The sequence below is a fragment of the Nerophis lumbriciformis genome, linkage group LG16 (assembly GCF_033978685.3).
Source record: "Nerophis lumbriciformis linkage group LG16, RoL_Nlum_v2.1, whole genome shotgun sequence".
NCBI classification, from domain to species: Eukaryota; Metazoa; Chordata; class Actinopteri; order Syngnathiformes; family Syngnathidae; genus Nerophis; species Nerophis lumbriciformis.
The window spans coordinates 45853354-45989598 of NC_084563.2; the positions used below are offsets into that span (position 1 = coordinate 45853354).

A 136245-nucleotide genomic window follows, 5' to 3' on the forward strand; every position below is an offset into this window, starting at 1 on the left:
TGAAATATGACGTAATGTATCTTGAGTGCACTTGGTCATTGTTCCAGAATCGTAAGTGCATATCAATCTGGGACTTCTGTTGTGTTTTATCATTTGCCCTCCCTTCTCTTTTATTGTGATGTCTGTTTCCTTCAGCTCATTAGTCCCCAGCGAGGGGCGGACACTAAGGCACACCTGCAACCAATTTCTACCTAGGAGTATTTAAGCTTGTCACTGACAGCTGGGTCTTGCCGGTTACTGTCTCCTGAATCTTCCACGTGCACCTTGTTGTGTTTGTTTCCTCGTCTCCCTGAGGTAAAGAGGATTCTGTGTTGGACTTTATGCTGTGCTCAGTGCGCCCTATTTTTATTTTATTTTATTTTATTTATTTATTTATTTTTTTTTTTTTTGTGTCCTGTCCAGCTTCTCAGGCAAATCATATAGTTGATGTAGATGCCCATGTCGGCTGTTCAGATTTACTTTATAAAAGAGAAGTGTAGGATACTTCTCTTGTTGCCTTATTTGTATTTGACTTTATTAAATGTATTTATATTATCATTTAGTGCACTCGGGCCGGAGCAGGAGGGGATAGAAAGAGAAAAAAAAGAAGACAGAGGGGGAAATTGTGGGGACAAGAGGGGGATTAGACAGAGAGACAAAAACAACAACAGCAAACAACAACAACAACAACAATAGAGCAACATCAGCAAATACGACATGTACAAACATGATGGTAAAAGTAATAGCAAATAAGCAGTTAGCGAAAAATAAAAAATAATACAGAAATGACAATGAGCATTATTACACTACAAATGGATCAATACAAATACCAATAGAAATAGCGCTATTGATAATGAACAATACCAATAATTTACCTTTATTATCAACAATACAGTTGTTTAAATGCAACAATACATATACGTAATGATAACTTGAGATACGAAAGAATGCAGAAAAAATGGAGAAGACACTCCAAACTCTGCCTCTGCTCATCATTCAGTACTGAAGGTACACACACTCTGTCAATTCTCTTATATACTCTTTCATTCTAGACTTCTAAAGTTAAAGTACCAATGATTGTCACACACACACTAGGTGTGGCGAAATTATTTTCTGCATTTGACCCATCACCCTTGATCACCCCCTGGGAGGTGAGGGGAGCTGTGGGCAGCAGCGGTGGCCGCGCCCGGCAATCATTTTTGGTGATTCAACCCCCAATTCCAACCCTTGATGCTGAGTGCCAAGCAGGGAGGTAATGGGTCCCATAGAGTGTTTGATTATCACATCACTCTAAATGTATAGACTATAAAGTTCACAAACATAAAGAGGGATCCTAGTGAGCCAGGCCAATCTTTCCGTATCTCTAAACTAAAACAGGGGAAATGCGTAGAGTGTTCTGGGCTTCAGTACAGTGTTGATCTCCTGAAGACATGATTTTATTTCACTATTCCTTGAGCGAAAAAAAGGCCTGGTTAGGCGTGTGTATAGCAGTATGTGTGCTGTATATAGTGACATGATATAACCATGTCATGTGTATGACATAACAATGTCATGTGTGCCTTCCTTGGGTGAAGCCAGGTTTACAGCTATGTTGTGACATGTTATTATTATGCAGTTTGTTACTTATGTATGTTATGCTGCAGCTATTTAAAATAGTTTTGTCAATTTGTTCTGGCCTGAAACAAATTGGCCCTTTGAAATATATCTTTGTCTTTGTGTGTTGTATGTAGAGCACATTGCTTAGCAGAGTTCAGTGATGCAAATGCATGTCAAGTTGATCAACAGATTGTATTATTCTCCAGTGCAATAACAGTACTGAAATTAAGGCTAAAAGGGCATTAATGGGGGCCTTAAATAAAAAATTAAAAAAGAAGTAACTAAATAGTTACTTTTCACAGTAACGCATGACTTTTTGGTGTAAGTAACTGAGTTAGTAACTGAGTTACTTTTGAAATAAAGTAAATAGTAACTGTAACTAGTTACTGGTTTTCAGTAATTAACCCAACACTGGTCGTCAGTAGGCATGGAATACATTTCCACTGCTATGCTGACGACACACAGATCTACCTTCAACGTCTCCCCCTCTGGTTCCCCTACTGCCACGGTTGCTCATCTCAGCTCTTGCTTAAAGGAGATAAATGCATGAACGAGCCAAAACTTCCTGCAGCTGAATGGCTCAAAAAAAGAAGCCATCCAAATGGGTCCCCCTCAACCTCAACAACTCTGCTTTTCTCCCATTATTTCAGTTTCCCTCTCAGGCCACTGTCACAGTCCCTGCAGTGTCTTGTGTGTCAGTGTCGTCTGTCTGGGTGTGGTCATGTGTGGGCGGAGTTTGGGTTCCTGGCTTCCCAGTCTGGCACACCTGGTGCTGATCAGCCTACTCACCTGCCTGCCATCAGCTAATCACCTCCACTCCACAAAAGCCCTGGACTCCTCACACGATGCTACCAGATCGTTTCACAGCTCTCCAAGTGGTAACGCTTCTCGCCAGTTCTCGCAGCATTTTGACGATCTTGTTGATCTTTTGTTTGTGCCTTTGCTTCTGGTAGCTTGTTCCTCGACTCACCATTGTTTTCCTCTGCCTCCAGCGCCGACCTCCTCTAATCCTGCCTGCCTGCCAGACACCTCCGCTCCAGCCAACAACGCCTTTCCCTTCTCCCTCAGCTGCCTGAATTAAACCCTTTGGACTTTTTATCTGCCTCTCTTGTCTGCTTTTGGGTCCGCCAGCTTGTTAAATCGTGACAGCCACAACATTCCCCTCTCGCCATTTCTTACTAGCTGGGGGGTCATGTTTGAACCCCACCTCTCTTTTGACAATCATGTCTTCTGCATATGCAAAACCTTCTTCTTTCACCTCCGAAACATCTCTAAACTGCGTCCTTTCCTCCCCCTCCCAGCTACAGAGAACCTCGTCCATACCTTTGTCTCCTCCAGGTTGGATTACTGTAACGCACTTCTCGTCGGGATCCCTGGCAGGAGCCTCCAAAAGCTCCAGTATGTTCAGAACAGCGCTGCCAGGGTACTGATGAGGTTGCGGAAGTTTCTTTCTTCAAAGATGTTTGGACACGTGTTTTCAGAATACAACCTCTTCTTGATGATTTAGTCTTTGGACTATGTCTTCTGTATGCAGTGTGTGTCGATATTTGTGACTTCAATATTGTACCTGCATTTGTATTCTTCTTGTAGTTGTAGGTTTATGTTTTGGTGATCTCTTCTTTTATTTTGGTTGATATTTTTAAGTTTGACTTGCATTTTGATCACTACTGGATTATGGTCTACATCAGGGGTGCTCATTACGTCGATCGCGAGCTACCAGTCGATCTCGGAGGGTGTGTCAGTCGATCACCAGCCAGGCATTAAAAAAATAGTCCTAAAAATGAGCGATCACAAATCTTCACTATGACGTCACTTTTGTCACTTGATTGACATTCACGGCACCCGAGGGTCTTCTGAGATGACGCTGGCTGCTGCCAGCTCATTAAAATTACCGACTGGAAGGCGAGAAACACTTTATTTCAACAGACTCTGGCGCCGTACCTGGCGTCAAAACTCCAAAGACCGACTGCACAGTTGCACAGTTGCGCTAACAAAATAAGAGTCTCAGAAAGCTGGCGTGCACAAGCTAGCAAGCTACGGAGTTTGCCGACAATGTATTTCTTGTAAAGTGTATAAAAAGGAGTACGGAAGCTGGACAAATAAGATGCCAAAAACCAACCACTTTCATGTGGTATTGGACAGAAAGGAGGACTTTTTTTCTCCTCCATTCGAAAATGCGGACATCAGCACCACTGTCTGATTCCAATCAATGCAAGTCATCAGAATCAGGTAATACACCAACTTATATTCTTGTCTTCATGAAAGAAAGGAATCTATATGTGTTAAACATGCTTGTATTATCTTTAAACACCTTTAATGTTTTAACAATATTAACTATATGTGTTAAACATGCTTGCATTATCTTTAAACACCTTTAACTTGTTAACAATATTAACTATATGTATTAAACATGCTTGTATTATCATTAAACACCTTTAATGTTTTAACAATATTAACTATATGTGTTAAACATGCTTGCATTATCTTTAAACACCTTTTACTTGTTAACAATATTAACTATATGTGTTAAACATGCTTGTATTATCATTAAACACCTTTAACTTGTTAACAATATTAACTATATGTGTTAAACATGCTTGCATTATCTTTAAACACCTTTTACTTGTTAACAATATTAACAAAATGTATTAAACATGCTTGTATTATCATTAAACACCTTTAACTTGTTAACAATATTAACTATATGTGTTAAACAGGCTTGCATTATCATTAAACACCTTTAACTTGTTAACAAAAACATATATTTCATAAATAAGTAAATGTAAATTATATATATGAATGAGGTAGATCCCCACGACTTGATCAATTGAAAAGTAGCTGGCCTGCAGAAAAAGTGTGAGCACCCCTGGTCTACATCGATGTATGCACTAGGGTATGTCAATGTGTCATCAAACTGACAGGGCAAAATATATTTTTGACAAATAAAACCTATGTGGATATTGGTAGTGTCCATGCGTATTTCGTTGTCAACATGCCGATACGCTGAGGAAATGGGTCCCAACATTAGCACGGATGTCATCATGGCAATGTGAAACGTATGGAGACAGCCAAATCACATGATAAAATAATTCATCATTTGTGTAGCCTATATATCAATACCCATATGATTGCCATTTTTTGTGATATTGTATGCAGGCATGATGTACTTCTTCCTGAAAATAGCCTAATGTCTGTGTAAAATGACTTGGTTAAAGATTTGTAATTGACAAAACGCTTGTCTATTCAGCTATTATGGTCCTGGCACCTTCACCCCTAGTAAGAGGCAGTGGAAGTTTGAAGTTCTTTGGAGTAGCCCAGTCGATCGAGCTGGATTCGGCTGTGTATCTGGCAACCTCAGTCTATGACTACCCTAAGCCGGATAACCCCTTAAACAAATAGTTATTTAGCCTAAGCCCAGTTTCGGCCACACTAATTCATCGTTTAAGGCAGTGGTCCCCAACCACCGGACCGATTGGTACCGGGCCGCACAAGAAAAAAAAAAAAAATATATATATATATATATATATATATATATATATATATATATATATATTTTTTTTTTTTTTTTTTTATTAAATCAACATAAAAAACACAATATATACCAATATAGATCAATACAGTCTGCAGAGATACAGTCCGTAAGCACACATGATTGTATTTCTTTATGAAAAAAAAAAAAAATACCAGTGCAGAGGGGCCTTAGTCAGGGAAAGGGGGAGGGGACTACCGAATTTTGACCGTAATTGCAGTACCATTTCTCGCCACATTATTACATATGGCTCCTTTTAACGTCTGGAATCTGGTTTTGGATGGGGGCTACTGTAATGAATGTCATGACAGGTTTGGACTTTCTTTTTTATTTTACTGTGTTTGGTAGTGTTTCCTTTCCAGTGCTCTTACTTTCAGTTCTACTTCCTGTTTGCCTCCACAACTAATCTGGCCTGAGCTATGTCTCCCTCACCTTTCCCTGATTGGCAATATGGGCACACCTCTTTCAGGTTGCCAATTAGGTTTCTTTTTGTACCAGCCTGCCCTGAACACGCTGCTCGATCAGTTTGTGACTACGTAGTCTTGCCTCCATGCATTCTGTTGTTTTGCTTGTGCTAGCATTTCCTGTGCACTATCTTTTGTGTTTTGACTATTAAATACAATTTCTACCTGCCTGCCATCCCCAGTCTCTGCATCTTAGGGGTCATGACTGACAGAACATAACTGAACATGACTGTACTTTTTCTGGTATACAGTAAAAGAAGATGGATGGATGTTGTCATTATCATTAAAAATAGTGTATTGCTGCCTCTTGGTAGCTCAATTGTTGTCCCAAATAAAGATCAGGTGTCCCTGAGGGTCAAATGAAGTTAAGATGGATCATGTATTGACAGTTTAGTTCAAAACCAGCTTTTCCATTGGAAACCACAGAATCAACGAAACAGGACTTGCAATCAAAAAATCTTTATTATCGACACAATTAACAATGTTATTTTAACATTATTCGTACAATAATGTTAAGAAGGCTTGCCGCTGCAAAAAGAAAAATAATCTTAATTTTCATGATTAATATCACTTGTGTAATGCAGGCATCTAACTTTTTAACATTTAAATTGTCACTCTGGTCAAACAAAATTAACTGTTAAAGGTTATTAGTCAAAGGTAAACTCTAAAATGACTTAACTAAAAATAGAGAGACAACGCTGTGGTCACACTGGAATGGTATTGCTTTTAACGAGTGTCCACCAACAGAACAAGAACATTCCACTTGAATTTTGACAAATCCATATTTGGCATATCATGGAGCTTATTGTTAGTAATGTAAGGTGATACCAAATTATAATACTTTATGCTTTCATCTCAGGTATTTAATCTTATTTGGTTTTCAGTTTGTGCTGTAAAAAACATAATTGTTTCTCTTGGTCTCTTCATGTGTTCTCTTGAATTGACTTTCTGATTGGTCCTCCTTTAAGAACCAAAATGAACAAATTGATTCATTGAAATAAATGTGACACATGATATTCATCTATAAACAGTGGTGATACCACGACTCTTAGCTTGCATTTCAACACACACTTAAAGATTAAAATCAGTAAGAAACACCAAAAACATGATATGATCATAACATGTTTTCTAAGCATCCAAAGGAGCCATTGCATGGTAAAACATGAGTATAATACTAATGTATCATGAAGAACAAAGTACATCTCATCTCCAAGTGAAATGATGATGGAGACATCTCGTTGTTCCAGTGCACAAGCAGTCCTGGAGGAAGAAGATGACAGCATATTACCCACAAAAGTGAATCCAAGTTGTAGATCATCTTCACCCAAAGTCCAAAGAACATTTGGAAGGGCAAACAATCCTTGTAAGTTAACTCACCATCTGCCGTGTCTCACTCAGCCAGCGTACTCATTGAGATAAGGACGACCGGATCGGGAGCTGTCGGACAAACACCGCACCGTTACCGAGTTACTCACGCTAACCAAACACCTCACACATGGTGAAGTACAACCAGAAGGTTCCTCATCGCTCGCATCAGATTTTTCAGGTGAGACTCAGAAACATGAAGAAGCAGAGTGCTGCTATTCTTTCCTGACTACGATTCATTCTTAATGAGTCAGCAAAATAAATGTGCACACACATACTTGCCAAACTTGAGACCTCCGATTTCGGAAGGTGGGGGTGGTGCGTGGTCGGGGGGGGGGGGGGGGGGGGGGCATGGTTGGGGCGGGGGTGTGGTTAAGAGGGGAGGAGTATATTTACAGCTAGAATTCACCAAGTCAAGTATTTCATATATATATACTGTATATATAAGAAATACTTGACTTTCAGTGAATTCTAGCTATATATATATATATATATATATATGTATATATATATATATATATATATATATATATATATATATATATATATATATATATATATATATATAAATAAGAGAAATACTTGAATTTCAGTGTTCATTTATCTACACATAAACACACACATAACACTCATCTACTCATTGTTGAGTTAAGGGTTGAATTGTCCATCCTTGTTCTATTCTCTGTCACTATTTTTCTAACCATGCTGAACACCCTCTCTGATGATGCATTCTGCTTCATCTCCTTGCTATGTGCGCAATTGTGCACTGCACTCCCTAAAAGCAGTAAATGTTATTGTCACATATGCATGTACAGTAGATGGCAGTATTGTCCTGTTTAAGAGTGTCAGAACATTGCTGTTTAAGGCAGACAAACTGCTTTACGGTAGACAAAAACGTGACTGCTGTTGTTGTGTGTTGTTACCGCGCTGGGAGGACGTTAATGAAACTGCCTAACAATAAACCCACATAAGAAACCAAGAACTCGCCCTCCATCATTCTACAGTTATAACGTGTTTGGGCAGGCATGCTGTTTATATTGTGGGAAAGCGGACGTGAAAGCAGGCTGTCGACACGTCACTCAGGTCCACATGGAGCTGGAGGGGGCGTGGCCTACAGCTCCGCCTGAATTTCGGGAGATTTTCGGGAGAAAATTTGTCCCGGGAGGTTTTCGGGAGAGGCGCTGAATTTCGGGAGTCTCCCGGAAAATCCGGGAGGGTTGGCAAGTATGTGCACACATGATGCCACCTGAAAATGAGGATATATTCTGTTGTGCTGTCGGTGAAGATTATAAAAAAAATTAAGTTCCATTATTGGAAAACTATTAAACTATTACTACAAACCCCGTTTCCATATGAGTTGGGAAATTGTGTTAGATGTAAATATAAACGGAATACAATGATTTGTAAATCATTTTCAACCCATATTCAGTTGAATATGCTACAAAGACAACATATTTGATGTTCAAACTGATCTTTTTTTTTTTTGCAAATAATCATTAACTTTAGAATTTGATGCCAGCGACACGTGACAAAGAAGTTGGGAAAGGTGGCAATAAATACTGATAAAGTTGAGGAATGCTCATCAAACACTTATTTGGAACATCCCACAGGTGAACAGGCAAATTGGGAACAGGTGGGTGCCGTGATCGGGTATAAAAGTAGATTCCATGAAATGCTCAGTCATTCACAAACAAGGATGGGGTTAGGGTCACCACTTTGTCAACAAATGCGTGAGCAAATTGTTGAACAGTTTAAGAAAAACCTTTCTCAACCAGCTATTGCAAGGAATTTAGGGATTTCACCATCTACGGTCCGTAATATCATCAAAAGGTTCAGAGAATCTGGAGAAATCACTGCACGTAAGCAGCTAAGCCCATGACCTTCGATCCCTCAGGCTGTACTGCATCAACAAGCGACATCAGTGTGTAAAGGATATCACCACATGGGCTCAGGAACACTTCAGAAACCCACTGTCAGTAACTACAGTTGGTCGCTACATCTGTAAGTGCAAGTTAAAACTCTCCTATGCAAGGCGAATCCCGTTTATCAATAACACCCAGAAACGCCATCAGTTTCGCTGGGCCTGAGCTCATCTAAGATGGACTGATACAAAGTGGAAAAGTGTTCTGTGGTCTGACGAGTCCACATTTCAAATTGTTTTTGGAAACTGTGGACGTCGTGTCCTCCGGACCAAAGAGGAAAAGAACCATCCGGATTGTTATAGGCGCAAAGTTGAAACGCCAGCATCTGTGATGGTATGGGGGTGTATTAGTGCCCAAGACATGGGTAACTTACACATCTGTGAAGGCGCCATTAATGCTGAAAGGTACATACAGGTTTTGGAGCAACATATGTTGCCATCCAAGCAACGTTACCATGGACGCCCCTGCTTATTTCAGCAAGACAATGCCAAGCCACGTGTTAAATCACCGTGGCTTCATAGTTGAGTGCGGGTACTAGACTAGCCTGCCTGTAGTCCAGACCTGTTTCCCATTGAAAATGTGTGGCACATTATGAAGCCTAAAATAGCACAACGGAGACCCCCGGACTGTTGAACAACTTAAGCTGTACATCAAGCAAGAATGGAAAGAATTCCACCTGAGAAGCTTAAAAAATGTGTCTCCTCAGTTCCCAAACGTTTACTGAGTGTTGTTAAAAGGAAAGGCCATATAACACAGTGGTGAACATGCCCTTTCCCAACTACTTTGGCACGTGTTGCAGCCATGAAATTCTAAGTTAATTATTATTTGCAAAAATAAATAAAGTTTATGAGTTTGAACATCAAATATCTTGTCTTTGTAGTGCATTCAATTGAATATAGGTTGAAAAGGATTTGCAAATCATTGTATTCCGTTTAATTTTACATCTAACACAATTTCCCAACTCATATGGAAACGGGGTTTGTATTAAACACTATTAAAGGGGGAAGGTGTCGGAAAAGTAGGACAAAACAACGGGTGTTTTCCAGTTGCTAACCATAAGGTGAACATATATGGATCATGTCTCATTCTTCCGATCTTTAGCACAAGAACACATGTTAAAGTTAGATGTGCGAAACTGTGTCTTGTGTGCTCTTGCAGAAGGTTCACATTACTCCTAGGAAGTGCAGAGAGTGATGCTGCACTGAGAAGAAGACAGAGAAGATATGTCCCTCACCATGTCTCTTCCTGTAACGCTTGACCATCACGATGATGATGATGATGACCAACAGACAGAACACCGCCGTAAGGATCACCGACGTGGCAACAACACAGATGACGCACACCTTGTCTGTTGAGAGAAAAAAGCACAACTCGGTTGCTTGTAAACATCAAACATTGTCATCATGACAAAGAATATAATATAATTAAAAATATTTATCACAGTTTAATCAATGGCTACAATGAATGTCACTGTGGTGCTGCACAGAGAAACACATACTGCTTTTTGCAAGTTCAGTAAATGATTATTGATTTCTTGCACTAATCCAATCACTTCTCTCAATGTTTAAATGACCACCCAGAATATATTTAGGTTTTCTGTTAAAATCCCATATTTATAGTCTGAAACCTTCTAATGGTGTCTGTTTCCCTTCCAGAAGATCTTTGGCCTTGCTGAGCTCAAGAGTTGGTTGGGTGGTGGGTTTGTTGCTCTCAGTGGTGACATCCAAGGTGCCACTGGTGGTACTAGGTCGGGTGGTGGCTTTGTTGCTCTCAGTGGTGACATCCAAGGTGCCACTGGTGGTACTAGGTCGGGTGGTGGCTTTGTTGCTCTCAGTGGTGACATCCAAGGTGCCACTGGTGGTACTAGGTCGGGTGGTGGCTTTGTTGCTCTCAGTGGTGACATCCAAGGTGCCACTGGTGGTACTAGGTCGGGTGGTGGCTTTGTTGCTCTCAGTGGTGACATCCAAGGTGCCACTGGTGGTACTAGGTCGGGTGGTGGTTTTGTTGCTCTCAGTGGTGACATCCAAGGTGCCACTGGTGGTACTAGGTCGGGTGGTGGCTTTGTTGCTCTCAGTGGTGACATCCAAGGTGCCACTGGTGGTACTAGGTCGGGTGGTGGCTTTGTTGCTCTCAGTGGTGACATCCAAGGTGCCACTGGTGGTACTAGGTCGGGTGGTGGTTTTGTTGCTCTCAGTGGTGACATCGAAGCTGCCACTGGTGGTACTAGGTCGGATCGTGGCTTGGCTCTCAGTGGTTGTGTCACCAGATGTGGTTGTATTGAGGTCTGGATATGAAAAATGATCAAGTGCAAAGTTAAGTGATTCACACAATAAATTGATAAATGGGTTTGTTGGTCCGTGTTGGGGTTGATAACTGGACCAATAATTAGTCGTACATAGTAGCAGCTGAAACAGCTACTTACATAGCATGGATGAAAAATAGTGATTTAGACTTCTAATGGGAAACATCTACATCATTGTGCAAGTTAACCAAATGTGTCTATCTCACCTTCACCGCTCAAGTTGCTCAGGACGCCTCTGCTCTCCAGCTTGGTGACGATGTCCTCCTTGACACCAGTCATCTGAAACACACATTCGTACTTGCCCTCCATGTCGCCCGTCGCATTCAGGTTCACCGACATCTGGAAGGTTCCGTCCTGGTTTTCGAGCATTTCTGTTTGCTCCACACCCTCAAGGAGCTTCTCGCCGTCTTTCCTCCAAAACATGACGGCTTTATCGGGGTAGAAACCTGTTGCGTTGCAGCTGAATGGAGAAGACTGTGTCGTCTGGTTTAGAGACACCATTGGAAGGTCTGCACAGGAAGTGAGGCCACATATGAACAGAGGACAATATGGAGAGAAAAAAGATGTAAAAAAAAGAGAGAAAAGGAAAAGAGTATAGTTTGTAATGCTAGTAATGTTTTTAAAGGGAGCAAGCTAACATGGTTACAAATGTGAAAGTGAAAGTATAATTGTACCTGTTCTCAATAGGACACTCAAGTACTTCTTCAAGTAAGAAGTACAATTCTCAACATAGTCCTTTAAGTACACTGGTGGAGCTATGCCGTCCTCCCAGATCAGCCGGGGGGGATCCGTTTGTTCTTTTGCTGCGGTCCATGTCAATGGCTGGTCTTCCACAAAGTCATCTTCTCCATCAAACATATCCCAATACCAACCTGTGACCTCATCAGTGTCGTCATTCCATTGGCATCCAGAATCCCACTGAGCTAGGTAAGTATCTAAGAGAGTAACACAAAGTATTTATTTGAAACTAGCTTCATTTTACTGACTCAAGGAAGCGAACGAGTTGACTGAGACGAGTACCCAAGAGTCCAGATTCAGTAAAAATCATCCCCACTTAGGGCCTGATCTACTGACGATTTGTGTGTATAAAAACATGTGCAAACTATCTACCAAGCTTCTGTGCAGAAAATTCCATCCATCCATCCACCTTCTTCCGCTTATCCGAGGTCGGGTCGCGGGGGCAGCAGCCTAAGCAGGGAAGCCCAGACTTCCCTCTCCCCAGCCACTTCGTCCAGCTCCTCCCGGGGATCCCGAGGCGTTCCCAGGCCAGCCGGGAGACATAGTCTTCCCAACGTGTCCTGGGTCTTCCCCGTGGCCTCCTACCGGTCGGACGTGCCCTAAACACCTCCCGAGGGAGGCGATCGGGTGGCATCCTGACCAGATCCCCGAACCACCTCATCTGGCTCCTCTCGATGTGGAGGAGCAGCGGCTTTACTTTGAGCTCCCCCCGGATGACAGAGCTTCTCACCCTATCTCTAAGGGAGAGCCCTGCCACCCGGCGGAGGAAACTCATTTCGGCCACTTGTACCCGTGATCTTGTCCTTTCGGTCATAACCCAAAGCTCATGACTATAGGTGAGGATGGGAACGTAGATCGACCGGTAAATTGAGAGCTTTGCCTTCCGGCTCAGCTCCTTCTTCACCACAACGAATCGATACAGCGTCCGCATTACTGAAGATGCCGCACCGATCCGCCTGTCGATCTCACGATCCACTCTTCCCTCACTCGTGAACAAGACTCCGAGGTACTTGAACACCTCCACTTGGGGAAGAGTCTCCTCCCCAACCCGAAGATGGCATTCCACCCTTTTCCGGGCGAGAACCATGGACTCGGACTTGGAGGTGCTGATTCTCATCCCAGTCGCTTCACACTCGGCTGCGAACCGATCCAGCGAGAGCTGAAGATCCTGGCCAGATGAAGCCATCAGGACCACATCATCTGCAAAAAGCAGAGACCTAATCCTGCAGCTACCAAACCGGATCCCCTCAACGCCTTGACTGCGCCTAGAAATTCTATCCATAAAAGTTATGAACAGAATCGGTGACAAAGGGCAGCCTAGGCGGAGTCCAACCCTCACTGGAAACGTGTCCGACTTACTGCCGGCAATGCGGACCAAGCTCTGACACTGATCATACAGGGAGCGGACCGCCAAAATCAGACAGTCCGATACCCCATACTCTCTGAGCACTCCCCACAGGACTTCCCGAGGGACACGGTCGAATGCCTTCTCCAAGTCCACAAAACACATGTAGACTGGTTGGGCAAACTCCCATGCACCCTCAAGGACCCTGCCGAGAGTATAGAGCTGGTCCACAGTTCCACGACCAGGACGAAAAACACACTGTTCCTCCTGAATCCGAGGTTCGACTATCCGGCGTAGCCTCCTCTCCAGTACACCTGAATAGACCTTACCGGGAAGGCTGAGGAGTGTGATCCCACGATAGTTAGAACACACCCTCCGGTTCCCCTTCTTAAAGAGAGGAACCACCACCCCGGTCTGCCAATCCAGAGGTACCGCCCCCGATGTCCACGCGATGCTGCAGAGTCTTGTCAACCAAGACAGCCCCACAGCATCCAGAGCCTTAAGGAACTCCGGGCGGATCTCATCCACCCCCGGGGCCTTGCCACCGAGGAGCTTTTTAACTACCTCAGCAGCCTCAGCCCCAGAAATAGAAGAGCCCACCACAGATTCCCCAGGCACTGCTTCCTCATAGGAGGACGTGTTGGTGGGATTGAGGAGGTCTTCGAAGTATTCCCTCCACCGATCCACAACATCCGCAGTCGAGGTCAGCAGAACACCATCCTCACCATACACGGTGTTGATAGTGCACTGCTTCCCCTTCCTGAGGCGGCGGATGGTGGTCCAGAATTGCTTCAAAGCCGTCCGGAAGTCGTTTTCCATGGCTTCCCCGAACTCCTCCCATGTCCGCGTTTTTGCCTCCGCAACCGCTGAAGCCGCACACCGTTTGGCCTGTCGGTACCTGTCCGCTGCCTCAGGAGTCCTATGAGCCAAAAGAACCCGATAGGACTCCTTCAGCTTGACGGCATCCCTCACCGCCGGTGTCCACCAACGGGTTCTAGAATTACCGCCACGACAGGCACCAACTACCTTGTGGCCACAGCTCCAATCAGCTGCCTCGACAATAGAGGCGCGGAACATGGTCCACAAGGACTCAATGTCCAGCACCTCCCTCGTGACATGTTCAAAGTTCTTCCGGAGGTGGGAATTGAAACTCTCTCTGACAGGAGACTCTGCCAGACGTTCCCAGCAAACCCTCACAATGCGTTTGGGCCTGCCAGGTCTGTCCGGCATCCTCCCCCACCATCGCAGCCAACTCACCACCAGGTGGTGATCGGTTGAAAGCTCCGCCCCTCTCTTCACCCGAGTGTCCAAAACATGAGGCCGCAAATCCGATGACACAACCACAAAGTCGATCATGGAACTGCGGCCTAGGGTGTCCTGGTGCCAAGTGCACATATGGACACCCTTATGTTCGAACATGGTGTTCATTATGGACAATCTGTGACGGGCACAAAAGTCCAATAACAGAACACCACTCGGGTTCAGATCCGGGCGGCCATTCTTCCCAATCACGCCTCTCCAGGTTTCACTGTCGCTGCCAACATGAGCATTGAAGTCCCCCAGTAGAACGAAGGAATCACCCGGGGGAGCACTCTCAAGTACTCCCTCGAGCGAATCCAAAAAGGGTGGGTACTCTGAGCTGCGGTTTGGCGCGTAAGCGCAAACCACAGTCAGGACCCGTCCCCCCACCCGAAGGCGGAGGGAAGCTACCCTCTCGTCCACCGGGTTGAACTCCAACGTGCAGGCTTTGAGCCGGGGGGCAACAAGAATTGCCACCCCAGCCCGTCGCCTCTCATTGCCGGCAACGCCAGAGTGGAAGAGAGTCCAGCCCCTCTCGAGAGAACTGGTTCCAGAGCACTTCCTGTGCGTCGAAGTGAGTCCGACTATATCGGACTCACTTCGATGTGCAGAAAATTGTGTCTCCTAATGAGCAAAATAGAATCTCTCTCTCACACACACACACACACACACACACACACACATACATACACATGCTAATACACTAATCTTGTATTTTTTAAAAGGTCATTCTGGGAAGGAAAGAGACAAGATATCTGTGATATCTTAAAGGTAAATATAACTTAAAGTACGTATTAAAGAGCACATTAAACACATTTGACTGTCAAAAGTTCAACATAAACAAACCTTCAGGTCTGGTGTAATACTTCATGTGAGGTTCATACATGCTTGTACAGAAATGCTCAGCAGCAACACTGGTCTCTGTCGCTCTCTGCCAGTACTGTGGATCCTCTGCTGTGATCTTCTTCATCCAGTTCTGTTGGGGGAGGACGTTCCTGTTGGTGTCGTCATATTGCGTAATCTTAACTCCATCCAGGTGGCACACTTCTTTGTACTTTATGATGTTTGAATCTTCAGATTCTATATATATGAAATACTCCAGTCCGTGAATCACTGAAAGTAAACCAAAAAAAACCAAGAAGACTTTAAGAGTTTTAGTTTTAGAAAGCGCAAATCATATTGTGTTCTTGATCAAAAATACAACATTTTATGTTGTCATCCTCATTTTATTAATTTCGTGTTAACAGTTGCCCAGAAAACACTGTTCAACACATTAGAAATTATAATTACAAATTTGCAAATGTCAATAACTTGCTATAAACCAACAAAACTGCTGAAAACATTTGTATTGTTATCTTAATTGTATGCAGTTCTCCCCACCAACAAAACTGCTGAAAACATTTGTATTATTATTTTAATTGTATGCAGTTCTCCCCAGTCCTTTGCTGTTCTGCTGGGTCATCTCCATCATGTCTCAGCTACCGCCTGCAGCTTAGAGACACAACACTTTTCACAATATGTGAGCTGTTCCAAGGATGGCCGCCATCTGTGCACTTCCAATGATCTCAGAAATAAAAATAGTATTATTGACAATAATGATAATGATATCAATAATAATATTAACAAAAATAAATATGTTTAATTATTGTAATCATTATAGTAATAGTAATTATTTTAAAAAAATATTATATTTTATAATGCGCCATCTTTAGAAATTGAAAATAAATATCTTTTTTTTTTTTTTTTTACAGTGGGGGGTTGAATAATTTCAAGTTCAACTGCGTATACGCCCAAACAACTTCAACACATTTAATATGTAAGAATTTCATGTCAAGTCATCATTAAATGGCCCTTATATGTCAAAAGGCATTAATAAATCATGTTCTTTTCCAATACCTCTATAACTGATAACAGTAATTCAGCCGGGATATTCTCATAACAAAATTAGATTTACAGCCCCGAAATCTTGTTATTGTCTTCATTTCGATGTCCCGCCCTCTACTGTTTGACTAATTAGAAAGTCTGAGTGTGTCACATCCAGGGTGCCAGTTACGCACCGCCCTCTTCGTCTGGCAACTGCCACTGGTAAAGTTACTAAACATGTCAGACCTTAGTAAATCTAAAAGGCCTTGTTACCATTCTCAACTTATTCATGACAAAGCCAGGAACAAAACAAGGATTTGTATCAGGGATGCCTTTGAAAGATGGAGACGATTGAAGGGGGAGAAGATTTTTTTCATCTGACGCCAACTTGTTAATTTCCTCCTTGATAGGTAAGTAAGGAATTTATTTTTTCTTATTACTTGTAATAATTGGAAATGGACATTGGGTATGTAAACTATATTGTCCAATACAGTCTATGATCTTGTCTAACAAAGCTAGTATGTTCCTGCAACCAATGCTTAGTGTGATGGTGCTCAGCTCCTAGTGTAATGCTTAGCATGCTAGCCCAGTCAATGACACATCGACATATAAGATAACGGGGGAAATATATGCCCATTAGCCTGTCTGTCAATGTGTCATCCAACTGACAGGCCCAAATATATTTTTGATTAATAAAAGCAATGTGAATATATCGGTAGTGTCAGTGCCTATTTCCTTCTCAACATACTGATACGCTGAGGAAATGGGTTCCAACATTAGCCCGGCTGTCATCATGGCAATGTGAAAGGTATGGAGACAGACAAATCACATGATAAAATAATTCCTCGTTCGTGTAGCCTATAGACACCGCTTAGTAAAATGTCTCCTCTTTAGTTTTGAGCGTACATAGGGATGATGTCCGAAACCGATTCTCCCGGTTGTCCGATAAGAAAAGAACCGATTCCATGGACTCGAATGCCTTTTTGAGAACCGGTTACCGTTATCGAGGCCACTATAGTAAAGAAAAATAGTTGGTTCTTTATTCGAATCCCTGGGAACGAATCCCAAATGGGCAATGTTATGCCCATTTGATTGTACACTCTTACTGACACCTTGTGGCGATATGAAAATACTAAGCGTCAATAGTTTGGGCACAACCGGGTTGGCGACGTCAGTTAAGTTCATGAGACAATTGAGAAGTAGACAAGTTGTGTTAGCTCTTACAAGCCTTGGAAAAGATAAGTCTGTAAATAAACTGTTTAACTTGTTTATATAACTCAATATTAAGGTGGAAAGTGGTTCAATTTGGTAGTAAGAAGTTTACTGAAAAACGATTTTTGTGCACTGTTTCAATGGATGTTTTGAGGACTTAAAATGGCTGCCAGTCGTGTATTTCCACCATCGAAATAGTTTCAACACTCAGAAGTATTTGTTTGATGATAGTACTGTATATTTGTGTGAAGCTAATATTTACATATTGTGTATTACATTTCAGTATTTTAATTGAATCACATAGCTTATACATTTGTCATTGTGTGTATTTCAGTTAAAAAAATAAATAATAATAACAGTCGAGTGCAAGACAAAAGTAAAGATAGGAAAAGACAAAGTAAGATCAACAACAATAAAGAGCCTAAATGGATTAATCTGCTTTGGAACTTTATTAGACGTCTTGGATTGTTTGTTAGCTGTCTGCCTGTGTGTGTAGTTAGTATGTTCCAATAGCAGCAGAAGTGCACTTTTTGGAGAGCTGTATTATTTTCAGTTTTGTGCCCAAGGGACTGATTTTATTTAACACTATATTATTATTTATACACCTATAGTGATCACAGAAAGAGGTTGTTTTTGTGTTACTGTATATATTTGTTTTTCTGAAAAATCCCACTTAATATACTTTGGGTAACAACAGTCAATATTTATTTATTTTATTTTTTTAGGGGGGTAACAGTCAATATTTATTTATTTATTTTATTTTAGTTTTTTCTTATAAAATAAAAGTGAGCTTTTGTTAAACCAAATATTGTGTTTTTTTCCATATACAACAACCTATCTGGATTCGATAAGAGAATCGATAAGGAATCGGTTCGATAAGAGGATTCGATAATGGGCTCGAACCCGATAATTTCTTATCAAACATCATCCCTAGGCGTACATTAGGCTGCTAAGCATGCTCTACTTATTTTCACCAGTATAAACATTGCTAGTGTTGGTTGTAGTTTGTTTTAGTCTTTGTTTTCTGATAGTACTGAAAACAACCATATGGTTGCTATTTGTTGTGATATTGTACGCAGGCATGACGTGCTTCTTCCTGAAAATGTCTGTGTAAAATATGTTGGCTAGAGATTTGTTATTGACAAAACGCTTGTCTATTCAGCATTTACGGTCCCAGCACCTCAACCCTTAGTAAGAGGTGGAAGTTCCTTGGACAAGCCCAGTCCATGGAGCTGGATTCGGCTGCGTATCTGGCAACCTCTGTCAGGGAGAGAGGGAGGGGACTACAGAATTTTGATCAGGATTGCAGTACCTTTTCTGGCCACATTATTACATATGGCTCCTTTAACAGTGAATAATAACCATTTTGTGTTTACTCTCACATTTGACTGCTTTCATTTGTTTACAAATATGTCACTTTTATGTCACATTTCTGGTATTGTGGGTTAAATAAAGTTAAGTACTTGGGGATAGGTCGATTGGCAACACTAAATAGTCCCTAGTGTGTGAATGTGAGTGTAAATGTTTTGGCCCTGCAGTAAGGTGGCGACTTCCGCCCCAGTGATGCTGGGGTAGGCTCCAGCCCGCCCCCCTTGCTGACAGGGCAGCACGGTGTGACAGTGGTTAGCACTTATGCCTCACAGGGAGAAGGTCTTGGCTTTGATATGTTTTCAGTTTGCATGTTCTGTGTGGGTTCTCTCCGGCCTCCTCCCAACCTCCAAAGACATGCACCTGGGGATAGGCTGATTGGCAACATTAAAATTGGCCCTCATTTATTTTACAGTGAATCCCTGGCAAACACACCGGCCACTATTGTACCGTAAATTGTAATAAATCGGATTCTACGTCAACATATCGTCATGTCCTATACATCGTGACTGTATTTTTCAAGGTGACCTCCTGGCAATCACCGCTGCCGGTATTTTACCATGGATTGTGCAGAGTCATTTAGGTTATCTACTCTTTCTTGGTTTGCAGGAATCCACTGCTGTGATAAACTATTTTAGATTTTAAGGTGTTTCACTGTTGCTATTTAACAATTGCTTGCCGAAGGTCATTTTTTACAGTGTGGGTGTCGTCGCTCCTGACTTGTTTCAGTTTCCGTACTCCCACTTTGTCTCATCAACACCCCCCCCCCCCCCCCCCACCCCACTCCCCATCCTCCAGCACCCTGACTTGCCTTGATACAAATGCATTTTTTAACAGACTTGATAACAACTTATTAGTTAGTTTAAAAGGCTCCAGACCTTAACTCCCTCTTTCTTATCTCCTGTTCCTGCCACCCTGTCGCTGTTTCATTATTACGTGACTTCAACAGTAGTCATGCAATAATGTTTCATTTGGTTTAGAATTTTTGTTTTATCCGGGCGGTGTTCAGTCAGCCCCCAGTACTGGCCTGCAGCTCATTTATCCTGGGGCACGTACCCCGGTTAAAGGGGTCTGGTGAGGGCCATGGCTAATACAATAACCAGCATCTTAATACAGCCCAGCTGGAGCACCTCCCTCACCATCGTTAACCACCCTTCTGTGACTCCATCTATCCATACTTTTTAATTCACGACATGTCAAAAGACAGCGAAGAGCAGATTTATGACAAGATACCAGACAAGCGCTTTGGTGGATGAAACACCGACAGCAACAAAGAGTGTTTTTGAGCTCTGTTTCATATCATCAACATATATTAAAAAGCAATTAAAAACAGTGCAATACATTTTCATAACATGGTCACTAATGCCTAGTTTCTCCTGTTATATATATTTTTTTAATATTATATATTTATTCTTATTTTTGCTTTTTATTTTTACTGTTATTATTATATTTTCTATTTTATTTCCATTTATACCCGCATTATTTACTTTTTACTTTTTAAATTCGATCTCAATTCTGCTGGAATTTTTATTTCTCTGAGGGAACTCTCCTGAAGGAATCAATAAAGTACTATCTATCTATTTAATATACTTTATTTATGTGGTTAATATGAATACACACTCATTTATATTATGTTGCATTAAAAAGTGAGTTGAAATAACATTTTATAACATTGATTGGAAGTCACAGACATTGTGTAGCTAAATAACTTATTCAATGACGAAGTAAAGACAAGAAAAAAGTGTTGACAAAAATAATAATGAGATAAAGTAAGACTACAATTACCATGAATTGATTAACGTGGACCCTGACTTAAACAAGTTGAAAAACGTATTGGGGTGTTACCATTTAGTGGTCAATTGTACAGAATATGTACATTTCTGTGCAATCTACTAATACAAGTCTCAATCAATAAAACTACAACAACAGAAGAATAAAGAAGAAAAATAATACAAGAATATGGAACAACTTCAGTCCACTTAAGATGTTACAAAGAAGTTGTAAATAAAAACAACTCACCGGGAGACACGCTCTGCATTTGCACGGCCAGAAGGACGAAAAACAACAAATTCATGATGTCGGTGCAACTTTTAAAAGATATTAGACTCTTTTACAAAAGCAAAATGAAGCTGTCGTCTTCTTCCAGGTCCTCTGAATGACTCGGAGGCCACTCGGGCGATGGAGGTCACACCTTTGCAGTCTCCTCCTCCTCCTGCGGCCCGCCACCAGCGTGATGATGTCGCTCGGCGCCACGACGGTGTCACGTGTTCGCACCTTCACCCTGACGTCATCACGCCAAGGTACCTGCCGTCCATTATTTGTTTAACATGAATACATGTTAAGAAGAAAAAAGACTTGTGAAAAAACAGAAAATATTCATATTTTTGTAAATACTGCATATTAAATGTATGAAAAAGTAATTAGTGAATTAAACAGTAATAATACAGTACTAACATTGGTCATTATTACACCATAATTCATTTATATTTTATATTATATACAATATATATGGTATTATTAGAACAATAATACTACTAATAACAAAGAAGAAGAATATGTATTTCTATTATCTCCATTACTATCATCTCAAATGTATTAATAACAATACCATCCATCCATCTTCCTCCGCTTATCCGAAGTCAGGTCGCGGGGGCAGCAGCCCAAGCAGAGAAGCCCTGACTTCCCTTTCCCCAGCTACTTCTTCCAGCTCTTCCCGAGGTGTTCCCAGGCCAGCTGGGTGACATAGTCTGTCCACCGTGTCCTGGGTCTTCCCCGTGGTCTCCTACCATTATGATAAAGAATAATAATATTTTACCTTTATTATCATCATTACTACCTACTTATATGGAGAAATAGACTTATTAGATTAAAAAGTTGATTATAGTGAAAGAAGGAGCAAAAAATGAAGAAAAATGTATAAAAGTATAAAGTGTTATGATAGCCTATGTGTGTAATATGTACACTATATTGCCAAAAGTATTTGGCCACCCATCCAAATGATGAGAATCAGGTGTCCTAATCACTTGGCCCAACCACAGGTGTATACAATCAAGCACTTAGTAACGGAGACTGTTTCTACAAACATTTGTGAAAGAATGGGCCGCTTTCAGTGATTTCCAGCGTGGAACTGTCATAGGATGCCACCTGTGCAACAAATCCAGTCGTGAAATTTCCTTTCCAAAGTCAACTGTCGGCTTTATTATAAGAAAATGGAAGAGTTTGGGAACAACAGCAACTCAGCCACAAAGTGGTAGAGCCACGGTACATTTCGGACTGCATTGTGCAGGAGGAGGAATTATGGTGTGGGGTTGTTTTTCAGGAGCTGGGCTTGGCCCCTTAGTGCCAGTGAAATGAACTTTGAATGCTCCAGGATACCAAAACATTTTGGACAATTCCATGCTTCCAACCTTGTGGGAACAGTTAAGAGCAGGCCCCTTCCTCTTCCAACATGACTGTGCACCAGTGCACAATGCAAGTTCCATAAAGACATGGATGACAGAGTCTGGTGTGGATGAACTTGACTGGTCTGCACAGAGTCCTGACCTGAACCGGATAGAACACCTTAGAACGCAGACTGAGAGCCAGGCCTTCTCCACCAACATCAGTGTGTGACCTCACCAATGCGCTTTTGAAAGAATGGTGGAAAATTCCTATAAACACACTCCGCAACCTTGTGGACAGCCTTTCCAGAAGAGCTGTGTCATGACTTGGTCCTGGGTGTTTGCTTTTCCGGGATGCAACGGAAAGTTGGCTCGGGCGAGACGGGAATGTGAGTACATTTTTATTTAAACTACAAAAAAAGGAAGTAAACAAAAGGTGCGCACAATGGCGGAGAACAAACTATGAAACCAAATACTTGCACAAAGGCAAAAACTATGAACAACAAAAAACACTAACTGTGGCAATAATAAACAAAACTTACTTGGCATGGACAAAAAGGAGCAGCGTGAACGATGGACATGAAAAAAGAGTCAGAACTGTGCAGAGCATAAATGTGGGGATGTCGTCAGAACGACAAACTGAAAACAATGAACTTAAATACTATAGACATGATTAACGGAAACAGGTGCGTGACGTGACAGGTGAAAACTAATGGTTGCTATGGTGACAAAACAAAAGGGCACAAAAAGTCCAAAAACAAAACCGAACATGACCAAAACAAAAACATGATCACACAGACATGACAAGTTGAAGCTGTAATAGCTGCAAAAGGTGGACCGACATCATATTGAAGCCTATGGGTTAGGAATGGGATGGCACTTCAAGTTCATATGTGAGTCAAGGCAGGTGGCCCAATACTTTTGGCAATATAGTGTATTTTATTAATTTTTAATATATATTTTTGACCCCACACAAAGACAAAACATCTTTGTGTGTGCTGTGCTATGATACTATCAACGCAGCACACTTCTTAGCAGAACTTGTGATGCGGTCCAGACTGAAGACAGGGTTGTAGTTTGGACACCCCTGGCATAGAGTGAAGAACAAGGTTGCTTGCAGATGTATAAGACTCTCTGATTAGTGATCAGAAGCAGGTGAACCTCCTGGTCACTAATCAATGGCAGGTGAGATTAATCAGTGTTCAAAGTAAACAAAGAAAGGAGCACTGAAACAGAAATAGACCTTAGAGATAGGAGAACTACAACAAAACACAAAACAAGACAAAAGAGGTGATGACAGCACCAGTGATGTGCAGTCACTAGAGGCAGGTGAGGCGGGGCCTCACCTGCCATCATGGAAAGAAAAAAAATGTAAAAAGAAAAAAAATTAATTAAATTGTTATATGTATCCAGTGATTATACTATAAAGTTATTTTCCATTTAACTTCACCAGTTTTAGATTATTTTTATTCAAAATCGCTGAATTTTCACATTTGCCGTTCAAATACTGAGAAGAGACGGTGCGGTGAACAGCAGCCAGTTGAGGCACGTCACTCAGTGCCTCAACATGGATTCCGGACTCGGCTAACTGCTGGCCTGCTGTGCAGTGAGACTGTATTGCTATATGAATTATATTATACATTTCCATAGTTTAGTTAGCTGAGGTATATAATGTACAGTGTATTTTGTCAAAAACTGTATGTGTGTAAAGTATTTCTTGTGCTGAGCGATCATAAAACGGCTGCAAAAGACGCACTGGCTGAGGCTCCAGTAGCACCGCCTCCTGCACCCCCGCCCTAGAATTGTTATATCAACTAAAGCCCACACTTATAATTTCCACGTGCAAGATTGAATCTATTTAAAAAAGTTATTTCATAAGAAGCCAAAAAGTGCAAAAACAATAATGTTCGTGTTGGAGGAGTTGTGAATGACTGCAGGGCCACAACATTAGGTACACCTGCAGACTGCAGGTGTACCTATTTCACAACTCCTCCAACACCAACATTATTGTTTTTGCACTTTTTGGCTTCTTATTAAATAACTTTTGTAACCTATTTTCATGGGCTTTCCTCTTTGTGATGTTAAGTTCCTGTTATGCGCTGTTATACAGTATATGCCTTGAGCTCTTATTTTGAAGGCGCTAAGAGCGGAAGTCATGACATGGAGTGGAGCGGAGGTTTTTGAAAGAAGGTAAATAAAGTGGTCTTCGTGTAAACTGGAGCCTCCGTGTTTGTTATTTTGTAGTTTCATACAGTATAGGCCACATTTATAAACCCTCGGTTACACTTTTTTAAATAGATTCAATCTTGCACGTGGAAAGTTTAAGTGAGGGCTTTAGTTGTGGACTTCATTTCTAAGTAAAGGTAAGACCATAATAACGTTTTTTTTTTATTAAATGTGCTTTTTTGTGTGCTACAGTTTGTATGTGTAAAGTTAAAGTTAAGTTAAAGTAGCAATGATTGTCACACACACACTAGGTGTAATGAAATTTGTCGTCTGCATTTGACCCATGCCTTGATCACCCCCTGGGAGGTGAGGGGAGCAGTGGGCAGCAGCGGCGCCGCGCCCGGGAATCATTTTTGGTGATTTAACCCCCAATTCCAAGCCTTGATGCTGAGTGCCAAGCAGGGAAGAATGCTGGTATGAGCTTTTAAACATAACCCGTTAACTGCTGCCAATCAAATGGTGAATAAGATACTCTTTAGGGTTCATATGTTTGTAAATGTGACTGTGATGAAGTCAGTGCCTCACCAGCCATCAACCTCACCGCACGTCACTGGACAGCACATTGACAATAAATCCACATACTGGTCTTATTTAAATGTACATGGGTTACATGCAGAGAGAAATGTCACTGGATGTTGTAAATGTCATAAAGTTACATTCCTTCTGTCCTGGTCTAGACTTCAAAAGCTTGCTTTGGCACAGGGCATGTACTTTTGTAGCAATTCATGTTTTAGGGAGTAAAAACCAACCAACAGATCTGTCAGTGAAATACATTTGAACCTGTGACAATGTTTCAGCACACCGTCCTTTTTTCCAGTAAACACACCTGGCTGTGATAGTTGGCCACATTGCTCCTGCATTCTTTGCATTTGAATATAGAGCAAGGGTCTCCAACAGGTCCTTTGTTGCTGCTAATCACCTGATTTTGAGTAGCCAATCAAAGGAGCGACGGCTGTTTGCTTCAACTCTTACACTGCAAAAACGGAAATCTAAGTAAGATTAAATATCTCAAATAAGGGTGATATTTGCTTATTTTCTGTCTGATAAGATATTTTTTCTCACTAAGCAGTGTTTTACTTGTTTTAAGGGTTTTGGTCCTAAATGATCTCAGTAAGATATTACAGCTTGTTGCTGAGATTTTATGATCTACCTGTATATTGAGTCAAACATGCTTGAAACTACAAACCCCGTTTCCATATGAGTTGGGAAATGGTGTTAGATGTAAATATAAACGAAATACAATGATTTGCAAATCCTTTTCAACCCATATTCAGTTGAATATGCTACAAAGACAACATATTTGATGTTCAAACTCATAAACTTTGTTTTTTTTTTGCAAATAATAATTAACTTAGAATTTCATGGCTGCAACACGTGCCAAAGTAGTTGGTAAAGGGCATGTTCACCACTGTGTTACATCACCTTTCCTTTTAACAACACTCAGTAAACGTTTGGGAACTGAGGAGACACATTTTTGAAGCTTCTCAGGTGGAATTCTTTCCCATTCTTGCTTGATGTACAGCTTAAGTTGTTCAACAGTCCGGGGGTCTCCCTTCTGCTATTTTAGGCTTCATAATGCGCCACACATTTTCAATGGGAGACAGGTCTGGACTACAGGCAGGCCAGTCTAGTACCCGCACTCTTTTACTATGAAGCCACGTTGATGCAACACATGGCTTGGCATTGTCTTGCTGAAATAAGCAGGGGCGTCCAACATGTTTGGATGGCAACATATGTTGCTCCAAAACCTGTATGTACCTTTCAGCATTAATGGCGCCTTCACAGATGTGTAAGTTACCCATGTCTTGGGCACTAATACACCCCCATACCATCACAGATGCTGGCGTTTCAACTTTGCGCCTATAACAATCCGGATGGTTCTTTTCCTCTTTGGTCCGGAGGACACGACGTCCACAGTTTCCAAAAACAATTTGAAATGTGGACTCGTCAGACCACAGAACACTTTTCCACTTTGTATCAGTCCATCTTAGATGAGCTCAGGGCCAGCGAAGCCGACGGCGTTTCTGGGTGTTGTTGATAAACGGTTTTCGCCTTGCATAGGAGAGTTTTAACTTGCACTTACAGATGTAACGACCAACTGTAGTTACTGACTGTGGGTTTCTGAAGTGTTCCTGAGCCCAGGTGGTGATATCCTTTACACACTGATGTCGCTTGTTGATGCAGTACAGCCTGAGGGATCGAAGGTCACGGGCTTAGCTGCTTACGTGCAGTGATTTCTCCAGATTCTCTGAACCTTTTGATGATATTACGGAGCGTAGATGGTGAAATCCCTAAATTCCTTGCAATAGCTGGTTGAGAAAGGTTTTTCTTAAACTGTTCAACAATTTGCTCACGCATTTGTTGACAAAGTGGTGACCCTCGCCCCATCCTTGTTTGTGAATGACTGAGCATTTCATGGAATCTACTTTTATACCCAATCATGGCACCCACCTGTTCCCAATTTGCCTGTTCACCTGTGGGATGTTCCAAATAAGTGTTTGATGAGCATTCCTCAACTTTATCAGTATTTATTGCCACCTTTCCCCACTTCTTTGTCACGTGTTGCTGGCATCAAATTCTAAAGTTAGTGATTGTTTGCAAAAAAACAAAAAAGTTTATCAGTTTGAACATCAAATATGTTGTCTTTGTAGCATATTCAACTGAATAAGGGTTGAAAATGATTTACAAATCATTGTATTCCGTTTATATTTACATCTAACACAATTTCCCATCTCATATGGAAACGGGGTTTGTAGAATCAAGTGTTGCAAAGCTGTGTCGTCAACACTCACAAGTATAAAACTACTATTTTAAAGTAATAATTTCTAACTTCAAGCATGAAAAAAAATCATAATTTTGACACAATTTACTGTTTTATTTTCAATGAAACAATAAAAAATAGGTACTCATATAGTAGTACAGTTGGCACAGTACAGCAAACTGAAAGTTAATATTTAAACATTTAACATGTGACATTTCAAACAGTTTTGAGCAGAAATAGTTCATGCACATTCAGATAAATTCTTCCAAATTACAATAAAAAAAAATTTGGCCGGGGGCCGGGCTGTATATACGCGCACTAATGGACTGAAAGAGCACGCACTTGGCGCGATGATGTCATGTTATCCATGGAAAAATGCATTTTTAGACCATTTGATTTGAGACTAAAAAGCGGTTGCCTTGTTGCCTTTCCATTAAGAACAATAAATTAGTTTTTAGTATAAGTTTGCTGGTTTCAAGAAATGTATTGCCGAGCGCATATCACTATGTCAAGATAATGGCACTAGCCTTTACTTCATTTAAGAATATTTTTTCTACCAAGAAAAGTGCACTTGTTATATAGTGATAATATACTTATTTTAAGGCATTTTTGGGTTCATTGAGGTTAGCTAATTGTATTTGTTTTGGAAAGTCTTGACAAGCCAAATTTTCTTGTTCTATTGGGAGATAATTTTGCTTAGTTCAAATAAAATACCCCTAATTTTTGTATTATTTTTTTCTTGTTTTTGAACACTGACTTTTTGCAGTGTGGTCCTCTGTGTTTTTGAAATGTTGATTTCTATTTATTGTTTTATTTTTCAGACTGTAAGTCGCAGTTTTTTTCATAGTTTATGAAAGTTGCATAATGTTTTTTTCCTTCTTTATTATGCATTTTCGGCAGGTGCGACTTATAGTCCGAAAAATACGGTAATTGGTTTTACCCTTTCAAATCGTTTTTAATCATATTTATATGTATATTGTTTTTATATTGGGTGCCCAAGACCAGACTTAAAACCAAGGGAGACATGGCCTTTTCTGTGGTCGGCCCTATGCTCTGGAACACTCTGCCCCTCCATGTTCCAACTGCTCCCGCAGTGGAGTGTTTTAAGTCTCGTCTTAAGACCCACTTTTATTCTTTGGCTTTTAACACTACGTGAGTTGTGCGGTCCTCTGTGCACTGCAAAAACTGTATTTTTGGGTTCATTGAGTTTAGCTAATTTTACTTGTTTTGGAAAGCCTTAACAAGCCAAATTTTCTTGTTCTATTGGCAGATAATTTTGCCTAGTTCAAGTAAAATACCCCTCATTTTTGTATTTTTTGTTTTTGACCACTGACTTTTTGCCGTGTAGTATTTCATTGACTTTGACTTCCGCTTTATTCGGACAAACAACAACATCCAAACAAGCAAGCAATTCACAGATCATCACGTTTTGAGTCGAGTCGGAAAAGGAGTCGAAAGAAGCAGAAGCGAAGTACACAGACTTCTGGGTGAAAACCAACCTGATGGAGTTTGAGAGGTACTGCAAAGGAAGGAGAGAAAGTGCCCAAAGATAGGCGTGCCAAGCTTGTGGCATCGTGTTGAAAAAGACTTGAGGCTGTAATTGCTGCCAAAGGTGCATCAACAAAGTACCGTATTGAGCAAAGGCTCTGAAAGTTAAAGTTAAAGTACCAATGATAGAAATTATTCTCTGCATTTCGACCTATCACCCTTTCGTAGGTGAGGGGAGCAGTGAGCACCAGCAGTGGCCACGCCCGGGAATATTTTTGGGCGATGTAACCCCCAATTCCAACCCTTGACGCTGAGTGCCAAGCAGGGAGATAATGGCTTCCGTTTTTATAGTCTTTGGTATGACTTTGGGTTTGAACTCACAACCTACCGATAAAATGTTTGTCAGCACTGGGACCTGAAAAATACTCCTTAAAATACTCATACAAAAAAAAAGAGCAAACGGGTGAAATGTAACGAGAAAAGTTGCAATTTTGACTCTTATAACACAAAGCTGCCATGCATGCAGTTTTTTTCCTTTAAAGCTGTCCTTGCTCAAAAAATAATAATGAATCAAAATAATGTTATGAATTATTGACCTATTGAAGGCTCCAATTAGTGCACATCAAATATTCCACTTTGAAATATTTTTTGGGGAAAATTTTGCATATTTTCTTTGTTTGCCATATAAAACAAAAACAAAAATATAAAAAACTTATAATTGACAGAGAAATCTAGAAATGTATGGGTTAAAGTAAAAATAAATAAAAAAAACCAACACTTTTATAAATGGGGCCCTGAGGATTTTAGTATGATTTCCAAAAGACTGTCATTGCTCAAAAAATAATAATGAATCAAAATAATGTTATGAATTATTGACCTATTGAAGGCTACAATTACTGCACATCAAATATTCCACTTTGAAATATTTTTGGGGGAAAATTTTGCATGTTTTCAGTGTTTGCCATATACAACGTTTTATATGGCAAAAATAGCATAATTTTATATGACAAAAATAGCATAAAACAAAAACAAAAATATAAAAAAAACTTATAATTGACAGAGAAATCTAGAAATGTATGGGTTAAAGTAAAAATAAATAAAAAACAACACTTTTATAAATGGGGCCCTGAGGATTATTTGTCCTTGCTCAAAATATAATAATGAATCAAAATCAATGTTATGAATTATTGACCTATTTAAGGCTCCAATTACTACACAAAATATTTCCCTTTGAAATACTTTTCGGGGGAAATTGTCATGACCTGTAACGTCAGGTCATATTCTGGTATTTATTATTTCTCCTAAGTTGAGTCTTCTTTTCCCCTCATCTAAGGGCCAACCCTAACATCATGTGGTTTATTCTGTACATATATAGCATCATTTTCAACAAAACTTGGTGAATTTGGACCCATTTCATTCATCACACATGAAGTTAGAAGGGCATACATATATTTAATCGTATTTATGTGCGCCCATAAAATGTGTCCCCATGCAATCATTAGTACAACACGAAATGTACAGATTCATCAAAAGCATTTATTTGAGTATAAACACCACAGGTGACATTATCAACATCATCTTTTACAATCAAGGCATGAACGTAACAATCCACGTTTCGTATACTATCACTAAAAAGCAGCATAAGTACGTAGTATCCAAACACGAACTGTTGACACACGGCACATAGCTCCGCCCATTTTGAAGTCACACGCACTCACGACAGGGCATGCAAAGGTACTAGCGACATCTAGTGGACACAATAAGAACAGCAGTTTCTTTCATTTAAACCATACTTGCCAACCCTCCCGGAATTCAGCGCCTCTCCCGAAAATGTCCCAAAATTCAGGCGGAGCTGGAAGCCACGCCCCCTCCAGCTCCATGCGGATCTGAGTGACGTGTCGACAGCCTGTATTCACGTCCGCTTTCCCACAATATAAACAGCATGCCTGCCCAAACACGTTATAACTGTAGAATGATCGAGGGCGAGTTCTTGGTTTCTTATTTGGGTTTATTGTTAGGCAGTTTCATTAACGTCCTCCCAGCGCGGTAACAACACACAACAACAGCAGTCATATTTTATTCTACCGTAAAGCAGTTCGTCTGCCGTAAACTGCAATTTTGTTGTAATATATTGAGTTGGAGGCAATAACCAGGCGAGGTGATGAAGTACGTCTCTTCACTGTAGACTTCAGAACAGACTCACAGACTTGACGTCAGGTGCACAACACCACGTAAATCGTTGGCCAACCAAAAAGTAACCCCAGTACGCTATAGCCAACATTCACCAGGAGATGGTAACAGACAAACATAGATCACTCTATTACATTACTCCCCTTTTAGAAATGTAGAAGTTACTGAAAATAAATAAACAACCCAACCAAAAAATGCAGCAGCTCAATTAAAAAACTACTTAAGCCACATTCTTTTTTTTTTTTTTAGTACTGGACTCTTAACCCTCATTTGTAAACAATAACATGCTTATTATACAAACAGTATTTGTACACCTTTAACAGATTTTTATACTGTCTTCAGAGATTCAGTTTTTTTGGTGGTACTCGAAACCTTTCTGGGTACCTGCGAAAAGGTGTTCAGCATGGTTACAAAAATAGTGACAGAGAATAGAACAAGGATGGACAATTCAACCCTTAACTCAACAATGAGTAGATGAGTGTTATGTGTGTGTATATGTGTAAATAAATGAACACTTGAATTCAAGTATTTCTTTTATTTATATATATATATATAATGTATGTATATATATATATATATAAATAAATATATATATATATATATAGCTAGAATTCACTGAAAGTCAAGTATTTCTTGTTATATATTATATATATATTAGAGATGCGCGGATAGGCAATTATTTCATCCGCAACCGCATCAGAAAGTCGTCAACCATCCGCAATCCACCCGATCTAACATTTGATCAGAACCGCATCCGCCCGCCATCCGCCCGCACCCGCCCGTTGTTATATATCTAATATAGACGATGCAAGGCATTAGTGAGGTTATAAAGCTTTTGCCTGTTAAAGAAAAGAGACTGATCCAATGCAGCATTCGCGTGCCACGCTGTCACGACCCAGACGCGACCAGTGCGCAATCATATGGGAGCCGCGCTGAGCGCACCTCCAAGCGCGTCTCGCTGCCGGCGACGGCCGGGTATATGGGCCCGACGCTCCAGCGCCATCCATTTTCAGGGCTAGTTGATTCGGCAGGTGGGTTGTTACACACTCCTTAGCGGGTTCCAACTTCCATGGCCACCGTCCTAGCTGCTGTCTATATCAACCAGGGTGAGCCCCACCCCTTTCGTGAGCGCACTGCGCGCGGAGTGACCCCTGTTACGCGCCCCCGGCAACAGGGGTGGCGGGCAGGTAAGCTGCGCGGGCGGAGCGCGCGGAGTGACCCCTGTTACGAGCCCCCGGCCACGGGGGTGGCGGGCAGGTAAGCTGCTTACCTGCTGCGCGTCACGCCGGCCGCGGCGAAGGCGGACGAGGCGGGGTGTCGGTGCGGTGGGCGCGGTGGTGACCCTGGACGTGCGTCGGGCCCTTCTCGCGGATCGCCTCAGCTACGGCTCCCGGTGGGGCCCTCTCGGGGGAAGGGGCCTCGGTCCCAGACCCCGGCGAGGCGTCGGGGGCCTTCTCCGCTCCGTAAAAGTGTCCATCTCTTTTTTTTTTTTCTTCTGTTGTGGCATATGCTGCAGGTGCCTGCTCGTTTTTCGTATGTGGGTAACAACATTTAACTATGTATATATATTTCCGAATTGGTTTAACTGCCACCCGCCTGAATCTATTTAAAATCTAATTTTTTAAAATTTCAATCGCCCGACCCGACCCGACCCGCTGATAAAATCTTAATTTTTTAAAATTTCATCCGCCCGATTCGCGGATAATCCGCGGACTCCGCGGTTGTGCCCGCAAACCGCGCATCTCTAATATATATATATATATAGCTAGAATTCACTGAAAGTCAAGTATTTATATATATATATATATATATATGAAATACTTGACTTATATATATATATATATATATATACATATAAAATACTTGACATACAATATATATATATATATAAAATACTTGACATACATACTATATATATATATATATATAATATATGTATATATATATATATATATATATATATATATATATATATATATATATATATATATATAATATATATATATATATGAAATACTTGACTTGGTGAATTCTAGCTGTAAATATACTCCTCCCCTCTTAGCCACGCCCCTAACCACACCCCCGCCCCACCCCGACCACGCCCCCCGAAATCGGAGGTCTCAAGGTTGGCAAGTATGATTTAAACATTACATTTTTTTTACTTTGCAAACTCATCTCGTACGTTTTACACTCCTGGTCTACCTTAAAGCTGGTAAATACACAAATATTTTATTAATTAAAAAATATTTTTGACCCCACACAAAGACAAAACATCAGGTATTGAGCAGTTACGATCTTTGTGTGTGCTGTGCTATGATACTATCAACGCAGCACACACAACATTTTGAAGTTGTATTGTACTAATTAGTACACAATAATGTAATCTCCATTACATACAGCTTGTCCCTCACCGAAATACCACTTGGAAGAGGGGACGCCACTAAACAGCGGTTTTTATAGCAAGCTTACCACCATTTCTTTTGCGCAAGACCCAAATGACAGAGCGAAGACAATGGCCAGAGATAGGAGAACAACGATCGTCACTGCCGCTGCTATGACAACTTGATTTCCATTGCTCGTCTCTAATGGTGACCATAAACTCATTGGTAGGACCTCATTGTGTTTGGTTGCATCGCTTGTGGTCGGAGGTGAGGATGGACACTCAAGTAGGATCTCACAGTGTTTGATATCATCCAGACTTTCCACCGTGCAGAGATAACTTCCACAGTTGTCCTCTGAGAGCCTGTTGACCAACAAGGTCCCTCCTGAGGTGTCCTCGATGGAGTTAGGAGGTAACATCTGGTTTCCGCTCGTCTTTGTCCAGCTGTACTTCAGCGGGGGTGTGCCTTGTGAGGATGTGCATTGGAGCGTCACAACATTACCTGCCACTGGCTCTCCTTGCACGGCACATACCGGTGTGCTCAGCTCCTCCATGACTGTCAGGGTCATGTTTTTCCACAAATATCGAGCATTCTCTCTCAAGTTGCACGCATACTTCCCCGTGTCTGACATACGCATGTCAGTGATCCTTATGGAAGCATCTCCATCACAAGGGCTGGGGGAAGTGAACTCAACCCTGTCCTTCAAAGGTTTGTGCTCAACATACATTTGGCCGTCATCCATCCATAAAAATATCTTGACGCCTTCTTTGGGAACTAGAAATTCCCAATCAGCTCCCAAGCAGTTGAAGAAGCCAGAGGGACGTGTGTACTTGCAGTCAAGAATGACGCTCGATCCTTTGAATGCGTAATAGGAGGTCTTCTCGGCGCTGATTCCAAAAGCACAAACTAGGCTTGTGGTGCAAAATGCCAGCTCTGATACCAAATACCACAGCACAGACGTCATCATTGGACTGTTGTACAGGAGCTTGCTGTAAAATAAAACAGAAATAACGTTGTCTTTTGCGTTCTTTACCAACTAAAGTTGTTGTTGTCCGAGACATCAAAAATACTGAAGATGACATCACAACTTCAAGGACTAAAAGAATAAAACTCATAAAAATCTGATGCCCGGATCATGTTTTGTTTCGTTTTCTTCTTTTAGTTCCACTACCGCAGTTCTGTTTTTGCCCCCCTGGGTTTGTTTTTGTTGCCATGGGTGTAAATGAGTATCACCTGTCTCTGATTAGTGTCCGGGATGCTCACCTGCTGCCGGGCACTAACCAGAGAGCTCCTTATTCCTGTTTTTCGCCATACTCGGGCTGGCTTCCTTCTGTCACCGTTGGGTCGTTCTCCGAGATGCAGACAGAACTCCGGACGAAGCGTGCAGGTAAGAATATGATTGTATGTCCATAAATCATACAGGAAACAAACAAAGAGATGTGTGCCAATCGCACGGGAAGCTAAGGCCAATCGCACAGAAATCAAAAGCATAGAAACCACATTTCATCCAACGTAACGTGTTGTTTACAGCAAATAAGCCGTGGCGAGAAACGAGAATAAGTAGCTCTCTGATTAGTGCCCGGCAGCAGGTGAGCATCCCGGACATCACACTCCTCAGCCTTCCCGGTAAGGTCTATTCAGGTGTACTGGAGAGGAGGCTACGCCGGATAGTTGAACCTCGGATTCAGGAGGAACAGTGTGGTTTTCGTCCTGGTCATGGAACTGTGGACCAGCTCTATACTCTCGGCAGGGTCCTTGAGGGTGCACGGGAGTTTGCCCAACCAGTCTACATGTGCTTTGTGGACTTGGAGAAGGCATTCGACCGTGTCCCTCGGGAAGTCCTGTGGGGAGTGCTCAGAGAGTATGGGGTATCGGACTGTCTGATTGTGGCTGTCCGCTCCCTGTATGATATGATCAGTGTCAGAGCTTGGTCCGCATTGCCGGCAGTAAGTCGGACACGTTTCCAGTGAGGGTTGGACTCCGCCTAGGCTGCCCTTTGTCACCGATTCTGTTCATAACTTTTATGGACAGAATTTCTAGGCGCAGTCAAGGCGTTGAGGGGATCCGGTTTGGTGGCTGCAGGATTAGGTCTCTGCTTTTTGCAGATGATGTGGTCCTGATGGCTTCATCTGGCCAGGATCTTCAGCTCTCACTGGATCGATTCGCAGCTGAGTGTGAAGCGACTGGGATGAGAATCAGCACCTCCAAGTCCGAGTCCATGGTTCTCGCCCGGAAAAGGGTGGAGTGCCATCTCCGGGTTGGGGAGGAGACCCTGCCCCAAGTGGAGGAGTTCAAGTACCTAGGAGTCTTGTTCACGAGTGAGGGAAAAGTGGATCGTGAGATCGACAGGTGGATCGGTGCGGCGTCTTCAGTAATGCGGACGCTGTATCGATCCGTTGTGGTGAAGAAGGAGCTGAGCCGGAAGGCAAAACTTTCAATTTACCGGTCGATCTACGTTCCCATCCTTACCTATGGTCATGAGCTTTGGGTTATGACCGAAAGGACAAGATCACGGGTACAGGTGGCCGAAATGAGTTTCCTCCGCCGGGTGGCGGGGCTCTCCCTTAGAGACAGGGTGAGAAGCTCTGCCATCCGGGGGGAGCTCAAAGTAAAGCCACTGCTCCTCCACATCGAGAGGAGCCAGATGAGGTGGTTCGGGCATCTGGTCAGGATGCCACCCGAACGCCTCCCTCGGGAGGTGTTTAGGGCACGTCCAACCGGTAGGAGGCCACGGGGAAGACCCAGGACACGTTGGGAAGACTATGTCTCACGGCTGGCCTGGGAACGCTTCGAGATCCCCCGGGAAGAGCTGGACGAAGTGGCTGGGGAGAGGAAAGTCTGGGCTTCCCTGCTTAGGCGGCTGCCCCCGCGACCCGACCTCGGATAAGCGGAAGAAGATGGATGGATGGATGGACCTTCCTTTGCCTTGCAAAGGAAGTAAACTTAAACTTCAAAGTTATGGTGTTAATGAATGATCAGTAAAAGTCATGGAGAATGAGTAAGATTAATTAAGCTTCGTAACCTGTTAAACATGTTGATTCAAACCATGATTCTTAATCACATCCCCCCAAAAAACCCTTTGAAATCCTGGAGTAAGTGGGGGGGAAAAGTCTACTTACCGGCACAGAAGACTCAGTAGGATTCTCTGACTCTGACAGCAGCAAAGCACATTCAGTGTAAATAACACATCTCACAAAGGCTGAAAAAGATTAATGTCATCATGTTTGACTCATAAAGAACAAATACTATCTTTCATCTGATGTATTAGCATCCTATCACAACTTAAAAGTTTACCGTATTTTTCGGACTATAAGTCGCAATTTTTTTCATAGTTTGGCTCCAGTGCGACTTATATATGTTTTTTTCCTTCTTTATTATGCATTTTCGGCAGGTGCGACTTATACTCCGGTGCGACTTATACTCCGAAAAATATGGTACTTTTGGATCTTAAAGACAACAAAGATGATCTTATGAGGTCAGTAGTTGTCATCTACCTCATCTGTTTAGGGGGGACAGGGGGAATTGAGAAGGAGTTATGACAAGGAAGTGAGTGTGGCCTAAACGCCCACTCATTAAGGCGAATGAATGGGTGAAATTAAACCGGAAGTGAGTCTACTTTATATCGGGCCGTCATTTTATTTTGTGTTAGCGGAAGTAAACCAGGCGTTCTGTCATTTGCCAAATATTAAATGTGTTGAAGAAATTTGGACTGAGGCGGATCTGATTGGCTTAGAAAGTTGGAGGTATTGGAATAAGACACGCTGATTGGTTCATATCACCCCGGTGTTGAACATATTGACGGACTATCAGCGCTCAAAAGTCCGTGAGTGGTGAATTTATAATATGACATGTGTTTTTGTAGCCGGGTAAGATGGCAAAAACAGCCCAAAGATAGATAAATATTAGTCAGGTTAGAAGGGCAGCACGGTGGAAGAGGGTAGTGCATCTGCCTCACAATACGAAGGTCCTGAGTAGTCTTGGGTTCAATCCCAGGCTCGGGATCTTTCTGTGTGGAGTTTGCATGTCCTCCCCGTGACTGCGTGGGTTCCCTCCGGGTACTCCGGCTTCCTCCCACTTCCAAAGACATGCACCTGGGGATAGGTTGATTGGAAACACTAAAATTGGCCTTAGTGTGTGGATGTGAGTGTGAATGTTGTCCGTCTATCTGTGTTGGCCCTGCGATGAGGTGGCGACTTGTCCAGGGTGTACCCCGCCTTCCGCCCGATTGTAGCTGAGATAGGCTCCAGCGCCCCCCGCGACCCCAAAAGGGGATAAGCGGTAGAAAATGGATGGATGGATGGATAGCAGAGGTGTGGACTCGAGTCACATGACTTGGACTCGAGTCAGACTCGAGTCATGAATTTGATGACTTTAGACTCGACTTGACAAAATGTAAAGAGACTTGCAACTCGACTTAGACTTTAACATCAATGACTTGTGACTTCACTTGGACTTGAGCCTTTTGACTTGACATGACTTGACATGACTTGCTACTTTCCCCAAAATCCAACGCTTAAAAAGTTATTTGGGAGCGCTCCGTATTTTTCATTTTCTTCGTCTGTGTCTCTCAGCGTGTTGTTCCTGTCAGCTGGTGTGCTGTCAGTACAACAGCCAATCAAATTAGATCTACGTTGTTTTCATCACGCAGCATTCATCCAATCAAATTGCAGTACAACCACCGAACAAGTTGTCAAACAACGCAACAATTATGCCAAAGTTGGTTTCGTTCGGGTATAAAAACTACGACTTAGTCAACAAAAAACGAATTGCCGTATGGAAATCACGCAGTTCGAATATTACAGACGGAGACGCAACAACGTTCAACATTTGAAGTTGCACAAAGAAGGGTAAGTTTTGAATATAAGATAACGTTTATTGGCTAAGTTACGTGACTTGTATTTGCTGTGTAGTTAAATCAGTGAGGCTGCAAACTCACTGCTAACGTTATAACCATAGACATCTTATAAATAGACGCAGCATGGAGCGCTACTGCCTACTGGCGCAGACGAGGCGCGGGGCCGCCATCTTGGAGTGGTGATCCGCTCCACTCAGTGCAATTCATTTGGCAGGAACAATGAACTGTCAGCGCATTTAATTCATTTTACCTCACTGAATACCACTGATTTTCACCCCCCTTTTTTGTCATACGTGTAGCTATGATAACAGACACATGTTCTGGCGTGTTTTAGTATTCATAGTTTGCTTAACAGTAATATAATATTCTTATATGCTGTAAGTGACCAGACGTCCGAGATCAAAACTGGGATTATAATCCTAGAGAAGGGGAAAAAACGGTAAACTATTTTTAAGTTGAAGAAACAATATGATTAGGTTATATATACATGCGTATATCCTACATAAACAATGTATGAATACATTAGATATCTATATATCTTAGGGACCTATAGATTGTATCTCTGTTGCTGCAGCAGCAGAGAGTTTATTCTGTCTTGACACTTTGTATTCATATTTTCTATTACATTCTTCCCTTAAATGATAATATTTGCAGTGATTGTTTTATATGTATTATTTTATGTAAGTCGCTTTAGATAAAAGCGTCTGCCAAATACTTAAACATAAACACATATAAACACCTGAAAGTCTTTATATCAGCTAAAACCACCAATCTGTTTCACTGGATTCAGAATAAAACCAAATTCTGTTTTACCCAACAATGTTAGTATTTGAATATTGTTACTTGAAGACTTATTCCTGGTTACAATTATACTGTTAAGAAAGTATTGTCTTATACTTTGCCTAAAATGAGAATGCATCATAATCAGTGGCGGCTGGTGAATTTTGTTATAGGTGGGGCTGAAAGTTTGTAAACCAAACCCCTGTAGGGGCGTCATCCTCCCCCAGAAGATTTCTTTGTGATTTTCACATACAAATATTGAAGATCTTTGATCCTTCTCAACTCTGTGGTAATATTATTTTCATAAGATACAACCAATAGTACGTTAATGTTAAATCTTACTTGTGAAAAGTAATCCCCCGATTCCTATTTTCAACAGTCCGCTCATTTGAACAGGAAAACGCTGAACACCAGCCCGGCATCTTTGTTTTCTACCTGTCAACTGTCAGTTTAGGCTGCTCGCCGGCTCCTCATCACCACTTCAAGATGGCGGCCAAATTGCTCACGTCACAGCAACCTGCGTCTACTTATAAGATGTCTATGGTTACAACGTCATTGCAAACACGGCAATCTGTTGCGTCCACTGCAGTTTGCTACCTTATTCATACTTTTTGTCAAGTGATTTTTTTTTAAGCAGGGTTGCATGAGGTACCTACACATAACGTTACGTTAGACAATGTATCACACACAGTAACGTAACGTTAGTCAATGTATCACACACAGTAACGTAACGTTAGTCAATGTATCACACACAGTAACATTACGTTAGTCAATGTATCACACACAGTAACGTAACGTTAGACGGTGGTCAGCAGCACCGCGTATTTTAGCCACCTACAAAAAGACAAACATAGTCAAATAAAGGTCAGTTAAAATGTATACTATATTAAGAATATGTGTACATATTGCATAGGGTCCTGACATCTAAAAAGTACAACTCTGTTCATTGTTATGTTCATATATTTGTTATGTTTTTCATGTGTACGCACACATAAACACACATACAGTATGAGATGAGATCAATGAGATAAGGTAAGAACAGGATAGAAACTGCTGTGGAACTAGTTACAATGCAATATGCCATTGAAATACAATGTTAACACTTTTGTGCAAATAAGTACAGTTGCACTTGTTTTTTTCAAATGTGTTTATTCTGTAAAGGAATGAGTTACATGTTTAAAATGACTGGTTAATAGTGCTATTTTGAAGTGCAATGTCAGCACTATCTTTTTCCCTGCAATTTCAAAGGCACTTGTTTTAATAAATAAATACAGCATTTTAAAAGCATACACAATCTGTGTAAATATATTAGTCTGTGGTTAAACGACTTGAAAGGACTCGAAACTCAAAATGCAGGACTTGGGACTTGACTTGAGACTTTCCAGTCTTGACTTTGGACTTGACTCGGACTTGCTCTGTCTTGACTCGGGACTTGACTCGGACTTGAGGGCAAAGACTTGAGACTTACTTGTGACTTGCAAAGCAATGACTTGGTCCCACCTCTGATGGATAGTCAGGTTAGAGTAAAGTGAACTGAAAGTGAAATAGAGACTCTTTTTTTTTTTGCAAGAAGTGAGAAACAGCGCCCTCTGGCGTGAGTGTAAAAGCTTACAGCACCTGGTATTCCCAGGCGGTCTCCCATCCAAGTACTAACCAGGCCCGACCCTGCTTAGCTTCCGAGATCGGACGAGATCGGGCGTGTTCAGGGTAGTATGGCCGTAAGCCGAAAGGCGATGTAAAAACAACCTTTTTAAATGGAACTCTTACAGACGGGGTGGGTGGAACTTTACTATTGACGTTCGAGCCTGGCGCGCATGCGTACATTAATGTGTTTTTACTGGCTGTGTGATTGTTGTCTTCCTTTGCTACGGCGGTCAAGTTGCTTTCACGGTGGATATTTGTCTCCGGAGCTCCAGCGGAAGCTCCCCCTCACTGTGCCCACACTGCTCTCTCATGCTGCGGGGAGATTGCAGGAGAGGTGCCGCTCTCAATCCATCCATCCATTTCCTACCGCTTGTCAACACTACTTTATGCTTAGGGACCGTCATGAGCAAAATCATCACAGTAAATATGCAGGGATTACCTAAACTGATGTGTTATGTTAATTTAGCAATATCAAAGTATGGTTGTTGTTGATTGTTTTATTTCATTTATAATTAATTGAACACAACATTAAACCGAATAGAAGACCAAATGTGACAGATTTTGCTAATGTAGAATCAGAATCAGAATCAGCTTTATTGTCATTACGCAAGGTAACGAGATTGAGGCCATTCCATACAGTGCGATGTGTGCATGCTAGAAAAACAATGTGCAAATATATAGAAATATAAAAAATGTAGAAGTGCAATGAATATGGTGTGAAATGAATATATACATGAAAAAACAAAACAAAAACAGGGTGGTTGGTGGAATGGGTTATTGCACCGAAGAGAAGGCAGTTATGAGGGACAATGGGGCAGTCCGTTCAGGATGGTTATGGCCCTGGGGAAGAAGCTGTTCTTTAGCCTGTTTGTTTTGGTTTTAATGCACCTGTAGCGCTTCCCAGAGGGCAGCAGGTGGAACAGGTCAGAGCCAGGGTGGGTGCTGTCCTTGATGATGGCACTGGCTCTGTTGAGGCAGCGGGAGGTGTAGATGTCCGTCAGAGAGGGGAGAGGGCGGCCGATGATCTTCTGAGCCGTCTTGACCACTCTTTGCAGCCTCTCCCTGTCTGCTGCAGTGCAGCTGCCGTACCATACCGTAATACAGTAGGTCAGCAGGCTCTCGATGGACGAGCGGTAGAAGGTCAGCAGCAGGTCAGGCTTCAGGTTGTACTTCCCGAGGACTCTAAGGAAGTGTAGCCGCTGCTGAGCCTTCTTGATGATTGATGTGGTGTTGACTGTCCAGGAGAAGTCATTAGAGATGTGGACTCCAAGGTACCTGAAGGTGTGGACCCTCTCTACACGCTCGCCGTTGATGTAGAGGGGGGCAGGGTCGGTGCTGCTCCTCCTGAAGTCGACGATGATCTCTCTGGTCTTGCTGGTGTTGAGAGCGAGGTTGTTCTCCGAAGACCAGGCCGTCAGCTTCAGGACCTCCTCTCTGTAGGCAGCCTCGTCACCCCTGGAGATGAGCCCGACCACTGTGGTATCGTCGGCGAACTTGACGGTAAGGTTGTCACTGTGGGCCGGACTGCAGTCATGGGTGTAAAGGCAGTAGAGGAGGGGGCTCAGCACACAGCCCTGTGGGGAGCCGATGCTCAGCGTGCGGGAGGATGAGAGGTGCGGGCCAAGTCTCACATTCTGGGGTCGGTCCGTTAGGAAGTCCCTTATCCAGGCGTTTGTGAAAGGGGGGAGGCCAAGAGTGTCCAGCTTATTGCAGAGTCTGTCCGGGATTATTGTATTGAAGGCAGAGCTATAGTCCACAGAGAGCATCCGGACGTAGCTCTGCTGCTGCTCCAGGTGGTTCAGAGCAGAGTGGAGAGCAACAGCGATGGCGTCCTCTGTGGACCTGTTCGCCCGGTATGCAAACTGGTGGGGGTCGAAGTCTGGAGGGATATGGTCCTTGATGTGCTGGAGAACAAGTCGCTCGAAGCACTTCATGATTACCGGAGTGAGGGCCACTGGTCGGTAATCATTCAGGCTGGTGATGGGAGACTTCTTCGGCACCGGGATTATTGTAGATGACTTCAGGCAGGATGGGATGACTGCCTGAGCCAGGGAGAGGTTGAAGATCCTGGTGAGGGGGGGAGCGAGCTGGTGGGCGCACGTCCTGAGCACCTTTCCAGGTACTCCGTCTGGTCCGGTAGCCTTCCTGGGGTTCACAGCCAGGAGCACTCGTCTGACACTGTGCTCCTGTACAGTGAGTGGAGTGGCGCCGGAGCCCGGTGGGGGCGGGGGCAGGGCTGGAGCAGATGAGTGTCGCTGGGGGGTTTCGAAACGGGCAAAGAAACAGTTAAGCTCCTCTGCCAGTGTCGCACTCTGATCCGCAGTTGTCATATTGCAGCCTCTGAAGTTTGTGATGTCATGAATGCCCCGCCACCCTCCCGTGAGTTTTTGCTGGACAGATGGGACTCTATGCACCTCCTGTGGTCCGCCTTTGCTTTTTTAATCCCTCTCTTCAGGTCGGCTCTAGCAACACTGTACAGTGCCCTGTCCCCTGACCTGAAGGCTGCGTCGCGGGCCCTGAGGAGTGTGCGGACCTGGCTGGTCATCCAGGGTTTCTTGTTGGGGTAAACCCGGATGGTTTTTTCCACAGTCACATTCCCGATGCAGAACTTTATGTAGTCCAGCACCGTTCCTGTGGCTGTCTCCAGCTCCTGTTGTTGGAAGAGGTCCCAGTCTGTGTGTTGGAAGCAGTCCTAAAGTTTGGGGAGTGCATCGTCAGGCCAGGTCATAACAGTCTTTGTGATAGGCCTGGCCTGGCGTCTGATGGGGGTGTAGGTAGGAGAGAGCAGGAGGGAAAGAAGGTCTGACTGTCCAAGCTGGGGGAGGGGTGTAGCTCTGTACGCGTGCTTTATGTTGGTATACACGTGGTCCAGGGTGTTCTTGCCCCTTGTAGAACACTTCACGTGCTGGTAGAACTTAGGGAGTACAGTCTTCAGATTGGCCTTATTAAAATCCCCTGCTATGATATGAACACCGTCGGGGTGGGCCCGCTGCTGTTCGTTGACGGTGTTCAGCAGAAGAGAGAGCGCTGTGTTTACTTTGGCGTCCGGTGGAATATACACAGCCGTGATGATAACAACAGACAGCTCTCTTGGGAGAAAAAAAGGCCGACATCTAACAGACATGTACTCCACGTCCGGGCAACAGTGCTGTTCAGTGATTGTCCCGTTGTTGCACCAGTTCTCATGCACGTAGATACAGAGCCCCCCTCCTCTGCTCTTACCGGAGTCCTTAGTGCTGTCCCGGCGGAGCAGAGTGCGTCCGGCTAGCTGCATGCTAGCATCGGGTATTTCCGGGTGAAGCCAGGTTTCGGTGATAATCATAGCACAACAGTCCCGAACATAGCGGTTTCCAGCAAGTTGTAACTCCAGGTCGTCCATCTTCTGTACAAGGGATCTGGCATTAGAGAGGAACAGGCTCGGTAGAGGTGGCTTGTGGGGTTGTTTCCTAAGCCTGAGCAAGACGCCGGACCTGCGGCCACGCTTCTGCTTCCTCTCCCTCCTCCGTCTACGCCGTCTCCCAGACCCGACAACAAACCACGGAGAGCCCTGTGCTCTCGCTATGTCATCTGGGATGTTGTGCTCGTGGTGAAAGTCGCTCGAAACAGATATCTGGTGCGAGTTACCGATATCCAAGAGTGACTGGCGGGTGTACCGGGTGTTTGCAGTACAGGTGGTGCACAAAAGGAAAAAAAACATGAAGAAAAGAAGGAAGAAAGAGCACTGAAATGGAGAGCCGTAAGCCGCTGCGTCTGTGCGCACCGCCATCTTGGAAAAAATAAAAAATAAAAAATAAAATAAAAAAAATTGTGTGTATTGTGTTAATTAAGCAATTTAAAATATTTCACAATGATTTACTTGTCGATTGCTTTGTTTTATTTTCAAAAGCTAAGACCCAAAATTGAAAGGCATACAAGAGCCCAGGTATTTAATAAAAAGTATTAGTTTACATTTCTCTTGAAGGATGAGTAAAGGCAGATACAACGTGTTCAAATTATGTTTTTCAGACTTTTTTCCCTAGTGTGTGAATGTGAGTGTGAATGTTGTCTGTCTATCTGTGTTGGCCCTGCGATGAGGTGGCGACTTGTCCAGGGTGTACACCGCCTTCCGCCCAAATGCAGCTGAGATAGGCTCCAGTGACCCCCCGCGACCCCGAAAGGGTCAAGCGGTAGGAAATGGATGGATGGATGGAGCGGAACACCACTCCAAGATGGCGGCCCCGCGTCTCGTCAGCGCCAGTAGGCACTAGCGGTCGATTTTTGATTGATTGAAACTTTTATTAGTAGATTGCACAGTGAAGTACATATACAGTACAATTGACCACTAAATGGTAACACCCCAATAAGCTTTTCAACTTGTTTAAGTCGGGGTCCACTTTGGTCCAAATTGATTCATGATACAGATATATACTATTTTCATGATACAGTCATCACAGAAGATAATCATCACAGTATATAAATTGAATTATTTACATTATTTGCAATCCGGGGTGTGGGATATGGAGGGGGGGGGGGGGTTAAGTTTGGTTGGAATCAACAATTGCATCATCAGAGAAAATGACATTGGAACAGTGTAGGTCTGACTTGGTAGGATGTGTACAGCAAGTATTGGACACAGCGAGAGAGATCAGAAATTATAAGAAAAAGTGACTACATTTGATGGTTTACATTTGATTATTTACAATCCGAGGAGGTATGATGAGGAAGGGAGGGTGTTAGTTTAGGTTTGAAGTTGTCTGGAGGTGTTCTTTTAGTGCGGTTTCAAAGGAGAATAGAGATGCCCTATCTTTTATACCTGTTGGGGGTGCATTCCACATTGATGTGGCATAGAAAGAGAATGCGTTAAGACCTTTGTTAGATGGGAATCTGGGTTTAACGTGGTTAGTGGAGCTCCCCCTGGTGTTGTGGTTATGGCGGTCATTTAGTAGTTTGACATGTACTTCGGTATCAGGGAGGTGTAGCGGATTTTATAGACTAGGCTCAGTGCAAGTTGTTTTACTCTGTCCTCCACCCTGAGCCAGCCCACTTTGGAGAAGTGGGTAGGTGTGAGGTGTGATCTGGGGTGGAGGTCTAGAAGTAATCTGACTAGCTTGTTCTGGGATGTTTGGAGTCTAGATTTGAGGGTTTTGGAGGTGCTAGGGTACCAGGAGGTGCATGCCTAATGGAAAAAGGGTTGAATGAGAATTCCTGCTAGAATCTTCATGGTGCTTTTGTTGACCAGAGAGGAGATTCTATAGAGAAATCTCGTTCGTTGGTTGATCTTTTTGATTACCTTGGTTGCCATTTTATCACAGGAAAGATTAGCCTCTAGAATGGAACCTAAGTAGGTGACCTCATCCTTCCTGGCGATAACAATGTCACCCACTTTTATAGTGAAGTCACTGACTTTCTTAAGGTCGATGTGGGACCCAAATAGGATGGATTCCATTTTATCCAAGTGTATGGATAGCTTGTTGTCAGCGAGCCAGGTGCAAATTTTACAGAGTTCAGCACTGAGGATTTTCTCCACCTGTGACTTGTCCTTGCCGGATACCAGCAGGGCCGAGTCATCCGCAAACAAAAACAATTCACAGTCGCATGCTGATGACATGTCGTTTATGTATATTAGGAACAGTAAAGGCCCTAATATACTGCCTTGGGGGACTTACCGAGAGGGGGGGGGGGGGGGGGGACAAGTACGATGCTGTGTCTATAAGATGATAAGACATACTTGCCAACCCTCCCGGATTTTCCGGGAGACTCACGAAATTCAGCGCCTCTCCCGAAAACCTCCCGGGACAAATTTTCTCCCGAAAATCTCCCGAAATTCAGGCGGACTCAGGTCCTCCACAATATAAAAAAGCGTACCTGCCCAATCACGTTATAACTATAGAATGATGGAGGGTGAGTTCTTGGTTTCTTATGTGGGTTTATTGTGAGGCAGTTTCATTAACGTCCTCCCAGCGTGGCAACAACACACAACAACAGCAGTCACTTTTTTGTATACCGTAAAGCAGTTCGTCTGCCGTAAACAGCAATGTTGTGACACTCTTAAACAGGACAATACTGCCATCTAGTGCATTTGATGAAAGCACTTTTGTGCGTGCCACACAGCAATGCATCATCAGAGAGGGTGTTCAGCATGGTTCGAAAAATAGTGACAGAGAATAGAACAAGGATGGACAATTCAACCCTTAACTCAACAATGAGTAGATGACTGTTATGTGTGTGTATATGTGTAAATAAATGAACACTGAAATTCAAGTATTTATTTTTTATATATATATATATGTAATAAAATATATATATATAATAAAATAAATATATATATATAGCTAGAATTCACTGAACGTCAAGTATTTCTTATATATATATGAAATACTTGACTTGGTCGGGGTGGGACGGGGGCGTGGTTGGGGGCGTGGCTAAAAGGGGAGGAGTATATTTACAGCTAGAATTCACCAAGTCAAGTATTTCTTATATATATGTATATATATATATATATATATATATATATATATACACCAAGTCAAGTATTTCTTTTATATATATATATATATATATATATATATATATATATATATATATATAAAAGAAATACTTGACTTGGTGTATATATATATATATATATATATATATATATATATATATATATATATATATATATATATATATATATATATATATATATATATATATATACATATATATATATACATATATATAAGAAATACTTGACTTGGTGAATTCTAGCTGTAAATATACTCCTCCCCTTTTAGCCACGCCCCCAACCACGCCCCCGTCCCACCCCGACCACGCCCACCCCCACTCCCCTCCCCCCACCTCCCGAAATCGGAGGTCTCAAGGTTGGCAAGTATGTGATAAGATGTCTATTTTTTAAAAATATTTTTTATTATTTTATTTTATAAATCCTTATTTATAAATTTCAACATTTACAAACAGTTGAGAAATAATAATCAAGTATTTCTTTTATATATATATATATATATATATATATATATATATATATATATATATATATATATGAAATACTTGACTTGGTGAATTCTAGCTGTAAATATACAGCCACGCCCACCCCCACTCCCCTCCCCCCACCTCCCGAAATCGGAGGTCTCAAGGTTGGCAAGTATGTGATAAGATGTCTATTTTTTTAAAATATTTTTTATTATTTTATTTTATAAATCCTTATTTATAAATTTCAACATTTACAAACAGTTGAGAAATAATAATCAAGTATTTCTTTTATATATATATGAAATACTTGACTTGGTGAATTCTAGCTGTAAATATACTCCTCCCCTTTTAGCCACGCCCCCAACCACGCCCCCGTCCCACCCCGACCACGCCCACCCCCACTCCCCTCCCCCCACCTCCCGAAATCGGAGGTCTCAAGGTTGGCAAGTATGTGATAAGATGTCTATTTTTTATAATAATCAAAGTCTGTACAAAAACAGTACAAAACAGCGCCAGGGAGAATGCAATATATATATATATATATATATATATATATATATATATATATATATATATATATATATATATATATATATATATATATATATATATATATAAGATGTCTATGTAGTAACGATAAACGATACTTTGTCATTTCCCATTTGGCAACGCTGGCATGACGTCATTACCCCGCGCGACGTCATTTACAGGCGACAGCAGAGTCCTCTTTCGCGCCAAGTTGCTTCTTGATTTTCTTTCCCCCCTGACAACAAACCCCGAACCAAGTTGTGTGGATACGTGTTTAAATAATGGTATGTTGCAACTTCTGTCGGATTTTCAACACAACGTGCTCGTTTATAGGACGAACTCGCTATTTTTGCCGACGCTCGGAACGCTAACTGTTCGGCAATAAGCGCTGGTCATACGGTGTTTTAGAGCTAGTCTCATCACAATATTACAACGCTTTGCCGGGGGGAAACGTGTTGAAACTTCCCCGTTTAAGACATGGCATGTCGTGACAAATGTTAGCGTTCAGTCGTCATGTGCTGCACATTGTTTCTGCCAATCAACGGTGGTTCGGGGTTAATATAACGTCGATTATGTGCTTGCAGGACATCAGGCGGTTCTTTGCGCCGTCCACGAAGCCCACGGCGCAGAAAGAGGCTCCGAACGGAAACATCAGCGCGACGAGAAAGCCTCAATCTTCAGATGAGGAGCCTAAAAAGAAGAAGGAGATCAAGGCAAGAAATGACGTCAGCTGTAGTAAAGTGCAATCCACGCGTTGTCTCGTGCCTTTTATTTGTTTTGATGTGCCACAGGAGAAGAAAGCACGCACGGATGTCAAACGTATGGATATTGTGAAAAAACGAAAAAAACATGCCGTCATTGAATCAGGTAGTTATATTTCTGTGATTGTGATTCTAATAACTGGATAAACAATTTATACATTTTTTTGCATTAAGAACTTTGCCCATCATTCACAATCCTTATGTAAGACATAAATACCTTTTCCTTTTTTTAATGCATTCTCCGATAATATCGGACTGCCGATATTATCGGCCGATAAATGCTTTGAAATGTAATATCAGTAATTATCGGTATCGGTTTCAAAAAGTTAAATTTATGACTTTTTAAAACGCCGCTGTACGGAGTGGTACACGGACGTAGGGAGAAGTACAGAGCGCCAATAAACCTTAAAGCAGTGGTTCTTAACCTGGGTTCGATCGAACCCTAGGGGGTCTGTGAGTCGGGTTCGGCGGAGGTCAAAACACACCCGAATCATCGTGTAAATAAAAACGTTTGCCTATCGGCGTATTACGGATACGGCAACAGCAGAAGTCACACTGATTTGCAGGTGTGTAATTTGTTGTGAGTTTATGCACTGTGTTGGTTTTGTTCTTTGAACAAGGTGATGTTCATACACCGTTCATTTTGTGCACCAATAATAAAACATGGTAACACTTTAGTATGGGGAACATATTCACCATTAATTAGTTGCTTATTAACATGCGAATTAGTAACATATTGGCTCTTAACTAGTCATTATTTAGTACTTGTTAATGCCTTACTCAGCATGGCCTTATTATAACCCTCTAACCCTGGCCCTAACCCTAACCAAATAACTAAATTAAGTCTTTGTTACTTAGAATATGGTCCCCTAGTGTCCAAAAAACTCTAAATTAAGTCTTTGTTAGTTAAAATATGTCCCCCATACTAAAGTGTTACCAAAAACATATAACTTTGTCTTGAATTTGAAAAAAAAAACATTTTATTTTTCACTAAAGAAGGGTTCGGTGAATGTGCATATGAATCTGGTGGGGTTCGGTCCCTCCAACAAGGTTAAGAGCCACTGCCTTAAAGGCACTGCCTTTGCGTGCCGGCCCAATCACATAATATCTACGGCTTTTCTCACACACAAGTGAATGCAAACGCATACTTTGTCAACAGCCATACAGGTCACACTAGGGTGGCAGTATAAACAACTTTAACACTAATAATAATAATACCTGGGATTTATATAGCGCTTTTCTAAGTACCCAAAGTCGCTTTACATGTAGAACCCATCATTCATTCACACCTGGTGGTGGTAAGCTACTTTCATAGCCACAGCTGCCCTGGGGTAGACTGACGGAAGCGTGGCTGCAATTTGCGCCAACGGCCCCTCCGACCACCACCTATCATTCATCATTCAATTCACCGGTGTGAGTGGCACCGGGGGCAAAGGGTGAAGTGTCCCGCCCAAGGACACAACGGCAGCGATTTTTGGATGGTACGAGGCGGGGAGCGAACCTGCAACCCTCAGGTTTCTGGCACGGTTGCTCTACCCACTACGCCATGCCGCCCCTAACACTGTTACAAATATGCGCCACACTGTGAACCCACACCAAACAAGAATGCCAAACATTTCGGGAGATCATCCGCACCGTAACACAACAGAACAAATACCCAGAACCCCTTGCAGCACTAACTCTTCCGGGACGCTACAATATACACCCCCCGCTACTGCCTACCCCCTCATCCCCCACCCCCACCTCAAGTGTGAGCCCACATGGTGATATCCTTTACACACTGATGTCGCTTGTTGATGCAGACAGACTGAGGGTATAAGGTCACAGGCTTAGCTGCTTACGTGCAGTGATTTCTCCAGATTCTCTAAACCCTTTGATGATATTACGGACTGTAGATGGTGAAATCCCTAAATTCCTTGCAATAGCTGGTTGAGAAAGGTTTTTCTTAAACTGTTCGACAATTTGCTCACGCATTTGTTGACAAAGTGGTGACCCTCGCCCCATCCTTATTTGTGAATGACTGAGCATTTCATGGAATCTACTTGTATTCCCAATCATAGCACCCACCTGTTCCCAATTAGCCTGCACACCCGTGGGATGTTCCAAATAAGTGTTTGATGAGCATTCCTCAACTTTATCAGTATTTATTGCCACCTTTCCCAACTTCTTTGTCACGTGTTGCTGGCATCAAATTCTAAAGTTAATGATTATTTGCAACAAAAAAAATGTTTTATCAGCTGTCATGGTCTGAGGGGGCTCTTAATGGCACTTAGTGAGCTTTCGTGCAATTACTTCTATTATGATAGAATGTGCAAAATCCATCCATTTTCTCTTAAAGAAACAAAACGTTTTGCCTGAGGAGACAAAAATAAGAAAAAGGGAAGATACCCAGATTAAAGAACAGTCTTGGATCAACATTGCCCGGGCTTTCACTCGCTGGCGTGGTCTCAAAGACGAGGAGGAATTTCAGACCGATGCTGCCTTGGCTCTGTTCCTGCTAAGCTAGTAAGTGACTTTCGATGCTCGAATCAAAAATAATAATGCTAATGTAGGCAATCGAAAATGTACGTCGTAGCAATAAATAGCCACCGGCTTGATAGTTCGTAGTTCCACACTGACACGACCAGCCACGCAACAAACTCAAAAGTACTGTATAAAGAATAAACAATGCGATGACTGCAAACTAGAGATGTCCGATAATGGCTTTTTTGCCGATATACCGATATTGTCCAACTCTTAATTACCGATTCCGATACATACAGTCGTGGAATTAAAACATTATTATGCCTTATTTTGTTGTGATGCCCCGCTGGATGCATTAAAGGGGAACATTATCAGAATTTCAGAAGGGTTAAAATCATTAAAAATCAGTTCCCAGTGGCTTATTTTATTTTTCAAAGTTTTTTTTCAAAATTTTACCCATCACGCAATATCCCTAAGAAAAGCTTCAAAGTGCCTGATTTTAACCATCGTTATATACACCCGTCCATTTTCCTGTGACGTCACATAGTGAAGCCAACACAAACAAACAGCGGAAAGAACAGCAATGTATAGCGACATTAGCTCGGATTCAGACTCGGATTTCAGCGGCTTAAGCGATTCAACAGATTACGCATGTATTGAAACGGATGGTTGTAGTGTGGAGGCAGGTAGCGAAAACCAAATTGAAGAAGAAACTGAAGCTATTGAGCCATATCGGTTTGAACCGTATGCAAGCGAAACCGACGAAAACGACACGACAGCCAGCGACACGGGAGAAAGCGAGGACGAATTCGGCGATCGCCTTCTAACCAACGATTGGTATGTGTTTGTTTGGCATTAAAGGAAACTAACAACTATGAACTAGGTTTACAGCATATGAAATACATTTGGCAACAACATGCACTTTGAGAGTGCAGACAGCCCATTTCAGGCGCGCTAAGAACATATATTTTTCCACGATTTCAGCACTCAGGTTAACCATACCTAAATAGACACAAAATACTGCATTACACAAGACTACCCGAATGTACTCGAATGATTGAAAAAAATAAATGTTTTTAAGCTAAATTATTGGTAAACAGTTTATGTATAATAATTTACGTAAAACCGCGAGTAATGAATAAAGTTTTCATCAATTGATATATTCTGTAGACATAACCTCATCCGCTCTCTTTTCCTGAAAGCTGATCTGTCCAGTTTTGGAGTTGATGTCAGCATCTGCTTTGAGTGTCGCAGGATATCCACACATTCTTGCCATCTCTGTCGTAGCATAGCTTTCGTCGGTAAAGTGTGCGGAACAAACGACTGACCATTTCGTCGGCTTTCCCCACAGCCTCATATTTTGAACAAATTTTGTCCAATTTCTTGCCACTTTCGCATCTTTGGGCCACTGGTGCAACTTGAATCCATCCCTGTTCGTGTTGTTACACCCTCCGACAACACACCGACGAAAGTGAGAAAATGGCGGATTGCTTCCCGATGTGCGAATAATAGAAAGGCGTTTAATTCGCCAAAATTCACCCATTTAGAGTTCGGAAATCGGATTAAAAAAGTACCGTATTTTCCGCACCATAAGCCGCCCTGGGTTATAAGCCGCACCTTCAATGAACGGCATATTTCAAAACTTTGTCCACCTATAAGCCGCCCCGTGTTATAAGCCGCATCTAACTGCGCTAAAGGAATGTCAAAAAACAGTCAGATAGGTCAGTCAAACTTTAATAATATATTAAAAACCAGCGTGATGTGGGCGCGCATGGAGTCGTATATCAACATGGACGGAGCTGCGTGAAAAAAGCCACCCGGCCTCTTCGCGTAAACTTACCTTAACCACTCGCTCATCTTTTCTTCATCCATCCATCCCTTCGAGTTAGCTTTTATGATGACGCCGACTGGAAAGGTCTCTTTTGGCAAGGTCTTCCTTTTGAATATCACCATGGGTGGAAGTTTCTGGCCATTAGCATGGCAAGCTAGAACCACAGTGAAGGATGACTTCTCATTCCCTGTGGTGCGAATATTCACCGTACGTGCTCCCGTTGTATCCACAGTGCGGTTCACAGGAATATCAAAAGTCAGTGGAACCTCGTCCATGTTGATAATGTTCTCTGGCCGGATCTTTTTTTCAGCTATCTTGTTTTTACAATATGCACGGAAAGTAGCCAGCTTTTCTTGAAAGTCTTTAGGCAGTTGCTGTGAAATAGTAGTCCGTGTGCGGATGGAGAGATTGCGTCTTTTCATGAACCGGAAACCTGTCGCTTAGTAGGAGCCATTTTGTGGTCTTTACAGATGTAAACACACAAAGGAAATGAAACGTAATATCCGCGCGCTTCTTCTTCTTCTTCTACGCGGGCGGGTGGTTGCTTACAGTAGAAGAAGAAGCGCTTCCTGTTCTATGGGGGCGGGTGCTTACCTTGGCGGTTGCTTGCGTAGAAGAAGAAGCACTTCCTCTTCTACGGGGAAAAAAGATGGCGGCTGTTTACCGTAGTTGCGAGACCGAAACTTTATGAAAATGAATCTTAATATTAATCCATATATAAAGCGCACCGGGTTATAAGCCGCACTGTCAGCTTTTGAGTAAATTTGTGGTTTTTAGGTGCGGCTAATAGTGCGGAAAATACGGTATATGGTCTTTTTTCTGCAACATCAAGGTATATATTGACGCTTACATAGGTTTGGTGATAATGTTCCCCTTTAAACAATGTAACTTTACTATGAATTGATTAACGCGGACCCCAACTTAAACAATTTGAAAAACTTATTGGGGTGTTACCATTTAGTGGTCAATTGTACAGAATATGTACTGTACTGTGCAATCTACTAATACACGTTTCAATCAATCAATCCAAAACAAGGTTTTCCCAAATAAGAGAACAACTTCAACTCCAGTTATGGAAAAAAGTGCCAACATGGTGGTTTGGTGGTAGCGGGGGGTGTATATTGTAGCGTCCCGGAAGAGTTAGTGCTGCAAGGGGTTCTGGGTATTTGTTCTGTTGTGTTTATGTTGTGTTACGGTGCGGACGTTCTCCCGAAATGTGTTTGTCATTCTTGTTTGGTGTGGGTTCACAGTGTGGCGCATATTTGTAACAGTGTTAAAGTTGTTCATACGGCCACCCTCAGTGTGACCTGTATGGCTGTTGATCAAGTATGCATTGCATTCACTTGTGTGTGTATAAAAGCCGCATATAATATGTGACTAGGCTGGCACGCTGTTTGTATGGAGGAAAAGCGGACGTGACGACAGGTTGTAGAGGACGCTAAAGGCAGTGCCTTTAAGGCATGCCCCCAATAATGTCGTCCGGGTGGAAATCGGGAGAATAGTTGCCCCGGGAGATTTTCAGGAGGGGCACTGAAATTCGGGAGTCTTCCGGGAAAATCGGGAGGTTGAAACCGATACCAATAATTTCCGATATTACATTTAAAGCATTTATCGGCCGATAATATCGGCATGCCGATATTATTGGACATCTCTACTAGGGATGTCCCGATCCAGGTTTTTGCACTTCCGATCCGATACCGATAGTTTTTGCATTTCCGATCCGATACCGATACTGACCTATCTGAGCATGTATTAAAGTTTAAAGTTATTTAGCCTACTTAGTTGTCAGAATCATGTTGAAAAGGGTTTTAGTACTCTTGATAACAACTAGCCAGCTGAATTAGGGGAGTTTGAATAATACACAATGGTTGGTAACAAGAAACTGACCTGTTTATTCAAGGATAAACACAAAATAGACACAATTATACATGACAAACAGAAATGGCATCATTGAAACTAGGGCTGGGCGATATGGCCTCTTTTTAATATTGCGATATTTTAAGGCCATATTGCGATACACAATACCGTATTTTCCGCACCATTAGCCGCACCTAAAAACCACAAATTTACTCAAAAGCTGACAGTGCGGCTTTTAACCCGGTGCGCTTTATATATGGATTAATATTACGATTCATTTTCATAAAGTTTCGATCTCGCAACTTCGGTAAACAGCCGCCATCTTTTTTCCCGGTAGAACAGGAAGCGCTTCTTCTTCTACGCAAGCAACCGCCAAGGTAAGCACCCGCCCCCATAGAACAGGAAGCGCTTCTTCTTCTACTGTAAGCAACCACCCGCCCCGGAAGAAGAAGAAGAACGCGGTGCATGCTGGGATATGTGACGTTTCATTTCCATTTGTGTGTTTATGTAAAGACCCCAAAATGGCTCCTATTAAGTGTGTTGTCTGTCTAATTATAAATAATGCAGACGAGGCGTGTTAACTGAGTTCTCAACGTTTACTCACAGCGTGCTCATAACCACATTCTAACTGCCAGCATACAACGCTTCTCAGGGCTACCGCGCATGCTCGTCACTATCGTTGCATGCTGGGTAGTGTAGTTGTTATATTTGCTAGCTCATAACATCACATTGAGAGACACGCTTACGCGCTTAATTCAATACTCGCCGTCATTCCGGGTGGATTGACAAAAGACCTCCAGCCGCTACATATTGGTGTCAACAGGGCATTCGAAGCTAGACTGCTAACTGCGTGGGAACAATGGATGACCGAAGGCGAACACACCTTCACTAAGACAGAGGCAGCGCCGGACGACATTCGCCCAACTTTTCAATTCGGACACCGAAGGAGAAAAATTCGAGGGATTTATGAATGAAGAATAACTTCAGAAAGTGAGCGTTATGTTTATTTTGTGTGTTGTGACATTAACGTTCGAGCAACATTATGTTGCTATTGCTCTGCACTATTTTGAATTTTACTATGTTTGTGATTGCACATTTGCGTACATTTTGGGACAGAGTTGTTAGAACGCTGGTTTTTAATATATTATTAAAGTTTGACTGACCTATCTGACTGTTTTTTTGACATTCCCTTTAGCGCAGCGTAGGCGCGGCTTATAGTCCGGGGCGGCTTATTGGTGGACAAAGTTATGAAATATGCCATTCATTGAAGGTGCGGCTAATAATCCGGTGCGCCTTATAGTGCGGAAAATACTGTATATATCTCGATATTTTGCCTTAGCCTTGAATGAACACTTGATGCATATAATCACAGCAGTATGATGATTCTATGTGTTTTGATTGATTGATTGAGACTTTTATTAGTAGGTTGCACAGTGAAGTACATATTCCGTACAATTGACCACTAAATGGTAACACCCGAATAAGTTTTTCAACTTGTTTAAGTCGGGCTCCACTTAAATTGATTCATGATACAGATATATACTATCATCATAATACAGTCATCACACAAGATAATCACATTGAATTATTTACATTATTTATAATCCAGGGTGTGGAGGGGGGCGCCGGATGTAAGTGTCAAAAAGACAGCCAAAAGAGTTTGATATGAGAATAAATCTAAAGTTAAAATAAAGTGTAGAAATGCACCCATTTGCAGGAAATGTAGTCTTGATTTTCAAAATGTTCTTTCAAGGCTTGCATGTCTACATTAAAACATTCTTCTTCATACTGCATTAATATATGCTGCTTTTAAACTTTCATGCAGAGAAGGAAATCACAACTAAAAAAATCACTAATTTTTTCATACGGTGTTGATCTGGAAATGTTTGCCTCGGCATTTTGATGGTGTTGGTGTGTGGCACCGAATGGAGATAAGCGTCTCGACAGACGTTACAATATTTGAACAATGATGACGAAAACTGTTTTCTGTGTCGTGTCCGTGTGTCGAAAATTGTTATGTGCTTATTTTTTTTGTTGATTTTGTGCGTGGCATATAATTGCTATGCGCAGAGGACGCTTGAGCAGTGTGCAATTGCACAGGCGCGCACCTTAGAGGGAACGTTGGTCACGCGGCTGCGCTAGCATCACAGCTAACGTTAGCCATGCTGCTACCTCTCTGCTCGGGGAGGGCGTATACGTATGTGACGTATGACGTGACAGTGTGTGACGTGTGTAAGAAGGTGCGCTTGCTGTCTGTGAGAGGGAGACACAGAAAAGAGTGAGAAGAGCCTGTCGTGTAATGCCAGCAGCTAAAAGCAACTGCGTGAGATTCCACAGACCTGTGGATGTGTTGAAGGTGTGCTGGAAAATGCGGAACGTAAATTAGGGAGCAGCAGAAAAGTGGAATGTATTATTTAAATCGGTGCGCTGGAATACACGGACCGGAGTTTTTTTTTTTTAACTGGATCTGTATCGGCATTTTCCCATGCCTTTCCGATACGCAATTTTTGGCAAATATCGGCATCCGATCCAAATATCGGATCGGGACATCCCTAATCTCTACTGCAAACCGCAAATATAAAGTTTGAGTAAAATATGTAGATTCCTACTGTGGAAAGATCAGTCATACTGAATCATTGTGGTATTGCCTCAGTTTTACTGCAATATGCGCTGGTCCTCATGGGAAATGCGGTCTTCCTTCTGGCAAAACACTACCGCTTTGGTCCAGCGGCGCCGCTAAAATCAAGCTAAACTGAAAGGTCAAAATTTCTAGCAGCACGTTGATCACAGAGAGATAACTAGTCTCTGCTGCTATATTGACATCGTAGAGATGTTCTTTCGCCTCTCAATTGGTAAAAGCTTATTATCGATTATAAATCTTGCCTCTCACCTGGATCGTAGAAGGATGTGGACATAAACTGAGAAGTTGGTCAAGTTTGTAAGCCAACTTAGACCAGGAGATGGCGAGAAAGACACAAAGACGCTCGTATGCACCCATATTTTTAACCCTTCATGAGAATTATAGCTAATTCTTCATCTAAACGGGAATATATAAACAGTCGGCATCCCAGTGAGAGCAGGCATTGTACAGTAAGTGATTGCTTTACTAGGTTTGTTGTCTCTCAAATTCTGAATGAGTAGTTTATGAAATTAATGAATATAACAAATCTTATCGACTCCATTGTTAGCTGACTTTTTCCTAACGTTTATTTACTATTTTAGAATGCATAAAAAAAGGAAAACAATTGTATTCTTGTCTTACCTAGATATTGTGAATAATAAGCAAAATAAAATAAAAAAAGTTGTAGTTCCCCTTTTAATTGCATCTTTATTGCAATGTTTCTTGGAAATGTGTCATTCCTTGAAAAAGTGTGCATCAAGTAATACTAAGTGAGATCAGCTTCTTGGTTGATGAGGGATTATCAGCAATTTATTAATCTTTCAACGCTTTTTTTCCCCGTCCGATCAGACTCTGACTCGGATGAGCGAGACAGGAAGTCCAAGAAATCGGCTGAGAAGAAAGAGAAGGTCGGCAAGGCTGCGCAATCTCTCAAGAAAGAACCTGTTCGCTATGTCTCTGAAACAGGTAGATGTTTGTGGTTGTGACAACTTGTCTTGACCTGATCTTTGAAGACATGCCATTCAACGCCACTATAGGTTTGTAGCAAAGTAGGATTTTCATTGTTTTATTGTTAGAATCAACAGACTAATAAGTTGAGAAAATTAAGCAATGTGACATATTTTAGTCATGAAGCCTGGAAAGCTCCATCTTCACTTGTAAGTTGTGGCGCAGTGTTCATTTTGTTGACTGAAAATGATTGTCTTAGTTACCTATTTTCCCCTGACTAAAACAAGACGATAACCAATCAAAACAAATGCATGTTGACTAAAATAATGACCATTTAGTTAACGAATAAAAACGAGACACAAATGTTGACCGAGACGAAATCCAATCGTATTTAATTACGTCATTAGGCGGGTGGGACAAGTTAGGAATATATCCAATCACAGTACCGGTACATGTGGTAGAGGGGCGGGGGGGTAAGTCAGAGGGAATCCAATCAGAACTATAATTAATTCATGGATTAGATTTATATAGCACTTTTCTATTGACTACACACTCAAAGCGCTCATGGAGAAGTGAGAACCCGTCATTCATTCACTCCACATTCACACTTTGTGGTGGTAAGCTACATTTGTAGCCACAGCTGCCCTGGGGTAGACTGACGTAAGCGTGGCTGCCAATTAACACCAGTGTGAGCCGCACTGGGACCAAGGGGGAAGTGTCTTGCCCAACTGTATGTGTTTGTAAATAATGCATCTTTTCTCCTACAAGCATTTGATTATGGCGCACCGCCACAGCAAAATAAAAGCCACCACACCTTCAAAATATATATATTTTTTTTAACATTGAAGAAAATCCCAAAAATATAATGTAATATATTATATTAAATTTGCATATTATATGCGTGTGTGGGCTTCCTCCCGCCTTCCAAAAATATGCGTTAGCTTCATTGGGGTATGGAGACTGTAAATTGTCCATGGATATAAATGTGAGTGTGAAGGTTTGTCTATCAATCAATCAATGTTTACTTATATAGCCCTAAATCACGAGTGTCTCAAAGGGCTGCACAAGCCACAACGACATCCTCTGCTCAGATCCCACATCAGGGCAAGGAAAAACTCAACCCAATTCTATGTAAGTGCCCTGGAATTGGCCCTGCTAAATTTCCTTAGCATGTCAATGAGCTGGTTCATCGTACATTAGCATTAAGCTAGCGGCATCAGAGCCAACCTTCAGCCTATAAATTGTTTTGCTTATTTTTTTTTTAAAGTTTGTACCAAACTACATTATTATGGTATGTGCACTTAATGTTTATATTGATGTACCTTCCTTAGTGTGACTTCATTGTAGAGAATATCAATGAACCACCTTGTTATTTTTATAATCTATACCGGTAGTTCAAAGGACTGTTTACATATTTGGCAAACTAAATTCCAACATAATTTAGACAATCATTTATAAAATCGATTCGTAAATGTTGATAATTGACTTATTTATTTTAAATAAAGTAATGCAGACAGTTATAAAATTTGGCTGACTGCAGCGAGCCACCTCACCGAGAGAGCCGACCAGCCTTTATTTTAGGGCACTTATGTTCCAGTTTTGCACACATTTACATTAAATTTTACAGAATTAATTTAACAGTTTGTTTTTACAAATGCTCTGTTTTTTAAAGTTGCAAGTTATAAATACTTATTTAATGAAACGAAAAAGTTTTTAAAACTGCATCAATATACATAAAGATGCATCAATAATCAATTTTTTAATTGAATCGTAGCTCCTGAATCGTAATTGAATCGGGAGGTGCCAAAATATTCCCACCTCTGATAACTAATTACACAGTACTAGGGATGTCCCGATCCGATATTTGGATCGGATCGGCCGCCGATATTTGCCAAAAAATACGTATCTGCAAGGCATGGGAAAATGCCGATCCAGATCGAGTTAAAAAAAAACAACTCCGGTCCGTGTTTTCCAACGCACCGATTTAAATAATACATTCCACTTTTCTGCTGCTCCCTAATTTCCGTTCCGCATTTTCCAGCACACCTTCAACACATCCACAGGTCTGTGGATTCTCACGCAGTTGCTTTTAGCTGCTGGCATTACACGACAGGCTCTTCTCATTCTTTCCTGTGTCTCCCTCTCACAGACAGCAAGCGCACTTTCTTACATACGTCACATACTGTCACGTCATACGTCACATACGTATACGTCCTCCCCGAGCAGAGAGGTAGCAGCATGGCTAACGTTAGCTGTGATGCTAGCGCAGCTGTGAGAGCAATGTTCCCTCTAAGGTGCGCGCCTGTGCAATTGCGCACTGCTCAAGCGTCCTCTGCGCACGGCAAATCTATGCCACGCACAAAATCAAATAAAAAAAAATAAGCGCATAACAATTTTCGACACACGGACACGACAGAGAAAACAGTTTTCGTCAACATTGTTCAAATATTGTAACGTCTGTCGAAACGCTTATCTCCATTCGGTGCCACACGCCAAAACCATCAAAATGCCGAGGCAAACATTTCCAGATCAACACCGTATGAAAAAAATAGTGATTTTTTTAGTTGTGATTTCCTTCTCTGCATGAAAGTTTAAAATGAGCATATATTAATGCAGTATGAAGAAGAATGTTTTAATGTAGACACATAGAATCATCATACTGCTGTGATTATATGCATCAAGTGTTCATTCAAGGCTAAGGCAAAATATCGAGATATATATCGTGTATCGCGAAAAAGGCCATATCGCCCAGCCCTAGTTCAATGATGCCATTTCTGTTTGTCATGTATAATTGTGTCTATTTTGTGTTTATCCTTGAATAAACAGGTCAGTTTCTTGTTACCAACCATTGTGTATTATTCAAACTCCCCTAATTCAGCTGGCTAGTTGTTATCAAGAGTACTAAAACCCTTTTCAACATGATTCTGACAACTAAGTAGGCTAAATAACTTTAAACTTTAATACATGCTCGGATAGGCCAGTATCGGTCAGTATCGGTATCGGATCGGAAGTGCAAAAACAATATCGGATCGGAAGTGCAAAAACCTGGGTCGGGACATCCCTACACAGTACAGTACAGGCCAAAAGTTTGGACACACCTTCTCTCATTCACAACACAACTGATGGTCCCAACCCCATTGATAAAGCAAGAAATTCCACTAATCAACCCTGATAATGCACACCTGTGAAGTGAAAAACCATTTCAGGTGACTACCTCTTGAAGCTCATGGAGAGAATGCCAAGAGTGTGCAAAGCAGTAATCAGAACTAAGAGTGGCTATTTTGAAGAAACTAGAATACAAAACATGTTAGGTTGTGTCACCTTTTTTTTGTTAAGTATATAACTCCACATTTGTTCATTCACAGTTTTGATGCCTTCAGTGGCAATCAGTGGCAAAAGAGTCATGAAAATAAAGAAAACACATTGAATGAGAAGGTGTAATTGACCACGCCCCTATCCATGCTTCCACCGTCACATTTATAGTGACAATTTTGTGGTAACTCTGTATTGTAACACTTTAGTTGACTAAAATGTCTAGGAATTCAATAAATAAATTTAGATGACTGAATTATTGTTCAAACTAAAACTGCTGTCAAAATTAACACTATTGTGGAGTGATGTTGTTTGAATACTTTTTTAAAGGATACTTTTCTCATTGTAGACTCGGACAGTGACAACTTTCAGTCCTTGAAGAAGGTCTCCAAAACCAAGCAGAATGGCACCGACCAAAGGACCAATTCAGATGTCAAACAAGCTGCAAAGTCTCCCAACAAGTCCTCGTCTGTTCAGACCAAAAGTGCGATAAAATCTCCCACCCCGCCCGTCACACCAAAGTCAGTCCAACAAACCCCCACCTCTGTGTTTGACTACTTTGGTAGCAGAAGTGTGAAGCGCTCGGACAAGAAGCTGGTAGCCAGCGCTAAACGAAAGGCGGTGAGTGGTGCCTAAGATTTTCTGGGTTTATTTTTGTCTCCTCTCTCAATTGTTTTGGGTCGCCATCCCTAAAAAACGCATCTCGTCCTCAGCCCATCCAGGAGACAGACGAGCTGAGTGATGAGCAAATTGCTCAACAGCTGCAAATGATGGAGGAGGCTGAGGTAAGCGGCATGAAGCACATTGATTTAATTTATGTCGGCTTGTAAGTATTCCATGATATGGAACGGACTTGCGGTGTAAATTGCCTACCTGTGTAGCTCTACAAGGTAGGCATGGGCGATATGGCCTGAAAAGAAAATCTCAGAGTTTTTCACAAAATCGATTTAACAATTTTTTTTCCCCTACTTTTTCAAAGAAACCAATGAATACAAATGACATAAAACATTCATAACTTAGTAGTGTGAAATAGCCCTGCATAAACTGCATCTTACTCTTAGCAAAATTATATTTGTATACAAAGTGGGTTCTTTTTAGAACAGATATCAATTGGACATTGTGTAAAATAACTTTTAAAAAGCTGGAGTTTGTTGTAAAGTACTTTTTTGCCTCGAAAAGACCTGAGTTTCCCCCACTCGGCTGGATGCTTCTGTTTCAGATGCTCGAATATGTTCGTTGTGCCGCTGCCTTTTTTTAAACAAACTTTGCAGCTTGCAGTCATTTGTCCCACACCTGTTGCCGCAAAACCAAACCACTGACGACACGTTTCTTTTCTTTGGAATAAATGTCTGGCTTTTGTTCGCGTTAGCATTATGTTGTGAAATGTGTGTGTGTGAATCTCCCTAAAAAAAAGGGGGGGGGGGGGGGGGGCTGAATGTACGGAAACTTCTGTGCCGGAGCAAGAAAAATTAAGAAAATTGATTTTTTTATTTTTTTTAGATCGTCTGCAATTAAAAAAACTCAAATTTATTGATTAAAACAATTTATCGCCCAGGCCTACTGTCAAGACTCAATCGTTTCAAAAGCCCAGCAAATGTTGAGGTTTATATTGGTTTTGAAATTTTGATAATCTGAGTCTTTAGGGTTTTAAGAAGTGTGACGAATGCCTCCCCTGGGGCGGAAACAAAGCCAAACCCTTCAGCTATTAAACTGTAGCTGTACGTTATAGCTGTTATGTGCCCACAGTTGGGCAAGCAGTTGTTTATAAGCAGTGTTTGTAAAGCTTTATAAGAAACATAACCACCACCATGCACTTCTGTTTTTAAATCCTTTCACTCTTGAAAATCTCTCCACTGCTCAAAACAAACCTCAATATTTACTCGAGTTTTACTTTTCTCTCTGTCTAGTGTCGACACCAACAAGAGTATTTTTTTTAAATGTCATCTGCCGTGTTAAAACAATCGCCATTCGTGCGAGTGTAGTTTGAAAACGATCTATGGTCACACAAAAAAAAACATTCGTATTTTGTCTGACCAGATGGCATTTGATTTGTTGCACAATGATGTGTACATTATATTTAAAATCAGAGAGACTTTTGGGGAGAATGTTGTTCCAATCGACAAAATGAAACCAATACTCGTAAATAAATAACTTCCTGTTTTGTTGTTTAATAAACTTGGTGGTGTGTGTGTGTGTACTTTTTTTTTTTTTTAAATAAACATACATGTAAATACAGTCATCCCTCGTGTATTGCTGTTAAATGGTACCGGATAAATTTGTCTTATGCTAAGTACGAATCATTAATTATAAATGATATATTTTAATAGCACATGCATAAACCTTACAACCTTCTAAATCATACTTGCCAACCCTCCCGGATTTTCCGTGAGACTCCCGAAATTCAGCGCCTCTCCCGAAAACCTCCGGGGACAAATTTTCTCCCGAAATTCAGGCGAACTCAGGTCCTCCAAAATATAAAAAAGCGTACCTGCCCAATCACGTTATAACTATAGAATGATGGAGGGCGAGTTCTTGGTTTCTAATGTGGGTTTATTGTTAGGCAGTTTCATTAACGTCCTCCCAGCGTGGCAACAACACACAACAACAGCAGTCACTTTTTTGTATACCGTAAAGCAGTTCGTCTGCCATAAACAGCAATGTTGTGACACTCTTAAACAGGACAATACTGCCATCTAGTGCATTTGATGAAAGCACTTTTGTGCGTGCCACACAGCAATGCATAATCAGAGAGGGTGTTCAGCATGGTTCGAAAAATAGTGACCGAGAATAGAACAAGGATGGACAATTTAACCCTTAACTCAACAATGAGTAGATGAGTGTTGTGTGTGTGTATATGTGTAAATAAATGAACACTGAAATTCAAGTATTTATTTTATATATATATATATAGCTAGAATTCACTGAACGTCAAGTATTTATTTTATATATATATATATATATATATATATATATGTATATGTATATATGAAATACTTGACTTGGTGAATTCTAGCTGTAAATATACTCCTCCCCTTTTAGCCACGCCCCCAACCACGCCCCCGTCCCACACCGACCACGCCCACCCCCACCTCCCTAAATCGGAGGTGTCAAGGTTGGCAAGTATGTTCTAAATACACATTTCAACATTATGAGAACCCTCTAGCCTTGAAGTAATCCCCTTTAGTCACCTTGACACTCTTTTAATTCAATATAGTAATGCTGGCTGTGGTTGAGCCAATCCGAGGCTACGATATTGAACCGCACGCTCTAATTGGTTTGGTCTCCTATAGTTGCCAATGCTAGTGTAGTATTGGCAGCAAATGTTGTAGAATATGCGTTGGAAAAAAGTCTGCGATGTGGTCGAGACGCATTATCTATTCAGTTTATACAATATTAATACAGCCAACAATATGTATACATAACCGTCTCCTGTTATTTATCTTGCACAGTGAAAATACGCATACTTCAGACAAAGTTGCAAATTGAGATTAATTGTGATTAATTATACATAATTAACAGTCAAGTCTAAAATTATGTATACCTCTAGCAAAGTGTGACCTAGTTATTTATTCTTGATTGGAATTGACAAGACGATATACTGTACAAGAGGGTCATTGTGGGGGGAAATATTTATGCACTTTTATGCACATTTGAACAAAAATGTTTAATCACAGTTTGCCAGGAGTATACCGTATTTTTCGGAGTATAAGTCGCACCTGCCAAAAATGCATAATAAAGAAGAAAAAAAACATATATAAGTCGCACTAGAGCCCGGCCAAACTATGAAAAAAACTGCGACTTATAGTCCGAAAAATACGGTACATAATTTTTGGCTTGACTGAAAATGTTATTTTAATATATTAAGGCCTGATTGAGTTAATGGTATTTTTTAATTAAAAAAAAATGTGGTCCATACTAGCTGGAGAAGCAGGTCCATGAAGATGAGGAGTTTGCAAGAACACTGGCCATGCTGGACGCAGAGCCCTATGCAAAGAAGGTGATGACAACTTCAGGTCGTTGTGTACCTTTTATGTTGCTTATGTTGTGTGTGTGTGTGTGTGTGGTTTTTTTTTTCCAGTCTCGAAAAAATTCCGACGGAAAAGACGATAAGGCCCTGCCGAGCAGGATGAATGCACTCAGCCCTTCAAAGATTAGCAGAAATGACAGCATGTCCAAGGATGTGATCGGTCCTTCGCCCAAGAAGAGTCCTGCTGCAGTCAAAACCAGTTCCAAACTGGCCATGATGAAGAAGAAGGATGAGGAAGAAGAGGTTTCCAAACTGGCCATGATGAAGAAGAAGAAGGAGGAAAAAGAGGATGCGGAAAAGAGCAAAGCACCGACAAAACTGAAAGTCTCCCCTAAAAAAGTCCAACAAAATGTGTCAATCAGCGACAAGATGCCCGCTTCCAAAACTGGGACGGCACTTCAAACGTCTCCAGCTAAACCAGCGGTGAATTTACGATACCTTCTAGATCATTGAAGATACACAGCTGAATCCTGGCCGGCTGACTTATTTCTAGTCCTCTCCATCCCATTAGAGCACAAGTCCTGAAGAAGCAGAGAAGAAGAAGGGCAACGCTTCCGCTTATAGGAATTACCTCAACAGAGATGGACCACGAGCGCTGGGGTCCAAAGAAATCCCCACGGTACCACGTCTAGCTCATCATCCCATGGGGACACATTTATTCTTTGTGTTGCTCATCCACAACTCTCTTGGCTCTTCCAGGGTGCTGACAACTGTTTGGAGGGTTGTGTGTTTGTGCTGACAGGCGTCCTGGAGTCACTGGAGCGAGACGACACCAAATCCCTCATCGAGCGCTACGGCGGCAAAGTGACGGGCAACGTCAGCAAGAAGACGACCTACCTTGTGCAGGGCAGGGACAGCGGCGTCTCCAAGCTTGAGAAGGTGCTTTTTCTTTCACTTTATTGGTATGACAGATGGTTGCAAACTATTTTAATTGTCAAATAGTGGTTTCATGTTATAGTAAGTTTGACTAATTATAACCGTAATGAAAAACATGTGTACAAAGTAGTGCTGCACAATTATGGCCAAAATAATACATTTTCTTATCAGTATTGATACCCAACACTAGGGTTGCAAAGGGGTGGAAACTTTCCGGAAATTTACCACGGGAAGTTAAGCTCGGGAAGTTTGGAAGTTTTGACCATTTTTTGATTATTCAAAGTTGGACACCGTCCATCTTATTCTGTAGAATAAGATGAGAAGCTTGTAAAACACTAATGCAATGCCACACATAGATATAAATAGTCAGCTAAACAATTGGAGGGTGTACCTGGGCAAGGATGGTTTCGCCCTATCGTCGTGAGGAAAAACAACTGTTTTGTTGCAAACCAGCAATCCTAACTGTCAAAAAAAAAACGAAAACCCACACATACCGACCTATTCCTAGAATTCTAGAATCCTACAACACAGAGCTGATAATGTTCCTACCAGCCCACAGGCCAAAGAGAGAGCATAGGCATTTGAGGGAAGCCCTCAAAACCTGTGGTCACCCCAGCTGGTCGTTTGTAAAAAGTGCATTCACTTATAGAAATACCAAGAACAGAGTGGATGAAGAGGCAAAAGGTAACAGACACAAATATATTGTCATTCCATATGTATCAGGTCTATCTGAGAAACTCAGAAAACATTTTAACCAACACCAACATCCCAGTACACTTCAGACCAGGCAACACCCTGAGACAGAGACTGGTGCATCCTAAAGACCAGACACCCCACACCCACAAAAACAATCTGGTGTATGCGATCCAGTGTAATTATGAAGGCACTGATTCCTATATTGGGGAAACAAAACAACCACTAAGCCGACGGGCAAACTCTTCAGGCCAAGACTCAGCTGTCCATCTGCACCTCGGGGAAACAGCACTCCTTTGACAACAAAACTGTACAGATTCTGGACAGGGAGGACGGGTGGTACGAAAGAGGAGTGAGGGAAGCCATCAATGACAAGGTTGAAAAAACATCCCTGAACCGAGGAGCTGGTCTGCGACCCCACCTGTCTCCCACATACAACACCGTCCTTTCAACCATTCCATAAAACTAACAAAACTGAATGCATGTTTCTGTTATTGAGTTGATGTATCAATAAATTACAGTTTTTTGCAATTTAGCCTCAAACAAATAACAGGACTTAGAAATATTCTGCTCACAGAAGGTGACCAGAATGCCATTTGTTTATAACTGAATTGAATGCTAACTGAGGGGATTGCGACTATTTTGGACTGGTAGTAGTTTATCTACGTTGATCATTCTGTCGCACAATACCTCAATGCTAACGAGTGGAAATTACACTTCAACGACTGTCGTTGGCTTTGACGGTTAGGATTGCTCGTTTGCAATTTTCTCACTACGATGGGGAAAAACCATCCTTGCCCAGGCACACCCTCCTGGTTTTTGGAGTATAAGTATTTGGGCTTTTGGCACCAGCCGCTGGACTAGAGCTGACCAATCTAAGTCTATGAGCATGAACTGATAAAGCCTACTCGCATGAGCGGCGAAACGTCTTCTATGACAAACCAAACAGTCTGGTTGCGATCGATTGAATGCCCTGAGGTAATTTAAAGGGGAACATTATCACAATTTCAGAATGGTTAAAACCATTAAAAATCAGTTCCCAGTGGCTTATTATATTTTTCGAAGTTTTTTTCAAAATTTTACCCATCACGCAATATCCCTAAAAAAAGCTTCAAAGTGCCTGATTTTAACCATCGTTATAAACACCCGTCCATTTTCCTGTGACGTCACATAGTGAAGCCAACACAAACAAACATGGCGGAAAGAACAGCAAGCTATAGCGACATTAGCTCGGATTCAGACTTGGATTTCAGCGGCTTAAGCGATTCAACAGATTACGCATGTATTGAAACGGATGGTTGTAGTGTGGAGGCAGGTAGCGAAAACGAAATTGAAGAAGAAACTGAAGCTATTGAGCCATATCAGTTTGAACCGTATGCAAGCGAAACCGACGAAAACGACACGACAGCCAGCGACACGGGAGAAAGCGAGGACGAATTCGGCGATCACCTTCTAACCAACGATTGGTATGTGTTTGTTTGGCATTAAAGGAAACTAACAACTATGAACTAGGTTTACAGCATATGAAATACATTTGGCAACATCACGCACTTTGAGAGTGCAGACAGCCCAATTTTCATCAATTAATATATTCTGTAGACATACCCTCATCCGCGCTCTTTTCCTGAAAGCTGATCTGTCCAGTTTTGGAGTTGATGTCAGCAGGCCAGGGAAGCTAGGGTCGATATTCTTCTCCTGATCATCTTCGGTGGCATAAGGGACGGTGTGAGACAAGACATCCAGGGGGTTTAGCTCGCTCGTCTAACAAACTGCCGCCATTGCTTGCCGTGCTACCGAGCGCCTTTGTCCCTGAATTTCTCACACACTCCGGCAGATTCAATGGGGGTCTGGCGGAAGATTTCTTTGACTTTATCGTTGGAAATGCATCTGCTTTGAGTGTCACAGGATATCCACACATTCTTGCCATCTCTGTCGTAGCATAGCTTTCGTCGGTTAAGTGTGCGGAACAAACGTCCCACTTTGGCATCTTTGGGCCACTGGTGCAACTTGAATTCGTCCCTGTTGGTGTTCTTACACCCTCCGACAACACACCGACGAGGCATGATGTCTCCAAGGTACGGAAAACAGTCGAAAAAACGGAAAATAACAGAGCTGATTTGACTCGGTGTTTGAGAAAATGGCGGATTGCTTCCCGATGTAACGTCACGTTGTGACGTCATCGCTCCGAGAGCGAGTATTAGAAAGGCGTTTAATTCGCCAAAATTCACCCATTTAGAGTTCGGAAATCGGTTAAAAAAATATATGGTCTTTTTTCTGCAACATCAAGGTATATATTGACGCTTACATAGGTCTGGTGATAATGTTCCCCTTTAAAACCTTTTTGACACTTTACACCCACTAATAATGCAAAAAACATTGGGCCTGATTTACTAAGATTCAAATACCACGCGCTAAACAGTGTGTGCTAAAAATATAAAATATGCTTGTGATCTACTAAAACTGCCTGTGCAATTGTAAAGTGGTGCAGATCGTCTTCTTTAAATGAGGGCTTTTTAATTTTTCTGCACATTCATGTCATGTTGTGTTTTTTGACACAGATTTTTATGCGTTCGAATTTGAAAATATGCTGACAATTTAATTGAAAACAATTTTGTTAGCCAAATGCGTGTTTTAAAATTCAGTGTATGAAAATTTGGTGTAAAAACAATTTAGTGCTGAAAAATTCAGTGTCAAAAAAAATTACTCACTTCCGGTAAATTAAGACTTTAAAGCAATTGATCCTGTCTCAGAACCAGCCAGCTACCGAAGCTCCTGCGAGCAAAAATATGCTCTAGCAAGAGGAGCAAAAACATCGATTTTTTAAATCATTAAGTTTATCAATGTATTGCCCAGGCCAACCTTCTCCTCACGATGACAGCATTTCAGTCACATGTATGTCAATTTCAATGCTATTTCTTGTAGGGTTGTTCGGTATACCGGTACTAATACAGTACTGCGATACTAATTGATTAAAATCGGTACTATAATGCTTTTGAAAAGTACTAGTACCGCCCTTTCATCTAAGTGCCGCTGTGTGGCGGTGACTACAGAGCCGAGGCGCATGATGTTGACTGTGTCAAAACGCACACACACAGTGCATACAAGCAATATCGTCTTGCAGAGGTAGAATGGCAAAAAACGACAATTCTACTGGTTAATAAAAAGTGTGCGTGAAGCGCAATATGGAGGTATTTGGGCTTCAAAACTAATGGTAAAGGTGACGCGTTTCAAGTGTTGCTTTAAAGCATGCCTCGCCAAATGTGGCTATTAGTATTACCACCCTTGCTTCAAACTTAGGTAAACATTTAAATAATAATCATTCAGATCTGCACAAGGAGTTTAAAGAGTGACAGGTAATGATGTTGTTGTTACAACTGTACTGCTGTTCGGCTCCGGTGCAGACCGAAGTAGATGAGCACAGTGTAGACATTCCCTTCAGCGTCAATGTTTTTGACGGGTTAACACACTTCACTTTACCCGTCAAGGGGTCTGTTAAGCTTCGCTTTCAGGTCAGAACGACGAGGCCGCCGATTTGTGACAATCTAGTAGCTTAGCTACTCACTGGCCTAGTGGTTAGAGTGTCCGCCCTGAGATCGGTAGGTTGTGAGTTCAAACCCCGGCCGAGTCATACCAAAGACTATAAAAATGGGACCCATTACCTCCATGCTTGGCACTCAGCATCAAGGGTTGGAATTGGGGGTTAAATCACCAGAAATGATTCCCGGGCGCGGCACCGCTGCTGCCCACTGCTTCCCTCACCTCCCAGGGGGTGAACAAGGGGATGGGTCAAATGCAGAGGACAAATTTCACCACACCTAGTGTGTGTGACAATCATTGGTACTTTAACTTTAACTTATTGTTAGTTTTGCGGGACACAACCAGACCCGTTCATCACTCGACTGCGCAGTGCAGCGCTACCGCTCTCTCTCTTTGCTCGCCCACTCACTCACTGACGTCACTCAGAAAACGCGTTGCCATTCTCACAAACACACACGCTACTCTCATAAGTTAACCAGCTCCTCTGCTGTGCACATGTAGATACATAACATGTAGATACATAGATGCACACACAGCTGCTGGGATTGATGCCAAATATTAAAACTGCCCAATTAGCAGTCAACTAATACTAGTGAAAGGACTATATTTTGTAAGAAATTGCTACAATTTGTGTTTTATCTTTAACCAAAGTGTTTTACCTGCTACATGGCTTATCTGGATACATTTATCCATCATTTTGTTTTTAGTACTTACTAATAATTGTATTTTTCTTAAAGCACAGACCCAGAGAGGCAACCATAAATCATGAAGCATTTAATATAATGTAAATAAAGCTTTTTATTATATTCTAACCTAGGGCTGGGCGATATTGCCTTTTTTTAATATCGCGATATTTTAAGGCCATATCGCGATACACGATATATATCTCTATCTCTATTTTTCCTTAGCCTTGAATGAACACTTGATGCATATAATCACAGCAGTATGATGATTCTATGTGTCTACATTAAAACATTCTTCTTCATACTGCATTAATACATGCTACTTTTAAACTTTCATGCAGAGAAGGAAATCACAACTGAAAAAAATCACTATTTTTTTCATATGGTGTTGATCTGGAAATGTTTGCCTCTGCATTTTGATGGTGTGGACGTGTGGCACCAAACGGAGATATTGACGTGCGGAGTAAGCCCTCTTCATTGTCTAGCGGGTGACTTTTCAAATGATGCTACATATTAGCAGTGTAGCCGAGTGTCCTGGGTTTGCCTATACAGTGTACTTATCTGATAAAATAATAAACGGGAGACATTAGAGCAGGTTCGGTAGCCACCGCTTCTATAATGTCAACATCACACACCTCCTTCCACAACCACACAAACCCTACGTCACAGCCCATACGGCAACTCTGGAGGGACAAAACTCCTCCTCCTCACCTAACACACTCCGGTAACTTGGGACACCCTGAACTGTTTGTTACAGCAGTAATGCTACTTTTTATAGCAACGCTTTCGCCCCACACTTGACAAATTACGGTTGTCTGTTCGACATATTCCCACTTGAAGCCAAACCACCGCCAGACGATGGACCCCCTGCTGTTTTTCTTGGGAATGAGTTATTCCCCCATTTGTTACCAGATTCGCACCTTCTTTCTCTTGTATTAGCGCTCGCACCACTCCGCTAGCATCACAGCTAACGTTACCCATGCTGCTACCTCTCTGCTCGGGCATGGCATATACGTTTGTGACGTATGACAGTATGTGACGTGTGTAAGAAGGTGCGCTTGTTGTCTGTGAGAAGGAGAGACTGGAAAGAGGAGGAGAGCCTGTAGTGTAATGCCCGCAGCTATAAGCAACTGCGTGAGAACGTATACTCGATATCACGATATAGTCATTTTCTATATCGCACAGAGACAAACCCGCGATATATTGCGTATATCGATATATCACACAGCCCTATTCCAACCTAATCTTTGATTATGGCAGACTATATGTAAAAAGGAAAATTGTAAATTGTTCTTTAAGTGCAACAAGAAAAACCCAATGTGTTTAATGCCTTTTAATTTGTATTTTAACCTTCTAAAATTGTTCTTTGAGTGCAATAAGAAACTTATGTTTATTGTATTGTAACATTTTTTGTTAAAAATAAAGCCAATATTGACATTTTTTGTAGTTCCCTTTATTTTGAAAAGTATCAATATACATTTTGGTACCGGTACCAAATTTTTGGTATCGGGACAACCCTAATTTCTTGTTTAACAACAGATACCGTTTTTGTAGGCCACTTTGGTGATTAACGCAGAAATCATAGGGACCACCTTTTCCTCACGATGACCAGAACTACACTACAGCCCTTTGAGACACTTGTGATTTAGGGCTATATAAATAAACATTGATTGATTGATTGATTGAACTACACGTACACGCTCCAAACTGATAATTAACACAAAGGGGAAAAAAATGTGCGATCCGAGCAACACGTGCGCTACGAGTACGAACCGTGTCAGGTCAAACAAAAATATTTTTTTTATAAACTGTTCCATCTCTAGTACAAAGTACTAGGTTGAAAGGTAAATAATAATTCGAGTTTTAGCAAAAGTGGTAACAGTCTGTACATTTCTGGTGCTGCTCAGGCGGAGAGTTTTGGTACCATAATCCTCAGTGAGGATGATCTGTTGGAGCTGATAAGGACTAAACCAGGAAAGAAGTCCAAATACGAGATCGCTGCAGAGGCTGAGGTTAGCATCTGTTCACAAAAGATTTTTGGACACATCGCTTCAGCCTAACTTGTTGTATGACTGAATTATTTCTTGTTTTAATAATCATTTAGAGCAAAGCCTCAAAGACCAGGTCTCCTCCTGGCCAGGCCTCAAAGAGCACCCCAAAAGCTGCAAAGGTCTCTCCCTCCAAAGGCAACTCCAAGTCCCCTCAGAGCCCAAGCCCGTCCAAGATCGGACGGGCGACAGGCGCCAACCCACCTGGGAGAAGCTCAGCTCAAACTGCCCGCAGGGACTTGGGTCTTTCTTCTGGCCCACGGCCACCGTCCAAATTAAAAGAAGAGGAAGGACCCAGTCTGCTCTGGGTGGACAAATACCGCCCGCTGTCTCTGAAGGCCCTGATTGGCCAGCAAGGAGACCAGAGCTGTGCCAACAAGCTGCTGCGGTGGCTGAAAACCTGGCACAAACATCACAGCGCGGGTGCCTCCAAAGCACCAGGTAGCAAACACCCTGACGATGTTCGCAGAAAACTATCCAAAACAAAACGAAATCACTAAAGTGCTTGTCTGCTGTGCAGTTGCAAGATTTGGAAAATTTGGGTCGGGCAAAGATGATGGATCTGGATTCAAAGCTGCTCTGCTCTCCGGACCACCGGGTGTGGGGAAGACCACTACAGCAGCCCTGGTCTGCGAGGTGGGTCAGACAGTCCAGACTTATACTGAGGCTCACGTGTTTTTAACTGTCCTTTTGTCTGCCTTGTGCCTCGGCCTGCAGGAGTTGGGCTTCAGCTACGTGGAGATGAACGCAAGCTGCACACGCAGCAAGAACAGCCTGAAGCAGGTGGTTGCCGAGTCCCTCAACAACACCAGCATTGAGAGCTTCTACAAAGGTCTACTGCTTATGTTTTTTGTCTCTCTCCACATGGTCAGCCTGAGAATACAGTGGTCATCACAGTTTAATGTTCTCTTATAATGTCGTGACACAAGGTTACTATTTGGAACTCTTCCTGACTAAGATGCTTGTTAGGGACATAGACGTAACACTAGAAGTAAACCTTTTATTAGGAGGAAAAAATCATCATCTAAAGTGTACAATCTTTAGTATAGCCTGTAGAGGCCCGATGATCTGGAATGAGATTGATAGCTCTATAAAATAATCACATTCTTCAAACATTTTTAAAAAGCGTTTTAAGGTAAATGTATTGCGACGTCATGCTTAGTACATTTAGCACACCCCTTATGGTTGAGGAATTCACATTAGTCGCATAATTTTGGTCTTGACCTTTGTATGTATGATGAGATTATCACAGATCTTCAAGATGCAACCTTTAATTAAATGTGAATAATAAGATATTGAGACTGATTTGGTGGATATAAAGATTCCTTTTTTATTTATAAATGAAATTGTAAATGGGTATTTGGTGGGTAGATTTTGAAATGTATTGTATTGTGCTGTATTTTGCAGTGACGTGCAGTCACTAGAGGCGGGGCCTCACCTGCCATCATGGAGAGAAAAAAAAAGGAAAAAAAAAAAAAATTAAATTGTTATATGTATCCAGTGATTATACTATAAAGTTATTTTCCATTTAACTTCACCAGTTTTAGATTATTTTTATTCAAAATCGCTGAATTTTCACATTTGCCGTTCAAATACTGAGAAGAGACATGTCACTCAGTGCCTCAACATGGATTCCGGACTCGGCTAACTGCTGGCCTGCTGTGCAGTGAGACTGTATTGCTATATGAATTATATTATACATTTCCATAGTTTAGTTAGCTGAGGTATATAATGTACAGTGTATTTTGTCAACAACTGTATGTGTGTAACGTATTTCTTGTGCTGAGCGATCATAAAACGGCTGCAAAAGACGCACTGGCTGAGGCTCCAGTAATCCCGCCTCCTGCACCCCCGCCGTAGAATTGTTATATCAACTAAAGCCCACACTTAAACTTTCCACGTGCAAGATTGAATCTATTTAAAAAAGTTATTTCATAAGAAGCCAAAAAGTGCAAAAACAATAATGTTCGTGTTGGAGGAGTTGTGAATGACTGCAGGGCCACAACATTAGGTACACCTGCAGACTGCAGGTGTATCTAATTCACATCTCCTCCAACACGAACATTATTTTTTTTGCACTTTTTGGCTTCTTATTAAATAACTTTTGTAACCTATTTTCATGAGCTTTCCTCTTTGTGATGTTAAGTTCCTGTTATGCGCTGTTATACAGTATATGCCTTGAGCTCTTATTTTGAAGGCGCTAAGAGTGGAAGTGATGACACGGAGTGGAGCGGAGGTTTTTGAAAGAAGGTAAATAAAGTGGTCCTCGTGTAAACTGGAGCCTCCGTGTTTGTTATTTTGTAGTTTCATACAGTATAGGCGACATTTATAAACCCTCCGTTACACTTTTTTTAAATAGATTCAATTTTGCACGTGGAAAGTTTAAGTGAGGGCTTTAGTTGCGGCGCATGGACTTAATTTATAAGTAAAGGTATGACCATAATAACGTTTTTTTTATTTGTGTGTGCTACAGTTTGTATGTGTAAAGTTAAAGTTAAGTTAAAGTACCAATGATTGTCACACACACACTACGTGTAATGAAATTTGTCGTCTGCATTTGACCCATCCCCTTGTTCACCCCCTGGGAGGTGAGGGGAGCAGTGGGCAGCAGCGGCGCCGCGCCCGGGAATAATTTTTGGTGATTTAACCCCCAATTCCAACCCTTGATGCTGAGTGCCAAGCAGGGAAGAATGCTGGTATGAGCTTTTAAACATAACCCGTTAACTGCTGCCAATCAAATGGTGAATAAGATACTCTTTAGGGTTCATATGTTTGTAAATCTGACTGTGATGAAGTCAGTGCCTCACCAGCCATCAACCTCACCGCACGTCACTGGTATTTTGTTTTATTATATGATGTATATTTTAAACTGTGGGTCCCTGTCCATAAGGTGTGTGCTTCTAGGGATGACTTTTTTGCAGCACGGACTCTGATATTAACAAAAAAAAACAATAATGAAATACAAAACTATGTCTATCTATAAATAAATACAAATAAAATAAAAGGAAAACCAAATCAGTTTCCTTTCAGTTCTTTTTTGACAAGAAAGCGAATACAAAAAATAATGATTTTGACTCGTAAATACAGTTGTACCTCAACTTACGAGCTTAATTGGTTCTGCGACGCAGGGCTGGATGATATTGGGAAAAATAATAATCACGATTATTTTTGATTGATACTGTAATCACGGTTAATAACACAGATATTCATTAATTTGAAAGTGTGAGTATTTATTGTACCACCAAAAATCTACTTTAAATATAGTAAAAAATAAATAAAAAGATTTTAATTACTAACAAGTAAAATAAATAAATTAAATAATAGCAATATGAAAACCAGTAAAATTAAGTTTTTCCGTTTCAATTGTTTAAATTCCGTTTTTATTTTTATTTTACCACCATTGTGTGTGCTTTTTGTGCCAAATAAGATTTAATTAAATGTTTGTTAAACATATGCAAAAACCCTCATTATTGGTGCAATATATCTTTGGACTATTTTGACCTGTATTTTAGGTCAAAGCATTTATTGATAACATTTACACAATTTTTAAGCTATGAGTACATAATGCTAGTTGTGTAAGGTACTTTTTTTGAAACCTTTATTTTGTTAGCGGGATGTGGCGCACCCCGTCTCTCAAGTTGCGACCACTGTTTGTAGACTGATGTTACATCGGCGATGTTGTTCACAACAACAGTTGTAGGTGTCTGGCGTGTTCTTGCTATTTTCAGCTTCGTGGTTATAAGGGGCCCTCTCCACGTTGTTTAGTTCAGGACGTGGCGGTTGAGTGTGTCGGGGATAAATGAGCAATATTGGAACACATTATTTTCCCAAACAAATGTTCCTTCTCCTCACAATGACAAGATTTCACTTACATTTATGTCAATTCCTCTGATATTCTGCGTTAAACAGCGGATTTTGTTTTATTGGCCAATTATGTGACTCCGTCCGCGGTTACGTGCTCTTTTTTTACACTCATGCACCTCGCCTGTTTCACCGTTACCAGCTCCGGAAATTGCATGCACGTTGCGCTGCCCATTAATCATTACCATTTTTTCCCCCCCCCATTATTACATTTTCATGATCCTGAAAGGCCATAATCCAAATCAAAATTCTATTTAATTGACCATCCCTACTGTGACATAGCTCTTAACTCAAAACATTTGTATCTCAAATTAAAGTCTCCCATTGAAATCAATTTAATTGATGTAACATGCCTTTTGAACTGAAAAATAAACTTTAAGATAAATATTGTATAAAAAATCTCAACAGAATGTACTACTAACAATGACAGTAGTTTTATGAAGTAATGTCATAATTAGAGATGTCCGATAATGACTTTTTTACCGATATCCGATATTCCGATATTGTCCAACTCTTAATTACCGATACAGATATCAACCGATACAGATATATGCAGTCGTGGAATTAACACGTTATTATGCCTAATTTTGTTGTGATGCCCCGCTGGATGCATTAAACAATGTAACAAGGTTTTCCAAAATAAATCAACTCAAGTTATGGAAAAAAATGTCAACATGGCACTGCCATATTTTTTATTGAAGTCACAAAGTGCATTCTTTTTTTAACATGCCTCAAAACAATAACAGTGCAATACTTTTTCATAACATGGTCACTACTGCCTAGTTTCTCTTGTTATATTCTTATTTTACTGTTATATTTTTATTCTCATTGTTGCTTTTTATTTTTATTCTTATTGTAATATTTTTCTATTCTGTTCCCATTTAAACCCCCATTATTTACTTTTGACTTTTTAAATTCCATCTCAATTCTGTACACTGCTGCCGGAATTTTAGTTTTTTTGAGGGAACTCTCCTGAAGGAATCAATAAAGTACTATCTATCTTTCTATCAAACAGCGGCTTGGAATTTGGGACATGCTCTCCCTGAGAGAGACTATGAGGAGGTTGAGGTGGGCGGGGATAGGGGGGGTTATATTGTAGCGTTCCGGAAGAGTTAGTACTGCAAGGGATTTTGGGTATTTGTTCTGTTGTGTTTATGTTGTGTTCCGGTGCGGATGTTCTCCCGAAATGTGTTTGTCATTCTTGTTTGGTGTGGGTTCACAGTGTGGCGCATATTTGTAACAGTGTTAAAAGTTGTTCATACGTTCACCCTCAGTGTGACCTGTATGGCTGTTGACCAAGTGTGCCTTGCATTCACTTGTGTGTGTGAAAAGCCGTAGATATTATGTGACTGGGCCGGCACACAAGGAAGAGCCTTTAAGGTTCATTGGCGCTCTGTACTTCTCCCTACGTCCGTGTACACAGCGCCATTTTAAAACGTCATACATTTTACTTTTAGATACCGATACCGATAATTATGAAACGGATAATTTCCGATATTACATTTTAAAGCATTTATCGTCCGATAATATCGGACATCCCTAGTCATAATACTGTACAATATTTACCTTTGAGAATCGACTTCTACGGTATATCCTTTGCCATCAAACACACCATCAGCAGTTTCTCCATCATTTTCATGGATAAATGTCCGCTGTTTAGATATTATTTTAACATTCTTGGCTGGCGTTAGATTCATTCTGCTTCAGTATGGTACAGACATCAGTGATAGGCTCCAGTTGCTTTCCAAGTTGGTGACACGCTTTGTCATGTTTCTGATGTACCTGTTGCTCTGTCACCATGTCTAAATAACTCATGAGTGTTGTTGTTCAGTGGCTTTGTGATTTGTACGTAGGTACTTCTCAGCAAGTGAGCAGTAAACATGTCTTGATCATGGATGAGGTGGATGGCATGGCGGGCAATGAGGATCGTGGCGGCATCCAGGTCCATAGGCACACTTTGGCCATCTTTGCTCCTTTTTTTTTTTTTTTTTTTTTTTTGACACACCAGTCTGCACTTTTATCCTACAGGAAATGATCGGCCTCATCAAAAACTCCAAGATTCCGATCATCTGCATGTGCAACGATCGTAACCACCAAAAGATCCGATCGCTGGCCAATTACTGCTTTGATCTACGCTTCCAGAGACCGCGAGTGGAGCAGATCAAGGTGCACATTTCACCACATTGTCACTTACTTTGCCGATTCACATGACAAAAAAGGGTTTTAAAAGTAGAGTTCGGTATTATTTGTATATTGTCTGATACCGGTATTAAAAAAAATCAATCAATCAATCAATTTTTACAGAATATTGTGACATGCAAATTGAAACAGAATAATAATTTAAATACGGAATGTGCAAAAATAATTCTTAGTATTCACAGTAATTTAAGTGCATGCGTTCCGCACAATTTGAGCAGGAATTGATCATTGAAAAGGGTGGCGATGTTAAGACTACCGTTGCGTGTTTATAAAGGACCAATCAATCAGTTAGTCAAAGTTGACTTATATAGCCCTTAATCACAAATGTCTCAAAGGGCTGCACAAACCACAACGACATCCTCGGCTCTGGTCCCACATCAGGGCGAGAAAAAAACTCAACCCAATGGGAATAACGAGAAACCTTGGGATGGACGTTGTTGGGGCGACTCCACCCCAAACTCCACCCCCTGGGTGGCCGGTGCATTGAATGCCGAGTGGATACGGTTAATAATGTGAGAGTACAGTCCAGGGGCGTCACTAGCTTTTAAGGACAGGGGGGGCTTAGCCCCCAGGAGATGCACAGGATGCGAGCGAACGTTACGCACAAGCACAAAACTTCACAAACGGCAAACAAAGACTTAGAAATTGTTCATTGTTATTTTTTTTTTTTTTAAATGCACAGGACGAAATGAAATGGGACGATGGCCTTTAACCATTTTTTTTTCTTTTTCTTTTTATGTATTTATTCATTTTACATTTTATATTAAATGTCTTGGTTTTTCCTCCCTCTGAAAATCCTATGAAATGTTTAACAAGCCATCCTATAATAATACAACAGCTATTAATGTAACAACACAATAAAACAAATATATTTAATGATGTTTTTTTCATTATTTTAACAATAGGCTAATGTATATTACTTTATATAGATTCTACAAGAAACACAAAACTTAAAAACTAAATTATTTACAATTGCACACACAAGGTTTTGTGCAGCTTGACTCATTGTAAAGGAAGATAATGTGCTTCGTACACCTGCAGGACCGCAAGCAAGGTCGCAGAGAAAATGCGGACTGGAATTTGAGTGATGTGGGCATTTTCTATATGAACAAGTGGAATGGATTGGATACCGACGCACTAAAGGGGCTCTCTACCTTACGCTACGAAGTGAGGGGAAACTGAGTGAATAATAACAGGTTATATGATTATTTATTTAAACTCATATTCGGGCCACTTTATAATGACTTATGTCGGCATGTATTTGTAAAAAAAACAAAAAAAACACCAAATTATTTAGGGGGGGGCTTAAGAATATTTTAGGGGGACCTGAGCCCCCCTAAAATATGCCTAACAACGCCAATGGTACAGTCCATAGTGAGGCTAGCAGGGGGATCCTCTTGTAATATATCAAAATCGCACGGTAGTTATTATCACAGTATTCAGGCCACAACACGATAATAATGCAGAACCGTATTTTTCGGATTATAAGTCACTCCGGAGTATACGTCGCACCGTCCGAAAATGCATAATAAAGAAGGAAAAAAACATATATAAGTCGCACTGGAGTATAAGTCGCATTTTTGGGGGAAATTTATTTGATAAAAGCCAACACCAAGAATAGACATTTGAAAGGCAATTTAAAATAAATAAAGAATAGTGAACAACAGGCTGAATAAGTGTACGTTATATGAGGAATAAATAACCAACTGAGAATGTGCCTGGTATGTTAACATAACATATTATGGTAAAAGTCATTCAAATAACTATAACATATAGAACATGCTATACATTTACCAAACAATCTGTCACTCCTGATCGCTAAATCCCATGAAATCTTCTTCCTCGTTGTCGCTCCTGGTATGCGCCGCTCCCTTTCTTTCTGCTGCTCGATCGCCGTTTTCAGCTGCATATTTCACTACGTCCGGCTTGTAAGCTGCAGTATATGATTTCCTTTTCGTCGCCGTTTTTGTTCAGCCCTTCTCAGTTTTTATAAGTTACCGCCAATGTTGAAATAATCCATTTTAATAGCTACGGATGTAGCAGCAGTTAGCATCCCATGACCCACAATGCACTTCTGCCATGACCCGCCCCCGCCGAATTCTTATTGGTTGACGTGTGTGACGATTGCTGACGTGTGTGTGTGACGATTGCGGACATTTGCTTCGTCTCTTACGCAAATGAGCTAAATAATATTATTTGATATTTTACGATAATGTGTTAATAATTTCACACATAAATTGCTCTGGAGTATATGTCGCACCCCCGGCCAAACTATGAAAAAAAATGCGATTTATAATCCGAAAAATACGGTAATGCAATTTGTTAATCTTATAGCCACACCGGTTTGGCTATAAGAATACAAAATTGCATTATTTTTTGAAGACCTAATGAACCTCTTTAGATTACTAATGCAGTTTTGTCACACAAAAAAAAGATGACTTGAAAAAAATGCCTTAGTGGGGAAACTTAAGTGCGTCTATTGTTAATAATAAACACACTTACTGTAAATATACACAAACTTAATACTAGAATGTTCTAACCCTATTTATTACTACCACCAGGACGTATTTTTAAAGTGCAAAGAACAGTGAAAACAGTGTTTCAAGTAACAAGAAAATGTGAACAATTTTCGGTTTAGTGTCTTTAAAATGACATTGTAAACATACGGTCATGACAAAAACTTGATTGAAATTCCTTATGAAATGATGTTTGGCCTGGTTTACATCTTGGTTTTGCGTCACAAATCTTTTCTGGGTGGTTAATCAAGTGACTATCATGTTGCTTGTATTTTTGGATTTGTAGACGATCGTGGTCTGGGCACTGTATTTTGCATGTCTGTCATGTTTTCTCCTCTTTCTAAAATGCGTTCAAATGTCCGATTTTAACTTTAATCTGAGGAAGGTTACATTTGAAATAAAAATGTTTACATTTATTGATTTATTATTATATTTCTCTTCTGGTCCATATTTTACATAGGCCATAAAAAATACCAATAATTATTGATATCAACCAATATAAAAGACTTATATCATGATACAGTTAAATCGCCCAGCCCTGCTGCGCTATTTACAATACTGTTACATCCCTAGTGTGTAATCCTACATGCAAGAGTTGTGTATTATTGAGCAAAATGATGTTACCTACAAGAAGTTACTTGAATCAATTGAAAATCAACAGTATCAACAATAAATGTATTCTTAAAAAAACGTATTTGTAAATGAATTCCCGAAAATCTGAATAAATAAAAATTACAATTTAAATGTAATTTTTTTCTTTTAGCACCCATAGATTCTAATATACAGTACAGGCCAAAAGTTTGGACACACCTTCTCACTCACAACACAACTGATGGTCCCAACCCCATTGATAAAGCAAGAAATGTCACGAATCAACCCTGATAAGGCACACCTGTCAAGTGAAAACCATTTCATGTGACTACCTCTTGAAGCTCATCGAGAGAATGCAAAGAGTGTGCAAAGCAGTAATCAGAGCTAAGGGTGGCTATTTTGAAGAAACTCGAATATAAAACATGTTTTCAGTTATTTCACCTTTTTTGTTAAGTACATAACTCCACATGTGTTCATTCATAGTTTTGATGCCTTCAGTGACAATCTACAATGTAAATAGTCATAAAAAGTAAAGAAACCGCATTGAATGAGGTGTGTCCAAACTTTTGGCCTGTACTGTGTATATATATTATACTGTATATATAAATAAGTGTGTGTGTGTGTGTGTGTGTGTGTGTGTGTGTGTGTGTGTGTGTGTGTGTGTGTGTGTGTGTGTGTGTGTGTGTGTGTGTATAAATGTGTATGTATGTATATATATATATATATATACAATCATACATACACATGTACATACATATATATATATATATATATATATATATATACTGTATATTAGGGATGTCCCGATCCGATATTTGGATCGAATCGGCCGCCGATATTTGCCAAAAAATGCGTATCGGCAAGGCATGGGAAAATGCTGATCCAGATCCAGTTTAAAAAAAAAACTCCGGTCCGTGTTTTCCAACGCACCGATTTAAATAATACATTTCACTTTTCTGCTGCTCTTAATTTCCGTTCCGCATTTTCCAGCACACCTTCAACACATCCACAGGTGTGTGGATTCTCACGCAGTTGCTTTTACCTGCTGGCATTACCTTCTCACTCTTTCTGGTGTCTCCCTCTCACAGACAGCAAGCGCACCTTCTTACACACGTCACATACTGTCACGACACGTCACATACTGTCACGTCATACGTCACATATGTATACGCCCTCCCCGAGCAGAGAGGTAGCAGCATGGCTAACGTTAGCTGTGATGCTAGCGCAGCCGTGTGACCAACGCTCCCTCTAAGGTGCGCGCCTGCTCAAGCGTCCTCTGCGCATAGCAATTATATGCCACGCACAAAATCAAATAAAAAAAATAAGCGCATAACAATTTTCGACACACGGACACGACACAGAAAACAGTTTTCGTCATCATTGTTCAAATATTGTGACGTCTGTCGAGACGCTTATCTCCATTCGGTGCCACACGTCCACACCATCAAAATGCCGAGGCAAACATTTCCACATCAACACCGTATGAAAAAAATAGTGATTTTCTTAGTTGTGATTTCCTTCTCTGCATGAAAGTTTAAAAGTAGCATATATTAATGCAGTATGAAGAAGAATGTTTTAATGTAGACATGCAAACCTTGAAAGAAAATTTTGAAAATCAAGACTACATTTCCTGCAAATGGGTGCATTTCTACCCTATATTTTAACTTTAGATTTATTCTCATATCAAACTCTTTTGGCTGTCTTTTTGACACTTACATCCGGCGCCCCCCTCCACACCCTGGATTATAAATAATGTAAATAATTCAATGTGATTATCTTGTGTGATGACTGTATTATGATGATAGTATATATCTGATAGTATATATCTGTATCATGAATCAATTTAAACAAGTTGAAAAACTTATTCGGGTGTTACCATTTAGTGGTCAATTGTACGGAATATGTACTGTACTGTGCAATCTACTAATAAAAGTCTCAATCAATCAATCAAAACACATAAAATCATCATACTGCAGTGATTATATGCATCAAGTGTTCATTCAAGGCTAAGGCAAAATATCGAGATATATATTGTGTATCGCAATATGGCCTTAAAATATGGCAATATTAAAAAAAGGCCATATCGCCCAGCCCTAGTTCAATGATGCCATTTCTGTTTGTCATGTATAATTTTGTCTATTTTGTGTTTATCCTTGAATAAACAGGTCAGTTTCTTGTTACCAACCATTGTGTATTATTCAAACTCCCCTAATTCAGCTGGCTAGTTGTTATCAAGAGTACTAAAACCCATTTCAACATGATTCTGACAACTAAGTAGGCTAAATAACTTTAAACTTTAATACATGCTCGGATAGGCCAGTATCGGTATCGGTCAGTATCGGTATCGGATCGGAAGTGCAAAAACAATATCGGTATCGGATCGGAAGTGCAAAAACCTGGATTGGGACATCCCTAATGTATATATACACACACATATATATATATATATATATATATATATATATACGGTATGTGTGTGTGTATATATATGTGTGTATATATATGTGTATGTATATATATGTGTATGTATGATTGTATGTGTGTATGTATATATATATATATGTATGTATGTATATGTGTGCGTTGGAGAGAGGTCTTGTTTTCAAGAACCACTAATGTCCATAAAACTGCTAATGAGGGAATTAAATCAAAATGCTTAAACGAGGAAAGGGGAATTTATATAAATGTGCTTTTTACAATTATTACTGTAATCAAATGTGCAGACTGCAGTCTTTCCATTTGCTGACGTCTGCGTTCCACTGAGTGTCTTTTTAGTACATTTTGTGTTTGTGACTATTTGTAACCATTCAAACCTTCTACTTTTTCCCCATCTTTTTATCAACAGGGCGCTATGATGTCCCTCGCTTTCAAGGAGGGAGTCAAGATTTTACCTCCGGCACTTAATGAAATTATCCTGGCGTCCAATCAGGACATTAGACAGGTGTGAAATCAAGTGACCGCTTTCAAAATGTGCTCTGTAGCATGTTGGGCAGCTAAAAGTGTGCTTCTCTTCAGGTGATCCACAACCTGAGCATGTGGTCGGCCAAAGACAAGGTGATGACGTACGACCAGTGCAAGTCCGACGCCGCCGCCGCCCGCAAGGACATGAAGATGGGGCCCTTTGACGTCTGCCGGAAGGTGTTCGCCGCCGGCGAGGAGACGGCCCGCATGAGCCTGATCGACAAGTCCGATCTCTTCTTCCACGACTACTCGCTAGCGCCCCTCTTCGTACAGGAGAACTACCTGAATGTCCGACCCGCCGCCGCCGGGTGAGGGAGGCTCCGTCCTGCTGCTTCCTTTTTTACGCTCAATCAGCAGAATAAAGTTTTGCTCACACTGTGCCTCGTTTTAGCGGTGACGCAAAGTCCCACCTTGTGTTGCTCAGCAAGACGGCCGACTCCATCAGTGATGGAGACCTGGTGGACAAACGCATCCGCTCTGGGCAGAACTGGTCTCTGCTCCCCACCCAGGTAACAAAACGCCAACCCCGCATATCAATAATGCAACACAAACTAACGTCTCATGTCGTACTCTACTTCTTTTTACGCTTGTACGACAATTTCACCCCATTTCATTGTTTCCCTATGAGAAAAACTCTTATTGTGTGTGTTTGTAGGCTATCTATGCTAGTGTGATCCCTGGTGAGCTCATGAGAGGCTACATGAATCATTTCCCGACTTTCCCCAGCTGGCTCGGCAAAAACTCTTCAGCAGGCAAACATTCCCGCATCATCCAGGAGCTGGCCTCGCACATGGCTTTGAAGTGAGCACTTTTTTCCTCTTACTGTCCACAAAACATGCACGGTTGTTTCATTGGAACCTAAATCTGGACACTTAATCTATTTTTAATTATGACATCGGTTATGGCTTCTCAAAATTATGAAAATATAATAATTGGAAAAAAAACGATTGATGGGCATGCAAATTCTGGAGCTTGTGACGGTGAAACAGATGAGGAGCGAATGAGTGAAAAAAGCAAGTCTACTAGAAGTTTGGGATGTCATCATGGTTACTACTTTGTATTTGATACAGAGCTACTAAGCATAATCAATAATCACTAAACTCAATATAAAAGTAAGGCATGATTTACACGTTCACGTAACCGCGGACAGAGTCACAAAATTGGCCAATTATACGGAATCCACTGATAAAGGCAAAAAAAAAATCTGGGAAATTGACATACCGTATTTTCCGCACCATAAGGCGCACCTAAAAACCACACATTTTCTCAAAAGCTGACAGTGCGCCTTATAACCCGGTGCGCTTTATTACGATTCATTTTCATAAAGTTTCGATCTCGCAACTTCGGTAAACAGCCGCCATCTTTTTTCCCGGTAGAACAGGAAGCGCTTCTTCTTCTACGCAAGCAACCGCCAAGGTAAGCACCCGCCCCCATAGAACAGGAAGCGCTTCTTCTTCTACTGTAAGCAACCACCCGCCCCCGGAAGAAGAAGAAAAAACGCGCGGATATCACCGTACGTTTCATTTCCTGTTTACATCTGTAAAGACCACAAAATGGCTCCTACTAAGCGACAAGGATCCGGTTCATAAAAAGACGCAATCTCTCCATCCGCACACGGATTACTACCGTATTTCACAGCAACTGATATTCCTGTGAGCCGCACTGTGGAACGGGAGCACGTACGGTGAATATTCGCACCACAGGGAATGAGAAGTCATCCTTCACTGTGGTTCTAGCTTGCCATGCTAACTTCCACCCATGGTGATATTCAAAAGGAAGACCTTGCCAAAAGAGACCTTTCCAGCCGGCGTCATCATAAAAGCTAACTCGAAGGGATGGATGGATGAAGAAAAGATGAGCGAGTGGTTAAGGGAAGTTTACGCGAAGAGGCCGGGTGGCTTTTTTCACACAGCTCCGAAGGCGAACACACCTTCACTAAGACGGGCAGACAGCGCCGGACGACATACGCCAACATCTGCCAGTGGATCGTAAATGCCTGGGCAGATATTTCGGTCACAACTGTGGTCCGAGCTTTCCGGAAGGCAGGATTCACAGAACTACTGGACAACAACAGCGACACTGACTCCGATGACTTCGACGAGACGGAACCGGCCATTTTGGATCCCACGCTTGCACAACTTTTCAATTCGGACACCGAAGACGAAGAATTCGAAGGATTTACGAATGAAGAATAACTTCAGAAGGTGAGCGCTATGTTTATTTTGTGTGTTGTGACATTAACGTTCGAGCAACATTATGTTGCTATTGCTCTACACCATTTTGAATTTTACTATGTTTGTGATTGCACATTTGCGTACATTTTGGGACAGAGTTGTTAGAACGCTGGTTTTCAATATATTATTAAAGTTTGACTGAACTATCTGACTGTTTTTTTGACATTCCCTTTAGCGCAGCGTAGGCGCGGCTTATAATCCGGGGCGGCTTATTGGTGGACAAAGTTATGAAATATGTAATTCATTGAAGGTGCGGCTAATAATCCGGTGCGCCTTATAGTGCGGAAAATACGGTAATCAGAATCGTTTTATTGCCATTGTTTGAGAACGGGTTCACAAACTAGGAATAAATGCAAGTGTCAGGTTCAAACACTGATGATATCTATTAAACAGACAAAGAAGCAAATAATTAAACAGACAGAATTCAATTTAGCTCAATTGAGGAGAAAAGTCTGGGCTGTACTCTTTGTACAGTCTCCCACCACGCTCTGACGAAAGATTGTACGCCTCCTCTTTTATTTGGACTTTCCCTGATTACCTGGCAACAGCTGTTTCTAAAGGAAGGGGGGTCGTAAACAGCCGTTGCCTTTGGTTACGGAACAGTCCAAAGAAAAGATGCCTGGAGGGGGGTCAGGTCCTGCTTCCTCTCCGCTTTGTAGATCTCGGGTCAAGACAAAATCTTCCTGTGGATTACAATACATCAAAGAAACCGACACCTTTATGTCGCTTCCCATCCTACACAGTGGAGTTTTACAAGCCTTTTGACTGGTAAGATCAATGACAGCTTTTGTCTGCTTGCCGGGAACTCATTGAAACACAAAGTTTTGTGATAATTTAGATACAATTATTCTGACAGCAAGTGAAATGTTGTCATTGTGAGGAGAATAAACTTTTGTTTGGGGAAAATAATGTGTCCAATACTGCTCATACATCCCCGACACACTCAACCGTGGCCGCGCCGCCCCGCCCTGATAAACAATGTGAATTTGGAGGCGGTCGCTTGAAACAAAAGATTTCCACAATTCACACCCGATTCGAACCATTCTACTTTCAATACCGTCCACACATCCTGGAATATCAAACTACCATTTTCCAAGTTCAAAAATGTCCAGGAATTCCCAGAATGCCTGATTTTCCAAAGCCCTATTTTCACCTCTAGCTGGAAAGTTTTCAAAGTCCACATTTTTCAACCAATTCCAACCATTGCGCCATCAAAACATTCCTCTTAGTTGGGACAACAAAAATTGTTTTTTTTCCCCCCGTACAAATTCCCAGTTTTCCCGTAATTCCAGGAATTCCGAAATACCAATTCTCAATTCAAACTGTTACTACGTCAACATGTCTCAACCGATTTGAAAAATTCCAACACTAACCCATTCATATCATCTAGGACAGTGGTCACCAAACTTTGCCACGGGATTTGAGGCTGTAGAGAGAGAGGCGAGGCGTGTTTAGGGGTTAAAATGCGTGCCTGTTGGCGAATCTGCTGTATGGAAGTGTTTCCCTGGGCGTGTCACAGATTTCATTTGAATAAATGATTGTTTTTTCTAATATTCTCGCGATCGACTGATACAGAGTCCCAAAGATCTACTAGTCGATTGTGATCGACGGGTTGGCGACCCCTGATCTAGGACAATTGTGCTAGTGTCGATATTTTTTTAAATTCCCAGTTTTCCCGGAATTTCCAATACAAATGAATGAATGAATAATTATTCCGCATCATTTTTACCCGATTCGGACCTTTCAACCATCCACACACACAGTACTCTTCCATTATATCAAAGGCAAAACATGTTTTCCATTTCCCCAAATTCCTGTTTTTTCCCGGAATTTCCAGGTACTTCTCTTCATTGAAAATGAATGTACAACATACAAACCTCTTCATATCCCACATTTCTCAACCGAATCGAACCGTTCCAACATCCACACACTTCCACTCGCCCTGGAGATTTAAGCATTTCACTTCCACTCGCGCACATCGGTCATTCGCACGTAATTCCTACCGGAATTGCAAATTCTAGTATATCATGTTTGTGTGAGGCTGCAATATACAGTCGTGGTCAAAAGTTTACATACACTTGTAAAGAACATCATGTCATGGCTGTCTTGAGTTTCCAATCATTTCTACAACTCTTATTTTTTTGTGATAGAGTGATTGGAGCACATACTTGTTGGTCACAAAAAACATTCATGAAGTTTGGTTCTTTTATGAATTTATTATGGCTCTACTGAAAATGTGAGCAAATGTGCTGGGTCAAAAGTATACATACAGCAATGTTAATATTTGCTTACATGTCCCTTGGCAAGTTTCACTGCAATAAGGCGCTTTTGGTAGCCATCCACAAGCTTCTGCTTGAATTTTTGACCATCCTTCTTGAAAGAATTGGTGCAGTTCAGCTAAATTTGTTGTTTTTCTGACATGGACTTGTTTCTTCAGCAATGTCCACATGTTTAAGTCAGGACTTTGGGAAGGCCATTCCAAAACTTTAATTCTAGCCTGATTTAGCCATTCCATTACCACTTTTGACGTATGTTTGGGGTCATTGTCCTGTTGGAACACCCAACTGCGCCCAAGACCCAACCTCCGGGCTGATGATTTTAGGTTGTCCTGCAGAATTTGGAGGTAATCCTTCTTTTTCATTGTCCCATTTACTCTCCGTAAAGCACCGGTTCCATTGGCAACAAAACAGGCCAAGAGTATTATACTACTTTTCTACCATGCTTGATGGTAGGAATGGTGTTCCTGTGTGACAATCATTGGTACTTTAACTTAACTTATTAAAAGCCTCACCTTTTCTCCTCCAAACATATTGCTGGGTATTGTGGCCAAACAGCAACATTTTTGTTTCATCTGAAAAGGTGAGGCCTTTAATCCCAGGATCACCACACCTACCATCAAGCATGGTGGTGGTAGTATTATGCTCTGGGCCTGTTTTGCTGCCAATGGAACTGGTGCTTTACAGAGAGTAAATGGGACAATGAAAAAGGAGGATTACCTCCAAATTCTTCAGGACAACCTAAAATCATCAGCCCGGAGGTTGGGTCTTGGGCGCAGTTGGGTCTTCCAACAGGACAATGACCCCAAACACACGTCAAAAGTGGTAAAGGAATGGCTAAATCAGGCTAGAATTAAGTTTTTTTCTTCTAGCCGATAGATAAATCCGTACTTGTTAAAAACAATACAAATGACACATAATACTTTTATTTAAATGCAGTTTGAGCACACCTATTTTGTTGCCGGCTTTGGGGTAGCTTTTTTTTCTTCCTCTTTGCGGAATGTTTGCTGCAAATAACACCTATGGACACCATGTTTGTTTACAATGAGCTCGTACAGCTTACCCGCCACTAGCGGTACAGAAAATAAATAGGGGTGTGTTGTGGTGCGGTGCAGGACGCTGAGCAGCAGGCAGGCAGTCAACCTGGACTACCTTTACTACCTGCGCCAGAACCTGCTCAGCCCACTCCAGAAGCTGGCAGCAGAGGGCGCCAGGGAGGTGGTGCGGCTGCTGGACGATTACCAGCTCATCAAGGAGGATGTGGACAGCATGATGGAGATCAGCGTGTGGGGGGGGCAGCCTGACCCTTACTCCAAACTGGACTCCAAGGTTAGTTGTGGGGGTCATCCTTCCTTCAGAGAGATCGTGATCGTTGTGCCCCGCCTCCTTCCAGGTGAAGGCAGCCTTTACTCGGGCTTACAACAAAGAGGTGCACCTGACGCCATACTCCTTGCAAGTGGTGAAGAAAGGCCGGCGCGGCGGAGGCGTGGAGGAGTTTGACGTAGAGGACGCTGAAAAGGACACACCTGTGTCTGAAGACGAGGGGGGCGGCCTCAATGCGGACGCAATGATCAAAGTAAGTTTTCAAAGGCTGAATTATTGATCATACAGAGCAAGGGCCGCATAATGAAAAGTAAAAACAAAAAAACAGTACAAATGTTTGAAAAATGGAGCAAAAATATGTAATATGAGAAAATAACTGAAATGTTATTACAAAAAGTCTAAGTATATGGGATCCCTTTTGATTTTTGTTTTTTTTTTAAATACTAAAAACAGACGTATTGTTGGAAAAAAACAACAATAAAAATATTAGAAAAATTGAGCAAAAATATGTAATATGAGAAAGTAACTGAAATTTTATTACAAAAAGTCTTAAGTATATGGGGGCCATTTTTATCTTTTTAAATGCTAAAAACAGACATATTGTTGGAAAAAACAACAATAAAAATGTTTAAGAAAAAAAAGAGCAAAAATGTATCATAATGAGAAAGAAGCTGAAATTTTAGTACAAAAAATCCAAGTATATGGGGGTCTTTTTGATTTTTTTAAATGCTAAAAACAGACGTATTGTTGGAAAAAGCAATACAAATGTAATTAAAAAAAGAGCAAAAATGTATCATATAATGAGAAAGAAGCTGAACTTTTAGTATTAAAAGTCCAAGTATATGGGGTCCATTTTGATTTTTTTAAATGCTAAAAACTGATTTATTGTTGGAAAAAACAATAAATGTTTGAAAAAAGAGCAAAAATGTATCATGAGAAAGAAGCTGAAATTGTTGTACAAAAAGTCTGATTATATGAATCAGAATCAGAAATTAAAAAAAATAAATTTTAGCACAATCCCAATCAAGATCAGACAAACATTACATGGAAACAGAACAGGATCGCTGACGGATCTGCCAACTAGTCACGGATTGACCTAATTAGGAACTGGTACTAAAAAATACTGGTACTTGGTATACATCCATACTGACACCAAGTATTGATGCATATCTGTCTGTAGCATTTTGTTTTTACAAAATACCAAAATGTCCTAAAAAATGTGTTTTTAATTTCAGATGTTCTTTCTCATATAACAACTTTTTGCTGTTATTTTTTAAAATGTTTACAGTGTTATGTTTTTCCGACATGTTACGGGCTACAAGTGGCCCCTGGGCCGCACTTTGAACACCCCTGGCACAGAGCGTGAAATGATCGCACAAATACTACTATATTTATTGTACAGCACGTCCGGCAATACTGCCAAATTTTTGGATCGATTCGATATCAAGCCAGTATTGATCAGCGATTACGTAAATGATTTGTGCCTTTTAATTTGCGGCCTAATAATATGCCGGACGAAGTGAAACATTTTTGAAAGTCTACTTCCTGCTTTTAATTGTGTTTTTCCCCACACAGCAGAAGAAGACCAAAAGCACCAAGGAGGCAAAGGCGGGAGAGAGAGAGCATTCTGGCAAGGGGAGCGGGAGGGGCAAGGGAAAAAAATAAGATAATTGATTCTTCTTTATCCCGACTTTTTTTAAAGAATCCCTAATCATGTCAATACACCTCATCAGGAAAGTGAAATATCCAACACTCACCTTGTAAATGGAAATATTGTAAAATAGAGATATGCCACACGTGTGTGTGTTTGTGGTTTATTTAGCGCGGACTTAATGATACACATGATGTACCAAGTATTCTTTAAACAATATTTTGTGGCGGTATCGACCTGAGCTGTATCGCAGCGATATCCGTTATGAAACCAATAAGTTGGTTTCATAACATTCAGACTCAAAGTCCGAATCTGCAGCCATGAAGGACAAAGACGCGTCTTGTTGACAAGTTTGATGTATTCACAAATGTCTGAATTTCAATTCTTTCTGCAATCAACGGCACTTCTGCAGTTAAGTATGCTTCATGACACAGGCGGAGGGGAGGAAGTTGTTGCATGCCTTCTCTTCCCAGCAATTTCCATCTGCAAACACACAAAAATAATCAAAGGTTTTTGTAGATTAATATTAATGCAAGGTGTTAAAGGTCTGATATTGTACTACAGTATTTTCCGGACTATAAGGCACTTTTAAAATCCTTTTTTTTTCTTCTCAAAACTCGACAGAGCGCCTTATAACCCGGTGCGCCTAATGTGAAGAGTATATTTGGTTGAGCTTACCCACCTCAAAGCTATTTTATTTGGTACATGGTGTAATGATAAGTGTGACCAGTAGATGGCAGTCAAACATAAGAGATACGTGTAGGTTGCACCGTTTGATGTGCTTTAACATAGGAGTATTATTATGGTGTGTGTGTATAAGGTAAAACTTATTATCTGGTATTTTGTTTCGCAATATTATGCAAAAGCAACTATTCTCACCTTCTGGTACCTGCTGATGTATATTTGGGATCTGCATGAATCCTGAAAAATTGCACGCGTCCACCTTTGTAGTCCGTGTCGACACCGTAGTCGATAAGCTTCTTCTTTTTCTCTATCTTCTCGTTATGGGACATTCATCCTGTTGCCATTTCTAATATAAAGTAGTGTAAAGTTCTTACTTATATCTGTCAGTAAACTCGGCATGAAAGCGCTAAAACATACCGGTGTAGTGAGTTTATGTTATTCACCCAAGGAACTTTAGTTATTAGAGAGTTCCGGTCGGACGTTTTTTCACGGGACACATTGCCGGCGTTGTTTCCGGATGAGGAGATGCTGCTCCGTTATTGATTTTAGTAAAGTCTGAATGTCATTAAAACAGTTAGCGCCATCTTTTGACACTTCTTCCACACCCGTCCTTGCACGCTACACCGCTACAACAAAGATGACGGGGAGAAGACGCTGTCGAAGGTGAGCCACGTAAATAAAACCGCCCACAAAACGGCGCATCCGGAAGCGGCTTGAAGATGATCTGTAAAACATAATCTTTCAACATTTTGACCAAAGAACCACCATCACGTTATGTAGACCACAAGGAAGTCTTTTACATTTAGAAAATAATAATAAAATGACTCCTTTAATGCGCCATATTATCTGGTGCGCCTTGTATATGAAAAAAGGTATTAAAAAAAAAATAGACCATTCATCGGCAGTGCGCCTTATAATGGTCCGGAAAATACGGTATTTTAGTGAGGTTTTATATTACAAGTGTGGCCCAATCTAGCTCTAATGCTGCGTTTTTAAACAGTTTAAAGGTTATGTTAGAAAGAGGCCACCCGCCATTTTGTGTCTGTGGCTTTAATGCTAACAAGTTGTTTGTGCACGATTGTGTCCTTTACCCACTTTTTACATTTACACTGTCCGTCAAGGGTGATGGACATCCACTTTAATGATACCAAGTACAATAGCGTATCTAGTCCATACCACTATGATTGCATCGATATTTTTTATCGTCACAAAATCTTTTTTCCTTTTTAAAAAATTCATATTATGTTTATAAAGTCAGGAAATATGTCCCTGGACACATGAGGACTTTGAATAAGACCAATGTATGAACCCATTGGCGTTGTTAGGCCTAAAATATTCTTAAGCCCCCCTAAATAATTTGGTGTTATATTTTTTCTATTTTTTTCTTTTCTTTTTTTTACAAATACATGCCGACGTATTCATTATAAAGTGGCCCGAATATGAGTTTAAATAAATAATCATATAACCTGTCCTTATTCACTCAGTTTCCCCTCACTTCATAGCATAAGGTAGAGAGCCCCTTTAGTGCGTCGGTATCCAATCCATTCCACTTGTTCATATAGAAAATGCCCACATCACTCAAAATCCAGTCCACATTTTCTCTGCGACCTTGCTTGCGGTCCTGCAGGTGTGCAGGCTAGCTTTGAAGCACACAGCCTGCAGAACAAGAACGTGAACGGATGCAAAATGGACATAAGAAACTTTTTCAAGAAAGTAAGTATTCATCACTGCTTGTAGTAAAATGTATTAGCGCCACTTTACACCAGGTCTGTGTTTGACAAAAAAAAACCTGTCGAGCATAGACAACCTCTGTGCACGACATACCCTTGTTGTTTTGCAGGCAAAAGTTACATTCCCCGCTCTATAACAATGCTGCTACTTAGTTAGCCAGTTAGCCTGAAATGCATCATGAAGGTCCTGGTTATTTATAAAGTTAAATGTGCACTCTTTTTTACCATTTGCTATCTTTGGGGTGACTTCCTTCTGGAGCATCAGCTGTGTTTCTCACTTTACACATGGAGGAGAACAGGAGCTGAGCTCATTCACGTATGACTATGATCAGTAGATAATAATAATAATCACTCCACAACCCCTATTGACCTGTAGGAGTCAGGGCAGAGGAGCACAGAAAGTGAGAAGGGAGAGGCCTCTACTGGAAAGGTGAGTAGGAGAATAATGATACATATAAATAAATATTAAAAAAAAAAAAATTTAAATGGCTTATCGATAAGCCATTAGTTTTATTTATTTCTGGGTGGATCATGTTGACTATTGGTCCTCCTAATTGTCAATCATTCTGGTGATGTTACGTAAGGACATATATATATATATATACTGTATGTATATATATATATATATACATACATTAGAGATGCGCGGTTTGCGGACACAACCGCGGATTATCCGCGGATCGGGCGGTTGAAATTAAAAAAAAAATTAGATTTTATCCGCGGGTCGGGTCGGGCGGTTGAAATAAAAACAAATTAGATTTTAAATAGATTCAGGCGGGTGGCAGTTAAACCAATTCGGAAATATATATACATAGTTAAATGTTGTTACCCATATACGAAAAACGAGCAGGCACCTGCTGCATATGCCACAACAGAAGAAGAAAAAAAAAAGAGATGGACACTTTTACGGAGCGGAGAAGGAACGCCTCGCCAGGGTCCGGGACCGAGGTCCCTTCCCCCGAGAGGGCCCCACCGGGAGCCGTAGCTGAGGCGATCTGCGAGAAGGGCCTGACGCACGTCCAGGGTCACCACCGCGCCCACCACACCGACACCCCGCCTCGTCCGCCTTCGCCGCGGCCGGCGTCACGCGCAGCAGGTAAGCAAATGGATGGCGCTGGAGCGTCGGGCCCATACCCGGCCGTCGCCGGCAGCGAGATGCGCTTGGAGGTGCGCTCAGCGCGGCTCCCATATGATTGCGCACTGGTGTGCGTCTGGGCCGTGACAGCGTGGCACGCGAATGTCTGTGCTGCATTGGATCAGTCTCCTTTCTTTAACAGGCAAAAGCTTTATAACCTCACTAATGCCTTGCATCGTCCATATTAGATATATAACAGCGGGCGGGTGCGGTTCTGATTAAATGTTAGATCGGGTGGATGGCGGATGGTTGACGACTTTCTGATGCGGTTGCGGATGAAATAATTGCCTATCCGCGCATCTCTAATATACATATATATATATATATACATATATATATATATATATGTATGTATATATACATGTGTATATATATATATATATGTATGTATATATATGTATATGTGTATGTATATATATATGTGTATGTATATATACATATATATATGTGTTTGTATATATACATATATATATGTGTTTGTATATATACATATATATATGTATGTATATATACATATATATATGTATGTATATATATATATATGTATGTATATATATGTATGTATATATATATATGTATGTATGTGTATATGTATGTATATATACATATATATATATGTATGTATGTATATATATATATGTATGTATATATATATGTATGTATATATATATATGTATGTATGTATATATGTATATATATATATATGTATGTATATATATATATGTATGTATGTATACATATATATGTATATATATGTATGTATGTATAAATACATATATAAAAAATCACAAGACTACTTCATCTCTACAGGCCTGTTTCATGAGGGGGTTCCCTCAATCATCAGGAGATTTTAATGGGAGCATTCACATACCATGGTTTATATAGGGCACAGAGTGGGTGGGTACAGGCTGGCGTAGGGGCGTGGTGATTGGCTCATGTGTTACCTAGGAGGTGTTTCCGTCTGTGGCGGCATGCTGATACAATTTCGCTGCGCTTGTTGAGGGATGACAGGTCTGGACGGTAAATAATAAACAGTTTCCCTTTCAAGCATAGGTTGCATCTTTTACTACCACTATTGTAAGGTGTGCTGGATGCAAGAATTTGCCATGTTACTGAATATTCAACATTATTGTCTTTGAGGTCCCAAATGTGTTTGCTGAGTTCTGTGGTATTCCGCAGGTTTTGGTTCCTGAAAGAAGCCTTGTGATTGTTCCATCTGGTTTTAAACTCCCCCTCGGTTAATCCTACATATGTGTCGGATGTGTTAATGTCCTTGCATGTTACCTTAGTTTGGTAAACAACTGATGTTTGTAAGCTCCCCCCGTTGAGAGGGCAATCAGGTTTCTTGCGGCAGTTGCAGTCTTTGTTGGTTTTGGGGTCGCTCTGTCCGGGGGCCGACGGCTCATTTGCAATTGTTTTGTTGTGGTTTGAGATAATTTGTCGTATATTGTTCATACAGCTGTAGCTCAATTTAATGTTGTTCTTGTTGAATACTTTTCTTAGGGTGTTGCCTTTGGGAAAGTGTTTGTCAATCAGAGTGAGGAATTTGTGGCCAATGTTAGTTGAGACGTTTTTGCTGTATGGGGGCTTGTACCAGATGATGTTTCGTTTTCTGTTCTTTTTTGGTTGGTTTCCTGGCGTGGGTTCATAGGTGAGGGTGAAATTGTATCCGCTTTCATCAAGGGCTTTTTGGTACGGGGGGGTTGCTTGGTCAAATTCAGCTTTGCTAGATGACAGCATCGATAGCCTTTTATTAATTCCGGTAGGTATTCTTTTCGTGGTGGTGGGTGGGTGGTTGCTGTCATGGTGCACGTATTGGAGTGTTGTGTTGGATTTCGTGAATGGTTGGTAGCTGTTATTTCTCAGGTTGAAAGTGACGTCGAGAAAGTTGACGGTTTGCTTGTTGGCTTCAATCGTGATCCGTAGGCCGTTCTCTTTGAAAATTTGGCATATGCGCTTCTTGGTATTCTCGCTGCTCCTTGGCGAGGTGCGACACACTGCCAGTCCGTCATCACGGTAAATACCAAGGTTCAGGTTGAGGCTAGCGAGCTGGGAGAGGAGGAAACTCCCAACGAGTTCACACGTTTCTGCTCCAGCGGCATCCAGCACACCTTACAATAGTGGTAGTAAAAGATGCAACCTATGCTTGAAAGAGAAACTGTTTATTATATACCGTCCAGACCTGTCATCCCTCAAGCGCAGCGAAATTGTATCAGCATGCCGCCACAGACGGAAACACCTCCTAGGTAACACATGAGCCAATCACCACGCCCCTACGCCAGCCTGTACCCACCCACTCTGTGCCCTATATAAACCATGGTATGTGAATGCTCCCATTAAAATCTCCTGATGATTGAGGGAACCCCCTCATGAAACAGGCCTGTAGAGATGAAGTAGTCTTGTGATTTTTTTTCCCACACATACATATATTGCGCTCTACTACGGTATCGAGCACTATTTTTTGGATAACCTTATTAAGACATATACTCCGCTCCAAATTGACATTTGTTGAGCACTGTACGACGATCAGAAATGGAAAAATTCAACATCGACTACTCCACGAAGAACATTCCCATGCCCGCGCAGAATGACTACAGGCTAAGGCTCATAGAAAAGACGGAACACTTCTTAAGAAGGATGCGGTGGAAAGCACATTTTTTCCTCCACCCTGAAACAAAAGGAACGCAAAAGAAAACTTACGGATTCAAATCTACCAAGAACCCACCCACAGTTGAGGAACTAAAGGATTTTGAGAACGACACGCTCAAAATGATACAATCAGTCAAATTCAAGCCAGTCCGCAACCCACTCCTCACCAAGCTGAAAAATGACAAGGAGCGCATCAAGAAAGTAAACAACCTCATCATAGCTGCCGATAAAACCACAAACTTCTACAGAATGGACATACCAGAACATAACACCTTACTGGACAGAAGCATCACCAAATCATACAAAAAAGCACAACCCAACACCTTACAGAACATCCACCTGGAAAATAAAAGGATCGCGGCTGAACTGGACATTGAGGACAGGGTGGACGCCACAGCCAACAAGGAAGCCTTCATCACATTGAAGGACCACAAACCCAACTTCGCAAATAACCCAACATGCCGACTAATAAACCCAACTAAATCTGAAATAGGAAAAATCAGCAAAATAATCCTGGACAGAGTCAACACAAAAATCAAGGACAAAACACCACTCAACCAATGGAGAAATACAGCAGCAGTAATCAAATGGTTCAACAACATCCAAGACAAACAACAGCACAACTTTATCTCCTTCGATATCGAAGAATTTTACCCTTCCATCACGCAATACCTACTGACTCAAGCACTAGACTTCGCCTCAGACTACGACTCAATCACAGGCAACGAAAGAAACATCATCATCCACGCAAAAAACTCCATTCTCATCCACAACAGTACACCATGGCAAAAAAAGAACAATGCAACATTTGACGTCACTATGGGAAGTTTTGACGGAGCAGAAACGTGTGAACTCGTTGGGAGTTTCCTCCTCTCCCAGCTCGCTAGCCTCAACCTGAACCTTGGTATTTACCATGATGACGGACTGGCAGTGTGTCGCGCCTCGCCAAGGAGCAGCGAGAATACCAAGAAGCGCATATGCCAAATTTTCAAAGAGAACGGCCTACGGATCACGATTGAAGCCAACAAGCAAACCGTCAACTTTCTCGACGTCACTTTCAACCTGAGAAATAACAGCTACCAACCATTCACGAAATCCAACACAACACTCCAATACGTGCACCATGACAGCAACCACCCACCCACCACCACGAAAAGAATACCTACCGGAATTAATAAAAGGCTATCGATGCTGTCATCTAGCAAAGCTGAATTTGACCAAGCAACCCCCCCGTACCAAAAAGCCCTTGATGAAAGCGGATACAATTTCACCCTCACCTATGAACCCACGCCAGGAAACCAACCAAAAAAGAACAGAAAACGAAACAACATCATCTGGTACAACCCCCCATACAGCAAAAACGTCTCAACTAACATTGGCCACAAATTCCTCACTCTGATTGACAAACACTTTCCCAAAGGCAACACCCTAAGAAAAGTATTCAACAAGAACAACATTAAATTGAGCTACAGCTGTATGAACAATATACGACAAATTATCTCAAACCACAACAAAACAATTGCAAATGAGCCGTCGGCCCCCGGACAGAGCGACCCCAAAACCAACAAAGACTGCAACTGCCGCAAGAAACCTGATTGCCCTCTCAACGGGGGGTGCTTACAAACATCAGTTGTTTACCAATCTAAGGTAACACGCAAGGACATTAACACATCCGACACATATGTAGGATTAACCGAGGGGGAGTTTAAAACCAGATGGAACAATCACAAGGCTTCTTTCAGGAACCAAAACCTGCGGAATACCACAGAACTCAGCAAACACATTTGGGACCTTAAAGACAATGATGGCGGAGTAGAGCACGTCAAAAACTGAAGCTCCCCTGTGCATGCTCTAAAAAACTCTAAGCTACTTGGATTTCTGCCATAATTTTTTCATTTACGAACAACGCTTTCCTTATTTGTTGAACCCCCGTTACAAAAGTTTAATGAAAAGGGCAACAATGGAGTCGGGATCGTCCTCGTCTCAAACACCTGTCGTCACTGAGGCCTATCTTGAGACTTTACTCAGGAAATTTTTCAATGAGGCTGAGGATAGATCCCAAAAGCGATTCCAGCGATTGGAGGATCAACTTGGTACAATTCAAGATACTTTATCTAAGCACGCTGCCGATATAGAATCTGTCCGCAATGAAGTGTCTTCTATTGAAACACGTGTCCAGAGCAATAAGGACGCTATGCTCAATTTCACCAGCATGCTCACGAAGATTGAGAAAAAAATGATAGATCTCGAGGACAGAAGCAGGAGGGATAACATTAGAATCATCAACATCAAAGAAGGCGAAGAAGGAAATAACGCGCTGTCTTACCTGGCCTCCAACATCCCCAAGTGGTTCCCTGCCTTGGCTGCAAATCCTCCGGAGCTCATGCGGGCCCATCGCATCGGCCCCCCGCGACAATCTCCCCGTCCCAGGGCGATGATTGTTAAGTGTCTGAGGTACACGGATAGGGACCGCATCCTGAAGGAGGCTAGGAAAGTTCCTCTTCAGCTCTCCGGTAACTCCGTTCGCTTTGCCCCGGACTACAGTGACGTGACGGCCAAGCTGAGACGACCCTGCTACTCCACTATGTACAGCGCTCGAAAAGCTGGTTTTGAAGCCTTTCTCATTTATCCAGCAACTATCAAACTCTCCAAAGGCTCCCAACAACACTTTTTTGACAATCCAGCAGAGGCTGAAAAGTTCATCTCCGCAGCCTCGTAAACTCCACTGAACTTGGGGGTACTCACACAGAGACATGGACATACGACACTTGGTAAGACTATTTTTGTTAGATTTTTCTTCAATAAGACTTTTTCATCGCAGTGCTTCTGAGCAGGAGACAGGCATGGATCTGTTTACTTCCTGGGTTGTTGACGCGTCATGTTGCCACGTGACTGTTTTTTTCTTTTTTCTGTTTTTCACTAAACCACAATATTATTTTGTACACAGAAGATACATAAGAGTTTTATTTTTATTTGTTTCTATTTGATATCCGAACCTAACTATGCATATGGTGTGATGAATGGGAATTATTTAGGAAACTATTTTGCATTTTGAAGTTGTTCCATATTAAATATGTGATACTTTCCACACCTCATGCATGTATGATATGCATGTGTATATATATGTATATATGTGTATGTGTATGTGTGTGCATATTTTTGTTAATATTACTTCTTTAGTTTTTTACTTTTGCAATTGGATATTTAGTAGCTCTTGGGGGGAGCTTTTTGTTTTGTTTAGTTTTTTTGTTTTCCATGTTTATTTTATTGCCTGCAGTGTACGAGTGTATGTTTGTGTGTGTGTGGATGAGAGATTGTTTATGTGTTTGCTTGAATGGTCCAGTTGTGTGCATGTTAGTGTTGTGTGTCTGTGGCCCACAGTCTTTGACCATATGCCCTCTTCTCTTGTTCATGTTTCATGAACAGAGGAATGATTTATCTGACCATGATCACACACCCTCTTCTTCCTTTCATGTTTCTGAAATAACACTATATGGATAGTTCTGATAGTGAATTCTCCTCTGAAATAGAGGAGAATGAAGATTTGATAAACTCCCACAATTTGGAATCGATCAGTTTCTCAGACCACATCAACTACAAATCACAAAGATTTATGAGCGAAATGGATCCAGATAGAAATGCTCCTCAAAACACCAACAATGATTGTTTATATTATACTGACGTCACATTTGATAAAACATTTATGCAAGATAAAAACATATCTCTAGTACATTTTAATAGCAGGAGTCTATACTCTCATTTTGATGATATCCAGGACTATTTGAATCAGTTCAAATCTCCATTTAATATTATAGGTATTTCAGAGACATGGATGAATGAGAATACAAGTAATGAGTTTGAATTCAATGGGTATGAAATGTTTTGCACCAACCGTAAAAATAAGAGAGGAGGAGGTGTGGCTCTGTATGTGGACAAAAATATCAGCTGTAGTATTGTAACTGATATGTGTTTAACTGTTGAGGAACTCTTCGAATGCGTCACTGTAGAATTATCATTTTCAAATAGGAAACACATTATTGTAAGCTGCATTTATAGAACACCAGGATCCGACTTAAAAATATTTAATGAATGGATGGAAAAATTATTTAAGAGAAACAAAAAATATATAGTATGTGGTGACTTTAATATCAACCTTTTGAATCCTAATAAACACAAACACACAGCAAAATGTATTGACACCATGTTCTCCATGGGCTTATTCCCACTGATCACACGACCCACTAGAATCACAACACACAGCACCACACTTATTGACAACATATTTTGTAACATTGTAGATCAGACTGTAACTGGAGGCTTGTTAGTGAGTGACGTCAGTGATCATTTACCCGTGTTCATGGTGTACAATATTAACTGCAAAACATCCAAACCTGTAAATAGTGCATATTATCGTAGAGACACAACAGAAAGATCATTAACAGCACTAAAGAATGATTTAGCAAAACACAACTGGGATTCTGTTTTTCAAACGTCAGATATAAATGCAGCTTATAATTTATTTCATGACATTTTTTTCTCACTTTATGATACACACTGCCCCATCAAAAAATGCACTATAACTAACTCCACAAAAACTCCATGGATAACTAAAGGGCTTGCGAACGCTTGCAAAAAGAAAAAATATTTATATAGGACTTTTTTTAGGCATCAAACCATAGAAACAGAACAAAAGTACAAAACATATAAAAATAAATTAACCAGCATATTAAGAGCAAGCAGAAAAGAATACACCACCAAACTATTAATCCAAAAGAAAAGTGATATAAAGGGAATTTGGAAGGTATTAAATACAATTATTGGGCATGGTTCAAACAGTCCTTGTTATCCAGAGTTTTTTGTTGAGAACGACCAAATCATAAGTGACAAGAAGATGATTGCTGACGGCTTCAATATGTTTTTTGTTAAAGTTGGGCCTGAGCTGGCAATAAAAAATCCCAATTAATGATGAACAGCCTATGGAACTTATTGGAAAAAATCCTTACTCGATGTTCCTTACTCCGACTGTCGAAAAGGAAGTTTTAGAGATTATTCATAAAAGCAAGAACAAAACATCACGTGACATTTATGACCTCGACATGAGGACGGTCCGGAATGTAGCGGAAGAAATCATCAAACCATTCACATACATCTGCAATTTATCTTTTCAACTTGGACAATTTCCTTCACAAATGAAACTCTCAAAAGTCATCCCCATCTTCAAATCTGGAGACAAACACCACTTCACAAATTACCGGCCCGTCTCCTTCTGCCACAGTTGTCAAAAATTTTGGAAAAATTATTTGATAATAGACTTCGTGGCTTCATTGAAAAACACACATTATTATCTGATTGTCAATATGGGTTCCGACAAAATAGGTCAACTTCATTAGCTTTAAGTGATCTAATAGAGAACATTACTAATGGTATCGAGAAAAACAAATTTGTTTTAGGAATTTTTATTGACCTGCAAAAGGCTTTCGATACCATTGATCACCAGATTTTGGTAAACAAACTGGAAAACTATGGCATAAGGGGAGTGGCAGGGAAATGGCTGAAGAGCTACTTGAATGAGAGACAGCAGATTGTTCAGATCGACCAACATCAATCTACACTCATGAACATAACCTGTGGAGTCCCCCAGGGGTCGATACTGGGACCCACACTATTTATAATGTATATCAATGAAATATGTAAAGTATCAACACTGCTGAAGTTCATCCTCTTTGCTGACGACACAACCATTACATGTGCAGGTGACCACATGAAGACAACACAACCATTACATGTGCAGGTGACGACGTTAAGCAACTTCTGGCCTCTGTAACTGAGGAGATGATCAAGTTAAAAACTTGGTTTAATACCAACAAATTGTCTCTCAATTTAAAGAAGACCAAAATCATGCTCTTTAGCAATCGCAAAAGTGAAATACCCATCAGGATTGTTATCGATGATACACCAATAGAATATGTTCAACAAAATTCATTCTTAGGAGTAGTAATAGATGAAAATATATCATGGAAGCCTCATATAAATTACCTGAGGACAAAAGTTGCTAAATGTGTTGGAATGATGAGGAGATCATGTCATTTATTGAACACCAATGCTCTGCTTTTATTGTATCATTCATTTATTATGTCATATCTAAACTATTGTGTTGAAGTCTGGGGAAATTGTTATAAATCTCATCTACAGCCTTTAGTCACTCTGCAGAAAAAGGCCATTAGGATTGTGTCCAATGTTCACTACAGACATCATTCAAATCCACTATTCATGGAGTTAAAGCAACTTAAACTGCACGATGTGATCAATTTTAAAACTGCTCAAATTATGTTTAGGGCATCCCAAAACTCTCTACCATCCAATATACAAAACCTATTCCAGGATAGAGATGCTCACCATAGTTACAGTCAACGAGGAAACAACAAATTATATTTTCCTAAATTTAGAACAACTTTAAAATCAATGTGCATTTCAGTGCGTGGAGTCAGTCTGTGGAACAACTTAGGGGACGAGTTAAAAACCTGTTCTAACATGATTACATTTAAAAGACTGTTTAAAAAAGAAGTACTGAAGAAGTACGAGGAGGAAAGAGAGTGATGCCCTCAGCACAGAGCGATGGGAGAGAGGTGTATGGTCAGAGAGTGTTTGGGCCTGTGTGTGTGTGTGTGTGTGTGTGTGTGTGTGTGTGTGTGTGTTTTGTCTCGTCTTGTCTTGTTTTATAGTAACAGTGGTACTATTGTATTGTTAGTGTACAGGAGCTTTTCTTGTTTTTGTTTGTATAGTATTGTTCTTGTATTATATTGTTTATGTTAAATGTGGAATGAGTGAGAGGGGTTGGGATATTATAAGCATTTGCTTCATCCAACCCCTTTTCAAGCCTTGCATAAATGTCTCTGCCAAAATGTTTAAAAAAAAAAAAAAAAGGTGTGTGTTGTACTGTGCAGGTTTGAAATAAATAATTCAATCAATCACAATAATGTTGAATATTCAATAACATGGCAAATTCTTGCATCCAGCACACCTTACAATAGTGGTAGTAAAAGATGCAACCTATGCTTGAAAGAGAAACTGTTTATTATTTACCGTCCAGACCTGTCATCCCTCAACAAGCGCAGCGAAATTGTATCAGCATGCCGCCACAGACGGAAACACCTCCTAGGTAACACATGAGCCAATCACCACGCCCCTACACCAGCCTGTACCCACCCACTCTGTGCCCTATATAAACCATGGTATGTGAATGCTCCCATTAAAATCTCCTGATGATTGAGGGAACCCCCTCATGAAACAGGCCTGTAGAGATGAAGTAGTCCTGTGATTTTTTTTTCCCACACATACATATATTGCGCTCTACTACGGTATCGAGCACTATTTTTCGGATAACCTTATTAAGACATATACATATATATATATATATATATAAAAACCCAGACACCATCTTTGTAGTCATTTTTCTCCTGCGTGGACTTCCGTCTTCCTTTACAATGAGTGAAGCTGCACGAAACCTTGTGTTTGCAATTGTAAATAATTTAGTTTTTAAGTTTTGTGTTTCTTGTAGAATCTATATAAAGTAATATATTGTTAAAATAATGAAAAAAAACATCATTAAATATATGTTTGATTGTATTGTTACAAAACGAAGTAAGTAAGTGACGAAGTGGCTGGGGAGAGGGAAGTCTGGGCTTCCCTGCTTAGGCTGCTGCCCCCGCGACCCGACCTCAGATAAGCGGAAGAAGATGGATGGATGGATGGATGTATTGTTACATTAATAGCTGTTGTATTATTATAGAATGGCTTGTTAAACATTTCATAGGATTTTCAGAGGGAGGAAAAACCAAGACATTTAATATAAAATGAATAAATACAGAAAAAGAAAAAAAAAATGGTTAAAAGCCATCGTCCCGGGGAGCATTTCTTTTCGTCCCGTGCATTTTTTTTTACCGTCCCCGGGAAAACGAGACTACGTTAATCTCAAGCCTTGGAAGTTACATTTTATTTTTTGCATTATTTGTTTCAGCATTGCACTTTGAAGATGGTCCCTCAGCTCTTTGACAGCTTTGGCTCTTTTTCAGATCAGCAGACGGACTCTAAGTCTTTCTTATTTAGCCGTCTGTGAAGTTTTGTGCTCGTGCGCTACGTTCGCTCGCATCCTGTGCATCTCCTGGGGGCTAAGCCCCCCCCTGTCCTTAAAAGCTAGTGACACCCCTGTATGATCCTGTAACCACTTGGTATCGGCTTGGTACCTAAATGTGTGGTCTCATCCAAAACTAATGTAAAGTATCAAACAACAGAAGAATAAGTGATTATTACATTTTAACAGAAGTGTAGTTAAAACATGTTAAAAGAAAGTAAGCAGATATTAACGGTAAATGATCATGTACGACATGCAAGTGCATATCTTTTTAAAATTCAATATTATCAAAATCTAAATGTTATATCAGCATGTATTCCAAATTTTTTTTTTTTTTACTAAAATAAAGATAAATACTGTACTTAAATATCTGATTGACTTATGGTTTCAAAACAAATGATCAATCAAATTGTAGACTATAATAGATTTTATGGTGACATTTTGCCGACTGAGTTTTTTTTACCTTAAAATCAACTTTGGTACTGTTTTTTCCCATACACAGTAACATAGCAAAACATTAAAAAACAAACAAAAAATACATTAAAACAAGATTTTACGGTAAGTTTTTTGCTTGAATTTTACCGCTAAAAACAGTGGTATTGTTTTTCCATTCCAATCCATTTATTTATGTTTTTATATACTGTAAAAGACCCACTGCTTTTACTGTAAAATTCTGGTGAGTGAGCTGCCAGTTTTTAAAAGTAAAATTGTATTTATTTTTTTTGCAGCTTATGTAAAAAAATATATTGTTAATGTATCATATATATACATGTATATTCATATATTACTCATTGTTAAAAGCGGCCCTCTGAGGGCACCCATAACTGCGATGTGGCCCTCAATGAAAATGAGTTTGACACCCCTATTTTAAGACATGATACTTGTGGTATTCATTTGTATGTGAGTCACCTTTAGCAGAAATATACAGACAGCACTCCTCTGCGATGTCTTCTTTTGGGTGACCTGGGCACCAGTTCCTAAAGTCCATTTTTGTTCCGTCACACCAGAGCCACACATTTGTCTACACAGCAGGAGAAATAACAAAGAGAAAAAGCAAATCCATAGGATCGTATCATACTTTGATGGACATAACATCCAGATGTTGAAGATTTGACCTGTTGGCAAGATGAGCCTCCGATCCACACAGGGTTCTGGGTTCCTGCCAAGCGCTGGATCAAGTCTACGTCGCTTTGGTTGTGTACTGATGCAAGGTTGGCCCCCATTTGCTGACAATGTTTCTGAAAGACGACAACGAGATGCCAGTTGACAAAGTCAGCAAGTACACTTAAAAAAAAAAAAAAAATCCTCCTAATTACCTGAGCTGTAGACCAAATCATGGTATTGGGAAGTAAGCGGAAACAACGGTTCCCCGAGTCGGTCCAATTGCCAGGGCAAGAACTGTTGGCCAGGATTTGTCCTGAGGAACAGGATGACGTTTTAGGGACTGACGTAGGGTGAGGTACATCCATCCATCCATTTTCTACCGCTTATTCCCTTTGGGGTCGCGGGGGGCGCTGGAGCCTATCTCAGCTACAATCGGGCGGAAGGCGGTATACACCCTGGACAAGTCGCCACCTCATCGCAGGGCGGGTGAGATACAGTCGTGGTCAAAAGTGTACATACACTTGTAAAGAACATCATGTCATGGCTGTCTTGAGTTTCCAATCATTTCCACAACTCTTATTTTTTTGTGATAGAGTGATTGGAGCACATACTTGTTGGTCACAAAAAACATTCAATAAAGTTTGGTTATTTTATGAATTTATTATGGGTCTACTGAAAATGTGCTGGGTCAAAAGTATACATACAGCAATGTTAATATTTGCTTACATGTCCCTTGGCAAGTTTCACTGCAATAAGGCGCTTTTGGTAGCCATCCACAAGCTTCTGCTTGAATTTTTTGATCACTCCTCTTGACAAAATTGGTGCAGTTCAGCTAAATTTGTGGGTTTTCTGACATGGATGTGTTTCTTCAGCATTGTCCACACATTCGAATCAGGACTTTGGGAAGGCCATTCTAAAACCTTCATTCTAGCCTGATTTAGCCATTCTTTTACCAGTTTTAACGCGTGTTTGGGTTCAGAATTGGCCACAATACCCAGCAATGTTTGGAGAAGAAAAGGTGAGGCCTTTAATCCCAGGAACACCACCCCTACCGTCAAGCATGGTGGTGGTAGTATTATGCTCTGGGCCTGTTTTGCTGCCAATGGAAGTGGTGCTTTACAGAGAGTAAATGGAACAATGAAAAAGGAGGACTACCTCCAAATTATTCAGGCCAACCTAAAATCATCAGCCTGGAGGTGTCATGTTTGTGTGATCATGTTTTGTTTTAGTCATGTTCGGTTTTGTTTTTGGACTTTTTGCGCACTTTTGTTTGTTTTGTCACCATAGCAACCAATAGTTTCCACCTGTCACGTCACGCACCTGTTTCACGTTTTGAGTCACGCACCTGTTTTCACTAATCATGTCTGTAGTATTTAAGTTCATTGTTTTCAGTTTGTCTTTCTGGCGACATCCGCATTCATACCCCTGACACACTCTCCACACACCCTTATGACCCTTGCTGCGCTTTTTCATGCCGTTTTCTCGTCTTAGTAAGTTTTCTTTATTCATGCCATAGTTTGCAAGTTTTGTTTCATTGTTCATAGTTTCTGCCGTTGTGCAAGTTTTGTGTTTATAGTCAAGTTTTGTACTTCCGCCCTTGTGCGCACCTTTTGTTTGCTTCTTTTTTTGTAGTTATAGTGTTAAAATAAATCATGTACTCCCCTTCACGCCACATCTGGTCCAAAATCTTTTGCACCTTGGGAGAACAAACCACGCCACAGTCCCAGTCTTGACAGGAGGTTGGGTCTTGGGCGCAGTTGGGTGTTCCAACAGGACAATGACCCCAAACACACGTCAAAAGTGGTAAAGGAATGGCTAAATCAGGCTAGAATGAAGGTTTTAGAATGGCCTTCCCAAAGTCCTGACTTAAACGTGTGGACAATGCTGAAGAAACAAGTCCATGTCAGAAAACCCACAAATTTAGCTGAACTACACCAGTTGTCAAGAGGAGTGGTCAAACATTCAAGCAGAAGCTTGTGGATGGCTACCAAAAGCGCCTTATTGCAGTGAAACTTACCAAGGGACATGTAAGCAAATATTAACATTGCTGTATGTATACTTTTGACCCAGCACATTTTCAGTAGACCCATAATAAATTCATAAAAGAAGCAAACTTCATGAATGTTTTTTGTGACCAACAAGCAGAGGTGGGTAGTAACGCGCTACATTTACTCCGTTACATCTACTTGAGTAACTTTTGGGATAAATTGTACTTCTAAGAGTAGTTTTAATGCAACATACTTTTACTTTTACTTGAGTATATTTATAGAGAAGAAACGCTACTTTTACTCCGCTACTTTTATCTACATTCAGCTCGCTACTCGCTACTAATTTTTATCGATCTGTTAATGCACGCTTTGTTTGTTTTGGTCTGTCAGACAGACCTTCATAGTGCCTGCGTTTCAACAAATACAGTCACTGGTGACGTTCACTCCGTTCCACCAATCAGATGCAGTCACTGGTGACGTTGGACCAATCAAACAGAGCCAGGGGTCACATGACCTGACTTAAACAAGTTGAAAAACTTATTGGGGTGTTACCATTTAGTGGTCAATTGTACGGAATATGTACTTTACTGTGCAATCTACTAATACAAGTTCCAATCAATCAATCAAAAGTGTGAAGGAAAAAAGACCATTTTTTATTTCAACCGTAAGCCTAAAGACTGACTGCACAGTTCCTGTCTTCACAATAAAAGTGCCGCTCCATCGCGCCTGCGCTTTCAAAATAAGAGTCTCCGAAAGCCTGCGCAAACAAGCTAGCAAGCTACGGAGTTTGCCGCCAATGTATTTCTTGTAAAGTGTATAAAAACGAATATGGAAGCTGGACATATAAGATGCCAAAAACCAACCACTTTCATGTGGTATTAGACAGAAAGGAGGAACTTTTTTTCTCCTCCATTTGAAAACCTGGACGTTATCATCACTACTGTCTGATTACAATCAATGCAAGTCATCAGAATCAGGTAATACACCAACTTATATTCTTGTCTTCATGAAAGAAAGGAATCTATATGTTAAACATGCATGTATATTCATTAAAACACTATTAACATGTAAACAAAAACGGCAAAAAAAATAAATATAAATTATATACTGTATATATCTATGTATATATATATATATATATATATATATATATATATGTATATATATGTGTGTGTGTATATATATATATATATATATATATATATATATATATATATATATATATATATATATATATGATGTGTGTGTATGTTACTCATCAGTTACTCAGTACTTGAGTAGTTTTTTTACAACATACTTTTTACTTTTACTCAAGTAAATATTTGGGTGACTACTCCTTACTTTTACTTGAGTAATAAATCTCTAAAGTAACAGTACTCTTACTTGAGTACAATTTCTGGCTACTCTACCCACCTCTGCCAACAAGTATGTGCTCCAATCACTCTATCACAAAAAAATAAGAGTTGTAGAAATGATTGGAAACTCAAGACAGCCATGACATGATGTTCTTTACAAGTGTATGTACACTTCTGACCACGACTGTATCTACTCTGTGCTTGGTACAACACGTCATTCATAGCATTCAAATGCAGAAAGAAGAGAAATTGCTCAACGGGCTCACCGTCAACTGCAGTCAGTGCCATCGCGGCGCAAAGCAGGGACGCAGCAAGCGTGGCTGTTGTTGAGGGTCTCATTTTAGCACGGAGCTGAACCACGGTCACGTTTCTCTCCTGCTGTGCTTTATAACAAACAGAAGATCAGAGTTCAGCACACATCAAAGGGCGATGCACCATCCGCCCATCTAGAAAAAAAATGTCTACGTCACCACGGCGGCAGCTTCAACTTGCTCATGATCTCATGAGCCAAAAGCCCTTTTTTCCAATGACAACTCTTGTGCAGTTTTTGAAACAAGTGTCCTGTTGTCTGGACTCTTGCTGTGTGTGCAGAATGCCTGTTTTATTTTTCCCTGTGCTGGTGTTAAAATGTCATGCCACACATGAACTCTCGCATCTTGTCTCTCAACGTGGCTGCTGATCAGAGTAGGCTGCGATAAGCTTCAGCAAACTAAAACTTTGCCCCCGTTTTGTCAGTAAACTTCATGTCCGCCAGTGTTACATCAGTGACGGTAAGATGTTTGCCAACTTGTGGCTGCTGGACTTACCATCAGTCCAGGTTGGACTCTGTCCCTCAACCCACGTGATCTGGGACCATGAACCACCTACTCAGTGGCCTAGTGGTTAGAGTCGTAGGTCGTGAGTTCAAACCCCGGCCGAGTCATACCAAAGACTGTAAAAGATGGGACCCAATACCTCCCTGCTTGGCACTCAGCATCAAGGGTTGGACTTGAGGGTTGAATAACCAAAAATGATTCACTGCTCCCCTCACCTCCCAAGGGGTGATCAATAATTTCGCCACAATCATTGTGACAATCATTGGCACTTTAACTTAACAGGACGACCTGTGCGGGAAATAATCCTAATACTAGTGTAGCAGGCTGTTCGACTGGCAACTTGGATTGACTCACATTTTGGTCACAGATTTCTAAAAACACCAGAGCCCTGTCGAATAGATGATCTTTGACAAGTTTTTCTACAGTAGGTCCTTAAAGGGGAACATTATCACCAGACCTATGTAAGCGTCAATATATACCTTGATGTTGCAGAAAAAAGACCATATATTTTTTTAACCGATTTCCGAACTCTAAATGGGTGAATTTTGGCGAATTAAACGCCTTTCTAATATTCGCTCTCGGAGCGATGACGTCACAACGTGACGTCACATCGGGAAGCAATCCGCCATTTTCTCAAACACCGAGTCAAATCAGCTCTGTTATTTTCCGTTTTTTCGACTGTTTTCCGTACCTTGGAGACATCATGCCTCGTCGGTGTGTTGTCGGAGGATGTAACAACACGAACAGGGACGAATTCAAGTTGCACCAGTGGCCCAAAGATGCGAAAGTGGCAAGAAATTGGACGTTTGTTCCGCACACTTTACCGACGAAAGCTATGCTACGACAGAGATGGCAAGAATGTGTGGATATCCTGCGACACTCAAAGCAGATGCATTTCCAACGATAAAGTCAAAGAAATCTGCCGCCAGACCCCCATTGAATCTGCCGGAGTGTGTGAGCAATTCAGGGACAAAGGCCCTCGGTAGCACGGCAAGCAATGGCGGCAGTTTGTTCCCACAGACGAGCGAGCTAAACCCCCTGGATGTCTTGGCTCACACCGTCCCTTATGCCACCGAAGATGATCAAGAGATGAATATCGACCCTAGCTTCCCAGGCCTGCCGACATCAACTCCAAAACTGGACAGATCAGCTTTCAGGAAAAGAGCGCGGATGAGGGTATATCTACAGAATATATTAATTGATGAAAATTGGTCTGTCTGCACTCTCAAAGTGCATGTTGTTGCCAAATGTATTTCATATGCTGTAAACCTAGTTCATAGTTGTTAGTTTCCTTTAATGCCAAACAAACACATACCAATCGTTGGTTAGAAGGCGATCGCCGAATTCGTCCTCGCTTTCTCCCGTGTCGCTGGCTGTCATGTCGCTGGCTGTCGCTGGCTGTCGTGTCGTTTTCGTCGGTTTCGCTTGCATACAGTTCAAACCGATATGGCTCAATAGCTTCAGTTTCTTCTTCAATTTTGTTTTCGCTACCTGCCTCCACACTACAACCATCCGTTTCCATACATTCGTAATCTGTTGAATCGCTTAAGCCGCTGAAATCCGAGTCTGAATCCGAGCTAATGTCGCTATATCTTGCTGTTCTTTCCGCCATGTTTGTTTGTATTCACTATGTGACGTCACAGGAAAGGGTGTATGTAAGTTAAAATCAGGCACTTTGAAGCTTTTTTTAGGGATATTGCGTGATGGGTAAAACTTTGAAAAAAACTTTGAAAAATATAATAAGCCACTGGGAACTGATTTTTAATGGTTTTAACCATTCTGAAATTGTGATAATGTTCCCCTTTAAAAACACCAAGTATAACGTTTTAAGGCCAGTATGTTCAATCTTTTTTTGTCCCACCAAAGGTCGCATACTCATTATTTTGTATAAGGAATACTAAAAAACTACATACATAGGGATGATGTTCGAAACCGGTTTTCCCGGTTGTTCGATAAGAAACGAACCGATTCCATGGACTGAAATCCCTTTTTGAGAACCGGTTCCCATTATCGAGGCCACTATAGTAAAGAAAAAGAGTTGGTTCTTTATTCGAATTCCGGGGAACGAATCCCTTCCCACAGGAAATGCCCTGTGGGACATCACAGGAAATGACGTAGCTCCGTCATTAAGCGGCAGATACAGAAAGCAGCAACAACAATGGACCGGAAAAAATGCCTCAAGGCATGGCTTCATTTTACAAAAAAATACGACGAGGAAACGGCAATATGCAATTATTGCCAGGCTTCGCTCTCATGTGAGGGGAGCAGTACAACAAACATGTTGAAACATGTTCAGGCCGCACATAACCTGAAAGTTCGAGAACCGTGTCGTGTCGAAGCAGCGACAGAGATGACGAAGCACGCCCCTCTTCCTCTGCTTCAAGCTGCAGCCCCAGTTCCAGTGATAGTGCCGGTGAGTAACTAACGTTAACTGTTGCCGGTTAATTTCCATATCTGCTCACTTGTAGCCTTTAGGCTAAAATAAGGTTACCTCTTATGTCAACCAGGACTGCAGAATTGTAGATTGATGACTGTGGCGTTCTTAGTGTCATAGTGTGTGTACGGTAGTTAGTATGTTCCAATAGCAGAAGAAGTGCACTTTTTGGAGAGCTATATTATTTTCTGTTTTTTGCCCAAGGGACTGATTTTATTTAACACTATATTATTATTTATACACCTATAGTGATCACAGAGACAGGTTGTTTTTGTGTTACTATATATATTTGTTTTTCTGAAAAGTCCCACTTAATATACTTTGGGTGACAACAGTCAATATTTATACATTTAAAACATTTTTTTTAGGGGGGTAACAACAGTCAATATTTATTTATTTATTTTATATTATTTTTTTCTTATGAAATAAAAGTGAGCTTTTGTTAAACCAAATATTGTGTGTTTTTTTCCATATACAACAACCTATCTGGATTCGATAAGAGAATCGATAAAGAATCAGTTCGATAAGAGGATTCGATAATGGGCTCGAACTTGATAATTTCTTATCAAACATCATCCCTATACATACATACATACATACTAGGGTTGTATGGTATTACTGAAAATAATATAATAATTAAGTACCGATGTAATACTGATGGTATTACTGATAATGGTATTATACTGCCTCTAAAAAATACCATTAAAAGTTCCTTTTTTTTTTTTTTTAACGAGCAGGACAGCGCTTTGTCATGACATTGCTGGTTTTACGAGCCGAGGAGCATGTTCGGCAACGCACACAGCGAGCCCAGATTAACCCCCCCCAAAAAAATCCCTTCATATTCCTGGTCTGCAAAATCACGTGGTCGGGACATTCTGTCAAGCGTGCGTCTTGGAAGACGAAGGTTGTAGTGATTTGAAAGATGCAGACGAACGACGCGGCAGCATGCTGTGAAAAAGGTTATTGATTAAACGGAGACAAAACAAAAAGCGAGAGCAGCAGGGAAGTGCTCTCGCTGACAAGCTGCTGGAAATGGTGTAGAGATGCACACCCCTAGTATCTATATATAAAGTGGGTATAATGGCAAAATTAATATTTTTGTCATTTCTTGCCAAAACCACAATTGTAGTCTAAGAATGTGTGTGTGCGGCTTTGTCTTCACTACATTGGTCTGTTTTTTGTCCTAAAATAAAACATTTTTATGGTCTATGCATTTTTGGAGCCCATACGGGATTACTCCAAACCTCCACCTTCGTCAATTGGACAAAGACTGCTGTGATGTTGGTTGATCACTAAATTATGTTGTGTTTGTCTTTTCAATCAAATGTTACTCTCCATTATGATTGATGTTAACTGCCTTACTCAATGACGACCCAAAACAGTCCTGGTTTTTGCTAATATCACAATCAGGTGAAGTGTGCTTTGCTCTTCTCTTCCCCCGTCCCACGAGACAAGATGTTCACCCATTCCAAAAAGTTCTAAAGTTGTGGAAGAGTTCTTTGTCTCTCTCGCTCTTCTTCTTTCTGTAGCAGCAAAAACCCTTTCTCCTTTGTAATCTGATGTTATTTGAGTACTTCAATAGAAATGTCAGAATAATTGTATCTTAGTTATCACAAAACTTTGTGTTGCCATGAGTTCCCGTCGAGAAAACAAAAGCTGTCTTTGATCCTACCAAGAAGAAGGCTTGTAAAACTCCACTGTGTAGGATGGGTGTTCTGTTTCTTTGATGTATTGTAATCCACAGAAATATTTTGTCTTGACCCGAGAACTACAAAGCGGAGAGGAAGCAGGGCCTGACTCCCCTCCAGGCACCTGTTCTTTGAACTGTTTTACAACGTCTTCTTTGAACTATTTTACGACCTTGTCTTTGAACTGACCTTTTCTTTGAACTGTTTGTAATCAAAAGGCGATGGCTGTTTACGACCCCCGTCCCTTAGAAACAGCTGTTGCCATGTAATCAGGGAAAGTCCAAATAAAAGAGGATGCGTACAATCTTTCGTCAGAGTGTGGTGGAACTGTACAAAGAGTACAGTACAGATGTTTCTCCTCACTGAGCCAAATTTAATTCTGTCTCTGTTTGATTCCTTGCTTCTTGTCTTGTTTAATAGATGTCATCAGTGTTTGAACCTGACAAGGTACTTAATAAAAGCTTAGTTTACTCTGGACTATTGGTATCAAGTAGGAAAAAAATCTAAAACATGGGTACGTAACGTATTCAGACTCCTTTAAATGTTTCACTTTGTTTCATTGCAACCATTTGCTAAAATAAATTTAAAAAGAGTTCATTTATTTCTCATTAATGTGCAGCACCCCGTATCGACAGAAAAAAAACAAATGTAGAAATGTTTTCAAATTTGTTAAAAGATAAACTGAAATATCACACGGTCACAAGTATTCGGAGCCTTTGCTCAGTATTAAGTAGAAGCACCCTTTTGAGCGAGTACAGTCATGAGTCTTCTTGGGAACGATGCAACAAGTAAATCACACCTGGATTTGGGTATCCTCTGCCATTCTTCCCGTCAGATCCTCTCAAGTTCTGTCTGGTTGGATGGTGAACGTTGGTGGACAGCCATTTTCAGGTAAGGAAGGAATAAAGAAAGCTGTAAAACAATTAGAAACACACAGATAGAAAGGTAATACTTAGCTTTTTTCGCAACAGCGAGCAGTCACTCATGGCAAACAGGAAACCGGAAAACATTGTTGGATGACAAAATAAAAGCTATACATATACGTATATGTATGCATATAAATATATGTATATATATATATATATATATATATATATATATATATATGCATATAGGTACACACATACATGTATATATATATACATATACAGTTGTGGTCAAAATATTACATACACTTGTAAAGAACATAAAGTCATGGCTGTCTTGAGTTTACAATCATTTCTACAACTCTTATTTTTTTGTGATAGAGTGATAAGAGAGTCACAAAAACATTCATGAAGTTTGGTTCTTTTATGAATTTATTATTGGTCTACTGAAAATGTGACCAAATCTGCTGGGTCATACTGGAGCATAAAAGATATGCAGTTGGTATCTTTATTGATATAAAGAAAGCCTTTGATACCATTAATCATTCAATTGTACTCGATAAAATGGAAAGATATGGAATTAGGGGGCTGGCTGGAGACTGGTTAGAAAGTTATTTAACAGGGAGGGTACAAAAATGGGTCAATATTTATCTGATACTCTTGGCATTGCTTGTGGTGTCCCCCAAGGGTCCGTGTTGGGGCCAAAACTGTTTAATGTATATATTAATGATATGTTTAATACATACAAAGTACTGAAATTCATACTATTTGCAGACGACACAAATATATTCTACAGTAGTGATGACTATAACGAGCTCATAAATACAGTAAACTCAGAACTAAACATAGTAAAAAAAAAAAAAGGATGGACACAAATAAATTATCCTTGAATATAAATAAAACTAAGACAGTGATGTTTGGAAATCGCAACATAACGTCTGAACAGAAAATAAGTATTGATGGTAGAGATGTCCAAGAATGGCTTTTTTGCCGATATTCGATATTCCGATATTGTCCAACTCTTAATTACCGATTCCGATATCAACCGATACCGATATATACAGTCGTGGAATTAACACATTATTATGCCTAATTTTGTTGTGATGCCCCGCTGGATGCATTAAACAATGTAACAAGCTTTTCCAAAATAAATCAACTAAAAGTGTTAACATGTGCTCAATGTTTCCTTACCATTATTGCTATGTTGTCTATTACCATTGTTGCTATGTTGTCTATTACCATTATTGGCATTTTGTCTATTACCATTATTGCGATGTTGTCTATTACCATTATCGCTTTGTTGTCTATTACCATTATTGACATTTTGTCTATTACCATTATTGCGATGTTGTCTATTACCATTATTGCTTTGTTGTCTATTACCATTATTGCTATGTTGTCTATTACCATTATTGGCATTTTGTCTATTACCATTATTGCGATGTTGTCTATTACCATTATTGCTATGTTGTCTATTACCATTATTGGAATTTTGTCTATTACCATTATTGCTATGTTGTCTATTACCATTATCGCTTTGTTGTCTATTACCATTATTGACATTTTGTCTATTACCATTATTGCGATGTTGTCTATTACCATTATTGCTTTGTTGTCTATTACCATTATTGCTATGTTGTCTATTACCATTGTTGCTATGTTGTTTATTACCATTGTTGCTATGTTGTCTATTACCATTATTGCTATGTTGTCTATTACCATTATTGCTATGTTGTCTATTACCATTATTGCTATGTTGTCTATTACCATTATTGCTCTGTTGTCTATTACCATTATTGCTTTGTTGTCTATTACCATTGTTGGCATTTTGTCTATTACCATTACTGCTATGTTGTCTATTACCATTATTGCTATGTTGTCTATTACCATTGTTGGCATTTTGTCTATTACCAATGTTGGTATATTCATTATTCCTACATTGTTGATACAAATGATTGTTACAGTGTAATAATTATTGTTACCTGTGGTAATGCCACTATGATACAACATGTGTATTATAATCCTTGAACAAAGTAAGAGTGAAACTCATGTGAATAATCACTGAATGGAGAACTGGGGTTAGAATTAAATAAATTATCTTCTTCCCTTTCAGGCAAAACTGGACAATCATGCATTACATACTGTACATTACCTTTTGCACTATATTAATTTATATTATTATGTGTTGTCAACTTTGTACTTTTTTTTTTTTTTTTATGTCATTGCCTGAAATAAATGAAAAAAAAAAGAATCCTCAGTACTTTGTGTTGTTTACACAAACATTTACGGTCTATCTCATGTTTGTTCAAGAATGTGATTCAATATTTGTATGGAATAATAAATAGTGGGATGCACTTTGATCTGTTGATGGAGCTCAAAGTCTTGTTGAAAGAAAACACTGCAATAAATAAATGGGCAGCTTTTGAAGGTTGACTGACAGCATATAAGAGCAGCTCTTGTTCATGATCTCTACACAGAAGCAAGAAGGAGCTCTCACCTGCAGGTTTGTACTCACATGCTTTTTGCCTTCTCTCTCATGCAGATTGTGATGACTCAGCAGCTCTTTTGTGCGACTTCCAAGGTTTCCCAGTTCGTCGTCTTCAACCTCTGCACCATCTTCCTGGCTAAGATGCTGACTGTGACTTTAGTTCTTTGTGCAATGGTGGCACTGGCTACAGCTGACGGTGAGCACCAAACGACCAAGTGTGCTTCTACAGGATTGACACACAGAAACAGACAAGCGTTGACAGTCACTGGTTCTTGTTTGTCCACTCTAGATGCAGCTGCAGCTGCAGATGTCGAACTTTCTTCGTCACAGTGTCCACCCAACTGGAAAAAACACAACAACCGATGTTTCTACTTTGAATCCTCCCCCAAGAACTGGGTTGATGCTGAGGTGGGTATCATTATTTCATGCTTTTAGAAAGCCGCTCTGTTGGTTTGGTGTGTAAGAGACGTGTCTCTCTGGCTCTACCCGCTGCAGACACAATGCCAGACCATGAGTGGGAACCTTGCATCGATACACCAGGATGACGAGCATAAATTCCTTCAGACCTTGACTCAGTCAGAAGCATGGATTGGAGGCTCAGATTGCCAATCGGTAAAATACATTTGCCTACATTTGTTTTGTGTGTTTTGAGGCTAACATGATTCACCACTTGTACAGGTTGGAAGCTGGCTTTGGAGTGATGGTACAGGCGTGTCCGGAACTTTCTGGTGTCCACAAAAACCAGACAACACACAAGCAGAGTGCTGTCTGAAGACCAACACTCAACGTAGATCACAGTATTTCATGACTGATTTAAGATGTGATCTTAAATGCCGGCCAATCTCAGTCAATACATTTGTTAAAAAGAGATGATATTTTCTTTTTGTCAACAGCCGCCCAATGCTGGGATGACACCGCCTGTAACACACTACTGCCATATGTGTGTGCAAAGTCTCTTTAGACTGCAGGTATGTACAGTGACACTGTTTTGTTGCAGTCTCGTGCATATTCAAACTGTCTTTTTTTATCAAAACGCTGACCTGGACCCATGCAAGCAGAAGACTATGGATGGATGGATATTTACCAACTGGAGAATATAACACAGACATCCTTTCATACATGTAATAAACATATTGAGCATTGACATGTGCATTTTGAATTGTTGTTTTTTTACAAATATTTACACACCTAAATTTGACCTGCATCGTCCAATCGTCACGTGCACAGAAAAGGTAATAGACACAGGCCTAGTATGTTCATGATGGACAGGTGGTACATTAGGACAATGTTCTAGCAGCAATATTTAATGTCCTGAGTATTTGCTCCTTCGCCGGGAAAAAAAAGAGCTTATGAGACATGGACCTTGGCCTCAGTATTTTAAGTTAATGTCAACCAATGCTTCCCATCCAATCTGATTGAGTTTAAGAGGTGCTGCAAAGAGGAATGGTTGAAACCGCTCAAAGATAGGTGTGCCAAGCTTGTGGCATCGTATTCAAAAAGATTCCAGGCTGTAATTTCTGCCAAAGGTGCATCAACAAAGCATCGCGCAAAGGCTGTACATGTCAATCAATTTTTCATTTCATTTTTATTTATCACCTTCATTGATGTGCATCTTTGATCGATAGACAATTATACCTCAATTATTCAATTATACATTTACACACCAATGCCTGAGAAGGAGCAGGATGAAGACAAATCTTATATTTTCCTGCCCCCTTCAACATAATACGTCGTCTTACTTGATGGATATCATATAAACCAACAATTACATCCAAATATAATGAAAACAAACAAAAAAACACACAAAAAAACAAAACAAGTGCAAAACTTCATGAAGTACAAACCGAACCAAAAAAAAAAGAAGTAATATACACCTCGTGGGATGATACAAAACAAATACAAAACCAGGCACAAAATAAGTAAAATAATAAATATAAAGCAAAATGTAAACACTTATGGCTGTCCATATGATCTTATTGTTCTGTCTTTATATATATTTTTTCAATTGGAATATATTTTTACAATCTTTTATCTTTTGCAAAGAGAATTTCATAGATTAACCCCCACCACTGATATACACATTTGTTTTAAAGTTGTCCTTGAATACTGATGTTGGAAATGACCTTTTCTTCTACGCTCTTCATTCTCAGAAGTTATGACAAACATTTTTTTGTAAATTTGCTGGTGTTTTACTTTTAGCCTTAAACATGACACATAATGTCTGTAACTTTACTAGCTCCTGTAATTTCAATAAAGCAGAATTAATAAATAATATGTTAGTGTGTTCTAAGTAATCTACATTATGAATAATCCTTATAGCTCTTTTCTGTAGTTGATACAATCTCTTATATGTGTTCCCCCACACTTCCACACAGTAGCTGATATATGGCAATATAAGTGCACAATACAATATACGCATTGCCCTATAATCTAACACATATTTTACCTTATTTAATATAAAAATACTCTTTGACATCTTTTTCCGTACATGTGCAATATGACATTTCCATGTCATCCAGTATCACTCCTACAAATCTAAGTTCAGAAACCCTTTCAAAATCAATTCCATCTATTGACAGTTTGATTGTTTCCTCCCTTTTCCTCTTGCAAAAAATCATGAACTTTGTTTTTTTTACAATTAGTGATAATTTATTGACATCAAACCATCTCTTAAGTTTAATAATTTTCTGTTCAATAATGTTTGATAACGCTTTTAAGTCATGTCCCGAACTATAAAAGTTGGTGTCGTCCGCAAATAATAGAAATTTCAATAACTTTGATACCTCACATATATCATTAATATATAAAATAAACAATTTTGGTCCCAAAACCGAACCTTGTGGAATTCCACATTCAATCCTCATTTGTTCAGATGAATTATCCACAAAATCCACAAACTCTTGTCTATTATCTAAATAACTTCTTAGCCAGTCCAAAACTACTCCTCTCACACCAAATGAATGCAACTTGGACAATAATATAGAATGATCTATAGTGTCAAATGCTTTTTTAAGATGAATAAACACCCCTATAGTGTATTTCTTATTATCAGTTGCTGTTGCTATATCCTCCATTATATTCATTCCAGCTGAAGCAGTGGATCTATTGGTCCGGAATCCATACTGGCCCTCACTCAACAACATGTTCTTTTCAATAAAACTGTCTAATTTTTTTACAAATATTTGTTCAATTATTTTAGAAAATTGTGACAGCAGTGACACTGGTCTGTAATTAGTAAATCTAAATATGTGTTAGATTATAGGGCAATGCGTATATTGTATTGTGCACTTATATTGCCATATATCAGCTACTGTGTGGAAGTGTGGGGGAACACATATAAGAGATTGTATCAACTACAGAAAAGAGCTATAAGGATTATTCATAAAGTAGATTACTTAGAACACACTAACATATTATTTATTAATTCTGGTTTATTGAAATTACAGGAGCTAGTAAAGTTACAGACATTATGTGTCATGTTTAAGGCTAAAAGTAAAACATTACCAGTAAATTTACAAAAAAATGTTTGTCATCACTTCTGAGAATGAAGAGCATAGAAGAAAAGGTCATTTCCAACATCAGTATTCAAGGACAACTTTAAAACAAATGTGTATATCAGTGGTGGGGGTTAAACTATGAAATTCTCTTTGCAATGAGATAAAAGATTGTAAAAATATATTCCAATTGAAAAAAATATATAAATACAGAACAATAAGATCATATGGACAGCGATAAGTGTTTACATTTTGATTTATATTTATTATTTTACTTATTTTTTGCCTGGTTTTGTATTTGTTTTGTATCATCCCGCAAGGTGTATATTACTTTTTTTTTTTGGGTTCGGTTTTGTCGGAGGCAGATATTTACATATATCCGAATTTAAGTGCTACTTCTTTTGTTTCATAATCATATTACAAAACAGCTAGTGTTTTTCTTCCAATTGTGGTCTTTTGGTTGTCTGCAAAAACTGTGTGCTTAACCTTGAATCTTCTGATGTAAGAAAGAGAGATACTCCTTTCTCTTATCTAGCCTTATTCCCAGGTACGGAGGACAATGGGCATGTGTTTTGGCTGGAGGGACATGACTGCGAGGGTGGGAGGAAGAGAGACTTAAGAGGGGAGAGGGTTTTTCAAGGGGAGGCAGACCATCTTGGCGGCGTGATTGAATGTTCTGTGCTGGACTGGTCTCAATGTATATGCAAAGCTTTGCAAATATATTACAAAATACCTATTCTGTCTCTGGTGGTTTTTCTACTCAGCTTTAAGTGTCGTAAAGAGCTTGGGAGCGACTTGTGACTTGAATTCCCTGGGAGGAACAACTGGTCCAAACGCAACAATTTGGGGGCTTCGTCCGGTGCGACACGCTGAGAATTGGACACCTCTTGCACTCTTCTGGACAGACTCACTAGTGGCCAAACATAAAACAAGGTAAGCAGAGCCTTTTTCTAAAATCTGCTTTAGGAGTCTGTCTTGAAGTATGTAAGTCAAACACTGTTTGTACCCCAGACACAGAGTGGACATTTTGATGGATTGATTGCATTTTTGCCTTGTCCACCATTACATTAAAAAGTTGTAAATAAGTGGTCAACTCGTGTCATTGTGTCTCGACTACCGTGACGGGCCGTTTCATTGACGAATAAACTAATAGTTGGGTGTAGCTCACCCTGGGTCATTGGTCGTCGCCTAAACGAGTAACGGGTTCGAGGCCCTTCGTCTTGGACGATAAATTCTGAAATAACGGGTTCGAGGCCCTTCGTCTTGGACGATAAATTCTGAAGTAACGGGTTCGAGGCCCTTCATCTGGGACGATAAATTCTGAAGTAACGGGTTCGAGGCCCTTCGTCTGGGACGATAAATTCTGAAGTAATGGGTTCGAGGCTCTTCGTCTGGGACGATAAATTCTGAAGTAACGGGTTCGAGGCCCTTCGTCTGGGACGATAAATTCTGAAGTAACGGGTTCGAGGCCCTTCGTCTGGGAGGATAAATTCTGAAGTAACAGGTTCGAGGCCCTTTGTCTGGGACGATAAATTCTGAGACAAAAGACACAATGGCCACGGAGTGTGACAGATAGTAATGTGATGGCGGTTGGGGAGAAAGTGTGATGAATGTACTGTTGTCGACAATGAAATTAGAAGGTAGAGTTTAAAAAAAAAAAAGAAAAAAAAAAGAGAACGTTTCTTGAAAGGGTTAAGAGGGAGTTTACAATACTCGAAAAGTCGTGAACTCAAACGTTTGGTAAATAAAGAAAAGTAACTGGAAGTTTTATGGTAAAGTGAAACGCAGGGAAAGAGCTTTCGTGCAGTTTTTTCCTTGTGTGTGTGTGTGTGCTGCTGGTTGCGTGGGTGTGTGTGTGTTGCTGGTTGCGTGTGTGTGTGTGTGTGTGTGTGTGTGTGTGTGTGTGTGTGCTGCTAGTTGTGTGTGTGTGTGTGTTTGTGTGCTGCTGGTTGTGTGTGTGTGTGTGTGTGTGTTTGTGTGCTTGCTTGTGTGTGCGTGTGTTGCTATTGGTGACGGTGGAGTCCGCGGGGAGAGACGAGGGGGGGTGGGGGGGGGGGGGGAACAAGGTGAATTAGATAAGGACATGCCTCGAGCACAAGGCGAGGAACCTAACGGTTTAAAAGAAGGCTTACAGAACTTATGTGCTTGAGAATTTAAAGGTTTGACGAACGAGAACAGGAACCTAGAGGGAATTAGAGTAAGCGGAAGTTACATGGAAAAAAGAAAAGCTGCTAAAGAACTGATAAAAATTGAGATGAATATGGAAAAATGGACCGACTGGTCATTTGCCTGTCGCGCATGCGCAAGACTATTCAAACGACCCGCCCAGACTTTGACTAAGCCAACGCCCCCTACTCCAGTTACAAGCGAGGGAGGTACTCACACGCACTCTCTAAGATTGAACCTACCTCCAAAACTTAAAATGTCTCCATCGGCTCCAATTCTTAACCCCTTCCTTTGCACGTCTGACCATTTTCCTCCGGCAGATGGCAACCTCGCGCGTGCGTACCAGACATTGTTGACACATAAAGCTGCTATTAGGGGCCAATTTCAATATAAGCCTTTTGCCGTTACAGACATGCAAGCCATTGTTGACCTTGCTTTCCCACCTGTACCTGAGGGAGGGAACCTATGGCTAAACACTTTGGACAAAGCTAACCCTGATATACACAGTGCCAAAAACAACACATGGCAGGGACATCTTATTCATCACATGCAAAATTGGACAGAGCAGGATGATAACAACAAGGCTGGTGGTAGAATAACAAGGAAACAACTACTTAAATTACAGATCGCTGAAGATGAAAAGTTAAAAGAACCAAAGGGTCAAAGATCAGCTAAGGTATATTCAGCAGTGGGTGACCTTGCTTTTGAGTCCCAGCAGGTGGAGGAAAGAATCCTCAACAGACGTGCGACCAGACGGTTGGACTCGGGTGGTGGACACGGTGCTTTAAGGCCAAGACAGGGTGAAAACTGTTTCATCTGTGACCAGCCGGGTCACTGGCAACGTGAATGTCCTAACTCCTCTGAACGAGACAGGCTCCCAATTGCAGCCAAAACATCATACAGGCATGGCAAAGGACGCCCAAGGCAGAAGCCCCAGCAGGAAATACAGACAGGCCCCCTGCTGGACATAAGTGTTAACGGACAATGTTATCAGTTTGTGATTGACACTGGTGCCACCCACTCATTTCTGAATGCAGAGGGACCAAAGAAACTGTGTGCTTCCTTTTTGAAGGTCGAAGGCTTCGCTGAGGTCACAAGAATGTTACCGGTCACCAAACCTCTTCCGGTTCAGATTGCTGGACTCTCGTTGAAGCACCCCTTCGTGGTTGACCTGCACACACCTTGCCTAATTGGTAATGACCTCCTTTACAGACTGTACCCTGACATTCAATATCGCACAGAAGGAACCTTCCTGGTGTTACCTGACGGCTCAACCACCAAGCAGCGACACCACTAGCAAAGCTCCTCCATGAGCTCATACCACAGCCTGAAACACCAGAAATGGCTGACATCTCCAACTGCTCTATCAGTGAAAACCCTGGCTGACTGAGATGCTTCCGTGTGTACCGCCACCCGACTCGCCTCATGTTATGATCACCAGATAGACACTCATGCCAGGAGGCCTTTGACTCCTTTATATTTATATATGTTGGAACTCAACGTGTGGCTGCTCATGTTGACATATCTTTGCTACAACTAGCATAGTATAAGATGGACACAATTGCTGTCCCACATTGTTCCCTTGCTCTTTGCCCCGCCTACAAAACCAAAGACTTAGGTCCAATGATAAAACCCGGCGTAGCTGCCACTCATTGCACCGACACCCCAAAAACACATTTTCTATTGTTTAAGTTTTCTGTTAAACACATAGCTATGGGCTGCACTTTAGACACCCCGACTGTAGGCTACGAGGAGCTAGCAGCTACACAACAGCTGAGCTAAAATGACACATTACATTTAAGCATATCAAACAATTATAGTTGCTTATTACATACACATAGTCGCCATGACAGAAGTCTGATAGAAAGTATTCAGTAACAAACGGGTCCGCATCATTCGACTTTCTACAACATGAGCTTCACTTAATTTGTTATTGTGGCCACCAGGTGTGGTAAAATTTCAAATTACTATTGCTAAAGCATCCGCCATAAGGTTAGTATTTTTCTAGTATTTGTGTCAATATAAATATAGGCATATTTTGAAGCTTTCATCATATTGAATACGTTACATAAAATTTAGGGTTTAGTTGAGTTTGAGTTATTTCTGATTTCGCTAAGGGGTCCCCTACCCTAATACCACCCTCCAGTGGTCCACAGAGGCTGAAATGACTTTCATTGACCTCAAACATGACCTGTCCTCCGCCCCTGCTCTTGCTGTACTTGACTATTAGCTGACCTTTTTCTTAGATGTTTCTGAAAGTGATAGTATTACTGACACAGTCCCTTCTTCAGAAACAGAAGGGGGAGGAGGTGAGGGTGGATTCAGACTCCTTACAACAAAATCGACAATCATCCGACTCTGACACATTCCATAGTTTTAACAATATTCCTGTGGGTAAGAAGTTATAACTAAATTTAACTTGAAAATAGCCATTTTGCACATCGATAGTAGTTTAGTAGATCAATTTGGAATATGGAGGAGGTGAGGGTGAACCGTGTATAGTTTTTGACTTCATTGATATGATCAATCCGGTGAAAGGGAAAAAATACTTGCTGACTTGTGTTGACAATTACAGTGGTTGGCCGGAAGAAACCCCAACCTCAAAAGAGGATACAAAATCAGTAATTAAATGGCTTGTGAATGACCTAATTCCCCGACATGGGTTCCCCAAAAAGATTAGGTCAGACAACGGCACCCATTTTAAAAATACTCACTTAGCCTTGATCAAAAATGCTTTCGGACTAGAACACAGGTTCGGTTTGGGGTACCATCCTCAGTCCCAAGGTAAGGTTGAAAGGATGAACCAGAACATCAAAAACGAATTGGCTAAAATCTGTGCACAGACCAAATTGAATTGGATTGACATGTTGCAATTAGCGTTAATGATCATTCGAATGTCCGTGAATAAAACTGTTTTACCGCCCTTTGAGTTTTTCACCCTATGAACTGCATACAGGTCAGCCCTTCCCAGGATCAACACACCCCTGGAAGAAGGAATCAGCGTAAAACCAAAATGGTATTTTACACAAAATGCAGAATTTGTGTGCCAGTTCTTCTGTACAGATTCGAGGATGACAGCCCGCCACTCCAGATTCCCTTCCGTCCACTGAGAGGGTCAAGATCAAGGTCATCAAACGCAAGTGGACGGAGCCCAGGTGGACTGGTCCCTTCAAGGTCGTGGAACGGACGTCCCACGCCCTTCGACTGGCTGGTAAAGGGGACACCTGGTACCACCTCTCACTCTGCACTCCTGCTGAAGACCCTGACAAATCTCCAGCGGATGTCATTGCTGACATCGCCACATCATCTGCCCCCCCCCCCCCCTTCATCATCTGCCCCACTCGACCCCCCTTGCAGCGCCTTTTGAGCCTGAGGCATCTGAAGAAGAACGGGAGCAGACCGACGACTCATTTTTAGTATGTGTGTTACCGGAGTAACACACTGAAAGGGGTGGTCGTGCTAGTAACATCTCCCCCAGGTCATAGAAGAGCGAGGCTTTAATTGCACACATAGTCCTACAGCCCAGAAGAAGACGCTGAGAGAGAGACCGTCAGATTTTATACCTATAGTACTCTGACCAACTTCTATATTGTATATCATTGCTTGAGACCAGTTCATATGCTAAATGTTTCTTAGTTTTTCTTGCTTGTTTTCAGCATAACTATTTGTGTCGTTACATTAAGTGAAAAGTTTGATGTTTATCCCCGTTTAGTTACCTGAATTACTCTGATTTTGATTTCTGAAAGGCAGGATGTTATACCCAGTAGGATTCCCTGACGGACTGGTGTTTGGGCTTGCTCTACTGACCTTGTGTCTCAGTTCTTCCTTCCCAACGACAGTGACTGACAAGTGTCTTAGAACGTACGGCGGACTTGAAATAGACTGGGTCAAAGGGGGCAGCAAGACTTACTTTTTTGACCTGTGCAGTGTGATTAAGTGCGAGGGAAAAAATAGTTCTTACCGTGCTAGTAACCTCTATCTTTGTTACGACTCAAACCTGAACTATTGGTGTCGGATGCGGACAACATACTCTGGTAAGTGGTGCCCCTCGTGGAAGCAGGTAACCCACTACACAGGGCCCTTAGACTACCATGACCCTTTATATGCCAGCATACTTCCAGAATTCAAAGTTATTCTGAGAGGGATGACCTTTCAGAGGAACTTTGATCGGTCCCAGAACCCCGTTTCCCTTACAATTGCCAGAGCAGGTGTTATGCCTGGTCCCTTTTATGTTGTTTTGGGGGTTGACCAGACAGGTACAGACCCTACAGGAATTATTAAAATGAATGTCCTTGAGAGGGCGTTAACTACCTCTGCCCCCTCTGTAGCACCTAAAGTGCCACTCCACCTCAGTGACGTTACAAAGGCTCTCACATCTGTGTATACTAATGACATCACCACCGAAGACCTGGTAGCTTTGACCTTAGGAGCAGGTGCAGGCAACCTGTGGCTTAGGAGGATGACTAGCATGGCTAAGAGCCAAAACCTGGGTGACTGTGTTGCTTGTTCCGCTGGACGTCCCTTTCCCCACAATTGCCCCGCCCCTTTTAAGTTGACTGACACAAATGGCTCAAACTGTCTTATCTCCTTGTTTTCTGAACCCACACCGCCAGGTTGTGATTTGTTGGCTAGTGTGTACCCTCCTGTTGACAATTTCACCCGACTTCTTCCCTTTGTGGCTCAAAAGCTGAAATACACGTGTTTTCAATTTACAGGACCCTCAACATCCCCCTAAAAATTGGGTGACATTAACCCCTCCTGGTGCACCACCCTGATAGATGGCTCAAGGATAGGCCCTTGGGCACGAGCTGACTTATTCTGGTATTGTGGGGAGCACAGATTGTACATTAGAATCCCGACATCAGCCGTTGGACTTTGTGCTATGGTTAGACTGGTGACCCCACTCACCCTAGTGGGTACCAAATTAACACCCCTTGGAACTCCTGTTTCAGCGGCCTCTCTAACTTCCCGCAGAAGACGCCATGTGTTATCTCGGAGGAGTGTAACGGGCTCCTTTGATTTGATGAGAAACCCTGATGGTGTTTACTTTGATGCAATTGGACAACCAAGGGGGGTCTCATCCTGTGCAGGTTTCGAGAACCTGGTGCTATTTTCCCTGTGACTGTTACTAAAAATGTAGAATGCATTAACTATGTTTTTTATAATCTGTTGAGACTGACCAACCTGACTCGTGATGCTGTTGAGGGGCTTGCTGAACAACTTGCCCCAACTTCCTTCATGGCCGTCCAGAACCGCATAGCCCTTGACCGTATCCTAGCCAAGGAAGAAGGTGTGTGTGCAATGTTTGGTGACCAATGCTGTACCTTCATTCCTATCAACACCGCCCCCGATGGCTCGGTCCAGAGGGCCCTGGAGGGCCTCCATGCCCTGTCTAAGGAATTTACTGAAGTTTCCGGTGTCTCTGACCCCTTCAAAGATTGGCTCCAAAGCACCTTTGGAAGGTGGTCTGACCTAATTAAGTCTGCCCTGATCTCCCTTTAAGTTTTCTTGCCCATCATAGCCTCATGCGGTTGCGTTATCGCCCCTTATGCTAGGTCTTTATGCACCCGCATCATTGTTAGAGCTGTAGAAGGTCAACCCCACCCTGTTTCTGGGTTTGCTATGTCACTGAAGGGGGTCAAGCAAAGTGGTGACCTTCGAGAAATGCTAGTTTCCTTCCCTGACAGTGACGACATTGACATAGATTCCATCCGTTTATCTCCCATGTAACTAAGCTTTTAATTTTTTACTAGCTTGCTCAAAGAGGGGCGTATTTTAGAAGTGTTGTACTAGTGATAAAGTCTTTTTAGAAGATCTGAAGGGGGAATTGTCGGAGGCAGATATTTACATATATCCGATTTTAAGTGTTACTTCTTTTGTTTCATAATCATATTACAAAACAGCTAGTGTTATTCTTCCAATTGTGGTCTTTTGGTTGTCTGCAAAAACTGTGTGCTTAACCTTGAATCTTCTGATGTAAGAAAGAGAGATACTCCTTTCTCTTATCTAGCCTTATTCCCACGTGCGGAGGACAATGGGCATGTGTTTTGGCTGGAGGAACATGACTGCGAGGGTGGGAGGAAGAGAGACTTAAGAGGGGAGAGGGTTTTTCAAGGGGGGGCAGACCATCTTGGCGGCGCGATTGAATGTTCTATGCTGGACTGGTCTCAATGTATATGCAAAGCTTTGCAAATATATTACAAAATACCTATTCTGTCTCTGGTGGTTTTTCTACTCAGCTTTAAGTGTCGTAAAGAGCTTGGGAGCGACTTGTGACTTGAATTCCCTGGGAGGAACAATTGGTCCAAATGCAACAGTTTGTACTTCATGAAGTTTTGCACCTGTTGTGTTTTTTTGTTTGTTTTCATTATATTTGGATGTAATTGTTGGTTTATATGATATCCATTAAGTAAGACAACGTATTATGTTGAAGGGGGCAGGAAAATATAAGATTTTTCTTCATCCTGCTCCTTCTCATGCATTGGTGTGTAAATGTATAATTGAATAATTGAGGTATAATTGTCTATCGATCAAAGATGCACATCAATGAAGGTGATAAATAAAAATGAAATGAAAAAAATGAAAAATTGATTGACATGTACAGCCTTTGCGCGATGCTTTGTTGATGCACCATTGGCAGAAATTACAGCCTGGAATCTTTTTGAATACGATGGCACAAACTTGGCACACCTATCTTTGAGCGGTTTCAACCATTCCTCTTTGCAGTACCTGTTAAACTCAACCAGATTGGATGGGAAGCATTGGTTAACATTAACTTCAAATACTGAGGCCAAGGTCCATGACTCATAAGCTCTTTTTTTTCCGGCGAAGGAGCAAATACTCAGGACATTAAATATTGCTGCTAGAAAATTCTCCTAATGTACCACCTGTCCATCATGAACATACTAGGCCTGTGTCTATTACCTTTTCTGTGCACGTGACGATTGGACGATGCAGGTCAAAATTAGGTGTGTAAATATTTGTAAAAAAAACAACAATTCAAAATGCACATGTCAATACTCAATATGTTTATTACATGTATGAAAGGATGTCTGTGTTATATTCTCCAGTTGGTAAATATCCATCCATCCATAGTCTTCTGCTTGCATGGGTCCAGGTCAGCCTTTTGATAAAAAAGAGAGTTTGAATATGCACGAGACTGCAACAAAACAGTGTCACTGTACATACCTGCAGTCTAAAGAGACTTTGCACACACAAATGGCAGTAGTGTGTCACAGGCGGTGTCATCCCAGCATTTGCCGACTGTTGTCAAAAAGAAAATGTCATCTCTTTTTAACAAATGTATTGACTGAGATTGGCCGGCATTTAAGATCACATCTTAAATCAGTCATGAAATACTGTGATCTACTTTGAGTGTTGGTCTTCAGACAGCACTCTGCTTGTGTGTTGTCTGGTTTTTGTGGACACCAGAAAGTTCCGGACACGCCTGTACCATCACTCCAAAGCCAGCTTCCAGCCTGTACAAGTGGTGAATCATGTTAGCCTCAAAACACACAAAACAAATGTAGGCAAATGTATTTTACCGATTGGCAATCTGAGCCTCCAATCCATGCTTCTGACTGAGTCAAGGTCTGAAGGAAATTATGCTCGTCATTCTGGTGTATCGATGCAAGGTTCCCACCCATGGTCTGGCATTGTGTCTGCAGCGGGTAGAGCCAGAGAGACACGTCTCTTACACACCAAACCAACAGAGCGGCTTTCTAAAAGCATGAAATAATGATACCCACCTCAGCATCAACCCAGTTCTTGGTGGAGGATTCAAAGTAGAAACATCGGTTGTTGTGTTTTTTCCAGTTGGCTGGACACTGTGACGCAAAAAGTTCGGCATCTGCAGCTGCATCTAGAGTGGACAAACAAGAACCAGTGACTGTCAACGCTTGTCTGTTTCTGTGTGTCAATCCTGTAGAAGCACACTTGGTCTTTTGGTGCTCACCGTCAGCTGTAGCCAGTGCCACCATTGCACAAAGAACTAAAGTCACAGTCAGCATCTTAGCCAGGAAGATGGTGTAGAGGTTGAAGACGACGAACTGGGAAACCTTGGAAGTCGCACAAAAGAGCTGCTGAGTCATCACAATCTGCATGAGAGAGAAGGCAAAAAGCATGTGAGTACAAACCTGCAGGTGAGAGCTCCTTCTTGCTTCTGTGTAGAGATCATGAACAAGAGCTGCTCTTATATGCTGTCAGTCAACCTTCAAAAGCTGCCCGTTTATTTATTGCAGTGTTTTCTTTCAACTAGACTTTGAGCTCCATCAACAAACCAAAGTGCATCCCACTATGTATTATTCCATACAAATATCGAATCATATTCTTGAACAAACATGAGATAGACCGTAAATGTTTGTGTAAATAACACAAAGTACTGAGGATTCTTTTTTTTTCCCATTTATTTCAGGCAATGACAGTACAAAGTTGACAACACATTATAATATAAATTAATATAGTGCAAAAGGTAATGTACAGTATGTAATGCATGATTGCCCAGTTTTGCCTGAAAGAGAGTGGGAAAAAGGTAATTTATTTAATCCCACCCCCAGTTCTCCATTCAGTGATTATTCACATGACTTTCACTCTTACTTTGTTCAAGGATTATAATACACATGTTGTATCATAGTGGCATTACCACAGGTAACAATAATTATTACACTGTAACAATAATTTGTATCAACAATGTAGGAATAATGAATCTACCAACATTGGTAATAGACAAAATGCCAACAATGGTAATAGACAACATAGCAATAATGGTAATAGACAACATAGCAATAATGGTAAGAGACAACATACCAACAATGGTCATAGACAACATAGCAACAATGGTAATAGACAACATAGCAACAATGGTAATAGACAACATTGCAATAAGGGTAATAGACAAAATGCCAATAATGGTAATAGACAACATAGCAATAATGGTAATAGACAAAATGCAAATAATGGTAATAGACAACATAGCAATAATGGTAATAGACAACATAGCAATAATGGTAATAGACAACATAGCAACAATGGTAATAGACAACATAGCAACAATGGTAATAGACCACATAGCAACAATGGTAATAGACAACATAGCAACAATGGTAATAGACAACATAGCAATAATGGTAATAGACAACATAGCAATAATGGTAATAGACAACATAGCAATAATGGTAATAGACAACATAGCAACAATGGTAATAGACAACATAGCAACAATGGTAATAGACAACATAGCAATAATGGTAAGGACACATTGAGCACATGATAACACTTTGAGACAGAGTACAGCAGCAGGTCAAATTAAAGACCCTCATCTCTATATTTGAACCAGACCCCATGTTTGTATAATAGTTTAAATGGATTAATAGTTTGGCATTGCTTGTGTTGTAAGTCCAGTTTGTTCCATAGTTTTACTCCGCATACAGACACACAGAAAACGTTTACGAGTGGTTTGAGCTCTCGGCAATGAGAAATATCCAAAGGCTCTCAAGTTATGAGCCTGCACTCGTCTTATAAAAAAACGTTGTAGATTAGGCGGCAATCATTTGTTAAATGCTTTATATAAGATTATTAATGTATTATATTTAACAAGGTCATCAAATTTGAGCAACTTGGAATGCATAAACAGATTATGAGTATGTTCTAAATAACCAACGTTGTGAATGATCCGCACTGCTCTTTTCTGTAATATGATCAGAGGATGAATTGTGTTGTGGTAAGTATTCCGCCATACTTCAACACAGTATGTAAGGTATGACATTACCAAGGTGCAGTATAGAGTACGGAGTGCATTTTCATTGAGGTATAGTTTTGCTTTGTTTATAATTGAGAGCAACGTTCCCTCTAAGGTGCGCACCTGCGCACTGCTCACGCGTCCTCTGCGCACAGCAAATCTACGCCGCGCACAAAATCAAATCCCACTCTAAACAAAAGAAACAAATAATTTGTTTTGTATGATATTGCAATGCAACTGTGAGTAACAGGTGACGAAAGGCGGCCACAACAGATAAAACAATGTTTGTCAACACTTAAATTATTGTAACGTCTGCGGAGACACTTTAAGGAGGACAGGAATTCCATC

General features: G+C 40.9%; 5 protein-coding genes and 1 non-coding gene across 12 annotated transcripts; 2 read left to right on the forward strand and 4 right to left on the reverse strand.

Moving 5' to 3' along the window:
* Positions 1–6011: 6011 nt before the first annotated feature.
* Positions 6012–21214, reverse strand: LOC133617308 (uncharacterized). Its single transcript, XM_061977245.2, has 8 exons — positions 21002–21214; positions 15386–15652; positions 11832–12092; positions 11364–11666; positions 10483–11139; positions 10090–10203; positions 6946–7005; positions 6012–6828 (listed from the first exon to the last, which is right to left on the reverse strand). Exons 1-7 carry the CDS (start codon positions 21054–21056, stop codon positions 6959–6961), a joined length of 1704 nt encoding a protein of 567 aa, XP_061833229.2. The 5' UTR covers positions 21057–21214; the 3' UTR covers positions 6012–6828; positions 6946–6958.
* Positions 21215–36954: 15740 nt separating this feature from the next.
* rfc1 (replication factor C (activator 1) 1) lies at positions 36955–93648 on the forward strand. 3 transcript variants are annotated; one of them, XM_061977248.2, is made up of 23 exons: positions 36955–37014; positions 48751–48879; positions 48958–49033; positions 58548–58664; positions 62308–62579; positions 62672–62743; positions 65878–65955; positions 66037–66408; positions 66497–66604; positions 66685–66864; positions 73682–73786; positions 73879–74263; positions 74343–74458; positions 74540–74654; positions 79537–79625; positions 79712–79849; positions 85835–85930; positions 86005–86258; positions 86342–86459; positions 86606–86751; positions 91576–91789; positions 91854–92036; positions 93362–93648. In XM_061977248.2, the coding sequence occupies exons 1-23, from the start codon at positions 36994–36996 to the stop codon at positions 93446–93448; spliced, it is 3471 nt and encodes a 1156-aa protein (XP_061833232.2). In that variant the 5' UTR covers positions 36955–36993; the 3' UTR covers positions 93449–93648. The 3 variants fall into 3 exon arrangements, with proteins under 3 accessions (XP_061833232.2, XP_061833231.2, XP_061833233.2); XM_061977247.2 differs by having other exon boundaries at positions 36957–37014; positions 93359–93648; XM_061977249.2 differs by lacking the exon at positions 36955–37014 and adding an exon at positions 48291–48450 and having other exon boundaries at positions 93359–93648.
* On the reverse strand, positions 40649–40767 carry LOC133617458 (5S ribosomal RNA). The gene has a single exon (XR_009817018.1). It is a non-coding gene; the product is annotated as a 5S ribosomal RNA (ribosomal RNA).
* A 126-nt stretch (positions 93649–93774) lies between the features above and the next one.
* LOC133617312 (type-2 ice-structuring protein-like) lies at positions 93775–112848 on the reverse strand. 2 transcript variants are annotated; one of them, XM_061977254.2, is made up of 6 exons: positions 112681–112848; positions 112477–112588; positions 109080–109180; positions 108879–109001; positions 108673–108784; positions 93775–93917 (listed from the first exon to the last, which is right to left on the reverse strand). In XM_061977254.2, exons 2-6 carry the CDS (start codon positions 112547–112549, stop codon positions 93847–93849), a joined length of 480 nt encoding a protein of 159 aa, XP_061833238.1. In that variant the 5' UTR covers positions 112550–112588; positions 112681–112848; the 3' UTR covers positions 93775–93846. The 2 variants fall into 2 exon arrangements, with proteins under 2 accessions (XP_061833238.1, XP_061833239.1); XM_061977255.2 differs by having other exon boundaries at positions 112477–112593; positions 112681–112846.
* A 7554-nt stretch (positions 112849–120402) lies between these two features.
* Positions 120403–121645, forward strand: LOC133617318 (type-2 ice-structuring protein-like). Of its 2 annotated transcripts, none has more exons than XM_072914946.1 (7): positions 120403–120516; positions 120595–120697; positions 120791–120909; positions 120997–121113; positions 121180–121288; positions 121395–121469; positions 121557–121645. In XM_072914946.1, exons 2-6 carry the CDS (start codon positions 120643–120645, stop codon positions 121460–121462), a joined length of 468 nt encoding a protein of 155 aa, XP_072771047.1. In that variant the 5' UTR covers positions 120403–120516; positions 120595–120642; the 3' UTR covers positions 121463–121469; positions 121557–121645. The 2 variants fall into 2 exon arrangements, with proteins under 2 accessions (XP_072771047.1, XP_072771046.1); XM_072914945.1 differs by having other exon boundaries at positions 120406–120516; positions 121560–121645.
* An 11529-nt stretch (positions 121646–133174) lies between these two features.
* Positions 133175–134395, reverse strand: LOC133617445 (type-2 ice-structuring protein-like). 3 transcript variants are annotated; one of them, XM_061977397.2, is made up of 7 exons: positions 134297–134395; positions 134116–134218; positions 133910–134022; positions 133706–133822; positions 133531–133639; positions 133350–133424; positions 133175–133260 (listed from the first exon to the last, which is right to left on the reverse strand). In XM_061977397.2, the coding sequence occupies exons 2-6, from the start codon at positions 134168–134170 to the stop codon at positions 133357–133359; spliced, it is 462 nt and encodes a 153-aa protein (XP_061833381.1). In that variant the 5' UTR covers positions 134171–134218; positions 134297–134395; the 3' UTR covers positions 133175–133260; positions 133350–133356. The 3 variants fall into 3 exon arrangements, with proteins under 3 accessions (XP_061833381.1, XP_061833382.1, XP_061833380.1); XM_061977398.2 differs by having other exon boundaries at positions 133175–133263; XM_061977396.2 differs by having other exon boundaries at positions 133175–133284.
* Positions 134396–136245: the final 1850 nt, after the last annotated feature.

Coding starts and splice junctions, on each gene's coding strand:
- LOC133617318 (XM_072914946.1), top strand. CDS start 120,643: ATGCTGACTGTGACTTTAGTTCTTTGTGCAATGGTGGCACTGGCTACA. Junction 120,910..120,996: donor AGAACTGGGTTGATGCTGAG/GTGGGTATCATT, acceptor TACCCGCTGCAG/ACACAATGCCAGACCATGAG. Junction 121,114..121,179: donor GAGGCTCAGATTGCCAATCG/GTAAAATACATT, acceptor CCACTTGTACAG/GTTGGAAGCTGGCTTTGGAG.
- LOC133617308 (XM_061977245.2), bottom strand. CDS start 21,056: ATGAATTTGTTGTTTTTCGTCCTTCTGGCCGTGCAAATGCAGAGCGTG. Junction 11,667..11,831: donor GAGTGTCCTATTGAGAACAG/GTACAATTATAC, acceptor CTTCCTGTGCAG/ACCTTCCAATGGTGTCTCTA. Junction 7,006..10,089: donor GCGTTACAGGAAGAGACATG/GTGAGGGACATA, acceptor TTTGTCCGACAG/CTCCCGATCCGGTCGTCCTT.
- LOC133617445 (XM_061977397.2), bottom strand. CDS start 134,170: ATGCTGACTGTGACTTTAGTTCTTTGTGCAATGGTGGCACTGGCTACA. Junction 133,640..133,705: donor GAGGCTCAGATTGCCAATCG/GTAAAATACATT, acceptor CCACTTGTACAG/GCTGGAAGCTGGCTTTGGAG. Junction 133,425..133,530: donor TCTGAAGACCAACACTCAAA/GTAGATCACAGT, acceptor TTTTGACAACAG/TCGGCAAATGCTGGGATGAC.
- rfc1 (XM_061977247.2), top strand. CDS start 36,994: ATGGGTGAAATTAAACCGGAA. Junction 74,264..74,342: donor GGGTGCCTCCAAAGCACCAG/GTAGCAAACACC, acceptor TCTGCTGTGCAG/TTGCAAGATTTGGAAAATTT. Junction 74,655..79,536: donor CATTGAGAGCTTCTACAAAG/GTCTACTGCTTA, acceptor ATTTGTACGTAG/GTACTTCTCAGCAAGTGAGC.
- LOC133617312 (XM_061977254.2), bottom strand. CDS start 112,549: ATGAGACCCTCAACAACAGCCACGCTTGCTGCGTCCCTGCTTTGCGCC. Junction 109,181..112,476: donor GGCACTGACTGCAGTTGACG/GTGAGCCCGTTG, acceptor CCTGTTCCTCAG/GACAAATCCTGGCCAACAGT. Junction 108,785..108,878: donor GAGGCTCATCTTGCCAACAG/GTCAAATCTTCA, acceptor CCTGCTGTGTAG/ACAAATGTGTGGCTCTGGTG.